Source organism: Rhinatrema bivittatum, chromosome 2, assembly GCF_901001135.1.
Source record: "Rhinatrema bivittatum chromosome 2, aRhiBiv1.1, whole genome shotgun sequence".
NCBI lineage: Eukaryota > Metazoa > Chordata > Amphibia > Gymnophiona > Rhinatrematidae > Rhinatrema > Rhinatrema bivittatum.
This window is the reverse complement of record NC_042616.1, coordinates 679,977,417-680,121,595: the sequence shown is the minus strand read 5'-3', so window position 1 is coordinate 680,121,595 and position 144,179 is coordinate 679,977,417. Positions and strand designations below refer to the sequence as shown.

The following is a 144,179-nucleotide window of genomic DNA, read 5'->3' as shown; positions in this document are numbered from 1 at the left end:
TCCGGTTGGTACTTATATATAAAATCACAATCTATGTGTGTCACAACCCAATTCTATCACAATTTTCTCCTTTCACACAACTGTCTAGTTAAGCTGAATATAATTTCCCATGGTTTCAGCTGTTCTTTTTATCTTTAACTATAGCTATTCCCTCTCCTACCATTGAAGTTATTATTTTAAGAATAGTAAACACTTTAAACAGCTTTCATACATACTGATCCACTCACATTCAAGTATGTTTAGATATTCCCTCTGTTTTTTACTTTAAGATTTGACACTTAAGCTTCTCTGTGAAAGAACACAGCACAGCAACTCAACTCTTGACAGTGTCAACTGTTGCTCTCCATGTGTTCTATAACCGTAAAAGATTTTTCTGCAGTAGGATCCTTACTCTCCTGGTGTTACTATATAAAGTAGTGCCAACAAAGTTCTGCACAGATGGACTTATGATGATATTTTAAACTCAACAATACTCTCCTGTCACAAGTAGAATTTTTGATGACATTAATTTTAAGCACAATGTCACCAAACACCCCAGGAGAAATGGTCACAGCATGGCTTTGATGTTCCTGTGCTGGCCATCTCACCCTTTTGTTTTTCTAGCATGTACACAAAGCAGCTTGGTTACTAAGTGATAGAGTCTGTAACAATTTTGAAACAGCTTGAAATCTTGCTAAGTCATGCTCCTCAATGTCAAAAACCCGAACCAAACTAGCATTGTACAGATAGGTGTTAACGTACAATATCTTTCCCTCTAAAGATGTTATTTGAGTTTCAATAAAACAGCTGATGCATGCACAATTAATTTTGTTCTTCATTATATAAACATAGAAATGACGGCAGAAAAAGACCAATCGGCCTATCCAGTCTGCCCAGCAAGCTCCCACACTTATTTTCCCATACTTATCTGTTTCACCAACCACCAAGTTCAGGGCCCTTGTTGGTAACTGTTTGATTCGAATTTCCTGCCACCCCCTGCCATTGATGCAGAGAGTAATGTTGGAGTTGCATCAAAGGTGAATCATAAGGCTTAATGGTTAAGGGGTAGATTTTAAAAGGAGCGTGCGCACATGTACGCCCGATTTTATAACTTGCACGCGCAAGTTATAAAATCAGGAGTCGACGCACGCAAGGGGGTGCACAATTGTGCACCTTGCACGTGCCGAGCCTCGCTGCCTTCCCCTGTTCCCTCCCCACTAATCTGACCTTCCCACCCCTTCCCCTAACCTTTCCCAAGCCCTACTCTAACCCCCCCCCACCCCCAAAATGTTTATCTTACCTTTTGCGCCTGCCTCTGGGCAGGCGCAAGTTGCACACGCCGGTAGCTTGCTGGCACGTGATCCTCCCACAGAGCGGCAATGGCTGCTCTGTTGGAGGCCTCTGGCCCCACCCCCGGACCGGCCCACCCACGCCCCGCCCTCTCCCTGTCCCTTTTTGCGAGCCCTGGGCCTTACCGCATCCTGGGGCTTTACGCGCGTCTCTGGGGCTTTTTAAAATAGGCCCAGCGCACGTAACCCTTTTAAAATCCGGTCCTAAGGGTAGTAACCGCTGCCTCAAGCAATTTACCCCAATGCTTATTTACTCAGACTGCACAGATCAATGCCTTGTTGGATGTTGTCTGAATGTAAATCCTCTTTTCCACATTTCCCCCTGCCGTTGAAGCAGAAAGCAACACTGTATATGCATTGAAAGCGAAGTATCAGGCTTAATTGGTTTAGGGTAGTAACCGCCACTACCCCCAAGCTTATTTGTGTACCCACACTGTGCACTGCCTCCCTTCTCCAATACCAGGGTTTATCTGAAAAACACTTTTGTTTTCCCAAGAGCTTATTCTTACTCTGCTGACATCACAAAAATAGTGTTGTTTTAAAAATCCTCATGAACCTTGAACTTCTCAACCTTCTCCATACCATGGCACAGGTGCCAAAAACCTCTATTTAATTTCTAACATTATAGCACAATAGCTGGGCAAACTATAAAAATCCCAGGGGCATGTTATTTTACTTCGCTGGTGTCCTTACACTGGCCATTTCATTTCCAAAAGCCATGAGGCTAGTCCTCGTTTTTTGCTTTTATGGTTGCCATAACAACTTTCCCTTCTGTTCAGGGAGCTGCAGCAGGTAGCACAGTGAGCTTCAGGTAAAACCTGGCCTGGAATTCTGTATAAACTGGAGCTATGGTAAGGAGGCATTCCCTGGCTAAATAACTATGCCAACTGTGCAAAAGCGATGGAAGCTTGTACAGGGGTGAAAAAAGCAGTACAGAGACTAGCTTTCCCTGCATCCAGGGCAGATATACAAAATTGCACCCCTCTCCCTTTTGACTTACCCGTGTCTGCTCCGACAGAGCACTTTCTCCTTTGACGACAAAGGTACAGCTGCCTCTATGGTGGCAGCAGCTCCAGCAAAGCACCCCTTTCTCATTCTCTCCTCCTATCCAATATCATTTTCTTCTTCTTCCCCACGCCATGCCCAGCATCCCCCTCTTTCTTTCCCCCACCACCTACTCGTCTTGCATTCCCCTCCACTCCTTAAACTTCATTTCCCTTTCTCGTTCCCACACACTTCTTGCCCTGCATCCTCTTCTTTCTCGCCCTCCATTCCTTGTCCAGCAGCATCCTTTCTCTCTCTCCCATCCAGCCGTGACCAACAGCATCCCTTGTCTGGTAGTTTCCCCCCTCTCTCCTACTCACCCCCTGCCCAACAGCAGCCTCCTCCTTCTATCCAGCAGCAGCCCCCTCTCACCCAAAAAAAACCCCCCTGCCAAGTAGCAGGAGTCATCTCTCCTCCATTGATCTTCCCGGTAGGGATGTGCCTTCGTTTGAAACGACTTAGATAGTGTTAATGACATTTCATATCATTAGAGAGTTTTCACCAAATTCTCAGGCCGATGCAATACCGTGCGCCGGCCGCAGTGCACGGCTCAATTTGCGATTGGACACGCTTCCATAACCCCCAATGCAGAACGGGGGTTAGCGCGTCCACAACCCGCATCCAATCGCGCACAGGTGACAGCGCTCATAACATGTAAATGCACATTGATGAGGCTATTAGCTATTCCCCCGATGCCAAAAAAAAATAAATGTGTACCTGACGTGCTCCTTTTTACTCGCTAAAATTAACGCCTGACCCGAGCAGGAATTAATTTTGGAGGAGCCCAAAAAGTGTACAGAAAAGCAGAAAAATGCTGCTTTTCTCTACTTCTTCCGACTTCATATCATGGCGATACTAAGTCAAAGGAACTAAAAAATTAGAAATGTCCCCAAAAAAAAAAATGTAAAAAAAAAAAAAGGTATGCAGGCGGTCAGGTTAGGAAATGGGACGCTCAATTAACGAGTGCCCATTTTTCTAGCGTGAGGCTGTGCACAGGTTAGGAAAACAGATGCTCTAAAACTGAGTGTCCATTTTCCTAACCGGCTGACAGCCACCTCTCCTGAGCTCCTGCTGTCAAGGAGGTGCTAGGGGCGTGCAGTTTCCCCTAACGTCTCCTTTTTACCGTGGCACCTGATCTAAATATTAAATCGTGCGCCTGGGAGAGGTGGATCTGCGCCCCTTTAACGCGCTGATATTGCATTCACCTGATTACCTTTCCTGGGAAACTTTGGCTGCCTCCAGGGGCAGGGAGGGGGGAATTGGGGTCTCTAAAGACCCCTGGTTTCTCACTCATGGTTTTTCTTTTATTTTGGGTTTTTTTTGGGTTTTTTTTAAGATATCAGGAAATAGCACACACTATTTACAAATAGCACATACTGTTTTATGAAATAAAAAAACAAAAACAAAAATGGTTTGAAACGAAATGAAACTCTGACACTATTTTAGTTCTGTACCCCCCCCCCCCCATGCCCAACAGCAGCTGTCCGCGCTCTCTCTCTCTCTCTTTCTACCCTCCCCCCTAACCTCTTGCCCAGCAGCAGTCCTTTTTTGGCTCCTCATTTCACCACCTGCCCAGCAGCAGCCCCCCACCCTCTCCTCTCCCCGCCCTCTTTCTTTCTCTCTCCTCCCTCTTATTCTCCTCAGGCTTCAATTCTGTAGATCTTTCTGCTGCAGCACTAGCAGCAATAGCTGAATAAACTTAAATCTCAACAAAGGGCCAGTGAGCCATCACATATCCACAGGTTACGCAGGAAACCTGACCCTCCTCCCACTCAGACTTAGTCATTGCAGAATCCTGAACATATGAGTGGCTGGTGGTCTCCCAGAACAGGTTTGTAAACCACTTCTCTAGGTCCTTCAGCCTTGCACGCCCACCCCAATTCATTTTAAAGCCCATAGGTTACCCCCCTAAGATTTTTATAATTAAATTCAACAATCATTATGTCCCCACTACAACCCTTCCCAGAACAATTCTGTAAAATTAAAGAGGTAGTCATCCAAGTGGGGGGAGTAGCCTAATGGTTAGAGCAGTAGGCAGAGCACTAGAGAAGGCAGGGTTCAAATTGTTATGCTCAGGCTGTGAACCCTTGGAGCGATGGGAGGATGGAGGAGGTGGATCCATAGGTTCTCCCATCGGGTGGCGAGGCAGAGCAGAAGGTGCGACCAGCTGACCCTCGGCACTGGAGACTGAGGAAGCAGACGAAGAGTCATGACATCAAGGAGAGGAACAGAGTCTTCGCCACTGGAAGCCTGCGGTCCCCCCAGGAGGAGCCCATAGGGACCCAGGCCACTGGCACTTAGGTGGGCCCTTGGAAGCCAATGGTCCAGAGGAAGTCAAGTGCCAGAGGGTCGTCGCTTACCGAGGTCTTACACCGAGGGATCGCCACTTACCAGTCCGAAGTCACACCAAAACAAGACAGGAACCAGGATCCAAAGCAAGCAGACTTTACAGCAGTACAAGAGACTGTTCAAAGCAGTGCTCAGTCTTCACCTACCAGGCCATGTCTCCAGCCATCGGCAGGAACCAGTCCAAATGGTCATGGACAGCCAATCAACAGGAGTAAGGTCCAGGGCAAGCAGCAGCTGAACAAGGCTGTGAGTCATTCTGGATCTACCTGTCCTTGCAGATGTTGTAGGAATTCTTGAAGGGGGAGCTTGAACCCCCAAGCTTGGAAACAAGTGTTTTTAAGTCCAAGGAAGTGTGGGCTGGGACCCACAAACATGGAACCAATTCTTATAAGCACCAAGAGTGGGACTTGATTCCATGACCTTTGGATCAAGGTCTCTTCAACTTAGGCATTGCACCACAGTCAAGGAATGAGCAGAGGAATTCTCCTTATATATTTCTTCTGCTCTGGCTCATTGGAATCAGCTGCAGGTAGTTAAAGGGATGAGGTCCCTTTAAATCTCAGAAGGAGACGCGGCCTCGCGCCTAAGATGGTGGTGGCCATCTTGGATCGGGCCGCGTAGGAGAGCTGCCTAATACCGCGAGGGAGGAGCAGGGACAGCTTCTGACCCGGCGGCCAACTCGGAGGCGCGCGCCAGAGCGCGGGGACAATGGGGACCGACAACAGGCGTCTCCCCTGATGCTGCCGCGGCGGGTCACCGTCGCGGTGAGGTAGGGGGCCGCGGTCATGGCCGTCCACAGCCGCGGAACACAACACAAATCCTGCTGTTGCTGCTTCTTGTGACCTTGGGCAAATCACGTCAACCTCTATTGCTTCAGATTTTAAGTCCTCTGGGAATAGGAAAATACCAACCATACCTGAATGAAATCTACTTTGTAGTATCTAAAAGGCAGAATATACATAAAATCATATTTTTAAATACACTTTGTTTTGTAAATATATATACATACATATATAAAATATAAATATGTTTCAGATATCATATCACAGTGTCTGATGAATACGTGTTCTATGATTTTTGGAAATAGTCTGCAAAAAAAAATTTTTTTCCAAGAAATACCTATATTTATCAATTAAATGAAAATCATACTGCTTTAGTTGAAGGTAATCTCTGAAATGACTGGCTGGACTGACCTGAAATTTTTCCCCTTACTACTCACCATGAGGAGAACATTCAAATTATGTTGTCACTTCAGTTACAGTGACGCAAAGTCCCTCAATTACCAGGCACTTTGTGGAATAACACAAAAACCCTGTAAAAAGTCACTCAGAACCTATATAGCAAACCCGCCATACCAACCACAGCACAAACTGCTAGAACTCAAACAGCATCATCCCTGAATGAAAAGGCAACACTGCAAATATTCCATCTGACTCTAAAGCACCAGTACACCTTCTAATCTAGTGGGAAAACAGAATATGCTAGCCGAATACTTAAATTCTGTCATCCATACAGAACACAGACCCGTTTCCAAATACAGAATAAGGATCACAAATTAGAAATATGCAGATAAAAAACAAATTTTTCTGTGCTCTCCGATTCACTCCAGTTTCAAACTCCCCCCCCACCCCCTTCAATGCCCATAGAAATTTAAGCAGAACTTAAAGACCTGGCTATTTAAACAGGCATACACCTAAACAGGCAGGCTCTTAAATTCTTACATCCTGCCCCCTCAATTCAGGTCCCCCCGACCTCTTTCCATCTACATCTCCATCTCGCAATGTCCCTCCCTCCCTCCTGTCCCCCCTCTCCATCCTCTTTTACTCGTCTGTAAATCCCCTCGCCCCCTGCTTCCATTTATCTGTTCTATCTCCCCTGTTTTTACTCTTCTGTATTTCCCTACACGCCAGGCCATCAAATTCTCCAAATAATTACCTCTGTAATGTAGTATTCAGTTGCTCAAATAACTATTCGCTGTACTTAAAACACATAAACCCTGTCATCCTTGCTCTTAATTACCTTACGCCCCTCCTCATAATAATTTGCACTTATAGAAAAGTTCTATATAAAGAGCTTTAAGCTGTCAAGGTTATGTCTCTTTGCATGTATATATAGTTCATGTTTCCCGCTTTAAACTAAGTTAAGTTCATGTTTTGTTCGCATTTATAATTAGTTCGTATTACTCGCATTTATCAAGAGTTCTCTGGAAAGCATTTATAAGCTAAGTTCATGTTTAATGTAAACTGATGTGATACTCACGGTGAATGTCAGTATATAAAAACTTTTAAATAAATAAAATAAAATTCCTGATCCCTGCAAACGAGGGGAGGGAAGGAAAGACAAGAAGGTGCTGGATTAAGGAGGGCTCTTCTTTGCTTGGCACTGTGCTCTGTGTGCTCCAGGCTCACCTTTGCTCCTCTCCCTCACCTCCTTCCTTGCAGGCTACCTGGAAGAGGAGGGGCAGGAGTAGGAAGTAGAGGACTGCTCTCTGTTGCCTGAGTTTTGTGGTACAGCCCAGTAGAATCATTGGGTCAGAGTCTTGTAGGCTTATGCCCATAGGTAAAAGCGGCCCTTCTGATGATGCTCCGCTGGGGTTTACCCTTGGGGCAGCCACCTCCTTTGACCACCCACACCCCAGCCCTAGGAAAATCTTCCCTCTCAGAAATTAGAAAATGTCCTGAAAAGATATTTATTTTCCACATTCAGATACAGTAGGTCCCCAGAAAGCTTATAATCTAGGGGGCCGATGCATAGAAAGTGGGCGCTGAACAGTCAGCTCCCGCTTTCTTAATGCGCCCCAGGTGCCCCCAAGGGGGGCACCATGCAATATTAAAATTAGGGGGTCAGTTTTCCTAACTCAGCTTCTATAAGCATGTAAAACAAGTACAGAAAAGCATTTTTTTTCTGCTTTTCTGTACTTGTTTTAAATGAGCTCAGCTATTAATGCCTGCATGTGATTAGCGCTATTAGACTCACTCCATGTCAGAGGCGCATTGAATAGGCGCTAATCCCCTTATTGCATTAGGGGATTCCTTAGTGCCTATTCAACCCGCGTCTGACTGCGGGTTATACATGAGTGTGCTCGGCTGAACGCACTGTATTGCATCGGCCCCTAGGTTTGTACTGAGGAATTGGAGGGTTAAGTGATTTGCCCAAGGAATGGCAATTGGATTTAAACCCTGGTTTGTAGCCCATTGCAGCTACTAAGTTACTTCTCCATTCCACATGTTAAGGCAACCTTTGTATTTTTCCATACTCACACCTCATCCTTAGAGGCCCAAGGGCCCTTTCCTAACAAAACTAGACAAAAACAGGAGCAGGCATGGTGACATGCTGGCCGTACACATGGTGGCATGCTGGCCGTACAAGTGATCTATAAAACGTCCACACCCTAAAAAGGTGGAATGAGTTTATATACTCTGGGGACTCAAACCTATAGTCTCCTACATGGGGGAGGTACAACCCACAATATCACAATTCCTGTGCCTCCTCTTTAGTAGAGATCATTTAGGTTTTCTAAACTGGAAAATTCTGCTAAATGGTGACTGAGATTTCATGGGAGGAGAGTGAGTAGCTACATTAAAGATGTGGCAAACTAAGAAGCTGTTTTTTAAGTATCTTGAACTATTTTGCTGGTTTCCCTCTCTGCTTTTTCTTCTGGACTGTGATTTTTTTTTTTTAATTTAAATACATTTCTTTTTCTCATTTGGAACAAACCCTGGGTGTGGACTGTTATTTCTGGACCTTATAGCACTTGCTATATCCGGGGCTGCAGACTGGCTTTTTCCACCCCTGCAGTGCCAAAACTGACCCCCTAAAAGGGGGGTTGCATCCTATGAATAGCAAAATCTTGCATAGAAACAATACTGAACCACAGTAACTATACCTCTACCCTATAGTCTCTGATTAACAGTCTGCTAGTAACATGTTAAAAAAAAACAACAACAAAACCTTTCTGGTAGGACTTTTAAAATGTTTTTCATTCTGTCTCCCTCACCTCAACCTTAAACTACTGCAAACATTATGATATAAAAACCTCATGATATAATTAAATCCATGTACTCGTCCATCAACCATGAGGTAAAGATAAACAACATGCAGACAGACAGCATCAGGCAGGGGAGAGGAGTAAGAAAGGGATATAACCTGAGTCTGAACCCTGGTTTAGAGCATTTTGTAAGAGCTGATACAAGAAAATAAGCTTAACTAATTTCATTCACTTGTGTCCAGACAGAATCAGTGAAATGTTACCAGACAGATTTTTAAATTTAAATGTGAAAAGAATCTGAGTGTGACAAGATCAGAAAACCGAAACTTCCTGCAAGTTGTAGCAAAATTGCAAAACAGCCACAGCAATCTCACAAACTATTAAAAACCATGTCAATTGCATACATCTGCAAATCATTTGCAAACTGCTCAGAAGGACTTGTCAACATCTTTACAAATGAGAAGCAATCTGGCAGCCTTTGTGAAAACATTTTACATCCACCCACTTTCAGACATCTCCAAACATCTTCCAAAAAACAACCTAGCAAATAAACTTCAAAGAAAGTACAGCAATTGCACCACTTCCCATTAGCAGCAGACTGCAATATAGGTATTTAGTTATTTTATTTAGTTATTTTATATACCGTTGTTCCAAGTGATGATCACAACGGTTTACAAAAGTAACAAGTGCCTTTAGTTCATTACCTTATGATGTAACATGTCTTTTTGTAAGATACATTTGGGGTTACATTTACTTTGATAAGATACATATTTTTGCATGATATATACATTGGACGAGCTCAAGTGGGCCATATGACTCTAGTGTGATCTCAACTGAGGGTAGGGGCAGTAGGTTTGTAGGATAGGGATTCTGTTTAGTAAATTTACATGGCTGTAGGGGGTTGTCATGAGCTACTTTGTTCTCTAATTACTTTTTTTTATGTTCTTATTTTTTACTCTGCATTCAGATAGAGTTTAAATTAAGATATAAGTTCTCATTGACATAGGATTCTGAAAAAATGTAAGTTAGATTATAAGCGTTTTTAAAAAGCCAGGTGTTTAGTTCACATTTGAATATCTTTCTTTCTGGGATCAGTCGTATTGTCTCTAGTGGTGAGTTCCACACTTTAGGGCCTACTATTGAGAACACACATTCTCTTATTTGTGTCAGGTGTGTGCTCCAAATCATAGGTACAGTTAATAGTCCTTTATTTTGGGACTTTAGGCTTCATTGTGGAGTGTATATTCCTTCATATCTTCCATATTAGACTACAGCAACATACAGTACTTATGACTTTCACTGCAAATGCTTTAAAAAATGATTAGACTCAGTTAACATACTAGATGTCATTGAAAGATCCTGCACTAAACCTTTCCCATCTGCAAACTGCATTCCTTTGCAGTCAGTCAGAGGGATATGCAAGCTTTTATGACAGATTTTAGTCACAAGAGCCCTAAATATATAGTAACTTTTCATGCATCTTATGTCTGAGCAAGTGATTTGAAGTCTTAGTCTGCCAGTCATATGATGCACAGTGCAGAAGAGTGCTCCAAGGGCCAGAACTGAATTTTTGGAGGGGCCCAAGGTTAACTGTATTAGCCTCCCACCCCATCCATCCTATTTAGGTCATGGCAGTGGCTACAAAACCCTTTAATTTCTGGCAGCACTCTCTATCGTCTTTCTTTTTGCTCTCTCCTTGCCCTTGTTTCTATCTACTTATCAGGCCGATACAGTAAAATCGCGGGAGAGCAGGCGATACAGTAATTTAATTTATTTAAATTAGGCCTGGTGGTAGAGAGAGGCGCTAGGGACACTAGAGCCTCTTTTTTGATGGAGGCGGTGGCTGTCAGCGGGTTTGACAGCCGACACTCAATTTTGCCAGCGTCGGTTCTCGAGCCCGCTGACAGCCACAGGTTCGGAAATAGGACACCAGCAAAACTGAGCATCCGGTTTTCGACCTGCCAGCAGCGGGCCCATTTAAAAAATTTTTTTAATTTATTTTTTACTTTTTTAAACTTTCGGGACCTCGAACTTAATATCGCAATATTAAGTTGGAGGGTGCACAGAAAAGCAGTTTTTACTGCTTTTCTGTACACTTTCCCGGTGCCTGGAGAAATTAGCGCCTACCTTTGGGTAGGCGTTAATTTCTGAAAGTAAAATGTGCGGCTTGGCTACACATTTTGCTTTCTGAATCGCGGGGGAATACCTAATAGGGCCATCAACATGCATTTGCATGTTGCGGGCACTATTAGGTTCGGGGGGGGGGGGGGGGGGGGTTAGACGCGCGTTTTGGACGCGCTATTACCCCTTACTGAATAAGGGGTAAAGCTAGTGCGTCCAAATGCCGGCTAACAGTGCGCTCCATCGGTGCGCACTGTACTGTATCGGCCTGTATGTTAGCTACTTTATGAAAGTGTTAATCTCTCAAGTTGAGCAATTATGTAAACAGACTTCCAACTAGCCAGGCATTCCTCTACTTTAAGGTGCTGAGCAGATGAGTGATAATTACCTTCCAAAAGCATAGAGAAAGACTTTGATGATCTCAAATCTTTACCCGACTAGCCCAAGCGATGTGTTGTTCCCTGTTTAAGTTAGCCTTTTTAAAGGCACAGGGGTTCACAGTGGCAGCAATTCCAGTGCCTCCAGGCCCTCCAACTACTGCATCTTTAAGGACTGACTTGACATGCTAGGAGAGGGGATCTGAACAAAATGTGAGGGGGTGCAGGCGCCCCCCACCCCCCAGGTCCCTCACAGCTATGTCAATGCAGTGTTAACATTCTTAGCCAATAAGTTTTCAATTGCAGAACAAACCATCATGCATAGATTTTAGAAATAGAAACATGATGGCAGAAAAAGACCATATTTCCCATCCAGTCTGCTCATCTGCCAAATCAATCCAGAATTACAATTCCCATCACTTCCCGTTGTGATGTTTCTTGTGAATGACGCTATACAAAATTTTTAAATAAATAAAAATAGAGATCCCCTGTATTTATCCCATGCTTTCTTGAATTCAGATATTGTTTTTCTCTCTACCACCTTCACTGGGATGCTGCTCCATGCATTTACCACCCTCTTTGTAAAGAAATATTAACTAAGATTACTGCTGAATTTACCTCCTTTCAACCTCATCCCATGACCCCTTATTCTAGAGTCTCCTTCCCATTGAAAGAGGCTAGCCTCCTGTGCATGGAAACCTTTGAGATATTTAAATGTCTCTATCATATCTGCCCTATCTAGGGATGTGCATTCATTTTTCACGAATTAGACAATGTCAACGATATTGTCTAATTCGTCATTGTTCTTTAGCGCTAATATATGAAGCGATTTTTGCCGAAATTTTGGAAAAATTTGTATTTCGTGTTAGTGCACACTAACGGAGTTACTGCGCACTGCATATCTCTTAGTGAGCAGTAATACCAATTAGTGCACACTGTTTCTCTAGCAAACAAACTCCTCATGAATTGATACTTTTTAATTTTTAAGTAGCATTTTTTTAGTGCGCACTAACATTAGTTACAGCGCACTACTACATACTTAGTGCTCTGTAAGTTCTATTAGGGCGCACTAACTAACATGTTAGTGCACACTAACGGGCCTTAATGCGCATTAACATCTAGTTAGTGCGCACTATCTCGGTCGGTGCACTGTGCACTAATGCAGAGACAGTGCGTACTAACTGGCTGTTAGTACGCAGTAAGGCCCATTAGTGTGCACTAACGCACTTCGTTAAAAATTGCCAGAAAAAAAACGAACCGTGGGAAACCAAAATTTCCTGTGGAACGCCCGATCCAAAGCCCGAACCAAAATGTTTAAATGAAGCACATCTATCTTTAGATCTTTAAGTCTATCGCCATATACTTTAGAATAAAGACCATGGACCACTTTAGTAGCTACTCTCTGGATCAATTCCATCCTGTTTATATCCTTTTGAAGGTGCATCCTCCATACAATAAGTGTGATCTTGTGCACAGACCACACCTTTTTGAAGGTGTGGTCTGTGCACAATATTAAAAATGAGATCTCACTAGGGACTACACAGGGGCATTATCACCTCCCTTTTTCTGCTGACCATTCCTCTCCCCATGCAGACATTGGCCTTTGCCATTGCTTTATCCACCTGTTTGGTTGCCTTAGATCATCAAATACAATCACCCTCAGATCCCACCCTTCGTGCTTAGAGTTTCATCTCCAATACTGTCCTCTCCCTTGGGTTTTTGCATCCTAAATGCATTACTCTGCATTTCTTAGCATTAAATCTTAGCAGCTAGAATTTGGACCATTCCTCAAGCTTCACTGGATCCCTCCTCATGTTTTCCATACCTTCTTGGCTGTCTACTCTATTACAGATTTTGATATCATCGGTGAAAAGATAAACCTTTCCCAATAATCCTTCCATTATGTCGCTCATAAAAATTTTGAAAAAAAACAGTCCAAGGACTGATGTTATGGTTGTGGACCCTTGGGCCGGCTGAGACAGTTGGTGGTATGCTGTGAGAACCCACAGCAAGCGTCACAGCCGGGAGGTGGCACAGAAGAGACTAGGAAGAGGCTTCACCACTGGAAGTCCGAGGTCCCCCCAGGAGGAGCCCATAGGGACCCGGACCTCTTGGACTTAGGTGGGATCCTATGCGACCAAGGATCTGGGTAGTGGCCAAAGAGGCGGATGGTGAGGATGGCTGGCCAGAAGAGTCTTCACCCTTGGAAGCCCGCGGCTCCCCCGGAAGGAGCCCATGAGAGCCTGAGCCACTGGGACTTAGGAGAATCCTCTGAGCCAGCAAGTACCGGATACCTGAGGTGGAGGAGAAGGCTGAAGTCGGAGTCCAGGAATGAAGCCGGGTCAGAAGCCAGAAGTCAGAGATCCAAACCAAAGCCGGGGCGGAAGCTGAGGACGGAGTCATGGGATGGATCCAGGTCAGAAGCCAGAAGTCAAATACCAAAACCAGGGGCGGAAGCTGAAGAGGAGTCAGGAGACGAAGCTGGGTCGGATGCCAGAAGTCAGAAGAGACGATCCAGGATCTAAAGCAGCAACTAGAAACTCAGCGAACTGAGAGAACCTTGTTGCAAGGCGAGGTATGGCTGCAGCTGCCAGGTTTAAATGGCCCGGCAGCATCTGACATCATCAGGAGGCTGTTCCCGGGTTTCCCGCGCTGGCCGCTTTAAATCTGAAACCCCAGCGCGCACGCACGCCTAGGGGGCGGGGCCAGCCACGGATCAGCACCGGCGTCTCCCTCGCAGGGAGAACGCCATGGAGGGCCGCGTCTCCGGCCTGGGAGGCCGAAAGGGAGGCATTCTTGCGGCCGGACCAGCCGCGTGGTAGGTGCAGGTCCCGGGGCACTGCCCAGGACCGTAACATTGATCCCTGAGGCACAATGCTAGTAACACCCCCTTCCTCAGAGAAAACTCCATTTACCAATCTACTTTCCCACCTCCTACTCAGCAAGTTTCTAACTCATAGGTCACTCTTGGTCCTATTCCAAAAGCATTCAATTTATTTATAAATTTCCAATGTGGAACCATGTCAAAGGCCTTATTGAAATCCAAGTACACTACACCTAGCACTCTTCTTTGATTCAACTCTATGGTCACTAAAGAAATTCATCAGATTCGTCTGACAAGATTTACCTCTGGTAAACCATGCTGCCTCAGATCTTGCATTCCTTTGAATTCCAAAAACTGCACTATCCTCTGTTTCAGCAGTGGTTCCAATAACTTGCTCACCACAGAGGTCAGACTAATTGGTCTGTAGTTGCCAGCCTCCTCCTTACTTCCACTTTTATGAATAAGGACCACATCCATCCATCTCCAGTCCTCAACTCTAAAGAAGCCCCTCTTTGGCTCCTCTATATCCTCAGTTGCTGGAGTCTCCATAGTGCCATCCTCACTAGGGATGTGAATCGGTTCCGGAATCAATCCAGTTTCGGCATCGTGGACCCATGGGAAATCTTCGTTTCCAGCAGTCCAGACGGGTTTTTTTTCGGCTGTCCCGAGCCGAAAAAAAACAACCCACCCCGACTTTAAATCTAATTATTTAGCATCCCCCACCCTCCCGACCCCCCAAAAACTTTCCTAAAGTACCTGGTGGTCCAGTGGGGGTCCCGGGAATGATCTCCCGCTCTCGGGCCGTCAGCTGCCAGTAAACAAAATGGTGCCGATGGCCCTTTGCCCTTACCATGTGACAGGGGTTATTGGTGCCATTGGCTGGCCCCTGTCACATGGTAGGAGCAATGGACGGCCAGCGGAATCTTAAAAAATGGCGCGGGAGATTGCTCCCGGTCCCCTGCTGGACCACAAGGTATTAAGAAAAGTTTTGGGGGGGTCAGGAGGGTGGGGAATTCTAAATAATTAGATTTAAAGGGTCAGGGTGGGTTTGGGGATTGTTTTTCAGTGTGCCCTTTCTTCCTGCCGCCCCCCCCCCCACCCCCCCCCAAAATAAGAAAACCTCATGAAAATTTCGTAGGGTTTTCCTATCAGTTTTGGGAACCCCCCGATACCTGATGGATGAGAAAATATCATACGATATTTTCATCCATCAGAAAAACGATTCACATCCCTAATCCTCACTCGTCATCCCCCTTTCCAGATCATTTATAAATATATTAAAAATAAAAAATAAAAAAAAATAAAAAGTAGATCCAAGTACAGATCCCTGAGGCACATAGTGCATAGTATACTATTTCTTGTGCATGCTAAAAGCTTTAGCATGCTTACTGCATAAGGCCCTATATTAATCCTGAGAGAATTCTGTGTAACATCACATCCCAGAATTTGTGCAGAATTCCCCTCTGTTGTAGAGTTTTGTGTTTTTTTTTTAATTCAAAGTTTCTTGAAAATTATAACCAAAGAGTAAAACGTGCAATGAAATAACAAACATCTTCAAGGTTATGAATATAACCTCTAAAGCAACCCATCCCCCTCACACCTCCTCCTCTCCCCCACCCATCCCATGCCGAAGCATACAAAAATACAAACATGCAGGCCGATACAATAAAAATCGCGGGAGAGCGAGCGCTCTGTGTTGAGCATCCACTCTCCCGACGTGTGCCCACCACCTCTCCTGGGCACATGATTCTTTATTTAAATGAGGGGTCTTGCCAATAAGGAGGCGCTAGGGACAATAGCACCTTCTTATTAGCAAAGAGGTGGCTGTCAGCGGGTCCCAACAACCGATGCTCTATTTTACCAGCGTTGGTTTCTAAACCCACTGACAGCCATGGGTTTGGAAAACAGATGCCGGTAAAATTGAGCGTCCGTTTTTCTAACCTGGTGACCGGCGGGCAGATTTTTTAAAAAGTTTTATTTATTTATTTTTTTAATTTTTGGTCCCTCCGACTTAATAATTACAAAATTTTTGTTTTTTAATATCTCTAGGATATTAAGTCGGAGAGTGTACAGAAAAGCGGAACACTCTCCCGGAAAAGTGTATAGTGCTTTTCTGTACACTTTTCTGAGTTGCTCAGAATTTAAATTTTTGGTTCCTCCAACTTAATATCGCTAGGATATTAAGTTGGAGAGTGTACCCCTTTCCAGATCATTTATAAATATATTACAAAGCACCGATGGCTGGGGATGGAGGGAGACAGAGTGTATTTGAGTGCAGTAGGATGGAGTCAGGGGAGAGGAAGAGAGCAAGTACCAGTGATGGATTCAAGAACAGGGGAGATGTGTTAGGACAATGAGGTAACAGTTGAAGAGAAAGAATAGGGGGAGATGATTGAGGCTGGGAGAGAGAGCTAAGGGAGGGTTGTACCTGAGTAAAGAGGAAGTTGAGGCTAGAGAGAGAGAACTGAGGGGGGAAGTAGCCACTAGCCTGGTGGATGGGGAGACAAGCATGAGTTATGGGATCAAGACTAGGAAGAGGGCAATGGAGTTTTTGATGGGGAAGAGATAGAACTTGGGAGAGAGAGAACAAGTAGTCAGGGAGGGGATGGTAGGGAGAGGGAGCTGTAGGGTTGAGGAGCTTTTGGGTAGAGCTTGGCTGGAGAAAGAGTACTGAGGGATCACTTGTAGTGGGGTAGGGAGAGCTGGGGAGGCCAAGTCTGTGAGAGAGAGGAAAGGAAGAAGCAAGCAAGCTGAGAAGAAAAGAGAGAAGGAAGAGGGGTTTCAAGCCTGGGGGTGCTGCCAGGTCATATTATTATAATATGCGGAGGAATTCTGCACAATTTTGTTTTTTAATTTTTTGTTTTCTGTACTGCATTTTAAATTAAGCATTACTCAAAGCATCACAGTAATTATATTGTGTTTTTTTGATAAATAAAATGTACAGAATGTTTAAATCTTTTGCACAAAATTTTATTGCGCACAATTCCACCAGGAGTATAGATGTTAACAAGCTTCTGAACTGTCTCATCTACCAATAAATAAAAAAATAACATTACAAAAGTTTATTTTCTCTTCAGTTGTGAGTAGCATCCTCAGGCTACAAAAGCACTCAACGGAGGAAATTTTTTTTCATTTTGATATGAATTATTTTTCCAGAAAGGTTTCTTGAATTATAGGAAACTTGATTTTAATTCTTATTTAGGTACATTATCCGGGAATTTATGGATGAAAAATTCAGAGATGGGTTTTGTTCATTTTTAGTTACACTGAAACTACAGAACAATTTCTTTAGTACCAACTTGATGTTTTAATCATAGGGACCATGAGCACCTTCTGTCAATAAACACAGGGATCTTGAGAAATGACCATAAGGGAAGTTTTCCTGCTAATAACAAGGGATAAGTCTCTAGAGGCTGTAGCACTTTTCACTCTTTCTCACTGTAAAACTTCTTTTGGCAAGGTGTAACCAATAAGAATTCTTAAAACTTCAGATTTACTTGTCGAGAATAAAATAGTAATATTGAAAAATCAACTTACAACAATGTGATCTTAGGATCTTTGATTTGACTGCAATACTTTTAACGTGAAAGTTACAGGATTTTCATTGTAGGATACATAATAATTGCTCTTGCCACCATTATGATAGGCATGTTTATTTGTGATGCATGGCAAACATTAGCACAATCCTTGGGAATCTTATCTATTGCAATATTTCTTGGACAATACATTTATCTTGGATAGTGGATTTTAATGTCACAATGACTTTATAACTCCACATTTGTTTTCTTTGTTTTTAAGTCAGATTTTTCTTATACTATGTGTGGATGAGTTACTACAAATAACTCACTGATGATTTAGAGAGAATTTTCACCCATGCTAAATTGGCAAGTGCATGCAAATTTTTCAAAGAGGGTCATAATGAGCTCATTAGCTTTTATCACCCTAAATTTACTGACAGCATTGGCACTAGTAGTTTTAGCACCTACTTGGGGTTGGTGTTAAATATTAGCATACAAGCAAGGCACTGGGAAGTACAACTAGGCAGCACATTTTGAGAGTTGCAGTGGTGCCAGCTGAATTTCTCTGCCTTCCTACCTACTGATGAAGAATTCTGGCCCTTCCAGAGTGGTGACTATTCTGGAATAAGGGATGAGGAAAGCCCTATATTAGGATGTTGGGGGGGGGGGGGGGGGGGGAACATGGAGGGTGTAAGACCAGAGGGTCTAATATTTTGATGTTGGGGTAGAGATGCCCTGTGCTAACTGGACCTTGCTCTTTAGGATAGTTAGCAAGAGAAAAGTTAGATGTAAGGAATGCGCTCATTAAAAGTTCCAGTCTTTTTTAAGTGTGGCCCTTTAAACGTGTGGTTTCGTTTGCTAGCTCACGGGTTGCCCCCATGAGCCGGCTTACTCATCCTTCACTGCCGGGTCGGGGAACTCCACCGCTGATGGGCCACACAGCAAGAGGCTGCAGATGGGATTCTTTGCAGCCAGATGTCACCATTCTAAGCCTCCTCCCCCCCCCCCCATGCACCCCCTAGGTGCACATGCACAGGACTCATCCTTCCTTAAAGGGCCGCCTGCCTTGACCATAGCCCATAACCTGACTCTCCTTGCCTGCCACTTGCCTTGACCACAGCCTGACTATGGAACCCTTCCTAGCCTTCACCAGAGACACGCACCTTAAGACCTACCGACCCCCAGAACCCCAAAGCTCAACCAGCAGAGAAAGGGACTGGTATAGGCGAAGCTCCCACTGCTGTCTGCACAATCTTCCATCAGTTGGCAGTTAGGACCTCCTAGGCCTTCCTGGTAAGTGGCATCAACCTCATTCTAACCCAAAGGTCCACAACTCCAATTTATGTGCACACTTTGCATTTAATTATCTTAGTGAGTAGGCTACTAGGGTCAATTTTGGCATGCATGATGGATGTAAATAGACTGTTGAAACTTCTGTAGATATTTTAAACATATCTATCTTTGTATAAAGAAAAGTCTTTGGGAACAATAATCTCTTGCATGATGTTTTGTTTGTGAGAAGGATGTAACCTATATTGCTTACACTATCCAAGGACCTTGAAGACTATAAGAACATAAGAACATGCCATACTGGGTCAGACCAAGGGTCCATCAAGCCCAGCATCCTGTTTCCAACAGTGGCCAATCCAGGCCATAAGAACCTGGCAAGTACCCAAAAACTAAGTCTATTCCATGTTACTGTTGCTAGTAATAGCGGTGGTTATTATCTAAGTCAACTTAATTAATAGCAGGAAATGGACTTCTCCTCCAAGAACTTATGCAATCTTTTTTAAAACACAACTATACTAACTGCAATAACCACATCTTCTGGCAACAAATTCGAGAGTTTAATTGTGCGTTGAGTGAAAAAGAACTTTCTCCAATTAGTTTTAAATGTGCCACATGCTAACTTCATGGAGTGCCCCCTAGTCTTTCTATTATCCGAAAGAGTAAAAAACCGATTCACATCTACCCGTTCTAGACCTCTCATGATTTTAAACACCTCTATCATATCCCCCCTCAGCCGTCTCTTATCCAAGCTGAAAAGTCCTAACCTCTTTAGTCTTTCCTCATAGGGGAGCTGTTCCATTCCCTTTATCATTTTGGTCACCCTTCTCTGCACCTTCTCCATCGCAATTATATCTTTTTTGAGATGCGGCGACCAGAATTGTACACAGTATTCAAGGTGCGGTCTCACCATGGAGCGATACAGAGGCATTATGACATTTTCCGTTTTATTCACCATTCCCTTTCTAATAATTCCCAACATTCTGTTTGCTTTTTGACTGCCGCAGCACACTGATCCGACGATTTCAATGTGTTATCCACTATGACGCCTAGATCTCTTTCTTGGGTAGTAGCACCTAATATGGAACCTAACATTGTGTAACTATAGCATGGGTTATTTTTCCCTATATGCATCACCTTGCACTTGTCCACATTAAATTTCATCTGCCATTTTGATGCCCAATTTTCCAGACTCACAAGGTCTTCCTGCAATTTATCACAATCTGCTTGTGATTTAACTACTCTGAACAATTTTGTATCATCTGTAAATTTGATAACCTCACTTGTCGTATTTCTTTCCAGATCATTTATAAATATATTGAAAAGTAAGGGTCCCAATAAATATCCCTGAAGCACTCCACTGCCCACACCCTTCCACTGAGAAAATTGTCCATTTAATCCTACTCTCTGTTTCCTGTCTTTTAGCCAGTTTGTAATCCACGAAAGGACATCGCCACCTATCCCATGACTTTTTATTTTTCCTAGAAGCCTCTCATGAGGAACTTTGTCAAATGCCTTCTGAAAATCCAAGTATGCTACATCTACCGGTTCACCTTTATCCACATGTTTATTAACTCCTTCAAAAAAGTGAAGCAGATTTGTGAGGCAAGACTTGCCTTGGGTAAAGCCATGCTGACTTTGTTCCATTAAACCATGTCTTTCTATATGTTCTGTGATTTTGATGTTTAGAATTCTTTCCACTATTTTTCCTGGCACCGAAGTCAGGCTAACCAGTCTGTAGTTTTCCGGATCATCCCTGGAGCCCTTTTTAAATACGGGGGTTACATTAGCTATCCTCGTCTTCAGGTACAAAGGATGATTTAAATGACAGGTTACAAATTTTTACTAATAGGTCTGAAATTTCATTTTTTTAGTTCCTTCAGAACTCTGGGGTATATACCATCCGGTCCAGGTGATTTACTACTCTTAAGTTTGTCAGTCAGGTCTACCATATCTTCTAGGTTCACCGTGATTTGGTTCAGTCCATCTGAATCATTACCCATTAAAACCTTCTCCAGTACGGGTACCTCCCCAACATCCTCTTCAGTAAACACTGAAGAAAAGTAATCATTTAATCTTTCCGCGATAGCCTTATCTTCTCTAAGTTCCCCTTTAACCGCTCGATCATCTAACGGTCCAACTTACTCCCTCACAGGCTTTCTACTTGTTCCAGTGTCTCCTCTACGGCCAACTTCTTTTCAAATTCTCTCTTACCCTGTCTTATCAATGATTTACATTTAACTTGCCAACGTTTATGCATTATCCTATTTTCTTCTGTTGGATCCTTCTTCCAATTTTTGAATGAAGATCTTTTGGCTAAAATAGCTTCTTTCACCTCCCCTTTTATCCATGCCAGTAATCGTTTTGCCTTCTTTCCACCTTTCTTAATGTGTGGAATACATCTGGATTGTGCTTCTAGGATGGTATTTTTTTTAACAATGACCATGCCTCTTGCACACTTTTTACTTTTGTAGCTGCTTCTTTCAGTTTTTTTCTAACTTTTTTTCTCATTTTATCAAAGTTTTCCTTTTAAAAGTTTGGCACGAGAGCCGTGGATTTGCTTACTGTCCCCCTTCCAGTCATTAAATCAAATTTGATCATATTATGATCACTATTGCCAAGCGGCCCCACCACCGTTACCTCTCTCACCAAATCCTGTTCTCCACTGAGAATTAGATCTATAATTGCCCCATTTGCTCCCCCATTAAAAAAGAACTCCAAACTTCCATGAATAGCCTTAATTAAATTGAAGAGGAAGGGGAAGCAGGGGGACCTGGGCTTAGCTAACCTGCATTACTATAACATGGCCTGTAACCTTTGTCATGTGGGTGACTGGCTTTTGGGATGACCTACTTTACCCCCTTAAGTGTTGAACGGGAATTGGTGGCTTCATATGATCTTAGATATCTACTTCATGTGCCTAGGAGCCTCCTCCCTACAACAGCGAAGGAGAGTGCAACAATCACATCTGTATGGCAAACATGGAAATGGTTTTGCACCAAGTGAGCTTAATTGGAAGGTCACACCCTTTTTACCCTTGCAGGGAAACCGGGACTTCACCTCAGGTTTTGATAACCCCATCTTTAAGGTTTGGGTGGATAGGGGGATATGGTTAGTGGCACATTTAATGATGAGGGACAGCATCTCTCCTTTCCACACCTGAGAGAATCGCATGCGCTGGAACAGAAGCAGTTCTATGCATACCTGCAGGCTAGGCATTATGCTCATTCCCTGAACACCCATGATTTGACGCGAGCCTTTCAGTCTGAATTGGGCAGGCTGTTTGACTGGGAAGACCAGATTAGACATTTGGTTTCCTATTACTATCAGAAGCTGCTAGGAAAGTCCCCTGCTCTCGACATGGATAACATTGCAATTGGTTGGGGCCAAGAGTTGGCGATTTCTTTTCCTGCTGATTTTTATATTAAATCTCTCTCCCACCTTAGGTCGATTAACACCAATGGGGGCCTACGTGAAACTCATAAGAACATAAGAAAATGCCATACTGGGTCAGACCAAGGGTCCATCAAGCCCAGCATCCTGTTTCCAACAGTGGCCAATCCAGGCCATAAGAACCTGGCAAGTACTCAATACAAGTTTCTCGTGCAGGCCTATATATCCCATGTGAGAGCCGCCACATTGCAAATATCCTCGATTGGGCAATGTTTACATTGTAAGTCGGCACAGGGCACACTGGTTCATCTATTCTAGACATGCCCATCCATCCATAGGCTCTGGCACCAGGACCACCGCCTTATTCAGGAAGTCACAGAGGTCCAGATCCCTTATGCGGTACAACATTCCCATTCCCAAATATCCACCTTAGATCATGAGTGCGAAAAACTTTACTCCTGGTTAAACGCGTATCTTCCAACATTGGTTATCGCCAGCGGCCCCTACTTTCTCCCAGTTTAAAGTTGCCTTACTTGATTTATGAACCATGGAATTCTATGTGGAAAAAGTTGACCTCACGCTCAAACGCAAAGTATTCTTGGTCACATGGCAAGCATATTTACAAACGTTACCGCACAGAAAGCGGAGCTTCTATGTAAACTCTCAATCCTGACACACTTTGCTCACTTGAGTCTTTGATTGTCTTTAAGTATATACTCCTAGAGTTCAGCTGATGGACATATATGCCTGTGCTGGGGGGGGGGGGGGGGGGGGGGTTGGGTTGGGTAGGCACTGTTGCGGGTTGGCTTGGGGTTATATTGTTGGCTACATTTTTAGAGGGAGAGGGTGTGAAGAAACACCGCCCCCTCATCCCTGTTGGTTTGTTACGATGTGTTTTTCCTTTGTGAAAAATTAATAAAAATGTTTAACACTAAAAAAAAGAACTCCTATGCTTTTCTAATGATTTAGAATGAACTGTAAGGTTAAACTTTGAATTTTCACTAACTGTACAGGCAGCAAAAATGGATTCTCTGACATCAGCAAAATGTACATTTGGCCTGTATTTTCATCTTAAGCCAGATGCAGAGATGAGGAACTTTTCTAATCTGGCAGCATACATGCACAACTTACCTGATCTGCTAGGACACATTGTCTACAGGGTCCTCTTGCAAAAAAAGAAGATATTTTCTGAAAAAGCAGAGAAAACATGAAGACAATGGTGTGTGTGTGTGTGAGTGTGTGTGTGTCAGTATTGAAAACAATCACCCTGCACCCTTGGGTTATTGCCCAAGGACAGAGCCAACCTATCAGCATCAGAAGCATTATCTTGTAACAGCTAGCCATTCAAACCTGGTCAGTATTACCATGGCCTGACCATCCAGAAAAAAATGATCCTCCTCAGTGTGATGAGTCCCTCCCTGCACTAGGGGAGAAAAGACTGAGGCAGAATGAAAGAGCCCAGCATAACTGAACCTTCACTTCCCTGGCATCCATTTGTTAGAAGGGTTGAACTCACTCTGTCACTCTCCAGTGTTAGAGTGACTCCCCTTTTAGCTAGGCATAAGCTAAAAGAGACAAGTGGAGATCTAAGATGACCAAAGCATGAGACCTATCAGTAGGAATTTCCCAGGACCAGGTCATCGCTGGAATCTGCAGCAGTAATGAGGAAAATGTCTACTCCCAGTTCTGTTCATTGGGTTAGATAAGCTTCTTTACCACCTTTCATGCAAGTCCAGGTTAAAGTCATATAATATTATCTTACTAATTCTCTAATATTTGCTGAGTTCTTGCCACTAAGTATTTTTCAGTTGTAATGTTTCCTAATAAGAAATCTCTCCCTTATCTGAATGCTAAGGTTATTATGGTAACTCCTGAGAATAAAACTATATCCCTAATAAAATGATTTTCATTATCTAAGACATATACTTGCCAGGTTCTTATGGCCTGGATTGGCCACTGTTGGAAACAGGATGCTGGGCTTGATGGACCCTTGGTCTGACCCAGTATGGCATGTTCTTATGTTCTTAGGGAGAATATACAAGTTTGTGTTTTAAAACCAACAATACCTTTCCTTTCATCCCCTGCCATATCTTTCATGCAGCATCTCAACCTTGCTCTTATCATTGCCCTCTACCTCTGTTCCAAGCATGATAAAATCCTTTCATATTATTGGTTTCCACTACCTCTGGTAATAATTTATTCCATAATAACAAAACAGGTGAAAAAGTGAAAATAAACTGGAAAAAAACTTACCTAACAGAATTTTTTTTCAGAAAACAAAAATGACCATTTTTACTAAATTTGTAGGCATCAGCTAAGTTACTCTACTGAAAGTTATTCCTCACCTTTGTCTTCATTTGCCATAGTCTTATAGGAGAAATTGCTTTTCAACTTGAATAGCTTTTCTTAAATTACAAAACTTTAAAAAAATCCAACTTTAAGGAGAAAACTGCTAAAGGTGATGTCAAATATGTCAAAAGAAGTAAGCCACAACTTTCCAAAATAAAATCACTTAGCTTATAGAATGATCACAAGTCCAATCTTCAAGGAGACGTAATCTCTCAATAATGAATCCCAGTCCCAGAAAATCTACGGTCTTGATGTAATATCCCAACTATCTTCAAACAAACATAACAGTCCTGATACCTGTGTTTTACATTGTGGCTACTTCAGGGGAGCTGCAAGGAAGTGGAAATGACGTCCTAGTAGCTTATTCCAACCATTACCACTTTCTCTGCCATAAAGTGTTTCCTCTGAACATCTCTCTCTTCAAATTCATGTCAATATCCCTTTGTTCTTCAATTTCTTTCTATGGAAAATTGTACCATCTTGAACTTTTATTGAAGCCTACTAAATATTTGAATGTTTCTTTCATGTCCCTCCTTTCCTCCAAAAAGTCTCCAAAAGTGTCTCTCTGTATAGGATTTGTATTGCTGACTGTACCATTTTGATATACTTTTTCTGATCTACTTCCCTCCTCTCAATGTTCTTGCAAATGTATGCCCTCCAGCAATGAACCTGACACTCAAGGTGAGGTCTCACTTGTAACCTATGCAAGAGCAATATTGCCTCATTTGTCTTGCACCCGCACATACTGGTAGCTTTCCCTGTTGCTTTATTACATTGACTGATAACATTCAGGTCATCTGTGATGACTATTCCTGAGTTGCTTTCCTGTTTAAACAGTTTCTAGTTCTTGGCTTTCTAAGTCACATGGGGCTAATTAATTTTTGCACCCTAGATAAGGGTGTGTAAGGCAGAAGCAGACTCAAGTTGTGGCAAGGAGGAATGTTGAAACAGCCCTGAAGCGGCAATTGGAGGCAAAACATGTCCATGTTGGCATGTAATACAGAGAAGGCTGCTAAAGATAAGTACTACACAGAATATTTGAACAATTGATTTTACAATACATTTCAAAGTCTGAATGATAAGTAAAGATTGAAGGATTTTTTTTCCCAGTGATGGCTGCTGTTGTTTAAAGTGTGGAAGCTGAGTACTGGTGTTAAAATCACACATTTGATGTCTGAGGTTTTTCCTCTTTCCTCAAGAAAGTAGGTTTCTTGCTAAAAAAAAAAAAAAAAAATCTTCAAAAGTCATTATAAGGCAATAAATGCAGAATATTTGTAGACTGTGCAGTACATATGGACTCCAATATTTTAAGATAAAAAGTAAAAAATTCATAAGAAAAAATGGAATAATATAAGGTCAAAATCTTAAAAAATACAGCTGAACAAAACTATTTTGACTATTAACAAAGATGGCATTATCATACAGACTTGCCAGTTTAGGCAGTTCTAGAGGTCATGTAGCTTGATGTATGTACAAATTCAAAAAATAAATTTAGAATCACAATAAAAGATGAGACTAGATCCCAACCATCATCATATTATTGCAAATATGATAGGATGTCTAATCATAATAATTTTATAGAAAAAATAGTACTTTAAGAGACATTATGAACTCATCTTGAGTTCATCACCCTGCAGAGCACATTATACCTTATTTCATCCTAGTCAAATATTTGTCTAAGCTGCTCTTAAAAGCCTCCAATTCCCCCACTTACTAAGGTAATTTGTTCTGGTCCTTAATTACCCAATTAGAAGATTCTTACTAATGATTCACTTTCATCTCCTTATGTAATTTAATACCATTTTGTCTTATCCTTTCCTCAGTGAAGAATAGCAACTGATTGCTGTCTGCTGTCCTCACTGTTACCTCCTTCATGCATTTGAAGTCTACCATCAAGTCACCCTTTAGTCAACTCTTTTCCAAGCTAAATAAATCTACAGTAACATTAGGATGCTCTCCTATAGGTCCCCAGTTTCTCCACATCTTTATGAAACATGGGGTGACAGCCACAAAGGCTCAGAAATGAAATATCCATGCAGATGAAGCTAAAATAGAAGTCAAATGAGTTACTTACCTATGCAAAATAATTCTCCATTGCTTATGTGACACATCACCCCAGTTTGGCCACCAGATGTCACTGCCCTTATACAGAACACACTAGTAAGGAGCCATCCATCTGCCTCAGTCCCTCCCACCTGGAAGATTGGATGCCTCAACACTTTTTAGCCTAGCCATTTTGGGATCATTAGAGGAAGCCTTTGAACAGTAAGGATGGTTAAGTCTTATGCTCTGGTGAGGACTCCAAGCTTCACCCAGATGGAGTTTCATTTAGAAGTGAGACCTCATTGTGCACTCCTTGCCTGAGGGTCTTTATTCTGCTAATTCACAGAAGAGAGATTTTTATGCCTGATCCCCTTTGGGGGCAAAAGGGCTCTCGGCCTAGGTGGGCAAGCACCAGTGATGGATCCTGCTGTGAGAAACAATGGGGGCAGATGTATCCAGTTTTAACTTTATATGTATGTTTTGGATCCTCTCTCCCTACTAGGAGTGTAGTGCTGAGGTAGCCTGATCCACTTGACTTTTTCCCATGAGAAGTCTCCCCAGAAATATCAACTAAGGATAGAAAAACAAAATCAGGAGATCCCATCCGGATCTCCAATCTATAGGAGCAGGACGGGCTGGGGGTCCAAGGAGAAGATGACCTAAGGTAAGACTTTTTGCTGGGAAGTTGGAGACTAGGATTTCTGGATAACTGCTGGGTGAGCCTTGCTTATTAAATATCACCATGGACCTCTACTCAGAGATCTGAATAGAGGATACCAACCTACAGAGGAAAATCATTTATGTAGCAGCAGTCAGATGTAACTTCACTCATATGGACAAATGGACTTAATTTAATGATAAACAAAAATTGTTTACTGATTTCTAAACACTCAGATCCTGGCCTTGTTTGATCTGTCAAATTATGGGAAGCAATTACATTATTTAAACAAACTGTCTAGCAAGGCACCATGGTCTGGGCCACAAGTGAGAGCTTACCCCATATAAAGAATCCCCCCAGGATTAAGAGTCAAGCTTTGGAGTAAAGTTTGCTAGCCAGAGCAGCCCTGAAGGTAAAATAAATAAGTTTGTGTGCTCTTGGGGTTAACACCCTACTAAGAGTTACACAAACAGATACAATAAACTAATGAATACAAAGATTTAGAGGTGAAATTGCAAAACTTTCCATGCATAAAAATTAGTCTATACATGCATAAGTAGTCTCTATTCACATATCCCATATTTTATAAAAGTCAAAAATCATGTATATTTTCACTTTCATGTGCACATATACACATGTAAAAAAATGGTCTAGAGACATTCCAGGGTGGGGCCAACACTTACATCAGTAAATTGCTTTTTTAAAAGACATTTGTGCACATACATTTGCCAACTTGCTTGCATATTTTTACACTTGCTGATTATCTGGCATAAGTCATATAAAATGTGTTTATTGTATAGTTCTGACTGGGTGGGCGGTCTGGGTGAAATGGGAGGGAGTTCAAGTTGAAGAACCAGGAATGTCTCAATGAACAAGATGATTGAGTCAACCAGTGGACGACTTGGTAGACAGGTTATTTTTAAAATAGGTAGGAAACATATACATATTGAATGCACTCATATACATAGTTTCAATACATGTATTCAAGAGTAATCCTACATACATGCATACAGTATGTTGTGGGTTACAGATATGCATATTTTATAAAACACGCAGAACGGCAGAAAAAGGGAAGAACTGGGCCCCCCTCTCCCCGCCCGATTCATATATAACCTGGTGCTGGGCTCCTCCACGCTGCTCCCCACCATGGCCTCTCCTTTTCCTCTGTTCAGGGAGGTGCTGGCTCGTGGTTCCAGCACTGTCGCTCCAGCATTGTCCTGTACATGTGCGAGCCCGCAAGATTTCGGCGGGCCACGCATGCGCGGGATGCCAGAACGACAGTCAGTGGCACCTCGTTATGACGTGCGTGGGATCCATTTAAAGGCCCGGCCATTGTCCGAGGTGCCATATTGGCAGTGGCAGCAGCATTCGGTGGCAGGATCGTAGCGCCTTTGGCATCATTCGATTCGTGCAGCAAGGCTTGGACCCGACTGACTGTGATTTCATCGTGCCACTAGCGCACCTCCCTGGTTCCCACCCGCATACCAGCACCCTGGTCAGCACACACCAAGAGGAGGAACGGATGGGGTGACTTAGTGGCCCTACTCAGGCCAGCGTCCAGGTCCGGTGGAGCAGTGGCGAGATTACCTCTCCCCTCTGCGTTGCAACAATTGTACACCTGCACGAATTGACAGTAAGAGGAGGCCTTAAAACAAGGAAAGCAAGGGATTCAGTGGCAGGCACACAGGGGCGAATGTGTCGCAGGGATGGTGGGTCCAGGCTGATAACGCACTGTACAATCTGAGGCCAGTTCAAGGGGTGATCCGGTGAGCGAAGATTACAGGGCCAGGGAAAGCGGATCAGCCCCATGGAACCGCTGCGGCCAATGGGCCAGGGAGTCTCAAACAGAGGGTATAATACGAGCACGCCCAGCGAGGGGGGCGACGAAGCAGTGGTGGCCCAGCAGCCACACGAGGACATGCATCCCCAGAGTGGCATGGAGGGACATCTGGGTGGGCCAGACGGAGTGGGCCGGACAGGGCCTTGCAACTACCCTGGGAGGCTTGACATGGGCTGCACAGGCTCTGGGTGGAGCGTTTCCTGCTGGTTTCTGCATGGGATTCAGAGGCGCTGCAGTCTTGACATGGCCCGGCCCGCAACAGCTGCAGGTGTGGACACCGGGGACAAGCGCCCAAGCAAGCCACATGCCAACAGTTTCGGGAATCCCGGCCGCACAATGGGGTTCTGGTTACCCAAACAATCCTGGGGCATATTCGTGCATCCCACCTTTCTGAACTATGTTTATTACCCCAGCCCCAGTGACTGGATTGCTTGGCCAAGTTGCAGCCGTGTGAGCAAACAGCCTGGACCAGATCGAGACTACTCAGCGAGCTCAAGGCGGCATTGACCAGGGAGTGTATGGAGTACGGCAGCATGAGGATCCCACTGAAGGATGGTTCAGGTGGGCGGAAACACCATGTGAGGCAGCGGCACAAGAGACCGTGGAGATCAAGTGTCCTGTGGCTGCGGCCACCTCCGTCAGTGGTTCAGGAACATCGACGGAGGTCAGGTCAGGTACACTCTCACCCAGCGAAGGAACAGACATGCCTATGCTGGGTGTGGGCAAGGATCAAGGCATGGAGGATGGCAAGGCAGGAAAAGTCCCGGGGGATAATAGCGTGGGACAGGAGGAGGAAGCGCAGCAGGAGGTGAGCCATGGGGACTGGGTCCAGTTCCAGCTGTTCATCCGATTCATCCAGTTCAGACTAGACAGGCGATGAGGGCATGTTCTGGTCTTTGGCTTATCCGGACGAAGTGAGTAGGAGGCCGCCTGGTGCTGGGCTCCTCCATGCTGCTCCCCACCATGGCCTCTCCTTGTCACAGTTGTGGGAAAGTGCATGGGACAGCACCAACTCCAATTAAGTTGGGCAGTATGATGGCATGGCTCAATTGTTATCCCAAGTGGGGCGCAGCCGTTAAGATTTTGCAAGGGTTGATGGGGGTTCTGAATTCCTTTCCCGGCAAAATTCCCAAGGGTGCGGCATGCAACATGGGTTCAGCGATGCGTCACTTTGAGGTAGTACAGCAGAAGATCAGCGCTAAGATAGCACTAGACAGGATGGCCAGCCCCTTCGCGGACCCACCGTTTGGGGAGATGATATTCTCTCACTGTTCATTTGCGACAGGACAAGTAGTCCATACAATACGCATCTTTCGACAGTGCGCTCACATTGTTGAGGAGATGTGGGAAGTATGCCAATATCTAAGACTGACATCAAATCAGCATTCAGGTTGCTCCCTGTCCATCTGGGTAGCTTCTCTCTGCTTGGTTTCCGATTCAGGGGGCAATATTTTTATGACAAATGCATGCTAATGGGATGTGCGGTTTCATGTATATTCTTCAGTTCTTTTTTACATTGGGTGGTGGAACAGAGGGTTGGGCATTCCAAATGTCATTCACTACTTGGATGACTTTCTATTTGTTAGACCCGGCGGATCCAAGACTTGTGCTAAAATATTAGACAAATTTCAGGAAATGGCTGCTGAGTTCGGAGTGCCATTAGCCAAGGACAAGACTGAGGGCCCTTCCACGGTTTTGTCCTTCTTGGGCATCGATCTGGATTCGCAGGAGATGATATCTAGGTTACCAGCTAACAAGTTGAGCAAGCTGAGGGAAATGCTTAAAAATGCATTAGCAGCAAAAAAGCTGACTTTGGCTAGCATACAGTCACTCGTGGGTAGACTGAACTTTGCGTGCCGAGTCATCCCTATGGGGAGGGTATTTCTCAGGAGATTGTCCCGGGCTACTGTGGGAATCAACAGGCTGCATCATTTTATTTGGTCTCCACAGCCATGAAGAAGGATTTGGAAGTTTGAGTCTATTTTCTGGGTAAATTCAACAGGGTATCAATTTGGCAGGAACCTTCAGTCTCGAACTGCAACTTGGATATTTATGCAGATGCTTCAGGTGGTTGGGGATTTGGGATTCATTTCGCAGGCAGGTTCTGAACGTGGACGAGGAGGCTATGATGTTCCCGGAGTGCTTATGGGCCATTAGGATGTGACCACCAAGGACCTGTTACATGGCACAGTAGCCCTGGCAACATGGGCTGCCTATTCTCATGGTTACGAGCTCGTACAGGCATTTTTGAAAGGGCTTGGTTGGGTGCAGGGCCGGTACCAGCAAACATGATCATTCAATATATCACGAGGGTGAAGGAGGCAGGGTTGGCCAGGGCCGTGGTAGTGAACCACCTTGCTGGTTTTGCTTTTTTCACCAAGATGCAGGGGTGGGGGGGACCCAACCAGGGCCTTCATGGTAAAGAAAATGTTCATGGAGTAGAGTCAGGGATTGGGTGATAAGAGGAATGCAAGGAAGCCTATTACACACGAGTTGCTAGTAAGGTTATGGAACACCTTGCTGGCAATGTGCAGCTCTGATTTTGAGATTCATCTGTTTAGGGCGGCGTTCTCCTTGGCTTATTTCAGAGCATTGAGGGTGAGCGAGTTAGTAGCCGCTTCAAAAGTGGACACCGGTAGCAATGGCTTGCTAATGGGGAATGTGCGTATCAGGGATGGGGCAGTGCTTGTTTTAATACACCATTCAAAAACTGATCAGGAAGGCAGGGGGCCATGCTTGTTTGAGGCGAGTCAAGTCTCAGGTCATGTGCCCACTAAGTAATCTGTATCATTATTTGACAAACAGACCTGCTGGTGGGAATCATTTGCTGGTACATGCCGACAGGGCACCGCTCACGAGGTATCAGTTCATGGTGGTGCTTAAAAGGGCCTTGGCTTATTTAGGTCTGAAGCCGCAGGATTTCAGGACTCATTCTTTCCCTATTGGCACAGCTACCAGTGCCATGAAGGTTGGTTTAAACGTGGAAATAATACAGAGAATTGGTAGATGGAAGTCATCTGCTGTTAATCTGTACATTGGGGTGGGGGCAGAGGGTAATTAATGTCCTTATTTATGATATAGGAGGGTCCAACGGGCAAGGATCGTCTGGATTGTTGGACACTTCTTCGTTCATTGGGTAACCAGGAGGGTAAGGGAGAGATCATACGGGATCCATCTCGGGCTGGCACCGTATAGGGTCCGCATCAAATGGATCGGTAACCACAGCATGCTGTGGGAACAACTGTTGCCTCTCTTGAGATGGTGTGCAGCGGCATGTGCACAGCCACATGATTGGGTGGGAATGATCTAAGCAGTCTCCATTAGGCAGCTGCTTAAGACAATCAGGGAAGACTTCAAGGGGTTAGCTGCATTATTCAAACACAATTGCTTGGTATGGTCTGATATCATACCATGTAAAAAATGGGGCAACTCAAAGCTGTGGAACAGGGGGCGCAGAAAATTGAACTGGCAGGTGGGTGCATACCTGCAGGCTTTAGGAGGATGTCAAATTCAACATGAGTGGGCTGATATTCAATGAGAGGGGCTGTAATGAGATGATTTGGTTCATTTGTCCAACATCAGGCAAGACCTATTTAACAACTCACTGCAGGAAGCACTGGAAGAATGCTTGGGTGTCAGGTGTCCATGGCCGCATGAGGCAAGTCATAACTGCCTCTTGCTGGTGGTGGGTTATCAGAGCCGTGGTGATGAGGCAATGTGATGCCAGACTATGCCCTGTCTAGGATGGTTGCGAAGGGGTCACCCGTAGGGGCCCTCTTGCTCGACTCGGTGAAGGGGCCAGCTATACCGGAGCTGTCTTGCTCCAGTGCAGTGGATGGTGGACTGTGGGCAGTGTGGTGACACCACACAGGAGCTTCTCGGCTCAGGTACTATAGGTATCAAGTTTGTGTTTTAGTTCAACTAAAGCTGTGGCCTTTGTTATCTTCTACTGAGTCTGTTTGTCTTATTTGGGAATGGGAATTTCTACTTTCAATTTGGAGGGGGTGGAATGGGGGAAGGAGTGAGTGGAGGAGGGGGGGAAGGGATGGGGGCACACCCTGGCTGCCAGTGTTAATAGCGTATGGCCCATCCAGTCTGCCCATCCGTCCAATTACTATAGCATTATAATTCTCACAATCCTTAGAGATCCCCTGTATTTTTACCATGCTTTCTTGAATTCAGATATTGCTTTTGTCTCTACCACTTCCACTGGGAGGCTGTTCCACACATCCACCACCTTCTCTGTTATAGGTGCGGGTTATAAAATACTTGCATATATCTGCTCGTGGCCATATACATATGTACCATATATGTCGCCATGCACATTTGTTTAAAGTAACTGTGTAGTTACTTGCACAGAAAAAAAACATTCTCTGATGTTATCATAAACAAAAAGGAAGACAAGTAATACAGTGTTTCTCATAATGGCATAATCATTATCATCAAGATCTGATGCTTCATAATCCTGAGAGAATCAGAGCAGGTAGGCCAAGTGCTGACAATCTTCCCAACTAGCATTTCTGTAGCATGGAGCCCAGACATGTAAGTAAGACAGTCACTTTCTGATATCCCGGTTATAAACACAACACCTGACACAAATGGGGGAGATCCAGCTGTAGGTGGAATATTTGGGTTTCAAAATTTCCATCTGTTTTTCCTACAACAAATTATAATTACAGTTATAATCATTGACATGCTCCATATCCAAAATTTTCTTTTCCTTAAATTGACTATGCAGAAAGAAAAGGAAGCAATGTGCTTGGAAAACACTCCAATTTTACAGCCAAAGAGCTGGCTAAAGGAGTTCCAGTGGGAATAGCACTCATGATAATCCGTCAATAAAGTCTTGTGGAATCCTCATTTGCATGAAGAATGTGATGCATGTGTAACACCTACCAATTTGTGATGCTCCACAGCCGGCAGCAACTTATTACCATTTAATCATTGTCACAGTGCTTTTATTTAAAGCACTGCATAATTAACTTGGGTGCATATATTAGAGAATAAGACCATTTTGTCAGAGTCTGATTAGGTTCTCTACACTGGGGGAGTTTCAGTAATAAACAGATTGTCGAACCTGAATTAGAATTTGCCTGTGATGCTGGGCTTTACATCTCTGCATTGTAAGGATTGATGGCCATTTCCTGCCCTGTAGTCTACTTATGGTCCAGAGTTTGTGCCCTTGACAATTGTCAAAAAATCAAATAAATCCGACCAACTATTCCCCATGTATTTCAACATTATACTTTGCTAAATTCATCATGTTATAATGGTCTTTAGCATCATGTTAATCTTATACCCTCCCTGTGTTCCTTTTCTCCTCCCCCCCCCATCCTTCCCCCCTGCCTACCCCTCTCTCCTTCCCCACCCCACCCCCCCCCCCCAACCCTTTCACCCGGTCTCCCACCTCTGGAACCCCATTCCAGGTACCCCTGCCCGGTACTCCCTCTCCTTGCTCTCATCCCTGCTTAAGGTTTAAGTAATTGTGTTTTAGCCCATTGACTTCATGTATCTCGCTTTTGTTTTTTTACCACAGTTACTCACTTGTTATTACTTATTACTCTTGCTCATGGCAATCCCCTGGCTGATGTAACCCCTGTTCGATGTAAACCGATGTGATATGTCTTCTCATGAACATAGGTATAGAAAAGTATTAAATAAATAATGAATGAATGAAAACTTTGCAGCACTGTCCAAGAAAGGAGCAGACTCCTCAGCAGATAAGGGAAGAGACCACAACTATGGAGGTGTTCCACCTTCAAACCAGGAGAGGGGGGGGGGGGGCAAAGGCTGGGGGTGGTCTGATGAGCAAAATTTCAAGCTTGGCAGGCCTGCCCACTCACCAGCCTCTTCTTTCATTGGTTTTTCCTGCCCAGCTCAGCCATTTGGGGGGACAGCTTGCCTGGTCTTCATGCAGCATGGCGGATATGGAGGACTGCCAAACAGTTGAGGCATGAGGGCAGGGTCTGTGTCTTGAGATGAGCAGCATGTTCCATGTTTAAAAGCTGGCCAGGCAGGGAAGACCAAGTAGTGTAATATTCCTGCTTTTATATGTTGCATCGGTGGGTGAGGGCAAGACGAGTTGCATGTCAAGTCTTTGGCTTTGATAGCTGGGCTTGGCCTGCTTACAACCCAAAACTGTGTTGCTTAATTAATGACTCCTGCTCTTTCATGAACCAGGGCATTGTTGCACCACAGACTAGTCAGTAATGAAGGATGAAATTGGAGGCTTTGATGGCCCTGTGTCTTCACTGGTGACTCATTGCATTATGGAGCATTTGTGAGTTGAAATTCAGCATCAAAGGCGTGGTTACCCCTGGGGATTTGAGAATATGTTTATTAAGTTATGTTAGTAATTTAATTGTTGTGTGTAAATAACCTATGCTGTGGCCATATCCATCCAATAAAGGATCTTGTTTGCGAATAATGGTGTGGCCGAATTGTCCATTACGAATGTAATAAGAAAATTGGGATGGGGGAATGGAAGGCCAGGGGTAAGTAAAATTGATGAGAGGAGGCAATTGCACCCGAGATGGTTGTGGTTTTTTATAGGCAAAAACCTGGAAACAAAACACATTTTGATCTATATAAATGCCTTTGCATAATGTAATTTTATTTCTGACACTGTAAAGTATGCAAGTAAAAAAATGCAGTAGTTACAAACAACTTATAAAAATATTTACCATATACATTCATTTGGTCAGATATTAAATATACACATCTAACTGGTAAAAGTACAGTATATATTATTCTCTGAAAATAAAGGTTGTGTATTTGAAAATATTAATCAATGTATAACTTTGTTAAACATTTTGTCTTTATGTTTTATACATATACACACCTACCCACATCCACACCCAGGCAGAAGGCATGGGTTAAGCAGAATGTTTTCTTCACCATTTCCAAGTTAGTAGTTATATGAGCCACCTGATAAGATCTGTAATACATCAAAGCTATATAAAATGAGTAAAATGCATTTGATACATAGTCATTATAACTACTATATGTTGCATTGTGCTGGCACTGCAGTTTTCTCTTATGGCTGTGCTTGTTTCCTTGTCCACTGCTTCTGGTAAGAGGGACTTCCTTGACCCATGCAATCCAGCCCTTCAAGTTTCTGGGATCTGATATCTTGTAATAGGTAGTAGTACAACTGGCTTGAGTAAGCAGAGATCTGTACATTCAGACACCCATCTAAAGTGCATAGTCCTTCTTGTAATGCTCCCAAACCATATTTTCTCTCAGCAAGCATAAGCTTTAGCAAGTATTTTCTGGCAGAGTTATATTTTCTGATATGTCTGCAAGTTTATTCCAGCAAGATCTTAAGCCAGATATTGCTTTCTTTAGTTCACATAAACTTTGGGAACATTTTTTCTTGCTTGAAGTTTCTCTGTGTATCCCATTACACCGTTCTCCCTGCAAAAAAGATTTAATAAAGCAGTTGAAAATGTCTGTTGATGCAGACTATTGGTTCATACTTTCACACTGACAGAGCAATCAATTCTGGGACAGACTTTAAGAAACATAAGTGAAGAGGTTTTAAAGCCATTACTTCCATTCATGAGACCCACAGTGCTCCCACCCCCGGAAGCTACACATGCTGGAGCAGGAACATGCATGGGAAATCAAACGCGTGTCCCCAATTCAGGAGCACACATGCAGCATTACAGCTACAACAGGGCTTCCCAAAATGTGATTCCAGGAACTCCTGGGTTATTGTAGGGTTTCCTTCACTCAAAATGATGCCAGCCCTGCCCCACTACTCCTCCTACCTGCTACTGAGGAGCTGGGACCTGTGGCTGGAGATGCAGCAGCTCTACACTTCCAACTGGGGCAGGAACAGGGAGTGCTGGTTCTCTGCTACTTTTCAGAGCAGGAAGCAGTGGTTCTATGCCACCAATCAGCAGAAGCAATAGCTCGGTGCTGCCAATCACAACAGAACTCTGTGCCACCAATCCGAGCAGGAACTGGCGGCTCTTTGCCACTGATCAAGGAAGAAATAGGAAGCATCAGTTTTGTGCCAATGATCAGAGCAGAAGCAGAGAGCAGCAACTCTGCACCACTAATTAGAGCAGAAGCAGCGACCTAGCAGACAGCATCTACTGTAGCATCAAGCAGCATATCTGGAGGAAGAGGAAAGAGGCAGAGAAACGGTGAAAAAGAGAAGAGGGGGAAATGGGACAGAACAATAGGAGCAGAGGAAGAAAAATTTAGACAAATAAGCAAGGAAGGAAGGGGGAGATTGTGCCAGAAAATTCAGAGCAAACTGCAGAAATCACTGTTCCAGTGCCAACTTCAAGATGGTGTCAAGAAAGCAGAATTGCTTACCTGTAACAGGTGTTCTCCCAGGACAGCAGGATGTTAGTCTTCACAGATGGGTGACATCATCAGATGGAGCCTGTCACAGAATACTTTTGTCAAAGTTTCTAGAAACTGCCTAGCATACCGAGCATGCCACCAACCCTGTAGCCACACAGGGTCCCCCTTCAGTCTTGAATTAAAGCAGAAAACTATGGGTGAAAAAATAAAATAACAAAACGCAGACAAACCCAACTCCGTGAGGTGGCGGGCAGGTTTCCTGAGGTCTAACATCCTGCTGTCCCGGGAGAACTGTTACAAGTAAGCAACTCTGCTTTCCTACAGGACAAGCAGGATGGTAGTCCTCATAGATGGGTGAATACCAAGCTGCAGACTGCCCCAGGAACATACTGGGCCAACAGGCATCCAATAACATGCAACAGGCACAACGGGGATGCCATTGCCAATGGGAAGCAGTCAACCTCATACTGGGCCCTAGGTAGGGAGAGTTGGGTTCTCACACTGGGAATAAGTTGCGGAGGACAGACTGGCCAAAGACGCTTTCCAGACAGTGGAGGGACAGTGGAGGGAACGCCACATCGCGGCCTTACAGATTTCAGCAATAGGGACTGCCCGGAAGTGTGCTACTTACGCTTCCATGGCCCTTATTGAGTGTGCTTTCACTTGGCCTCCGAGTGGAAGGCCTGCTTGCTCATAACAGAAAATGATGCAGTCCGCCAACCAATTGGAGAGGATCTGCTTGCCCACCGCAACTCCAAGTCTATTTCTGTCAAAGGAGACAAAGAGTTGGGTGGACTGCCTGTGGGCTGCGGTGCACTCTAAATAAAAAGGCAAGAGTATGCTTGCAGTCCAAGGTGTGCAGAGCCAGCTCACCTGGATGAGAGTGTGGCCTCTGGAAAAAGGTGGGCAACACCTTGGACTGATTTAGGTGAAAGTCAGTCACCACCTTATACTTGCATTGTGCCAAATAGAGCCTCCTTCTTGAGTTTATAGGGTATAATATGTATAGGCTTGGAAGTTTTTTATAAGCATGTTGGTGATATCCAATACAACTGGCAGTATTTTTGTATCATTCTAAGTGATGGCAAATAAAGGCCAAAGAGGTCCAGTCTGCCCAGCAAGTGGACAGACTGGCCAAAGATGCATTGCAGACAGTAATGGGCTGCGAAGGAGTGGAGGGAACAAGTGCTTTCACTTGGCCTCTGAGTGGAAGGTCTGCTTGCTCATAACAGAAAATGATGCAGTCCGCCAACCAATTGGAGAGGGTCTGCTTGCCCACCGCAACTCCAAGTCTATTTCTGTCAAAGGAGACAAAGAGTTGGGTGGACTCTTTGTCTGTGGGTACTTTACTTGCATAGATCTGCACCAACCCTTCTGCTTTTTGCCTCCTCTCCATCCCTGCCCTCCTCACAAGTCATGAACTCCCAATCTACAACAGACCATCCAGTCCAGGGACGGGGCACTCTTCCCTCCCCACCAAGAAGATTCTGACTCCCTAGGACATCAGTATCCCGAGAATCTCAACGCACTGCCCTGTCATGGAAGAACCTCATTTAAGGCAGATAGATCACTAGGGTCTGCAGCTCCAAGCAGAAGTAACTACCACTAGGAAGATGACCTTCCAGGTGAGGTGCTTCAACTCGCAAGAGTGCAGGGGCTCAAACGGAGGCTGCATGAGCCACATCAGCACTATGTTGAGGTCCCAGGCCACAACAGGAGGATGTAGTGGAGGCTTTAGTTGAAGTAAGCCTCTCATGAAGCACCCCACTAAGGGATGCACAGAGATCAGAGTGTCGCCCATCTGAGTGTCATACATCTGAGTGCTATCAGTGGTAGGCACTGATAGCACTCAGATGTACTTGGATTGAGGTAGTCTGTAGCCCAGACTCTGAGAGGTGCTAGAAGTAGTCCAGAAGCCTAGGTGTTAGGCAAGTGAAAGGGTCAAGACCCTGATCGATACACCAGGACGAAAACCTCTTCCACTTCGCTTGGTAGGACTTCCACGTGGAAGGCTTACGTGAAGTTACCAAGACTTGCGAGACATTGTCCGAAAGGACGAGAGACTGCAGCACTACCCTTTCAACATCCAGGCCGTGAGGGCCAATGACTGGAGGTTCGGGTGGCGTAGCCTGCCCTGATCCTGTGTGATGAGGTCGAGCAAGATGCGCCCAGGCAGATGGGCTCCTGGACCGACAAGTCGTGGAGGATTGGAAACCAGACCTGTCGCAGCCAATGCGGGACTATGAGAATCATGGAGCCTCTGTCCTGTTGTAACTTCATGAAGAGTCTTGCCTATGAACGGAATCAGAGGGTCTGTATACAGGAGACCCGCACTTCAGGAGTGGGCAAAGGCATCCACGGCTGCTCCCTTTCCCTCCTTGCACAGGGAGCAGAAGTGGTCCACCTTGCACAGGGAGCAGAAGAGATCCACATCCAGCTGACCCCACCGGCGGAAGATCTTGTCCACCACCAAGGGGTTGAGGGACCACTCGTGGGGGTGGAATGTCTGAGGCGGTCCGCCACTACATTCTCCGTCCCTGCTAGTCATTTGCACGCAGGAGTATGGAACATGACAAGGCCCAGGCCTAGATCTCTGCTGCCTCTGGCAGAGGAGATAAGAACCTGTGCTCCCCTGTTTGTTCACGTATCACATGGCCACTTGCTTGTCCGTCTGGATCAAGACGACCCTGTTGGACAGGCAGTGCTGGAATGCGTAGAGTGCATATCGCATTGCTCAGAGTTCCAGGAAGTTTATCTGGCATCTCGCCTCAGGTTTCGACCACATCCCTTGCGTGCGGAGGCCATTGACATGGGCCCCCCGGCCTAGGCTGGAGGCATCCGTGGTCAGGATTACCTGAGCAGCTGGGTGCTGAAAAGGAAGTCCTTTGTTCAGGTTGGATTCCTGCGCCCACAAGGCGAGGGACAGCTGAAGTGGTTCGATTATTCGGACCCGTGCAGAGAGTTTGAGAGGCTTGGTGCCACTGAGACTGCTGAGTCCACTGTGTAACCCTCATGGCCAGGCGGGCCATTGGGGTGACATGTATCATGTGACCCAGCAACATTAGGAGCAGGTGGGCTGAGGCAGTCTGCTGGTGGTGGATGGACCTGGCGAAGCCTGCCAGGGTGGCTATGCATTCGCTGGGAAGAAACGCCTTGGCCACCATGGTGTCCAGATCTGCCCCAATAAAGCTGAGCCGCTGGGACGGTGTCAGCTGGGATTTCAGGAAATTGATAAGGAACCCCAGCAATTGGAGGAGGCCCACCATCATGTTCAGGGACTGAAGGGCTCCTTCCCTCAAAGAACTCCTGATGAGCCAATCGTCCAGATATGGGAACACATGCACCCCTTTCTGACGCAAATGTGCTCCCACCACTGCCAGGCACTTTGTGAAGACCTGGGATGTGGAGGCAAGCCCGAAGGGAAGAACCCTGTACTGGAAATGCCACTGGCCTACGACAAAGTGTAGATATTTCCCATGAGGCAGAAAGATGGCGATGTGTGCATAGGCGTCCTATAGATCAAGAGAGCAGAGCCAGTCCCCTTGATGCAGAAGTGGGCGTAAGATACCCAAGGATACCATTTTGAACCGCTCTCTCCGGGGGAACTTGTTTAATGCCCGGAGGTTGAGGATGGGACAGAGGCCACCTCTTTGGTATGAGAAAATACCTGGAACAGAAGCCCTGGCCACACTGGGACCAGGGAACCGGTTCCACAGCTTTGGACAGAAGCAGGGCCGAGAGTTCTAACTCGAAGGTCACTGCATGTTCCACGAGTCTCCACACCAGAGAGGGTGGGGAGTCTGGGGGAACATTGAGCAGGTTCAGGCGGTAACCCAATGCTACAATGGATAATAACCATCGTAGCATGGTAATGGGGCTCCAGCTTTTTGCGAATAGGCAGAGTCGGCCCCCCATCAGTCGGTTGGAAGGTGTGGGAACTGGGGATAGGCTGCTGCTCTCTCTGAGCCAGTCAAAAGCCACCTGCAGGGCTAGGCTGAAGGGCTGACTGAGCTGGAGATACCCATTGTTTGTGAGGGCCGTACGAGCACGTGAGGCCAGAGGATAATATCTCCGTTGCCTGTAAAGTTGTTTTCTGGAATCTCTACATGGCGCCCTGTGACTCGGAGGTGGTAGTAGATAGCTGGCGCAGGGTCTCGTAGTGAGCCTTGAGCTGGGCCACTGCATCCCGTATTTTATCCCCAAACAGGTTCTCTCCTGTGCAGGGGAGGTCGGCCAGTTATCTTGGACCTCCGGACGAAGGTCGGAGGCTTTCACCCAGGCCCAGCGTCTGGAATTTATCCCCACAGCTGAAACCCTTGCTCTCGAATCATAGGCGGCACCACCTGTGAAAGATGGGTGTGGAGCTGCATCTTCTTCCTTTGAGGATCCTGGAATTGGGATCGAGAAGGGGGGGGGGAGGCACTGGTGGTGGACAGGGCACCGGGGGCCCCGCTGGTACAGGCTGCGTCGGTAAGGCACCGAGCAGTACATCCATCTTTTCCAGCAAAGGTGCCAACATGGATGGTGCCGGTTCTGATGCCGGTATGAGGGCCGTCGATGGCTGCTGGAGACCCTGAAGAGCATTTAGCACTGCCTGTTGAACCACACGGTCCAACTCCTCTCTGAATGGGGGTGTGAGCAAGACTGACCCCGGAGTAGGAGGCAGGCTGGGCAGCACCAGAGCATCCACAGGGGTCTGCAGAGGCTCAGTGCCCGACACTGATATCGGTGGGAACTCCCTGGGCTCCCAGGTTTGGAGGAGGACGGTGCCTCCTCCCCTCAGGGCCTCTTCAGAGGGGGTTCGGCTGAGGCAGATGTCGAAGCCGCTCTGGTGTTAGTGCTGGCACCGGACGGTGACAACCATTGGGGCCAGTGTCTATGTTTCCCATGGTGCTTGGCCCTGTCCTTCGGCACTGAGGAAGATGATCCAGAAGCCTTCAAATGTCCGATGCTGGTGAGGAGTGATCTCCTGCCCCTTGATCTTCGTGGCAGGGTACCGAAGGCGAAGGTCCCGAGTCAGACCAACCTACCCAGTACTGGAGTCGATGGAGCTGATTGTTTGTTTCCAAACTAGTGCCTCCGTCTTGTCCAGGCAGCCGCGCCGGCTTTGGGGGTCATCTGAGCACAGCTGGGACACTGACAGACATTGTGGGAAGGCCTGAGATACAGAACGCAGATGTCGTTTGGGTCCATGATGGACATAGTCCGCGGACACTCAGGGCACTTCCTAAAACCGGTCACCATTGAAAAAAGGGAATGGTGTAATTGGTGGCCGGCAGTCACCAGGAGGTAGATACTCGGGAACAGACAGCAACAACGTGAAGAGTTACCTACCGAATGCCAGAGGAATCGATTCGCGATGGGGGACCCCGAGGTGGGGAAAAAAAAATCAAAGAAAAATGTCAAAAGTCTTCTGTGAGTGAAAAATTAAAGAAGAGCTTCATTAACTGCGAGGCAACAGCACCGTGGAAAAAAGGAGACTGTAGGGGGACTCCTTATAGCTACGGGGTTCATGGCATGCTGGACATGCTCAGTGTGCCAGTCAAAGTTTCTAGATACTTTGACAAAAGTATTTTGTGACGGGCTCCATCTGATGATGTCACCCATCTGTGAGGACTACCATCCTGCTTGTCCTGGGAGAATAAGTTAAACTGAAAGAATCAGGAAGAGACCTTTAATGGTGCCAGCAGGGCAATCTTGAAGATCCTCACCTTATTGGTGAAGATCTTCAAGGTGATCTGCAGACAGGTACAGATCACGTATCATGATTCCAGAAAATAGTAAGTAAAGATACAACGCACAGGGTTAGTAAGATTTCAGAAACTGATTGAGCAATCTCGGAGACGACATTCACTGTTGCAGAATGTCAGACGGGACAGGGAACAATTAAAAAAAAAATGCTTGAGGAATGTAGTTAGATGTTATAGATGCCCTAAATGGAAAAAAAACACTTTGGGAATCAATGTGCTACATCATCCAAGGGTTATGTTTCTATGTTTTTAAAATAGATTTGAGGAAAGAATTTTGTTTTAATCCCATCAGTTTCCCACAGATCTTTTGAGTTGCCAGCTCAGTTGGAATAGGGACTGGTATCACTAGCCTTCATTAGCAAATACTCAGTAATTTCTTTACTCTAAATTTATATCCCTTCACAATAACTTAACCTAGTCACTGCAAGAAATTATAGAGACCGGGCAGATGGGAAACTGTAATTGAATCTGCCACAGCAGTTTTGAGCACAGGGAAACAAAATGGTCATGTGAAATAAAAAATGCATGAACCTCTTGCAAACAATGATCAGACGGGGTGACCAGAAATGAAAATGAACAGGGATTTACAGTTTATTAGCTCAACAGAGGCAACAGATGAACTTTAGCAGGAAAGCTGCCTGGTGTGCGGTGCCTGGCAGCTAGCACAGTGGTTCTCAAATCTGGTCCTCACGACTGCCACTCAGCTTGTTTTCAGAGTTAACAAAATACATAAATGAACCCTGTTCTTAAAGCAACTAAATACAAACACATCACCTGAATATTCCTTGTGGATATCCTGAAAAACAGATCTACTGGGGGGCCATGAAGGCTGAACCAGAGAACAATTAATCTAGGAATAAGGATTTGCAGAGTAGAAAACACTGAAGGTTGTGAATGACTACTTTTTAGTGCTGAATCTTGACCTCTTCCAAGTCAGCACCATAAATAAATGTGCTATAAACTGGAATAGTGTGTATCACCATGGGCAGTGCAGAAAGGATCGGAAATGACTACACTAAGAGTTACCAATTTATGGTTTTAGAGTTAGAAGTACTGACAAGCAGTGATGAAGGTCACTATATAAAATATCAGCACCATGAGGAAGGAGACAATGTCAACAGTTGTATCAGCCAGCCACGGAAATCATTATCAAACTACACCATCTACTGTGTGCTTAGTGTCTCCAAAGGAGTAATAGCTTTTGAAAGATTTTAGACAAATATTGCATCAAAAAATCCTTTGTACTAAATATAAACATGTATAATATATTTTCCTTTGTATTATAGTAAGAGGATACATTTCAGAATCATTTCAATGGGCAATATAAAGCATTTTACCCCAGGAAATTGGGGCTTTGAAAGCTGCCAAACTTGACTAAGGGTAAAAGTACCATAAGTGAGTTGTTCAAGAATGGGCATACTTTACTTACAGACTGCAGAGGTGGCCCCAGGAGTGAGAAAAGAGCAAAGAATTAAACTAGGACGGTAACTTTCAAACAGGCAAAAACCTGGAAACAGTTATGAAATAGCCAGGACACACACACACACACAAACACACACAAAGGTAAGTGGGCACACAGCTAGCCATGTAAATCCCATTTCTACTGCGTAAGTCAGGGTATTTTATAACAGGCGCATATCCACACCATTGTCAGTTTCACAAGTTTGTCCATCAATTCTCCCAGTTAAGCGCTAGGTCCTCCAAACTCCCTAGTATGATAGCCTGTACTTCCTCCAGTTATCCCAGATCCTTTGAACTGGGCAGAAACCACTAATTTGTTTTATTTTTTAAGTTCATCTGCTCCATAAACAGAGGGGGCCCTGGGTACGCGCCGGAGCACGTAAGTATTTACGTGCATATCTCTTGGCCACGCCTCAAAATGCCCATGCCCCACCCCTTTTTGAAACTGATGAGATGTATGTGCAGTGGAAGTGAGAGTGCATCTAGGTGGCTTTTAAAATTCAGTGGGCATGCACGAACCTGACTTGTGCGCACATCTCCCAATTTTTGTACTTCACCTTAATGTGCACAGGTTCCGATTGCCCTAAAACTGCCAGACATATTAGGGTGAAAGTTGATGCAAATCTCTACTGGTAACTGTTCGCTGGGCAATATCAAAGCTAAAGGGCACACGTACCCAGTTTTGATTATTTATCCCATAAGAAAATGACAGCAGAAAAAGACCAAACTGTCCCATCCAGTCTATCCAGTTGGGATTCTTCCACTTGTAGCAGATAAACATATACATTTCCATATGCAACCCAAAACCAACTATTCCCCAACCAATCTTGTGTTTATCTGATGCCTCAACCCTTTTCTCATCACCACTCTCCATATATATGTCCCATTTATGTCCAGAATCTGTTAAAGTTCCAGCCTCCACCATCTCCACTGGGAATACGATTCTTACAAAACCAACACTAAATCCACCACTCCGGTCTCCTTCCATGTATTTATTAGCATGTTTTCTAATAATCCACACAGCCACCAAAACTAGTAAACCAATGTCCAAAACATCCAGCCTCCGCACCCTCATTTAAGTTTTAAGCATGGTCACTCCATGCAGGTTAACCAAAGTTGTCTTGGAAGCCCAATGCAGCCACAACACTGCTGTTAGGGTCATAAATAAATGTCAGCCCGTACAGATTACCTCAGTGTCCTGCATGATGACAACTTCATTCACTGCAATTCTGTCAAGATGCCAACCCAGGTGTTTTTCTAGTACAGTGATGGTATAGTGTTTCCACAGTTTTCAGTGGATAAGTCATGCTACTTTACCTTGTCTTTCAGTATACAAACTTAACGTGAGCACATTATACCCATAGTCAAGATGCATAACCATTTCCGTTCTGGGCTACAGAATTTGCATTTGTCCGTTTTGCCATTTAAGACTTGGTTATTCAAGCAAGCTTTCCAAGACACAATTTAATGACACAATCCAAGGACACAACCCAAGGACTCCTCAAAACATTCAGCCATTAATCATGCCATTTGTACATAACTTGTAATGTGACTTGTATATCGTTTAACCATTTATTCTTTCCTTTTTCTTCCTCTTCACCAAGTTCTGCCACCCTTGTTAATTGTAACTGTACTTTCGGTCACCTGAGTTCTAGTTTGATGTATTTAATGCACTCCCGTTTCATGTAAACCAGCAAGATATGTTCTCATGATTGCCGGTATATAAAAACCTTAAATAAATAAATAAAATAAATAAATTATACCCATAGTCAAGATGCATAACCATTTCCGTTCTGGGCTACAGAATTTGCATTTGTCCGTTTTGCCATTTTTAGGTGTTCCTTATGCATGTGAGCACCGTATGTCCCAGTTATGTTTATCTGGCCATCTGTGCATTGTGTCTGTGACCCCCTCACCACACGAAAGCCACATGAGGGATTCGCTAAAACCTGGTAGGTTGCCCTTTGTCATTAGTCTTTCCCTACCTGAGAAACTGCAACCAACCAATGGTTGGCACATTATTGGTGGGGTGGGGGGGGGGCACTAAGTGTTGCTGTGACTTGCTAGCACTGACATTGTGTGAAAGCAATGGCAATTTGCCAACTATTCTAACTGCAGCATGTAATGCCGATGGGTAATGGGACTGGGGAAGAGTGGCAGGCGTATGTGAATGGAAAGGAAGAATAAGAACGATGTGATTGCTGTATTATGAAAGAGGTGCAAGACTAAGGAAGAGTAGATCTTTTAAAATTCAGGAAAGCTTTAAAAACGTGCTTGATGTATGAAATTGCTCAGTGACTAAAAGGTACCGGATAGTAAGGAATTAAAGAAAAATTGTATATTTTGATTGTATGTACTTTGTAATTCTATAAATTTTGACGTGAATTTTTTTTTTTTTTGCTATAGATCGCTTAGGAAGGTATTTTCTGTTAGGCAATAAATAAATGATGTTTAAATAAATAAATAAAGAGTAGTGGGTATGTGCAAAGGCAGAGGACTGAATGAGCAGAGATAGAAACAGTAAGGGGAAATAGCTGGAACAGTATTCTCCTGCATGTAACACATATGCACATCTGGGTATACTCTCCAAGTGCACATCTTTTCTGTTTGATTTCTGTGCTTATTGTGAATGATCATCTGTGGTTCACAGGGCTGAAGTTATCAATCTCTCATCTTTTTTAAGGTTTAAATTCACCTTTTGCCATTCCTGTGTCAGCTTTTGATGAGCATGTGGTTGTTGAGGTAAGTATCTTTCTCGCTATATTTATGCATTTGTCATTTGTTTTTCCTTGCTTGTTGGTCCAACTCTTTAAAGAGCTTGTTTTTCTCTTGCTTTGTAAATACTGTTTATTATTTCCCCATGTGTTCGGTATTTCTCATTCATTCCTTATGTTCTTTGGAATGTGTGTCCAAGTTTAAGGATGGAGATTGTTTATGGCTGTTTTACTTTCGTACTTCAGCACTTTTTGAGAATCTGGATCTGTTGATATTGTTAAGTATGCTTGAAAGCCTATGATAATAGGTCTTCATATAATTTCTATGAGACCCCTATTTCTTTCAGTTCTTGGGATGTGTTGTCTCAGGGGTGGTCAACTCTGGTCCTTGAGAGCAAATTGCATACAATGGAGACAGTGCATGCATATCTATTGCTTGCATATTCATTGTGGATATCCTGAAAACCTGGCCTGTTTGTGGCTCTTAAAGACCAGAGTTGGCCACCCCTGAACACTGCATAAGAGCTAGAGTTCTTCCAATTTGAAGCCGTTCTTGGACAAATAAAAACCAAACCAACCAAGAAAGCTGAAAAAGTGTAAGAACGTAAGTCTCTTTTTAGGTGTCTATCCTTTTCTTCCAAATTCTTGTTTATGATTTCTTTTCCCATGTCTTTTATTTTTTTGGTGTTGGGGCAGTATCTCCAAATGGGTCTGTTTTGCGCATACCATGACAGGTTGGGTATAATCTCAGTCTCTCAGATTTACAGCTAGAGCTTTTCTTAATACCTTCATTGTGCCAGAGAGCTTCCTATGGAGCTTGCAGGGTGCAATTTGTACAGGCAATATATAAGGTGTGCATGGACATTCTTTTTAATCAAGCCCATGGACCCAAAGCAATGACTATTTCTGCCACATTTTCTTGATCTCTGCTTGCATCTTTTGATACTGATTATCTTTTCTTTCTCCTTACATAGTACAGAATAAGGACGTGTCTATTAGTAATGCCGTTCTTATGTTTTTCCACTTGATTCTGTGGACTTTAATTATTGTTAATGCTGTGAAGGTTCTGTGTAAAAATACTGTTTGAAGGTGATTGACTCACAGCATTTTTCTTACCTAAATATATAATAACCTATGTATTCTCATCATTTCTTTTCCTTTGGCTTCTGTTACAACGGAAATGAAACAAATGCTTTTCAAAACATTTCCTAATTACCCCTTATATTTGTTAAAAAATACTGTCTTTTAAATACTACGATTTGAGCATAGAGACCTTGTTGCCCAAATGATACAGGATATAGAAAGAGCCTAACTCATTTCTTCACTGATGAGTCTACATAAGAAAAACAAAATGTAGAATGGGTGAGACTTGCTAGCAGATAATAACAAAAAGCAATGAATTAGTCAGGGGAAAGCTCAACCTCAGTTTCTAAGTAGAAACAGTAGATTGTAAAAGTCAATTCCAAAAATTATAGAACCCCAAAGCAAAACATTTTGAAGTAAAATATTGGACAGCCTGGTTCACTTATAAATATGGAAGAACAAGGGCAAACTCCACATTCCTTGGAACTGGACAAAATACAGGTATCAAAGTTGAACTATTTTATTAAGGCTAGAGACAAAGAAACAGTGAATACCAGCCCAAGAAAAACCTCACTTTTATCTCTAATTGAAGCAGTAAGTTAAAAACAGTTTAACAATTATTAATTTTCAAATCAATAGTTTCACAGATAAACATTTGGAAGTCTGTTTCATTTTCAAATAAACAAGAACAAGAGTGGACAGGTTTATCAAAATTATACAAACCAGATGACAATTGTGAAGTCTGAGTGTGTGATGACATGTTTTAAAGAGAGAGTAGAATTAAGGAATACTTTTTTTTTTTTTTTTTTTACATGGAGACTGGTAGAACTGTGAAATATACTTCCAGAATAAGATCCTGGCTATATTTATAGACATGTTGAAGAGGTCATTGGGTTACCCCTTGGAAGACAAAGTTCAGTAGATATGATGATCTGCTCAGGCATCAAGATGAAGACCTAAGAAGTTTTACCTGTATTTATTTATTTAGAATTTCTTAGAATAAAAAGATGATATTTTTGAGGTCCTGGAAGCAATTGTTTTATTGAGAAACAAAACTGGCTGTAGGAGTGTCATTTTAGCTTCTTCCTCACCATTAGGGCGCTGCAAGCAAGGCAGCTCAAAAGGCTGAATGACATTGAAAGTTAGACTGAAGTGAGGTCTACGGTAATATATAAAATGGATCCACCCAGCAGTAGAAAACCTATATCAGAAACACAACAACATCTAAGCTTCAGAGTTTTATGAAATTATTACTGTAAAAACTGTTAACATGGAAACATTTATTTGCTTTGCATCTGATTGTTTGCTTATAGTCAGTTGGAATCTAGGTCTCCAGGGAGGAAAGACTAGGTAGCTGACTGCACCACTTAATTATCCTATTATTCCTCTCTTTAATTTTTGGACATCCTTTTTCCGAACAAAGAAAACCCCACACCTATATGGCCAGGTCGTGTCCATCCATCTGTGAAAACCACCCAAAGGATTTGGCTAAAATTTAGTGGACTGCTCATGGGCAATATTATCATAAGTGCATATTCTGGGCAGATGTCAGATTATGGGTCATCATTAGCAGCGTGCTTTGGGGTCAGTGTGATGGGCCACATGCTCTTTATGTACTGGGCTGTACTCTAGTGATAGCAGTCCATTGCTGCATTAAGAGCCCTTCACGCAAACAGTGTGGGGAATCAGGAGTAGCTGCATAGCACCCAAGGCACTGGCGCCATCGAATACTGCGATGTGCAGCTGGTGCGGAACAGTGGGGCCTGGAGACAGTGAGAGGAGCAAAGACAAACTGAATAGGGCAAACGATACTTCTGGACAGAGAAAAGAAGATTTGGTAAATGCAAAATAGATGGCATGAAAGACGAACAAAGAACTGTAGTAAGTGGAGACTGAAAACAAGAGAGTGTTCACGGCAAGGGCACAACCAAATAATAAACAAGTACATGTGCAGAGGAAGCACAATGCGAGCATCACAATGCAGTTTGTAGAACTACAGGGTACACTTCTACAGAGCAAACAGTATCATCTCCCTGCAGGGAAGGAGAGCAGCAGATGGTGAGCATAGGGACAAGCTTAATGGTGAAACAATTAAAAATTGGTACCGTGGCATTTGCATACGGAGAATAAGGATAGTTGAGACATATATGCAAGATAGAAATATGTTTGAGAAAGGCTTGGGAGGAAGGGTGAGAGAAAGATATATAAGTGACACCTGATGAGGATTAGTGCATAAAGGCACAGAACATAACGGCTACCCTCCCCCCATGCCTGTTATTACCCATAACCTTCACAAAGCAGCAGTTACTACCCTAAAGAAAAAAAAACAAAACCTTGCTGGGCAGATTAGATGGACCACTTGGGTTTTTTTCTGCCGTCATTTACTAGGAGGTCAATATTCAAGGACATTTAGATGGCTAACTCACAAGTTATCTGTCTAAATGGGTAGATTTTGAATACTGGGCCACTTGTCTGGCCAGATTTAAAAAAAAGGAGGAGTTAAGTTTTGCAGTTAAATTACCTGGCGAGCCCACAGCTGAATATGGACCTCATAGAAATAAAGGTCAATAAACAATTTGTATCTTATTATACAAACAGCTGAATACATCTGTGAAAAACTTCCAAGAACTGTGCTCCCTTCATCAGGCCAATGCAAAATAAGCAATGGATAATATTCCCTACAATGGAAGAATATTCAGCCTACAATTTATCCTTTATTCCCATAAGTACAGAACATGAAAAGAAAGAAGGCCTAGGAATAAGACTCAAAAAGGAAGTAAAGGATTTTAAAACTGAGACGTCCATATTCAAAAGCCTAGTAAGCAGCAAACTTTCCTGGATAACTTTACCTGGATATTCAGCTGCACTTATCCAGACCAAAGTGACACTGAATATAGCCAGATAAAAATATCTGAGCAACTTTAGGACAAATTGTTTATACAGACTAGAATTCTCAACAAACTTTTTAGACAGATGCTCTTTTTTGGCTAAAAATGCAATAGGATAACCTGTGATAATCGATCCATGCTTGCGATTTATGTTACACTTGACAGGTTTAGGGTAATTGTTTTTGTATTTATGTTATGTTTGTTAGATAGTTATTTTCATTGATTCTTTGTTGATTGGGTATGTTTTAATTGTACTCTGCCATGAACACTGAATATGAACAGGCTACATTTTTTTTTTAAGTAAACAAATAAAATAAACTCTGCCTTTGGAATGCTTCCAGCTCTACCTCATTTTATCTGGGAAATTTTGCCTGAGCAGAGGTTTGCCTGGACAAAATTTACCTGCTCAGTAGGGGTGGGGGGATACTTTCAATGCTAGATTTGTAGGGCTAACTCCCAAAGTTAGCTGGACAAATCTTATGAATATTGACCTCATAGTTTATACTTCAGGGATTCAGCTGGTACTGATGTTTTCCCTCTAAAAGTCACAAGCTCTTCTTTACAGCTAATCATTTGCCATATAAAAATCTTTTAACTTACAACAATATAAGAAGTTTCACTTGCAGCCGCAGCAACAGGTTACACAAAGCTGTAGTTAGTTATCTCCATTTCTATATTTGGGAAGACGAGCAGCAGAATAAACTCATTTTAAAATATATATTGGGATCATGGCTCTAACTGCAAGTCGGTAATTGTACTCTGTAACTCACCGCTTTTACACAGTTGCATCCCAGAGCATATTTCATGTTATCAGATAGTCTATATATCTTACAGCGGAAACTTTTGTTGATTTTTGCTTCTTTTACTTGATTTTGCAAATCACATCCCATCTGACAAAGGGACTTTATTTCCTGCAAATAAATAAATGCAATTCTAATTAAATGACTGCCTGTTGTCTTGCAGAGGACTATCCTGAAACAAAATGTTTATGTAGCAAAGATTCTGTAGTGCGCCCGGGATCAAAAGCCTCCTACTCATGGTGAGGGAAGTTTTGTGGATATTAATTAATAGCTGTTACATAAAAGCAAGTAAGTTTTTACTAGTAGTGTGAATTTCACCGTACACTAACTCTGTATCCAATTTGTTGGAACATGCATTTCCCCAGTCTTTATGGAATGTTCATCTCTGGAACCAATATTCAGGTAATTATCTTAAAATTACCTTTTCACTTCTATTAGGCAGATTTGTGCAGCTAAGTTTGGACTTGACCAGACAAATTGCAAGAAATGAAACCCCACCTCATTGACTAGCCCACCAGGTAATGTTTTAACCAGCTAAAAAGTTATCTGGCTTTTTTGGGGGTAGGGGCATTAAGGGATAGAGCCAGTTAGTTGGCTAAATTAACTTCATAAATGCCGATTTTCGGTGTTATCCAACTAACATACAGGCCGATACAGTACAGTGCGCTCTGGTTGAGCGCACTGTTAACCCACGATTGTACACGCGTTTTCGACACGCTAGCTTTACCCTTTATTCAGTAAAGGGTTAATAGCGCGTCGAAAACGAGCATCCAACCCCCCCAAACCTAATAGCGCCCGCAACATGCAAATGCATGTTGATAGCCCTATTAGGTATTCCCGCGCGATTCAGAAAGCAAAATGTGCAGCCAAGCCGCACATTTTACTTTCAGAAATTAGCCTACTTTCAGAAAGTAGACGTTAATTTCTCCGGGCGCCGGGAAAGTGCACAGAAAAGCAGTAAAAACTGCTTTTCTGTGCACCCTCCGACTTAATATCATGGCGATATTAAGTCGGAGTCCCGAAAGTAAAAAAAAAAAAAAAAAAATTTTGAAGTCGGCTTGCGACTCACGGGTTGAAAACCGGACACTCAATTTTGCCGGCATCCGGTTTCCAAACCCATGGGCTGTCAGCGGGCTCGAGAACGGACGCCGGAAAAATTGAGCGTCGGCTGTCAAACCTGCCGACAGCCACTGCTCCTGTCAAAAAAAGAAGTGCTAGGGACGTGCTAGTGTCCCTGGCGCCTCTTTTTGCCGCAGGCCCTCATTTGAATACAGAATCACGCGAACGCCCGCTCTCCCGCGACTTTTACTGTATCGGCCCGAAAGCTGGATATCTTTAGGACTGCTAAACAGTCCTCAAGTTAGCCAGATAAACTTGCATAGCTGGATATGTTCAGCGGCATAGGAGCGCCATTGACTGTCCCAACAAAAATTAGCCAGATAAGTTCATCCAGCTAACTTTGCTGGCCAGACAGCGGCTGAACATGTTCACCTATTTGTTTAGGAAATACATTCCTCTTAGTAAAACTGCTTTTAAATTGTTTATTTTTTTTACATTTCAACTTCAAAAATCAGTTTGAGAGGCAAAACAATAAAACAGAAGAAATAATCATTGTAAACCATATATCACAAACTTTATTCAAAAACGAATATTCTCTAGCGTACAGGTCCACTGTATGAAAGGGAAGGCCTGTTATACGTAAAAGATGCATCAGCTTTTTGCTAGTGAGGAAGAAGAAACTAAGAGTAATCCTCAGGAGGTGGTATAGCTTGGCACTTAGAAACAGAGGTAGTACATACCTGTAATTAACTGTCTGAAGCAAAATTAAACATCACATGGAAATTCTAATAGGAGCATAGCTCCCACATGGAGACCCCCAGGTCTCGGCAACAAAAACTGCTCTTTTTTATATAAAACTTTAGATACATCTAGAAAGATTCTAATCTTACTGAAAAATAATTTTGTACCTATCAAAAAAACATCTCCGGATCTAAGGGGAAGGTTTCAAGCAATGCTGTAAAATGTTATACAATTTAAGCGGTCATAAGAAAGTTGTGAAGTCTCAGCTTGACCTTCTACCTCCCACCTCTTCTTGAGGAGGGGGAGGGAGGGGGAAATCGTAAACTCTGACACTAGATTTTTCCAGAAAGGGACTTACTGAGTCCCAGTATGGCTTTCCATATCTCCTCCATAGTGAATCCTCCTTGGTTCTGGTGTTTTTGTTGTTGGTTCACTGGAAGAGCAGGGAAGGGGTGTTTTTGCCAGCAGCATCAACTTCAACAAGTCTTCCTTCTCAGCGAGGCTGGTCTGCCTCACTGCATTCTGCAGCCTCTCTGGCATCGACTTGTTCCCAGGAACAAACTCCAGCTGCTTCGGGGGAATCTCGCCTTCCCAACAGTATCACTTCTGCAGCTTCACCTACATGAGTGGCAGATCGACTGAAATCATTGGCAGGGTTAGCCCCTGCTCTGGGCCAAATGATGTCTCTGAGTCAGAGGGAGGCAGGTACTCAGCTCCCTTTGCTGACACCCACAACTATTCACGGAGACCGCAGCAGCACAAAAGAGGACCTCATCCATCAAACTGGAAGCAGAGGAGGTTCCAGGCGCAGTCAGGTACAACCTAGGTCTCCTCTTCAGCTTCTCCATAAGACAGAGGAAACAAACATAAAAAGTAAGAAAAGATACGGAGCTCTATGACAGTGCAGCTTCCTGGAGGATAGCTAATGTAACCCCCATATTTAAAAGGGCTGCAGGGGCGATCCAGGAAACTACAGACCGGTTAGCCTGACATCAGTGCCAGGAAAAATAGTGGAAAGTGTTCTAAACATCAAAATCACAGAACATATAGAAAGACATGGTTTAATGGAACAAAGTCAGCATGGCTTTACCCAGGGCAAGTCTTGCCTCACAAATCTGCTTCACTTTTTTGAAGGAGTTAATAAACATGTGGATAAAGGTGAACCTGTAGATGTAGTGTACTTGGATTTTCAGAAGGCATTTGACAAAGTTCCTCATGAGAGGCTTCTAGGAAAATTAAAAAATCATGGGATACGTGGCGATGTTCTTTCGTGGATTACAAACTGGCTGAAGACAGGAAACAGAGTAGGATTAAATGGACAATTTTCTCAGTGGAAGGGAATGGGCAGTGGAGTGCCTCAGGGATCTGTATTGGGACCCTTACTTTTCAATATATTTATAAATGATCTGGAAAGAAAGACGACAAGTGAGGTAATCAAATTTGCAGATGATACAAAATTGTTCAGAGTAGTTAAATCACAAGCAGATTGTGATAAATTGCAGGAAGACCTTGTGAGGCTGGAAAATTGGGCATCAAAATGGCAGATGAAATTTAATGTGGACAAGTGCAAGGTGATGCATATAGGGGAAAAATAACCCATGCTATAGTTACACAATGTTAGGTACCATATTAGGTGCTACTAACCAAGAAAGAGATCTAGGCATCATAGTGGATAACACATTGAAATCATCGGGTCAGTGTGCTGCGGCAGTCAAAAAAGCAAACAGAATGTTGAGAATTATTAGAAAGGGAATGGTGAATAAAACGGAAAATGTCATAATGCCTTTGTATCGCTCCATGGTGAGGCCACACCTTGAATACCGTGTACAATTCTGGTCGCCGCATCTTAAAAAAGATATAATTGCGATGGAGAAGGTACAGAGAAGGGCGACCAAAATGATAAAGCGAATGGAACAGCTCCCCTATGAGGAAAGACTAAAGAGGTTAGGACTTTTCAGCTTGGAGAAGAGACGGCTGAGGGGGGATATGATAGAGGTGTTTAAAATCATGAGAGATCTAGAACGGGTAGATGTGAATCGGTTATTTACTCTTTCGGATAATAGGAAAGACTAGGGGGCACTCCATGAAGTTAGCATGTGGCACATTTAAAACTAATCGGAGAAAGTTCTTTTTCACACAACACACAATTAAACTCTGGAATTTGTTGCCAGAAGATGTGGTTAGTGCAGTTAGTATAGCTGTGTTTAAAAAAGGATTGGATAAGTTCTTGGAGGAGAAGTCCATTACCTGCTATTAAGTTCACTTAGAGAATAGCCACTGCCATTAGTAATGGTTACATGGAATAGAATTAGTTTTTGGGTACTTGCCAGGTTCTTATGGCCTGGATTGGCCACTGTTGGAAACAGGATGCTGGGCTTGATGGACCCTTGGTCTGACCCAGTATGGCATGTTCAGATGTTCTTATCTTGGACCTCTGCTATTTTTTTTTTTTATGTGTTACAGAATGCTCAACCGAGAATATATTCAAGTAGGTAAGTTAAATATATGTTCCTTTAACTTCTTAAAATGTACAACCTGTTAATCACCATCTTACTTTACAGGTCCTCTTGAGAGATGACAAACTAATACTTTCCAACTTTATTTTATCACTGGTGAATTTAGATGATATATTAAACCTTTTTTTCTTTCCTCAGTAATGGAAACCTTACAAGTGTGTGACACTTCACTTTGTATTTCCTTTTAATTATGCTCAGTTAAACTCCCACTAATTCTGGCCAAACTTATATGTCTTTGTCTTATAATACTGCATGTGGGCACCAGAGGAGAATCTATCCTTTAGCTGATGGATCTTGAACCACTAAATGATCCCTCAAAAATGTGGTGCCTTGATGCAGGCTTTATAAGCACATGTGGAATGCCATGGTGCGTCAGACTAAGGCCAGTTCAAGTGGCAAGGCCCTGGCAGATCTCATACAGTAGATCTATTTCCTGTTACTCACTCCCAGGGATAGCAATAGCTTTTTTTTTTTTTTAGTCTATCCAGCTAATAATGTGCTACGGACTTTTCCTCCAGGAACTTGTCCAAACCTCTATCTAGTCACCTTAATCACGACCTCTAGCAACAGATTCCAGTAGCTTGTATGTGTGCTGAGTAAAAAAAAGTACTTTTTACAATTTGTTTTAAATCTGCTGGTCGATATTTTCATGGAGCATCCCCTTATTTTAGTATTATTTGAAAGGGTAAATGACCATCCTTTATTTACCCATTCCATCCCACTCATGATTTCATAAACTATCATGTCCCCTTCTCAGCCGTCTCTTTTCCAAGCTGAAGAGCCCTAACATGTGTAGCTCCTCATCCTAGTAAGCTGTTTCATTCCCTTAATCATTTTTGTCACTCTCCTCTGCAACTTTTCTTCGGATGCCCTCTTGTCCCTCAGAGCCCCAAATCTTAGCTCTATTCTAATAAAATAAAAATAAAACCTCTTTCTAATCCCAGCTTCATGCAGTGTTCTGTCTTTCTCTAGAGCACCAATATGTCTGTCCCTCATGCCTAGCTATTGTGAATCTAAACAAAAATAAAAGCTTTAATTCCTAGGATAGCATTTATTTTCCCTGATATTTTATTGAGGCTTATAGAAAAGCCTTTTCGTTATAGTAACACTCCAATATTGTTAGGGCCATTCTCCCTCACACGACACTCAGCTGCTTCAGAAGTAAGCCCGGCTCAGTTTTCTTTCCCACTCTCAATCACAGTCTCTCTCCCTGAAATCACTTCACACAGACATTCCACTGCCATCCACTACAGTGTTCTCAAAGTTAACATATCATTGGACAGGTGGATTAAGATTCAATGCATGAAAAATAAATTGTCAATTGGTCAATCACTTAGAATTTCACATGTACTTTAGCTATGGAAGCTGATGTAAACAGTAGGTCAGCATGTTCCAGGCAAATGGATTTATTCACTATCCTATTCTAGTTCTGGATTCATCTTTTCCACCTTAAAATCATAAGAATCTAATTTTAATAAATTCAAAAATAATAAGACAAACAAAAACAAAAATCGCAAAATTCAGGTCTCCTAAAATATTCTGGTAGATGTCCGATTTTCAACCACATCCGACATTTAGAACTTAAGTAATCCAAATGAATTCAATTAGGATGATATCTTAACTATTTTCTTAAGATTTCTCATATCATTTTGAAATACACCCTCTCAGGAATATTTTGGTGTATGACAAGACTACCTAAATTTTAAATCCATCAGTAACACAGCAAGTTCAAATTTCTCCTCATTCTCTTCCATTCTCACAGTTTGACCTCAAATCAATAATATAGTAAACACTATGGGCCGGATTTTAAAAGGGTTACGCGCGTAACCCTTTTAAAACGCCCCTGCGCGCGCCGAGCCTATATTGCATAGGCTTCCGGCGCGCGCAAAGCCCCGGGACGCGCGTAAGTCCCGGGGTGGGCGTGTCGGGGGTCGTGACGTGGTCAGTGCGTCATCGGGGGGGTGTGGCCGCAGCCTCCGGACCAGCCCCCAGACCGGAACATGGCGCGCGGCAGCCGGCCCGGCGCTCGCAAAGTTACGCCTGCTTCGAGCAGTCGTAACTTGTGCAACAAAGGTAGGGGGGTGGAGGCAGAGGAAACGGGCAGCGCGCGCAGGGCTCGGCGCACAAGTTGCACAAATGTGCACCCCCTTGCATGCGCCGACCCCAGATTTTATAAGATATGCGCGGCTACGCGTGTATCTTATAAAATCCGGCGTACTTTTGTTCGCGCGCGCGCTATGTTTTAAAATGTACCCCTATGTTTTGGAAGATAGGCCAAATAAACCTTTCTTGGAAACATCCGATCTATATACTGTTGTTCAGGCAATTTTAATTACACCTATGGATTTTTGTAATTCACTAGGACTCCCTCAAAATGTTCTGAGGGCTATGCAGCTGGTCGTATGATATCTGGTGTGTCCCTTACAAATCACATTAACCTTGTACTTAAAAAAACTGTGTAAGGATCCTTTAGCTAGGAACAGTACAGGCTACTAACTGGGAAGGTACCATTCATTACAGCCCCTCCTCTGAGGGAGCTGGGCCCTGGTGAGGCAATAAAAGCAGCTTACAGCTGTGCAAGTGGGGGCAGTGCAGCTTTGGTTTTTGAATTAGGAGTTTCTGCCTCAGTTATTTTTGGGGCCTACCTCTGGACTCAGGCACCACTTGCCTGTCATCCTGGGAAAATGATCGAGGGAGCCACCTCTGCAGTCCATACTTTGGCTGCTGGGTAGGCTTCCAGGTTTGTTTTGGGATTTTTCTCAAGTTTTCCTTTGTAAGACACCTGCGAGACCCCCGAGTGTTGCCTGCAGAAAGGTCATGGGGAAGCCTTTCACTGGGTGGCCCAGGTTAGGGAAGACCTGCCACTCTAAAACCTCCTGGAGGACAGAGGTATGGTGGTGACCCACTGCTGAGAACCTCTGGTGTTTTTGGAAAGAGAATTTTGGTTGAAAGAACTGGGAGGAAGAGTTTTGCTGCCCCCTTCCTGCCTTGAAGAGGATCAACTGAGATCTGTATGTTCCTGTATGGGTCCCTTCCATCTAGGGATCTGGAAAGTGAGCAAGAGAAACGTTTGGAGAACTATGAATAAGACCATTTTAATATCTTCTGCAGAGACTGTATTAACATTGTTTATTTACCACTTGGGAGAAGTTTCCTGCTCACACCTACAGGCCGATTCAGTAAAAACGCGGGAGAGCGGATGAACGCCCGCTCTCCCGGCGCGCGCACCGGCCACTCGCCGGTGCGCGCAATACAGTATGCAAATGAGGTGGTGCGGTAGAATCGGGCAAAAGGAGGTGCTAGGGACACTAGCGCGTCCATAGCGCCTCCTTTTAGCCCGGAGCTGCGGCTGTCAGGGGGTTTGACAGCCGACGCTCAATTTTGCTGGCGTCGGTTCTCGAGCCTGCTCACAGCCACGGGCTCGGAAACCGGCAAAATTGAGCGTCCGGTTTTCGGCCCGACAGCCGCGGGCCAAATTCAAATTTTTTTTTAAAACTTTTTTTACTCTTCGGGACCTCCAACTTAATATCACCATGATATTAAGTCGGAGGGTGCACAGAAAAGCAGTTTTTACTGCTTTTCTGTGCACTTTCCCGGTGCTGGAAGAAATTAGCGCCGACCTTTGGATCGACGCTAATTTCTGTAAGTAAAATGTGCGGCTTGGCTGCACATTTTACTTTCTGTATCCCGCGCGCATACCTAAAAGGGCCATCAACATGCATTTGCATGTTGAAGGCGCTATTAGGTGCTATGGGTTGGACGCGCGTTTTCCTCCCCTTACTGAATAAGGGGTAAGGGAAAACGCGTGTCCAAGAGCAGGTTAACAGTGAGCTCTGTCGGAGCGCCCTGTACTGTATCGGCCTGCTAGTAATCTCATCTTTACAAGCCCAGGAGGGTGAGTATTTTCCCTTGCTCTGGAAGGAAGAGAGATCCTTGCACAGAGAGAGACTAAGAACTGTAAATGCCATTGGGGAGCTAAGAACTGATGTGAACCGTGCCATTGCTTTTTACAGTGACCCCGTCAGTAAAGTTTATTTTTTGGACACACCTTCAGAGTTTGTTGGAATTCACATCCACCAAAGGGAAAGAGAAAGCAATCCTCTCCAAGGTACGAGAAACAGTGTCATCCCTGCCACCCAGGGACTTGGAGGAGAAATTCCCCCCCCCCCCACTACTAAAAGAACCCAGCCCTGGGGTTAGAGACGGTCGAGCCAATACAGTAAGCCACGCTGGAAGCCTACCCAGCAGCCAAAGTATGGTCTGCAGAGGTGGTTCCCTCGACCATTTTCCCAGGATGACAGGCAAATGAGAATTCTCTGCTGCACTTTCAAAAAAAAAGCTGAAAGCAGTTTTATTTAGGCAGGATTTCAAGAACTAAATCTGTATTGATAATCTGTCCTGTTTAGAATTTGTATTGGTGGGTTTATTTCCATTTGGTATTAGAATGTCTTAATTATCTAGTCAAATGGGTATGGCCATTTTATTGTATTGTAAATTATCATTTGCATATTTACTTGGCTTTATGAATGCAAATATGTGAACTGCTGAGAACAGGCGATCATGCAGACTATAATTGTTTTAAATAAATACATTTATAGGCTTTTGTATGGGTTAAGTCAAAATGTTACCTGGACAAAACCTTTACATATGGACCTCTCAGTTTTCAATCATTCCACAAAGATCAGTGAAGTCCAGGAACCACTTTAGTTTGTTTAAATTAAACTAAAATACACAGATTTAAAAATACTCAAAATGGTATTTGAAATCTTCAAATTTCATTATTAACCACAGGAAAAGGTTTAGCAGGTCTGTGACAGTTTCTCCCAGAATCAGCGGAGCTTGAGATGAATGGGAACTCAGGCTCAAATTGGAAATACTAAACAATTTCTTAATTACAGGGTCCTGGATGAATGAAGCGGATGATACTAAGCTCCTACATATATGCCCTCCAGGTTTTACTTTTGAGCATAATCGAAGAGCGGGGAATCAAGGTGGAGGGAGGTAGCTATTTGTCTTTCTGACATAGTGGTTAAAAAGAAACTCATTTATGAAAGTGAAGACTTAGAATTGCTTTTACATAAAGCTGGCAATCCAAATACATGTAATTTACATGTAATTCTTTTCCTCCAGGAAAGAATGGTTTGTTAGGTTAAATTGGGTGACTTTAATATTTACATTGATCTATAAAATATGAAAGCAAGATCATGATTTTTTTAAATTATGAGATGGAAATATTAGGGCTTAACCACTTTGTTACAGAGGCCACACATGAAGCTCTCTATGTCCATGTAACCCTTCTTATGTTGCTGCATAGGCTCCCCATACATTTCAAGCTTCTCTTACCTATAAATGAGCTTCCTCTGTAGCTCTGCATTACCTATCTTTTCTTCTCTCAACCCAGACCCTTCCTCATAAATTATCTTCATTGAGCAAGTTACTCTTATCTGTGCCTATCTCCTCTACATCAACTCCCGACTCTATGCTACCTTGCTGTGCTGTATGCCTGAAATAGATTTCCAGAATCGATGCAGCCTGCTCCCTCTTTGACCACATTCAAATTCATTTTAAAAACTCAATTTGAAGCTGAATTTAAATCCTAAGCACTTTTGTACAATGAGTACTCGTGCTTGTCATGACTACACTGTAAGCTTCATGGAGTAGAAATTGTCTGTGTGTCTCAACAGTGCTGCATATGTCTAGCAGCACTATAGAAATCATACATAGTAATAGTAATATGCCTGGACTTAATTTTTTCAACTTTTAGATGAGAAAGTAATTTTAGTTTAGGTTATTGTATTTGATAATACTACAGGTATATACTAATCTCTGCAGTTTACATAATAAATGCATACATAATTCCAGAACAACAATACAGACCAATATATAAAGCTGTAAATTAACTGCAATTTAAAGAAATTAGGGCACATAACTTGCATTCTAATATTTAATTAATAATTAATTCAATGATAATTAAAATTAATTTAATAATAATTAAATTCTAATATTCTACCTTAATCCTGACAAAAGTCAGGAGACTACGAAACTATAAAGTCCCATTTAAACTTTCACAAAATAAAAAAGGTTACCAGCAATAAATCTAGTGAAACAAAACTCAGTAGCTAAAAGTTTGAGTGAAGAGCCATGCCTACACATTCTAACTTTTAGGTCATCCAATTCCACCTGAATGTCAGCTGGCAAAGCATTCCATAATAATGAGGCTTGATAAGTAAACGAAGTGTATCTAGTGATTTCCACTTGAATATTCGAAGGTAATAGAATTCTCAAAAGACCTTGCTGTAAAAAATGCAACGATCTTGTGGAGTGCTAGGGAACCATAAGATTAGAGAAGTATATTGCTTGACCCCTATGAAGAGCTGAAAAAACTAAGCATATAGTATTTTAAACCTAATATGACACAGGACAAGTGACCCATGTAAACTCTCCAATAATGGAGTGGCATGATCAAACGTTTTCTTCCCATCAAATTAGAAGCTATATTTTGTACTAGCTGCAAATGCCTGATTTGAGCCAGTAACAAACCCTGGTATAAGGAGTTACAATAATCAATATTAGAGAGGACCAAAGCATGACCAGTATATCTACTTGTGTGAACGAGGAGCCAAGAAAAGCACCTCACATTCTTCGGCACCTTGCTCAACCTCTGACTTGTGGATCTGGGAGCCAGCGCTACAGGAGATGAGCCTTTCCTGACTTGTGGGAAAGAGAAGAAGCTGAATTCCACCTTGGCTCTTGTGGTGCTGAGAATCTGAAGAGGCCTCACACCAGGAGATAGAGCGGCTACACAGCCTGACCTCGTACAAGAGCTTCCTTTTACACGACAACAGAACCTTCTGCAAGACCTCCATCTTCCAGGTGAGGTAATGTTGTATCTTCAGGGACATCCTCCAACTATAACAGCGTGGAGCACCATGATCTAGGCCCAGGCAGCAAGAGCAGACAGAATGGGGGTCTGTAATAGACATACAACAACCACAAATGCAGGCTCTAAATCAGTTATTTTTTGGAACTGAAAAGTTTTGTTGAAGGGCTGCTGAGAGTGATAGAGGGAAAAAAAAAAAAGAATCACAAAACAATACTAATACCAGAAAACAATGCTAATAGCAAGCCAGAAAAAATTAACGAGAGACTGGGAACATGTCCATGTGGTAGCTTGCACAAAGAAAGAATGAGGGGCTCCCAATTCGGCATGCACATGCAGGAACTCCTGCACATGTTCAATAAGACTTTTACTGAACTGAGTGCTGGGTCTGTGTCAGCACCATCAGATAACATCACTCACACATTATGGCTGATTCATGCCCTCTTAATAGAGAAACATGGCTAGTGAGCTTGGTAAATGACCTGAGAAGAATTTTGGATAAAGTTAGTGTGCAATTTTAATCCTTTTAGACTTCTTTTGTGCTTTTGACACAGTGGACCATTCAATTTTACTGGACCAAAGTCAATATCTTAGGTCACCTGGGGTATTCTATGGATTATGGAGGGCAACTTTTCAAATGGTGCTAACACCATCTCCAAAGAGACTATCTACTTGCTACTGCAGGGGAATAGAGAGCCATGACTGAAAGAGCTGTAGTTCTGCATCACTCATCGGAGCAGAGGTGGAGAGCGGCAGCAATCAGAGTAGTGGCAGCAGCTCTGCACTACTGATCAGAACAGAAGCAGGCAGCAGCAACAGCTGTGCAGCACCCATCAGAGCAGAACAGTATCTCCGTGCTACCTATCTGTTTCGATTCCTGCTCGCAGAACCCATCCCGCGGGCAAGCCTCTGCACCCATTAACCCTTGCTGCGCTGCCTTTCGACACGGCCTGGCTGCTGCCGAAGCTGGAGCCGTGCTGCCAACCACCTAAGCGGCCAGGAGGCCGCTCCCAGCTTCGTTGTCTTCAGTGGCAGGGAGCCGCCATTGCTGAGGCCCTGTTCTGCAGCCTAGTGCCATCGCCGACCTGTCTCCATGGCATGGAGCCGCTAACGCTGTGGTTGGGGTCCTCACTGGTCGGCAGGAAGCCGTCCCTGCTGGTACCCGCTTCTCCTCCACCTTCTTCGCGGCTGGAGTACCGCCAGCAGAGCTTCCCATGTGGCAGGGCCGCCATCTTCATGCGGCCTGAAGGCCGTACCAGCCAGCTCCTCTTGCGGCGAGGAGCCGCCGCCGAAGTCCCTCCTGAGCAGCGACGGGAGGCCACTGCCGCTCTGATGTGACCCTGCGGCCTGGAGGCCGCTCCTGAAGACTGCCTGTCTGCTCCTTCATGCAGCGGGGCGCCGCTGTCCAGGGTTCTGTCCCCTCTTCCAGCCTTCCTTTAGGCGCCGGCGCTTGCCTCTTCTCTATCTTTAAAGCGCCGGCGAGCGAGACCCTTGCCAGCTTTTAGTCGATCGCTGGAACAGTGATGGGTTATTTGTACTTTCCGTGTCCATCCACCGAATGTGCTTCCGCCGAATCTCTGTTATTACAGACTGTATGTACCTTAGAGAGATGCAGTATAAGTTTCTCTGGAGGGCGTATGTGACTGTCCAAGTGGCTTATCGTTCAAAACTTGTAACCTCTAATGTTTGTGGGAGATGTCACCGGGCTGTGGACATGATGTCACATTCCTTTTGGGCGTGCCCGCCAATTCGACAATTCTGGGGGCGACTAGCTCGCTATCTCATGACCTTGTTGGATGTTCCCTTGGCTGTCACGCCTATGACATTTCTTTTTGGATGTTTGCCTAAATTGCCAGTGCGGAGACGAGGAACTGGGATATTCATTCTGAAGGCATGTCTGGTGGGGAAAAAAGTGATCCTACAGAACTGGAGAAGTACTGAGCCCCCATCCTTCTGGTCCTGGAGGAATCATTTACATCAATTACTCCGCCTGGAGGATCTTGGTTCTCACACGACCCCTAAGAAGCGTCGTAGATTTCTGGATGTCTGGGAGGATTATTTACAAGCATTACCACACCGTTCTAGGAGCTTAATTTTAAATGATTGACTTGGGACAAATCTGCTGTGAAACTGCTTAATTTTAAATGATTGACTTGGGACAAATCTGCTGTGAAACTGTTTGTGTGTCCTCCCGTAGTATACTCTTCATTTTTACGCACAACGTGAGTGTTTGGTCTAGTTCTTGGGGAGGGATTTGGGAGGGGGGAGGGAATCTTGGGGTTTGACTGTATTGTTGTCTTATTAAGCTTGCTGGTGACGGGGGTTCAGAGACAAGCCCTTGTTGCCCATATTGTTTGTTACTTGATTGCAAAAATAATTAAAAAAACTTTTCATACTAAAGGGCCGGCGACAGGAAGTGCTTGCGGCCCCACCAGAAGCCAGCTCCACCCAATTTTCTGCTTAAGCCCTATATAGGGCCCTGCCTGCCGTCATTCAGGGCCTTCAGATCGAGTCTCACAGTCTGTGTCTTCATCTTCGGTCCAGGTCCTCCGTGGTCCTCTCCTGCTTTAACGGCTCTGTCTTCATGTTCCTGTTGTCCTTGATGTCCTGCTCCTCTGTCGTTTTGATGTTCCTGATGTCCTGGTCTTGTCCATGCCTCCAGATGACTTCATGTTCCAGATGTCCGATGTTCCTTCCTGATGCCTTTGTCTACGCCTCTGCCTCCAGTTCCTTGATGTCCACTTTCCCGGCATGCCATTGTCGTGGTCCGTGACCAGCCCATGGGCAGGCTGTGTAGGGAGCCTCATGGTACAAGACCATCTTCTCCTCTGCAGTGTAAGCCTCTAGAAGACTTCTGCTTGAATCCTCTCTCTTGAATCCCGAGTTGTCTGAGAAGCCTGTATCTTGTATCCTGAGCTTGAATCCTCTCCCTGTCTTCGGAGCCCCTTGCATTTGCATCCGTCCATGTCTAAGACTCTGTTTGAACCTGCTCCTCTTCAGCGTGGTCCATGACCAGCCTCAGGCGGCTGTGTAGGGCGCGCCCCAATGCAGGCCTCTTCGGGATCTTCGCCATGTTCCAATCTCATCTATTCCACACCTCGTCTAGAGCCCGCTTCGAGCCCAGCGTGGTCTGCGACCAGTCCCGCAGGGTGGGCTGTGTAGGGCATGCTGCGTCGCAGTCTCAACTCAGTACTTGATCTTGCTCCTGCTCCTGCATATTTTTGTCTGCAGTACCTTGCTCCTGAACCTTCGTCCAAAAGTCTTTGCCTATGTCTTCATCCAAGAGTCTTCGCCTAGAGTCTTCCATGTTTCAAGGTCTCCATCTGCCCTCGTCCTCTTTCCGCCCTGCTGCCTATTGCCGTTACCCAGTGGCAGGTCCGAAAGGGCTTGGAACGGTCAGAGGACTGTTCATTGATCACCATTGCATTGCTGGTCTTCCTGAGGTGTGCAGGTCAAGTAGAGGGCCAGATCTTCAGTCTCCTTGTCTTCGTTCTAGCCTTGTTCTGCTCCTTGTCTGCCCGTGCTTGCATCAGCTCACCTATCGCTGTGCTCTCGGGGCTCCTCCCTGAGTGGCGCGGTGATCCAAGGGCTCACATCTCCCGCCAGAAGCGACCGCACCTCCGCGCTCGCAACACTATTGGGAACAAAAGCAAAAAGCTGCAGCTCCATGCCACCCATTAGAATAGCAGCAGGGAATAGTGGCTCTGCACACCCATCAGAACAAGAGCAAAAATCTGCTGCTGTCACCAGTGGTGGAACGTGTCTGATGAACCAGGTAATGATATACAGGTCCAGGAAATTTAGCTGGCTACCAAAGGGGATATTGGAGAAAAAAAACTTTGGGGAATCAATCCAGTTGAAAATAAATGAATCTGAACCTCTGTTTCCTGTAATTACATGACTATTTTCAAGGCAGGATTAGAAGACTTTTTTTTATTGCATCAATTACTTATTTCTATCTAGCACTTACACTTCCAAATCTTATTCTTGATTTCTTACAGATTGTACATAGTTGGCTGTTCTTCTAAAGAAGCATCTATAGTAAGCAGTACCATAAAAACAATGAATGAATAAGTTGACTTTTAGATAGACATCCATATCAAACATCTTGAGTATAACATTTTTTTCCTGTGTACTGCATCTCCCCTCCAGATCTAGCCAGTCCATTTGACTTGCATCAGGCTCAAGTCTGACAGTATAATCTTACTCAGCTAAGGTATAGAGAGACAGTAGATAACAGAAGAAAGCAAGGGATGAACAAGAATGCACAGAAAAAAGCAGGGGAAGGCATGGCAAAGGATAAAAGCCATGAGTGACATGGTAGGGCTGGCCCAATGGAAATAGCTGGCAATTGTACAACTTTCAATTATCTTTCTTCTAATTTTTCTGTTCCTAAATGGCTGTTAAGCATGAAATGTTTGATAGAACTTTTCCCTTATTCCAACTCTACAGATGGAAGTTTGCAGAGGGGAGGTTGCCTCAAATGTGACTGGCAGCAGTATTTGTCTTTTTTTTTTTAAACAGGTTTTTGAAACCAATTACTGTAAAAAACTTGAAAATAAAAAAATGCACGCTGGGTCCAGGCTACAGATGGGCAAATCAGTTGCATATCACTGCAAATTCCACCTTGGAGAAGCGTATCCTGGATTAGATCCTTGGCTGGACTTCTGAATCAGCTGGAATCTAGCTGAAATCAAAATCATATTTGTAATATGTAATAAAGCCTAAAAAGTAAACTTTCAAAATAATACACATATAAAAATTAGAACATATGAGCAAGTAGTCTCTACTTGCATATTCTTGTATTATTGCCGTCATTAAATAATTTTGTGAGTGTTACTTGTAATTGGCTGAGATTTGTGGATTAGTGGAATATAGTTTATATAAATTTTGTATTTTATAAAAGTCAAATATATATGTGTATGTTTGCTTGCGCAACAAACATATGTATAAAAAAAAAAGAGGCAGTGCAGGAATATTCTGGGACTATTTTAAAGATAATTACATGTACATCTTTTCCTAAACTTACTCACATATTTTTACACCTACCAATTATCTGGCATGATATTAAACATGTTTATTGTTTAGTTTATTCGCCACTACCCGAGGACCCTACCTGTGAGTTGCAGGAAATAATTAAGACCATGGTGGAATATACTTGTAATTCATGGCAGTTTACTACCCGGGAAGCTAAGTTTTTGGTGGTCGAATGTCCCAGAACCCTTTCATTTTACATTCTCCACAAAATTCATAAATCGATGGAGAATCCACCGGGCCGCCCTATAGTATCCGACATTGGTTCCCTTTTGGAACCATTATCTCACTTCGTTGATCATTATGTGCGAGATTCTGGACACCTTATCACCATACTGCAGGATTTACCCTTGCCTACACAAACATTTTTTTGGTCTCCCTTTACACTAACATTCCCCAGGATGAGGCTCTTGATTTGGTAGAACAGATCCTTGACCGTTGGATGGATGAACTTTGGGTCCCTACATCCTTTTTAGTGGAGCTTAGTCGGCTGGCTTTGACAAAAAATGCTTTCAATTTGACTCCATCTTTTACCAACAAGTGAAAGGCACGGCCATGGGCGCTACTATGGACCCCAGTTTGGCTTACCTGTATGTGAGCAAATTTGAGGATGATTATGTATACCCTTCACGATGGATGCCTTTTATTCATATATGGTTGAGATATAAGGACAGGCACTGATGTTCAGTTCTATTTCTTAATTGGTTAAATACTTGTAATAGCAATCTTCAATTTAATTTCTGTATATATTCTACTCAGATTTCATTTTTGGACATTATTATCTCATATGATTCAAACAGGTTCTTGACCTCTATTTTCCGGAAGGCTACTGATTGTAACACTTTTAGCTTTCAACAATCATCATCTTTACAAGATAAGGAGTAATATTCCCGTGGGCCAGTTCTTATGGTTTAGATGGCTTTGCTCCTCGAAAGCTGACTTTGTGGTTCAAGCTAAGCAAATGTTGCTTTGGCGTGGGTACCCATATGGTGTCCTCAAAAGAGCATTTAAACGCGCCCTTTATATAAATCGGGATCTTCTTTTCTTACCACAAACTCAAGTCTGCAGGGGAGTGTATGAACTATATCCTACCTTATTCTACTCGGGCCCACGATGTAACTAATATTATATGCCAACATTGGCATGTTTTATCTTTATTCTGACTGCCCTTTACGTTTTACATTTCATCGCGGTAAGAATATGAAAGATTCTCTGGTCCATTCTGAGTTAAACTCTTTTCCTTTGGCCCCATTAATAACAGTTGGACACTATCCTTGCAGACACTGTTTGGTATGTTTTTTTTATCCCTATAATTAATAACATTTGAACATCCTGTTACACGCAAACAATACCACTTAAGGTTTTTGGCTACATGTCAGACCGCTTGAGTAGTATACGTAATAGTCTGCCCTTGTCAAAAACTTTATGTTGGTAAAACTACACGCCCAGTTAAAACCTGGATTATTGAACACCGATCCAGTATCAGTAATCATCGTGACAGCGTGCCTTTGGTCCCTCATTGGAGCTCACTGTCTCATTCTCAGGATGATCTCAAATTCTTCGTGATTGATGCAATACCTCCTTCCACTAGAGGGGGGAATGTCTCTGAAATGTTGATCCATAAAGAACAGAGGTGGATTTACTTTTTGAATAGCTTATCCCCTCAGGGCTTGAATAACGAAATAGAATGGAGCTATTTCACTTAAAATGATCTTGCCATTACATTAACATGGCTAGGACATTTATGATTGGTTCAGCCTCCTGCGAGGCCGCCATGTGATTGGCTCCAGTTTTTGCGCCCTGACAGCAACTTTAAATACGGTCTCTGTCTGTACTGTTTGCTCTCCATATATATTGTTTAGAACGACATGTAAGATATGTTTACTGCAGTTTTTGAATTGATTTATTGAATTGATGTCTCCCCTGTTTTTCATCCTTGACTTTTAAGAATATTTTCTCTGTTTTAGATTATAAAGTCTTGTTCTCTCATCCCTCCCGACGCAGCCTCTGGGCAAAACATGGGATCCATGTCGGGGGACTCGATTACTAATATTAACCTTCTTACCACAGTGGAGATGCCGTTTTTATTAAAAGAATTACATGAAATATTGAATATTGAATTGCAAGGATTTACTTTGAGCTGCATCTGTTCGTTGTTTGATGTATTGTTTAGTAGTGACAGGGTGGAAGGTCTGGATGGATGGGCGAAGTTCATAAGAACTTAAGTAATAGCCATACTGGGTCAGACTGAGGGTCTATCAAGCCCAGCATCCTGTTTCCAACAGTAGCCAAGACGATCTTCAAGACGACATACACAGGGCAATTTTCAAATGTCATGGGTGGTTTCAGCACAGCCTTTATACAAGTTTTTAAAAAGAGAGGATTTATTTCTTTTTGAGAATTAGCAAGTGCAAAGTAAACGTGTTAAAGGTGACCAAGTATTGTGTGCCTGCTACTCGTGTTGGTGGCATAGAGGAATTAAATATGGCCCATACAGCTGAACATCAATTTTTGGGTACTTGTCAGGTACTTATAGCCTGGATTGGCCACTGTTGGAAACAGGTTGCTGGGCTTGATGGACCCTTGGTCTGACCCAGTATGGCATGTTCTTAAATGCACACACTCCATTTTCCTCCCCTATATAAAAAACACGCCTCTTTTTAATGAGGCCTCTTTATAATAGGATAAAAGTACATGTGCTATGTAACCCACACATACCAACAGCCACATTTAAGGGGGAAAATTTTCGGTCAGGACATTTAGCTGGATAAATACCTTTTGAGATTTGCCCTATGAGAGGATGGAAGCATTACAGAGAAGGGCCACTAAAACAACACAAGATCTGCAAAATAAACCCTACAAAGAAAGGCATAAGACACTCAAAATATATGCACCAAAGGAAAAAAAGTGATACAATAGAAATGTTCAAATATTTGATAGGATTCAATAAATTACAAGAAGTTGAAATTTTCCAAAGAAAAGGGGTCATGATATGAAGCTGGAAGGAGGATGATTCAGAGGAAGCACGAGAAAATACTTCTTTACTAAGAGAACAGTAGATGCCTGGAATAACCTAGTAACAGAGATGGCAGGAACCAGTGCTGTGACAGCATCCAAACATGCTTGGAACAGTTATAGAGGACAGTGGTGGGAACAGAGTTAGGAGGTTGCAGTATTGCAAACAATGCACAGCAAAGGGAAAAGCAGTAACCAGAAAAAGGGCAGATAAAGTAAGCACAACTAGTGATACAAAAGGCCACAAGGTAGCTGTATTGGAACCAGCAAGCTATAACATCCAAGCAACCAAATGAGTCAATGCCAGCAAGCTGGGTACTATCCAGCAAGATAAGGAAATAAACAAGGGGCAGCTAATAGAATTGGAACTTAGCAACAGTGTAGGCCACAATGCCCCAGAAACCAGCCATATCAGTGCCAGCAGTTGGTGGTGGTTGGATATTGTCCAGTAAAGCCAAAGGAATCAAGATGGCTGGATGTTAGATAGCATCCTCATTAGATTTTGGTAGCTGTTTAGATTATTGCAAAGCTTGGTAATAAAACATAGGAAGGCTAGATGTTGGATTAAGTATGTGAACTTGTATTCTCATATATCCAGGGTAGCAGAGAACAAGTGATGAAGATGACAAAATCTGACTTAGATAAGATGAAATATTCTACAAGTGACCAAGCTTCTACAGCTGGGATACATCCTTAACAGAGTGAACTATAAATGGGCAAACTGGATGGAGTAAAAATGGATTTTATCTGTTGTCACCAACTATGTTACTGTGTAATATTTGCGGCTGACAGATTTGCAGGATTCATCTATGTTTGGCTCAGAGGAGATTAAGAAAACGTTTGATCAAAGCAGCTCTTTCTTCTGTCATACAATGTTTGTTTGGCTGTAATCTACCAGCAATGAGATGCCAAGTAACTAGGAAATAAGAACCTTTAGGCCAGAGACATTGGCCAGATTCTTTGGGCACCCAGGCTTGGAAAATTGCTGGCCCAGCATCAAAATCATGAGGAACATTCCATGCTGAGATATGCTAAACACCACTGACCCAATGGAGGCAGAGGGCGAGCCATCCTGTGCAGTTCACAGAAACACTTAACAGAAAACAGAGACATTCCAATAGGGCCCGCAGGCTGTTAATTCCTCATGGATACAGACATGCCAGCCCCTAACTAAATATCGCTTTATAATTATATGGTACATGCATACAAATCAAAAGAGACAGAGAGCAATTGTCAAATGGGTTTCTGCAGGTAAAAAGCATTTTACTCACGTAAATCACCTGTCTGAAAACTGCCCACCCTGTACGCGGGTGCAAAATGTGCACACGGTACCATCAGGCACAGACATTTATCCGCACTGTAGTGGAGGTGTTCCTGGGGCAGAGGTAGATCAGACGAGAGAGCCATGCGCACAGTTTTCAATGGAAAAAGTAACCACAAAAAAAGGCGATTTTCAAAGTGAAAGCACGTGCGCACATTTCTTTTGAAAATCTAAGCAAATTCTGAATGTAAGAAGCATACATGGATCTGCAGCAATGCTGGCAATTTGAGACTTGCCCTCTGAAATAGACATAAAACTGAGCATAAAATGTAGAGAAGCTAAGAGAGAGGAAAAGTAAAATAACTTGAACTAATTAATTGAAAAAGACCCAGAAGCAAGGCCCAGCGAGCTGGTTGAGAAGTCTGCCAACTGTCCATTCAAAGGATCATACGCAAAAGGTCAGATGTCAGGAAGGAAGTTTTCAGAACTTTTGCTTATAGCTCCATGACAGCGAAGGGGCTGATGTAATAAGATGCCCTCAGCAGAGCATTATTGCCAATTCGGCAAGTTTTGTATGCACAACAATGTGCATGCAGGGTAGCCCCCTCTCATGTAACTATAATAGTAACGAAGGCAGCAGCTACCACCCTCTCCCCTCTCCATGCAGAGAGGTGTGCTACATTAACTCCTGCTTTGATAATGCTGGAAATTTTACTCCTGGTCAGCTGAGGAGTATAGTTTCTGGTGCTAGACTTACTGTGGAGCTGATCAGAAGTTCTTCTAGGGACCTGCACGCCAGATGTCTGTGCATAAATCTCCCCAACTCTCCCGCCATCCAAATAGTTTCAGCTTCTTCTTCCCTCTGAACATTGCCTGCCATAGCTTTCTTCCAGTGACATCAGTGATTCCCCATCCAAAAACAGATGAGTCCTTTTTTTTTGCACAAGATGAGAATGATTTTTTGGGAGGAAGTTAACTGCAATGTTTATATAGGAAGAGGACAACAGCCCTGCAGGGGCTTGAGTAATGTATTCCTTCCCCACAGTCTCCAGAGTCTTAGCCAGGCCATTTGGCACCTATGGCCAAGTGAAAAAGTGCGCCCTCACCCTAAACACAACGAGCTGGGAGATTCTGTTCAATGTAGGGAGTTTTAATTTTTATTTTGACCCAGCAGTTTCCTCCTGCTCCTTTAGGCTTCCAGCTCAATCAGAATCAGTGCAGGGATCCTGGTACCATAAGCCTTCATTCAAAAACTGAACTGGAAACACCAAGAAGCCAGACTGCATGCCATTGAACACAAGAAAAAGAGAAACAGAAATACATTTCCTCCTGCATTGTGCAAAATAAAATATATCAAGAGCTGTCCATTCCCAAAGTTGATACAGTCCATTCACTAAATTGAATATAAAATGCTTTCTTCTATATTTGCTGTCTGGACTTATTTTTCTAATCACTTCCGTCTTCGTCTCTTTATACTGCTTTCCTCACTCCTTTACAGGGTCTCCTGTTCATTTTCTGTTTCAGCTCACTCCTCCTGTCTTCTTCAGTTCCTCTCCTACATCTAACAGTGACCTTTCCCCTTTTCTTCATTCTATCAACTCATCTAGATTTCATCCCCCTCTTCTCTCCTTCCAGTTCTCTGTGCCAATCCTGCACCTCTCCAACTCTCCCCTTTATTGGTCCCTCTCATTCCTCCATCTCTCCCTCACCGAGTTGTTCCTTTTACCTCTAACTTTCTGACCCCCTTGTCCTTCATCTCCACAGCTTCATCCTTTCTTGTTCTCTTGCAAACCCCTCACCCCCAAAATTCTCCTTACCCCTATCTCATCTTCAACGGTCATTTCTCAACCAATCATACTTTCACCCTTCCCTAGGGTCAGTGTATGGGTATTAGGCACCCTAAGCAAACCTTGCATATTTTCTCCCCCACCTCCTCCCCAGTTGCACCCACTCCAACCACAATTAAAAATTATGCATTTATAATAGATGTTACATGAAAAAGGACTTTCTGAGGTAAAAATATCAATTACAGCATGTATATTGAATTTATTAGTAGAGATGTGCATTCGTTTTTGCCGAATTGGAAAATTGCAACGAAATTGTCCAATTCGGCATGTTTCAGGGAGCCCGAAAAAAATCAGGATTTTCCCATTTTTTCGCAAAAATTCATTTTTCCGATTAGTGCGCACTAACGGGAGTCAGTGCGCGCTAACTTCCCGTTAGTGCGCACTAACAAAAACTAACAAAAAGTAACAAAAACTAACGTTTTTTGTTAGTGCGCGCTAACAGGAGTTAGCGCGCACTAACTAAAAATTGATTTTTCGCGAAAAAAAAGACCCGAACTGAAAAAAAACGACATTTTCCATGGCGGCCGAAAAATGAAGAATGACACGAACACAAAAAACAATGCACATCTCTATTTATTAGCACTGCTGTCGTGTCAACCAGAAAACCTTGCAAAAAAAAAAAAAAGAAGAGAGATATTTGGAACCCTATCATATGAGACCTTTGGTAACACGTGTTGGGTGTGGGCTTGGCCCTGGGAACACGATGAGTAAACTGAATCACAATTACAAAATAATAAACCTCCCATACCAAAACAGCACCCACTGCCAGCTCTCAAACAGTAACAACCCTACTATTAAAAGGCAACACTGTAATTATACCAGGCCCTAACACACCAATACACATCCTATGAGGAAAACAGAACAAGCCAGGCTGCTATAGAATCCTACACAGAAACTCACCCTAGCAGAATACCACACCTCATTCACACATGCAGAACACACAGATCCTCACAAAATACAGAATAAAGAGACCATAAAAGTCTAAACAGAAAACATGCAGAGAAAAACTGAACTGGAAACCATAACAAGCCAGAATGAATGCAGTACAACAAGGGAAAAAACAGAAATATCACCAGTCCTCATAAAACATCAAACAAAAAAATAAAAAATATAAAACACCAATCATAATAGTACCAACATACGAAAAACAAATAGTTCAAGATAGCATCACATAAAATATTTCCAAATGACATTAAAATATTTGAAAGCAGGGGGATCAAAGATGGCTGACGGCAAGAGACATGTTTGAGGAGCCTCTTTCGGGTTCTTGACCAAACTGATTATGCCACACTCTGGCAGGAAACACCATGCCAAGGAGCAAGTTGAATTACCTCCACCCTTGCCTAGGATCTCGGGCCCGATGGATTCCCACGTGTATTGGGGATCTCATGGTCCGGGAGCTGGAGGTGAGCTGGGAGGAAGTGGAACCCAACTCCCTCCCTGAACTACTGATGAGGGGGGGATATGATAGAGGTGTTTAAAATCATGAGAGGTCTAGAACGGGTAGATGTGAATCGGTTATTTACTCTTTCGGATAGTAGAAGGACTAGGGGACACTCCATGAAGTTAGCATGGGGCACATTTAAAACTAATCGGAGAAAGTTCTTTTTTACTCAACGCACAATTAAACTCTGGAATTTGTTGCCAGAGAATGTAGTTCGTGCAGTTAGTATAGCTGGGTTTAAAAAAGGATTGGATAAGTTCTTGGAGGAGAAGTCCATTACCTGCTATTAAGTTCACTTAGAGAATAGCCACTGCCATTAGCAATGGTTACATGGAATAGACTTAGTTTTTGGGTACTTGCCAGGTTCTTATGGCCTGGATTGGCCACTGGTCTGACCCAGTATGGCATTTTCTTATGTTCTTCTTATGTTCTTATTATTCTTCCCAGAGCAACGGTTATCCTCTGTGGATCCCGGAGGCCAGAACAGCATGAACGCTTGGCATAGCGGCGCCCTCGGTTGCTGAACAGGGAGGCAGCTCATGCCAGGGAGCGGCGATTGTATTGGGAACTGCCTCAGCATTTTTTTGAATCTCCACAGGACGCAGAGGACAGTGCTGGTTTTTCCAGATCTCAGCAGTTGGATGAGGAGTCTAGGCTTTCTAGAACATTGCATGAATTGGTAAGGCCTGTTTCTATTACCCTAGAGCAGCGGTTCTCAACCGGTGTGTCGCGACACCCCAGTGTGTCGCCAAGCACCGGCTGGGTGTGTCGCGTGCTCCCGGTCCCTCCCGCTGCTCTTTCTTCCCTGCTGCCGTTGCCGCCGGGCTATCAACACGTTCAAGCCCAGTGGGAATGGCAGCAGTACTAAAAGAAGCTGTAGCACCCGTGGCTGGCCTTTTCTTCTTCCCGCGCCCCCCCCGTGACCCGGAACAGGAAGTGATACACGATGCGCGGGAAGGAGAAAGACCGTGCCGCGTGATAAAGTAGCAGCGGCCGCTGCAGCATCGGCCCCCGAGCTATTGCAGCAGATGGTAATCGGGAAAGGAGAGAGCAGCATGAGCCTCCCGCGGTCGATGGAATTCTTCCTTCTTGGCCTGCGGGGGCTGGAGGAGGAGGAGCAGCTACCGTTTGTGCTCGGGGGAGGGGGAGGAAGTGAGTGAGAGAAAGAGAGAGAAGCAGCCAGCCAGTGTGTAAGTGAGAGAATGTATTTGATCGAGAGTATGTGTGTGATTGAGAGAAACTGGTCAGAGAGCTGATGTATGTGTATATGTGAGAGACAATGAAGGTGACTGCTCAAGGAGATGACTGATGTGTATGTGAGAGTGTGAGACAGTCAGGGATGTGTGTGTGTGTGTGTGTGTGAGAAAGAGAGAAAAAGCATGGAAGTGAGAAATCTGGGTATGTGAGAAAGCATGGGAGTAAGAAGCCTGGTGTTGTGGGGGTGTATGTGAAAGAAAGCATGGGAGTGAGAAGCCTGATTATGTGAGAAAGAGCATGGGAGTGAGAAGCCTGTGTGTGTGTGCATGTATGAGAGAGAGACTGGTTGGTAAGGTGACGTGTGACTGGTGTGTATGTGAATGTGGGAGAGAGAGAATGTGATTCAGGGAATGAGAAGCCTGTGCACGTGGAGAGCGAGCATGGAAATGAGAGAGAGACTGGGGTGTGTGTGTGTAACAGAGAAAGTGATTATGGGAATGAGAAGCCTGTGCATGTGAAGAGAGTGAGCATGGGAGTGAGAACCTGGGTGTGTGTGTGACACAGCATGGGAGGGAGAATCCTGTGTATGTAAGACAGAACATGGAAGTGGGAAGCCTGTGTGTGTGTGTGTATGCATGAGAGAGATCAGGTGACGGGTGTGTGTGTGTGTGAGAGAGAGAGAGAGAGAGAAAGTGATTATGGGAATGAGAAGCCTGTGCATGTGAAGAGTGAGCATGGGAGTGAGAAACATGTGTGTGTATGAGACACAGCATGGGAGTGAGAAGCCTGTATATCTGAAAGAGAACATGAGAGTGGGAAGCCTGTGTGTGTGTGTATATGCATGAGAGAGATCAGGTGACTGGTGTGTGTATGTGAGAGAGAGAGAAAGAAAGTGATTATGGGAATGAGAAGCCTGTGCATGTGAAGAGTGAGCATGGGAGTGAGAAAGCTGGGAGTGTGTGAGATACAGCATGGGAGTGAGAAGCCTGTATATCTGAAAGAGAACATGGGAGTGGGAAGCCTGTGTGTGTATGCATGAGAGAGATCAGGTGACTGGTGTGTGTGTTTGTGTATGTGTGTGAGAGAAAGAAAGTGATTATGGGAATGAGAAGCCTGTGCATGTGGAGAGAACAAGCATGGGAGTGAGAGACCTGTGAGTGTATGTGAGAAAGAGAAAGTGATTATGAGAGTGAGAAGCCCATATATGTAAGTGGAACACGGGAGTGGGAAGCCTGTGTGTGTGTGTGTATGGCATGAGATAAACTGTTCAGGAAGGTGACTGGTGTGTTTGTCAAAGACTGGGAGATGATTGGTGTGTGAGAGACAGAAACTGGTCATGGGGGCATGACTGGTATGGTGTGTGTGTGTGTGAGAGAGACATGGGCCCTAAGGAAGAGGACCATGAGTATAGAGCTTAGCCACTACTGCTGCTTCTGGTGTGTGCTACAGCCTGCATGGAAGAGGAGTAGGAGAGCTGCTGGAGGGGTAAGTAAAGGTGGCTTTTTAAGTTTATTTTTCTTGATTGACTGCCATTTTAATTATTTAATATTATGTGATGTGTCTGCTTTTTTTGAAATATTTTATTGGTGTTTGGAGAATTTTTAATAGTTTTTATGAGTTCTTAATTGTTGGATGTTGGATGTTCATAGTTGTTGTGAAACATTTATTCTGCTTATTAGTATAGTTTTACAATTATTTCTGTGTGGGGATCTATAGCTGCTTGCTAGTTCTGTTTTCCTAATGAGGTGTATTGGTTTTTAGGGCCTGACTTAATATTTGTAGTGTTGCCTTTTCATAGATAGGGTTGCTCCTGTTTGAGTGTATTCCATAATACAGGTGTAACTGTGTGTGGATTAGTTTATGTGCATTACTACAGATCCTGGGAGTATGTTAGGTCGGTTCTGTGTCTGTTACAGAGATATTTTACTAGCATGTAAGTGTTTTATCAGTCTTATTTGTTGCGTTTTCTCAAGAGGACATGCATTGGTGGTAAACTGCTGTCTTTTCATAAGTAGGGCTATTGAGCCTGAAAGTAGGAGGAGTTTGAGTTGCTGTTACTGAGATGACACCAGAACCAGAATATCTTTTTTGTAGGGTGAGTTGTATGGGGAATGTCATAATTCTGCTTTACATCCATTATTGTGGATCAGGGGGGTTCCCGTGGATGCAAACTGTACTTTTACATCTAGCCCTGTGACGATCATGGGTCAGTGTGTCACGCATGTGAGAACCATCTGTCAGGTGTGTCCTGACAGAAAAAAGGTTGAGAACCACTGCCCTAGAGTCTATATGGGAGGTGATACAGACGCTGAATAACAACATTTCTAGGCAATTTAACCCGGTGTTTTCCTCTTTGGATAAGTTAGAAAATCATCTGAAAATTGTTGAAACAGGAATTGCTTTGAATAAAAGTTCTGGTGAGAATGTTAATATGGAAATTGGAAGTTTGTCAGCAGTACAACAATCTATGATTAAAGAAAACCAGATGTTAACAAATAGATTGGAGCAGCTAGAAAATGAGATTTGTGGGAAAAATTTGTGTATTATTAATTTCTAGAGATGTGCATTCATCCTGATTCAGGGAGTCCAAAACCCGAACGGGTTTTTTCCCGAAATTTCGGGAAAAATTTGTTTTCGATTTTAGTGCACACCAACTCCCCGTTAGTGCGCACGAACGTAAAAATGTTAGTGCACACTAATCCGAAATTTGGGGGTCCCCCCCAAATTTAAAAAGCCCAAACTGAGGGAAATACGAAATTTCCTGCGGTAGGCTTCGCACATCTCTATTAATTTCCCTAACGATCTTACAGTCCCACCTAAGGATATGTGCAGAAGATACTTATTAGAGGTTTTAAAAATACCAGAACAACCTCTTCTGATTTCAAAAGTTTACTACATACCACCTTTTAAAAAAAGCCTCTTTGGATCAAAGGGTTTTCAAGCTATGTCATCAATAGAAATTCCTCAAATGGATATATCGAATCTACTGGAGACTTCTCAAAAGGATTTGATTTCTCCAACAACTTTGTTACTTTTCTACTTGAATGTGATCGAGAATGGATATTAAAATTATTCTTTCATCATTGTGGGACACATTCCTGCACTATAAAGTTTGTATTTATCCAGATCTAGCAAGGCAAACCCAAAAGAAAAGAAAGCAATTCCTATTATTAAGGCCTATGATACTAGAGATAGGAGCTTTTTTCCTTCTAAAATTCCTGTGTAAGTGAATTCTTAAATATCGGAATGTGTCTTATATTTTCTATTTGCCGGCACAATTAGCAGCTTTTTTGTCTGACAAAGTTGTGCCTGTTAGTAATATAGTCTCTTCTCCAATTGTCTCAGATGGAGTATAAATAGCCTAGTATTGATATCTGTTGCAAAATAGATATGATCTCTGAATGCCAGTTTTTCCTAACGATTTGTTGTTTCCTAAGGTACTGATATGGATCCCTATATAGAGGACTTAGTTAAGAGATGCTGTTGATAAATATGATTATGGAAAAATGTATAATAATGATGGTAACAATTATTTCTGTTGTATTCCTCTATCAGTATATTCCTGGTTGGAAATGCATTTTTGTCTCTTACTTGCAATTCAAGTCTATTTCTTGAAATTTTTGAAAAATTTCAAAATAAGAAGTTATAAAAAAAATATATATATATATATTTGAAAGCAGCAGACACTAAATAATGCGCAATAATAAAAACTAATAAGGATTTTAAAAATCCCCCACTTTCCATACCTGGAAACTTTTGATTTCCACATGCTCCGAGATTGTCATGGATTAGCAGTGAGAGGGGATGGGGTTGTTACATACAAACTTTCTCCCTTCGCTCTCTACCATACACTCACTCGCTCACTCCTACATGCTCATACACACTCCCGCTTGTCCACTCTCTCACATACAGTCACACCCACTCATTTGCTTTGTCTCTCACATGCACAATCATACACACTCATTTGCTCTCTCTCCCTCTCACATGCAGAATCATACACAAACACTCATTTACTCTCTCACATGCACAATCACACACAGACTCATTCAGGCTCTCTTTCTCTCACATGCTCAATCATACACCCACATGCACACATTTTTGCTCTCTCCCTCTCCGATGCAGAATCATACACACTTACACTCATTTACTCTCTCACACACACAGAGGTTCATTCAGGCTCTCTTTCTCTCTCTCTCACATACTCAATCATACACCCACACATGCACATATTTTTGCTCTCTCTTACACATATGCTCAAACACATACAAACATGCTCATTCATGCTTTCCCTTTCTCTCCATGGCCCACGCTTCTCCTGACTGCCCATGGGGGGGGGGGGGGGGGGTCATGGAACCAGGACGCTTTAGAGACCTGCCCATTTCTATGGAGACAGTAATGTGTGCCTCTCCGTGCCTGAAAGCAGCACTTTGCACTGTACAGCCAGAACCCACTGCTCCACCCCCCTCCCCTTCCTGTCACTGCTCATGGAGTTACACAGAGCCAATGGTGAGCTCTCACAGTCCCTTTGCTAAAGTTTGCTTTTCTCCAGCTTGCGCCTGGAACAGGCAGAAAGTCGGGAGCCCGGCCAGCGCTTCTCCTGACTGTTGATGGGGGGGAGGGGTGTTCATGGGAGGCCAATGTTTAGGCATTCACTATTCCTAAATGCTGGGCGGTGGAGGAGGCCATCGCTGCTCCATGTGCTGTGTTCCCTACTTCCGAGGGTGGGAGGCTGATGCTGCTGCCTGTAGCTCCATGGCCACATTTCTGACTGCTGGACGAAGTGGAAGACAGAGACTTCTGTTTTTGGCCCCGCAGGCCACTCCCTGCTTGACTGCAGAATCAGACAGAGGGGGAAGGCAGCAGCAGCATTGTGATGTTTGTTCCCGATTTGGCATTCTGTCCCCCAAGGACAGCTCTGAGGGTAAGTGGGACACCAGCAGCAGGCACAGTAACATTTCTCCTGGCACACAGCCAGTAATTTATGAGAGAAATGGCGTTTCTGGTGGATGGCGCCTTGGCCATAGGCTAGCTATGGCTCCGACAGTCTCCTTCCCCCTGGCTCTGCTCTTCCTTCTCCTGCCTCATGATTTATGCACATAAGATCAGCACAGCAATAATTTGTGGTGGTTTTATGCGCATAAATCATGATCTTGAGAGACTCCTTTTTCTACCCAAGATAAAATGTGCACTCAGTCTTATCCACTCAGGCAAAGCACACATTCTAATTCAGATTTGTGCACACATTTTTGCTTTTGCACACTTTTTAAATTCCCAGTGCATAAGCATACCATGTATTTACTGCATCAGGAAATATTTGTAGTGTGAAGAAACTTCACTGAATTTGAGAGTATGGTCTTAATGCTTATTAGCTTGGCCCTTAAATTTTTAAGTCTTAGGTAAGATATAGTTAAAAGCACATTGGGGGAAATTTTCACAAAGCCGCATAATAGCAGAAGTACACAGTACTTTTTCAGCCAGTCTCAAAGAGAAACTACCTGAAGGTCCACTTTAGTCTGGTTTTTGCCCTCTTTATTTCACAGAAACAGTCCTCGCCAGTGGCTCTGGTGACTAGTTTATAGCTAAACACCAAAGGCCTTTACTCAGTCCTTATGCTCTTTTGACTTATTTGCTGCTTTTGACACTGCTGTTCACTACCTGCTCCTTGATAGTCTATCCTGACTTGGACTGTGGGACTCTGTCCTGTCTTGGTTCTCTTCTTACATCTCCCATCACACTTTTAGTGTTTCATCTGGCGGAACCTCCTCGACTGCCATCCCACTATTAATTGGTGTGCCTCAGCACTCTGTCCTAGGCCCTCTTCTCTTTTCTTTGTATACTAATTCCCTTGGTGTTCTGATTTCGTTCATGGTTTTCAATCCCATATTTATCCTAATAATTCCCAGATTTACCTCTCTACACCAGAAATTTCATGAGGAATCCAGCTCTAGATCTCAGCCTGCTTGTCTGACATTGCTGCCTGGATGACCCAGCACAAACTTAAAATCAAATGGTCAAGATAGAGCCCCTTATCTTTCCCCATCAAGCCCACTTCCCCTCTTCCTTCTCTCTCTGTTTCTGTGGATAAGTCTGTAATCCTCCCAGTCACCTCAGGTTGTAACCTTGGAATCATTTTCGACTCCTCTCTCTCTACATATCCAAAACACTGCTAAAATGTGCAGTTTCTCTTTCCATAATATCACCAAAATTTGTCTTTTCCTTTTTGAAGACACTTCCAGAACCTTTATTAGATTGTAAACTTTACTGAGTAGGGATTGTCTCTTTATACAATGCTGAATACTCTGAGTAGCGCTATAGAAAGTAGGGTAGTAGTAGTAGTAAGTAGTTTCTTTTTGGAAATTTGACAAAGGTGCACCGATAAGAAAGTACGCTTGTACGTAGGCTTAAGTGGATAAAAGTAAAGTATTCAATTCACACATTTTCCTCCTCAACCAAGTTATACCCCAAGCAACATCTGCATTTAGAGCAACTAAATCTAACCATTTAGTGAAACTGGGCAACTATATTTAACTGCTCTGCATGGGGCAATTTCCTAACAAAGGATCTGGCTACTTAACTCCATGGTTAGGCAGTGAAATCCTTTCTAAAACGTTCCCTCGCTGTTGCTTAGTGGTTCTCTGCCGTCACTTATTTATTGTTCTGGTTTTCTGGTACTAGGATATAGAAGCTCAGTGGTAAAAGATTCCAATAAAGATTAAGCCTAAACAAACCATCCTTGTACTGGCTCAATGACTAAATAATCTCATGTTGAGAGATATGATTAGCTCTGGTTCTGGTACCATAAGCTGCACACATTCAGTCTCAGTACAAACTGCATCATATTACGCCCGATTACTTCCACTGAACTGACCCCCTTCCCTACCCCCTTGTTCACCCATAAGAGCTTTGAATCCAAGCTAAATTCTTTTTTCCATTTCTTCGAGATTTTCATTTACCATAGTGACATTGCATAAATATCGCATAGATAGATTCTTGTGTTCTTCATCCTTGCAGCATTTCTTGCCAAATTGTCGTTCAGATATGTTCTCCTGTAACAGACAATATTAAACAGTAGCTTAACACTATACAGTGAACATGGGTATTAGGACACAAAACATAATAAATATCTGTATATAAGGAAATAGTGTACTTAGGAGAATAACTTAATATAACATTTTTTTTTCCCAGTAAAGTAAATCTTTTGAAGAAGACATAAGTTTTTTCTACATACTCTCTTTCTTTCGTGAGCATAACTATTAAGTAATAATACACCTGTACTCCTGCAACTCAATTCATTGTTGCAGAATTTTTGGCCCACATGTTTCCTCTTGTTCATCAGGGCTTCCAGCTAAAATGTGAACTGGCCCAATGAGTGGAAGCCGAAAGGAACAGGAGGAAACAGGCAGGCTGCACTATAATCCTTAGTAATTAACTACTAGGGGGTTTTCTCCTATTTTAACAACCTCCTCTCCCCTCCACCTAGACAAGTCACTGCAGTGGGAATCCTTGGCCAGGGGCCAGGCACCATAGCTCCCTTCAGAACCCAATATATTTACACTCAAAGTGGCCTACGCTAATGCATTAACAGGTGATAAATAGCATTTGCCACACAGCAAAACATGTTAATACAGTAAAAGTGGAAACATGTAGAACTTGCAAGTCCTGGCTTCTAAACCCGGCACAATGCAGGTATGCCAAACAGCTTATTGGCATGAAAATGAATAATGTAGCATGTGAAAAATCTGTTTGCATTGCAGTACCCCTTAAGATGTGTAACTACCTCTAATCTAAGAGAATCAGAAGGCTAATGAGCCTACTGAAGCTTTTGGGTGCCAAATCTAAAAGGAGTTGCAAGGCCCACTAAGAGATTCCCCATCCCCATGAACCAAAATCACAAGGGAGGTCATTTTCAAAGGGGTTACACATGTAAATGTAACATATCGCAGCAAATTTCCAAAAGCCATTTACACACATAAAGTGAACTTTAACAAGTATACACTATAGAGAAAATATGCCAATATTTCTAGGAGAATGTAAAAATTGTTTTAACTGGACCATCATAAGATCTGCACTGGTGGCGATGAATATTTCACTCACAGACATTACTTGGGTCATGTATAATCAATCATCGGTCCACAGTCCTTATTTTAAATTTTTGTTATGCAAGTAAAAGCAGGCACTTTCCTTAATGTGTAATTCTTGAACCAACCTCTGAGGGGAAACCCGACATAACTTTATGTGTCAAGGCACGGCGGCTCTGCATCAGGGGTTCAACAATGTCATGATGACACAAATTAGCTGAAGTAGAAAGAATAAAATAATTAGTCATGAAAACACATGGCTGCAAAGAACAAAATCAATACTTAATGCGGAGCCTTACAAATACCAAAACTCTTTTGTTCAAAATATGCACAGCACAAAATCAAAGTGCTGCATGAGGCTGCTACTGGAAGCCCTCTAAATATATGTCCATAGGCTGCGTGGAACTGCGGAAATGCAGTTACCTCAGTGACATGAAATCCTATCAATGACAGCTGTCACAAATGTCAACCTGACCTTGCACATGCATCAAAATGACAGCCATCACAAGCAACAAATGCAGGTACTATTAAAAAGTGACTCCATTCGATGACCATATTAAGTCCCTTAGGAGAAACAATGTCCATATAAAAGATCCAGTGTTGCTCACGCTGTAATATGATTTTCTACCCCTCTAGTCACTCTCAATGATGTCTAATACAGCCCATCGGTTGTCCTCAAATGTGTGTGCTATTTCCAAAAAATGGGATACCATAGGAGCATGGATCTTTTTGGTTTTGAGACAATTTTTGTGTTCTAAGAGGTGTATATGTAATGGTCGTGTAGTTTGGCCAATGTACTCAAGGCCAGAGAGACATTGTAACAAATACACCACCAAACTTATCTTACAAGTTGTCACCAAATAAGATGAGATCGCCCTTCAGTCAGGGGAAATGATGTGGCTGGTAGATTGCATGGTGCAAATAGTGCAATTAATACAAGCTTCAAGGCCCCTTGCTGTAAATGAAGGCTTTTCTAAGGGAATTCTTGATGTACTATCCAATCATGGATGTTGCGGCCTTGAAAGATGACAAATTGCACAGGAGGCCATGTGCTAGAAAAGGTATCTAAAATAGGCCAATGTTGGTGGATAACATGACATATTTTAGCAGATAACGATGAATATGTTAAAACACAGGTTTTTCGAGTCACGTTTTCTTTGGAGGTAGGGGTCAGCCAAAGCTCCCTGTTAAATAGAGCCTTATGGTAAGCTTGTCCAATAGTCGCACATGGATAGCCTCGTTGAACTAATCTTTCAGCCATGATACAGCTTGTCGTTTATACTCATGCACATTAGAGCAGATCCTGCGAAGGCGAAGAAACTGGCCTACTGGAAGAATCAGTTTTAAATAGGTTGGATGAAAGCTCTGGTAGGTGAGAAGGTTGTTTCTTTCATTAGGCTTTCTGTACAGGGTGGTTTTTAAAGATGAACCAGCCTTTACAGAAAGGTCAGCACCTTACAGAAAGGTCAGCACAATAGTTAAGGGAAATTTTCAAATTAGCATTGCAGGAATTTAATCACTGGTGAAACTGAAGAAATAACTCAACAGAGCCCCATTCCATATCATGAAGACATCTTCAATATAACATTTCCAACAAATTGGATGATCATCCCATATACTTGCATCAGGCTGACGTTTGTGACAGCTGTCATAGATTAGACTGCATGTCATATGGACATATTTAAAGCCTCATGTAGCACTGTGTATATTTTGAACAAAAAAAGAATGTTGGTGTTTGTAAGCTCCACAATGAGTATGCATTTGTAGTGATTTTGTTCTTTGCAGCCATGTATTTTCATTACTAATTATTTTGCATGTCATCGCAGCATTGTTAAACCCCTAACGCAGAGCTTCTGTGCCTTGAAACATAACATTATATTGGGTTTCCTTCAGAGATTGGATTCAAGAATTACACATTAAGGAATGTGCCTGTTTATACTTGCATAACAAAAGTTTAAAATAAGGACTGTGGTCCGATGACTATACATTACCCAAGTAATGTGTGTGAGTGAAACATTCATGACCACAAGTGTGGGTCTTATGGTGGTCCATTAAAACAATTTTGACATTCTCCTAAAAATGCTGGCGATTTATCCAACAAGAAATTCTAATTGTGCAATGAATGCTTGACTATGTATTTTGTCTTTGGTGCATTCTGCCATCTAATTCAATGGCATATAATGTAGTAATTTTCAAAAGCCCACTTACACGGATAAGGTGCATTTACATGTGTAAAATCCAGATTTATGCACGTAAAATCCTTTTGAAATTTACCCCCAGGTGGTCTAGTGGGACATCACGATTCCATTCCACCTTGGCACCTCTATCAGGTTGTTAATAAAAAATAATTCTAAGACCTCCCCATAAGCTCCATCCAAAGTCAGAAGCTCCCCTCCCTGGTTAAAAAATGCAGCCCCACCCTTTTACCAACTCCTTCCCAGGAACCCTCCAGACTTACCAAAAAAATTCCTGCATGTAAGTGGCAAAAGAGCATCTGGGGCTAGGTGACAACATTTTGAAAAAAATGGCACCAGTAGGGAAGGATCAAATGAGATTCCTCCTGCCCCCATTAGATCCTCCCAGGGATTTTCTGATAAGCTTATGGGCGGTATCCAAGGGTGGTTGGAAAAAGGACGGGGGCTGACTTTTAACCAAGGGATGAGGCTTCTAATCTGGAATGGAACTTAAAATGGGTTGGATTGCCAAAGGGAGATTTGTGGGAATATTTTGAAATATTTTAACTGGACTTTACATCCCCAGGATAGAGAAGAGGGATATTCCTGAGAATGTAACCCTAGACATTCTGGATTTCAATTTCCTACCTAAAAGGCTAAATTTAGCTTACAAACCTTTCTCCTGCACCTTCCTGTGTCATAGGTACTTACATGTACAACGACAGTGAGCTCCTACCCAGTATGCCCTAAAATCTTATCTAGATGGTGCAAGAGGTCCACTACCTTTGCACCAGGCAGGCAAGTTACCAAGCTATCCCTCATGCCCACCAGCCATCCAGGTATTTACATTCCTAATGATCAAATCACATAAGAACATAAGAAAATGCCATACTGGGTCAGACCAAGGGTCCATCAAGCCCAGCATCCTGTTTCCAACAGTGGCCAATCCAGGCCATAAGAACCTGGCAAGTACCCAAAAACTAAGTCTATTCCATGTTACCATTGCTAATGTCAGTGGCTATTCTCTAAGTGAACTTAATAGCAGGTAATGGACTTCTCCTCCAAGAACTTATCCAATCCTTTTTTAAACACAGCTATACTAACTGCACGAACCACATCCTCTGGTAACAAATTCCAGAGTTTAATTGTGCGTTGAGTAAAAAAGAACTTTCTCCGATTAGTTTTAAATGTACCCCATGCTAACTTCATGGAGTGCCCCTAGTCTTTCTATTATCCGAAAGAGTAAATAACCAATTCACATCTACCCGTTCTAGACCTCTCATGATTTTAAACACCTCTATCATATCCCCCCTCAGTCATCTCTTCTCCAAGCTGAAAAGTCCTAACCTCTTTAGTCTTTCCTCGTAGGGAAGTTGATAAAATATTTAAACCTATTTAAGAAAGGAGTATGTCTATATCCAAGGTTTGTAATTAGATATCAAGTCCCTTTTAAAAATAAGGTTTTTAAATCTGATTATTAGTATGGTCAATATTCAAAAGCATTTAGCTGGATAATCCCTAAGTTCTCAGGCTTAATGCCAACTTTTGAATATCTTTGGCAATTATCCATCTAAATTTTTGCCAGAATATCCATCTAAATGTTAGCCCGATAATGACAAATGAGGGTGTTTCGGCAGCATTCCGAGACAGAGCTAAGATAGCCAAATAACTCCAAATATCAGAGTTAGCCAAATAAGTTATTTGGCTATGTCAAGACACGAGTGGGAGGAGGTTTACAGTTACCTAGGAAAATCTTAAGTGGTGATTAAGGCTAGCAGGAAAAACACCTCCAGAGCAAGCTTCACTGCCCAATCCCCTTGCCCCCACCCCAGTAAAAGTTCCCCCTCCAATTGGAATTAAAGTTGCAGGTCTCTAGGCCTGAAAAGCCTTCCTTCTTCCTTCTTATTTCTAACAATACTTGCCTTTAACACCTTTTCAAATCAAACACTAGTGACTACATTATAGATATCCTGAAAACCAAACAGGTTGGGTGTATCTTGAGGACTGGGTTGAGTCTAATGGGTAAAATACAAGTCAGGAGAAATACTGCCTAAGTGAGTCCTCCTCTGCCACCATCTCTCTCTGTGCCACCATTTATCTCACTGTCAGCTGGTAATAACAGTAGTATTCCTCCCTCTGTCCCACTCTCTGATTCCAGATTAACATAATGAACTATAGACCATGCATTTTTGAATATCAACATATTTATGATTGCTGCAGTCAGAAAGTGAGGAGGGGAGACCTGGCTCTGCAAGGTTGCCTTGGAAATGTGTAACTCAGGTCAAAGGGGGGCTTGGCTTTAATCCAAGTTGCTTCTAATCCATAGTGGGTGAACCATGAAGAGTCGCAGCTACACAGTCTACAAAAGGGGCTGATGTAATAAAAACCTGTGCTAAAGTCAGAGAAAAAAATGAGTGCTTGCGATAGAAACTTGCGCTCCCATGAGATGCACTAAGGTAAAGACATGCAAATGTCCCTTGAATAAACAAAAAAGGCATTCCAAAGGTAAGAACATAAGAACATGCCATACTGGGTCAGACCAAGGGTCCATCAAGCCCAGCATCCTGCTTCCAACAGTGGCCAATCCAGGCCATATGAACCTGGCAAGTACCCAAAAACTAAGTCTATTCCATGTTACTGTTGCTACTAATAGCAGTGGTTATTTTCTAAGTCAACTTAATTAATAGCAGGTAATGGACTTCTCCTCCAAGAACTTATCCAATCCTTTTTTAAACACAGTTATACTAACTGCACTAACCACATCCTCTGGCAACAAATTCCAGAGTTTAATTGTGCGCTGAGTGAAAAAGAACTTTCTCCGATTAGTTTTAAATGTGCCACATGCTAACTTCATGGAGTGCCCCCTAGTCTTTCTATTATCCGAAAGAGTAAATAACCGATTCACATCTACCCGTTCTAGACCTCTCACGATTTTAAATACCTCTATCATATCCCCCCTCAGCCGTCTCTTCTCCAAGCTGAAAAGTCTTAACCTCTTTAGTCTTTCCTCATAGGGGAGCTGTTCCATTCCCCTTTTCTTTTTTTAACTCACAGGCCAGTTGGATGCTTCTGGTCTGCAAATCCATGCTAAAATATAGGCCTTTTACTTTTTGGTGGGGTATGGGAGATCCTGTTTGGCTACTGCTGCTGTACCCAGCATCAATTAAGAGAAGCTATCCCTTCTGCAACAAAGCAAATGCAAAATCCTTTAATAAAAAATTATAAAGGCCTTTACAATTGCACTATTGCATCTTTTTTTTTCTTTTTTGCATGCTTGTGGCCCTCTATTGTTAAGTTGTTACTTTTCTCCTCCTCTTTATTCCCCCCCCCCCCCCCCCCCCCCCCACACACACCTTGGCCTGCAGAGCTCAGGATGAAAGACAGTAATCCTGGATCAAACCAAGGAGAGCTCCCCTTCCTCTGCACCAATCAGCCACCATCCCCGTAAAAGCAGCACTGGGACTGAGAGATGCTCTTCTGCAACCAAACATGACCACGCAATCCAGAGCCAGGTCTAGACATGATCCACAGCTGAAGTGAGACACCAACCTGCAGCCAGGGCTGACACCATTGCCGCACTTCTAGCCCGGATCTCTTCTCTCCAGCTCAGAGTGGCTGGAATAATTACCATAGGAAGTTTAACGCCTGCTGTGACCCAAACATTTCCTGCAGTAAAAAACTGAACTCAAAGCTGTTCCAGCTTAGCGTACCTCCAGGCATTGCAAGGGAAGTACAAACGGAAGCAGAACTTGGTCGGGACACATAAGGAAATATTAATGGAAATAGAAGGCTGAGAGCAATTTTGAAAGTTGATGCGGAACCCCCGAAGCAGATTTTTCACCGAAACATGGCCATGTCGGGGTTGTGAGTAAAGGTGGACTCTGGTTAAAAAGATAAGTGAAAACAGCTCTCGTTATTGCTTTTTGGAAACATGTTTGTTTTATACGGTGACCCGAGTTAGGGATATTCCCTTTTTCTCACCCATTGTTCTAACCACTAGGCTACTCTTATGCCTTCCTAGAATTCAGGGCCAGTCAATAATGATAGGTGTATATTATAAAGAATCATAACTTTCAATAGAAACATAAAGACACAGAACTGTGATGGCAGAAAAAGACCATATGGCCTAGGTAGACTGCCTATTCACAGCAATTAATTCATTCTATAGTTCCTATCATTCCCTCAGAAATCCCCCTAGGTTTATCTCATGTTTTACTGAAATCAGATATTGTCTTTGCCTCAGTTACCTTAAGAGGGAGACTGTTCCATGCATTCACCATCTTCTCTGTAAAGAAATATTTCTTTAGATTATTCCAGAATAATCCCATAACCCCTTGTTCAAGAGCCTCCTTTCCTTTCAAAAGGCTCACCTCCTGCTCATGGAAACCTTGGAAATATTTAAATGTTTCTATCATATCTAGCCTAGCCCTCTGTTTCTCCATTTCTCTAGGGTATAAATCTTTAGATTGTTTTAAAATTAGATCATTGACCATTTTAATAGCCTCCCTCTGGACTGACTCCAATCAGTTTATATCCTTTGAACCGCACACAATATTCCAAATGAGGTTTCACAAGGGATTTATACAGGAAAAGATTACCTCCCTTTTTCTGCAGACCATTCCTTTCCATATTTATTTATTTATTTGTTGAGTTTTATATACCGTCATTCGGTAGAGCCATCATAACGGTTTACAAAAATATACATTTTTCTTAGCAGTTGTGCAACAATAAAAAACAATTTGAACAATATCAGAAATAAGCATATCAAATCCAGAGAGCATTATTAGGTTGGAAGAGGAGGGTATGCAGTTCAAGCAGCCAAGCATAGTTCTGGCCTTTAAAGTAATTTTGTCCACCCATTTGGACACCTTAAGGTCTTCAGATATGCACTCTTCTTTCATACTTAGAAGAATCTCAACCCCTATACTGTACGTCTCCCTTAGGTTTTTGCATCATAAATACATAACTTTGTAGTTTTTAGCATTAAATCTTAACTGCCAGACACTAACGAACTCTATTTATCACTACTCTGTCACCTCCCACTCAACCAGTTCTAACCCAGTCAGACACTCTAGGCATCATCCCAAGGTCTCTCAATTTATTTATGTCACCTAGGCAGAAGAGTGTAAAAGATCTTCGTGAAATCCAAGTACACTACATCTAGTATTCTCTCTGATCCAATCAAAGAAATTGATCAGATTTGCCTGACAAAACCTACCTCTAGTAAAACCATTTCTCAGATCTTGCAATCTATTGGATTCCAGAAACTACACTATAGGAAAATTAGTTTCTTACCTGATAATTTTCGTTCCTGTAGTACCACGGATCAGTCCAGACTCTTGGGTTTTGCCCCCCCCCCCCCCCCTCTAGCAGATGGAGACGGAGCAGTTACAATAACAACGCTCTGCCTATAAATAGAACGGTGCTACCTACAGTCTGGCAGTATTACTCAATGTCAAAGCGGCCCTACCACCGTTACCTCTCTCACCAAGTCCTGTGCTCCACTGAGAATTAGATCTAAAATTGCTCCCTCTCTCGTCTGTTCCTGAACCAATTGCTCCATAAAGCTATCATTTATACCATCCAGGAACGTTATCTCTTTAGCGTGACCCGATGATACATTTACCCAGTCTATATTGGGGTAATTGAAGTCTCCCATTATTACTGCACTACCAATTTGGTTAGCTTCCCTAATTTCTCTTAGCATTTCACTGTCCATCTCACCATCTTGACCAGGTGGACGGTAGTATACCCCTATCACTATAGTCTTCCCCGACACACAAGGTATTTCTACCCATAAAGATTCAATTTTGTATTTAGTCTCATGCAGGATGTTTATCCTGTTGGACTCTATGCCATCCCGGACATAAAGTGCCACACCTCCTCCCGAGTGCTCCTCTCTGTCATTGCGATATAATTTGTACCCCGGTATAGCACTGTCCCATTGGTTATCCTCTTTCCACCATGTCTCTGAGATGCCAATTAAGTCTATGTCATCATTTACTGCTATACATTCTAATTCTCCCATCTTACTTCTTAGACTTCTGGCATTAGCATACAAACATTTCAAAGTTTGTTTTTTGTTTGTATTTTCATTCTGCTTTTTAATTAATAGGGATAAGTTAGAATTTTTTAGCTCAGGTGAGTTTTTAGTTACAGGCACTTGGACTACTTTTCTAATTATTGGAACCTCACTGTCGGGATGCCCCAATTCTAATGCATCATTAGTATCCTTTAAAGATACCTGTCTCCGAACCATGCGCTGCTGAGCGACTGTCGGCTTTCCCCTTTGTTCTAGTTTAAAAGCTGCTCTATCTCCTTTTTAAAGGTTAGCGCCAGCAGTCTGGTTCCACCCTGGTTAAGGTGGAGCCCATCCCTTCGGAAGAGACTCCCCCTTCCCCAAAAGGTTCCCCAGTTCCTAACAAAACTGAATCCCTCTTCCTTGCACCATCGTCTCATCCACGCATTGAGACTCCGGAGCTCTGCCTGCCTCTGGTGACCTGTGCGTGGAACAGAGAGCATTTCAGAGAATGCTATCCTGGAGGTTCTGGATTTAATCTTTCTACCTAAGAGCCTAAATTTGGCTTCCAGAACCTCCCTCCCACATTTTCCTATGTCGTTGGTGCCCACATGTACCACGACAGCCGGCTCCTCCCCAGCACTGTCTAAAATCCTCTCTCGTGCTAAACTTTCAAAGGGAAACTTTGATAAAATGAGAAAAATTGTTAGAAAAAAACTGAAAGGAGCAGCTACAAAAGTAAAAAATGTCCAAGAGGCGTGGTCATTGTTAAAAAATACCATTCTAGAAGCACAGTCCAGATGTATTCCACACATTAAGAAAGGTGGAAAGAAGGCAAAACAATTACCAGCATGGTTAAAAGGGGAGGTGAAAGAAGCTATTTTAGCCAAAAGATCTTCATTCAAAAATTGGAAGAAGGATCCAACAGAAGAAAATAGGGTAAAGCATAAACATTGGCAAGTTAAATGTAAGACATTGATAAGACAGGCTAAGAGACAATTTGAAAAGAAGTTGGCTGTAGAGGCAAAAACTCACAGTAAAAACTTTTTAAAATATATCCGAAGCAGAAAGCCTGTGAGGGAGTCAGTTGGACCGTTAGATGATCGAGGGGTTAAAGGGGCACTTAGAGAAGATAAGGCCATAGCGGAAAGATTAAATGATTTCTTTGCTTCGGTGTTTACTGAAGAGGATGTTGGGGAGGTACCCGTAATGGAGAAGGTTTTCATGGGTAATGATTCAGATGGACTGAATCAAATCACGGTGAACCTAGAAGATGTGGTAGGCCTGATTGACAAACTGAAGAGTAGTAAATCACCTGGACCGGATGGTATACACCCCAGAGTTCTGAAGGAACTAAAAAATGAAATTTCAGACCTATTAGTAAAAATTTGTAACTTATCATTAAATCATCCATTGTACCTGAAGACTGGAGGATAGCAAATGTAACCCCAATATTTAAAAAGTGCTCCAGGGGTGATCCGGGAAACTACAGACCGGTTAGCCTGACTTCAGTGCCAGGAAAAATAGTGGAAAGTGTTCTAAACATCAAAATCACAGAACATATAGAAAGACATGGTTTAATGGAACAAAGTCAGCATGGCTTTACCCAGGGCAAGTCTTGCCTCACAAATCTGCTTCACTTTTTTGAAGGAGTTAATAAACATGTGGATAAAGGTGAACCGGTAGATATAGTATACTTGGATTTTCAGAAGGCGTTTGACAAAGTTCCTCATGAGAGGCTTCTAGGAAAAGTAAAAAGTCATGGGATAGGTGGCGATGTCCTTTCGTGGATTGCAAACTGGCTAAAAGACAGGAAACAGAGAGTAGGATTAAATGGGCAATTTTCTCAGTGGAAGGGAGTGGACAGTGGAGTGCCTCAGGGATCTGTATTGGGACCCTTACTGTTCAATATATTTATAAATGATCTGGAAAGAAATACGACGAGTGAGATAATCAAATTTGCAGATGACACAAAATTGTTCAGAGTAGTTAAAGCACAAGCAGATTGTGATAAATTGCAGGAAGACCTTGTGAGACTGGAAAATTGGGCATCCAAATGGCAGATGAAATTTAATGTGGATAAGTGCAAGGTGATGCATATAGGGAAAAATAACCCATGCTATAATTACACAATGTTGGGTTCCATATTAGGTGCTACAACCCAAGAAAGAGATCTAGGTGTCATAATGGATAACATATTGAAATCGTCGGTACAGTGTGCTGCGACAGTCAAAAAAGCAAACAGAATGTTGGGAATTATTAGAAAGGGAATGGTGAATAAAACGGAAAATGTCATAATGCCTCTGTATCGCTCCATGTTTGACCGCATCTTGAATACTGTGTACAATTCTGGTCGCCGCATCTCAAAAAAAGATATAATTGCGATGGAGAAGGTACAGAGAAGGGCTACCAAAATGATAAGGGGAATGGAACAACTCTCCTATGAGGAAAGACTAAAGAGGTTAGGACTTTTCAACTTGGAGAAGAGACGACTGAGGGGGGATATGATAGAGGTGTTTAAAATCATGAGAGGTCTAGAACGGGTATATGTGAATCGGTTATTTACTCTTTCGGATAGTAGAAAGACTAGGGGGCACTCCATGAAGTTAGCATGGGGCACATTTAAAACTAATCGGAGAAAGTTCTTTTTTACTCAACGCACAATTAGACTCTGGAATTTGTTGCCGGAGGATGTGGTTAGTGCAGTTAATATAGCTGTGTTTAAAAAAGGATTGGATAAGTTCTTGGAGGAGAAGTCCATTACCTGCTATTAAGTTCACTTAGAGAATAACCACTGCCATTAGCAATGGTTACATGGAATAGACTTAGTTTTTGGGTACTTTCCAGGTTCTTATGGCCTGGATTGGCCACTGTTGGAAACAGGATGCTGGGCTTGATGGACCCTTGGTCTGACCCAGCATGGCATGTTCTTATCATAACTCTATATAATAAAAGAAACAAAACTGGTCCACTGAACCCTCCTGGGACATGAACCTTGAAAAAACCACTTGAGGGCAAAACATTAAAAATCTCTGTCAATCTGAAATAACGAAATAGATAAGAACTGAGCGGACTCTCCCATTCTTCCATGCCTCTGACGGGCGGGACTCTGGACTGATCCGTCGTACTACAGTAATGAAAATTATCAGGTAAGAAACTAATTTTTCCTTTCCCTGTACATACCCAGATCGGTCCAGACTCTTGGGATGTACCAGAGCTTTCTTACCTGGGATGGGATCCGGAGAGGCCCGCTCGAAGCACTCCCTCTCCAAATCCTCCTGAAACTGGAGCCTGGACATCCAATCTGTAATGTCTCGCAAAAGTATGCAGAGATTTCCATGTAGCTGCCCTGCAAATTTCCTGCGGTGATACCATCTGACACTCTGCCCAAGATGCTACTTGTGAACGACTAGAGTGGGCACGCAGATCCATAGGAAGGGATATACCACAAAGGAAATAGGCTGACGTAATAGCCTCTTTAGCCAACGAGCTATAGTAGCTTTGGACGCCTGCTGTCCTCGTTTAAGACCGCTCCACAGCACAAAAAGATGGTCAGTCACATGAAACTCATTGGTAACCTCAAGGTAACGCAGCAAAGCTCTGCGAATGTCAAGCTTCTGCAAGTCACTAGCCAAAGGATCCGAACGGTTTAAGTGCATGAAGGCCGGCAGCTCCACTGATTGGTTGACATGAAAAGAGGAAACCACTTTCGAGAAGAAAAACGTAACTATCCTTAAAGAAATGCCAGAGTCCGAAATCCGCAAAAAGGGTTCCCTACAGGAAAGCACCTGGAGTTTCGACACCCTACAAGCTGAAGTAATGACAACCAGAAAAATCACCTTTAAGGTAAGATCTTTTAGAGTTGCTCTCTTCAAAGGCTCAAAAGGCACCGAGCAAAGGGCAGTGAGGACTAAATGCAAACTCCACTATGGACAAGGATGCCAAAGCAGAGGACGCAAGTCTTTTGCTCTCTTAAGAAATCGAACTACAGCCGGATGTGCCACTAACGCTACACCCCAGATGGAACCAGCAATCTGCACTCTGAGAGAACTACATGACAACCCTTTAGAAAGGCCAGATTGTAAAAAATACAGAATATCCGACACCGAGGCCCGGGTAGGCGCAACCTCACTGTTCAAACACCAAGACTCAAAAACTTTCCATACTCTAACATATGTGAGATTGGTAGAAGTCTTACGCGATCGGAGAAGAATAGCTATCACAGCCGGAGAATAGCCTTTGCGAGTTAATCTCTGCCTTTCAAAAGGCATGCCGCTAGACAGAAGCGATCGACATCCTCCAAACAAACAGGCCCTTGATGCAGCAGGTCTGGGAGAACCGGAAACTGCAGAGGACCGTCCACCACGAGATTGAGGTGGTCCGCAAACCAGGGACGTCTCGGCCATTTTGGGGCTATCAGAGTGACCTCCATTGGATGGATCTCTATCCACCGGAGCACTTTGCCGATCAATGGCCAAGGTGGGAAGACATACAGCAGAACCTCGGTGGGCCAAGGCAACACTAGGGCATCTACCCCTTCTGCTGCCGTCTCTCTGTGACAAGCATAGAACCTTGGCACTTTGGCATTCCGAAAAGTTGCCATCAGGTCCATGCTGGGTGTGCCCCAAGCATCACATATGAGTTCAAAGGCAGTCTCTGCCAGCTCCTATTCTCTGGGATCTATACGGTGATGACTGAGAAAGTCTGCCTGCACATTGTCCATGCTGGTGATGTGAGACACTGCTATGCTTACCAAGTTTAGCTCTGCCCAGCTAATCAATTGGCGAGCTTCTATTGCCACTGTTAACTTCTGGTTCCTCCTTGGCGATTGATGTACGCCACCATGGTTCTCATTGTCTGAGAGAATTCTGACCGACTTGCTCTGGAGGCGAGGATGGAATGCATGCAATGCTAACCATACCGCCCTGGTTTCCAGTCGATTGATTGACCAGAGCTATTTGACAGGGGACCAAAGTCCCTGCACTGATTTTTCTTGGCATACTGCACCCCAACCTGAGAGACTGGCGTCTGTGGTGACCACTGTCCAGTGGGGCACCTCCAGGGGAACTCCTCAGGTTAAATTGTCCATCACTAAACACCAATCGAGACTGGCTTATGCTGTCTCCTTAAGCAGTAAAGGTAGATGGAACCCAGTCTCCGACCTTTTTCATCAGGAAAGTAATGCGGAATTGTAAATGTCTCATATGAGCAAAGGCCCAAGGTACCAATTCTAATGTTGAAGTCATCAACCCGAGAACCTGTAAATAATCTCTGACTCTGGGTGGGTGCTTGAGCATTAAACCTCGAACTTGGACACGAGTTCCATGGTATGAAAAACTCTGCCTTGCTGAGTGTCGAAAAGAGCACCCAAATATTCCAGCGACTGAGTGGGCTCCAGTTGGTTCCTGGCGAGATTGACCACCCAACCTAGGGATTGCAGGAGCTTAAGTACTTTCTGAATTGCCTCCTGGGCAAGTGCTTTTGACTTCGCATGGATCAGCCAATTGTCCAAGTAAGGATGCACCAGTAACCCCTCGTTGCGGAGATGGGCTGCGGCCACCACCATCACCTTGGTGAATGTCTTGAGTGCTGTAGCCAGACCAAAGGGTAGAGCCCGAAACTGAAAATGCTGATGCAGAACTGAAAACCGAAGAATCCTCTGGTGGTCTGACCGAATGCTTATGTGAAGATACGCTTCCGTGAGGTCTAAGAATGCTAGAAACTCTCCCTTGCGAACCGAAGCAGTGACATACCGAAGCGTTTCCATATGAAACCGGGGAACCCGGAGACATCTGTTTACACTCTTAAGATCCAGAATGGGCCAAAAAGAGCCCTTTTTTTTTTTTTGGGCACTATGAAGTAAATGGAGTAACGGCCCTTCCTTCTTGCCTCTGGAGGCAGCAAGACAATGGCTCCTAGTTGCAGAAGTCGTTGTAAAGTGTCCTGTATCACTCTTCTTTTGGTTTTGTAACTGCAGGGAGAAATTAGAAATTGGTCCCGAGGATGCTGTGCACAATCTAAAGCATAGCAGTCTCTTATCACGGTAAGGACCCACTGGTCCGTCGTTACTTTGGTCCATGCCTCGTAAAACAGGGACAGTCTGCCCCCTATCTCCGGCACAGAGGAATGGACCTGCACCCCTTCTTTGTGATGCTTTTGCCCTGGAAGCAGACTGGGAGTTACCAGGTCTGCCAAATTGATGGCTCCGAAAGGACTGGGACCAAGTCTGTTGTCTGTTAGGAGCTTGCCAAGGGGCCGCGGGCGGTCTAGATGGGCGAAATCTTCGATTCCCTCTGAATCTGGCCCTAGAGGCAAAGGAACCTCTGGATTTCGGTCTATCCTCTGGTAACCGAAGAATCTTATTCTCACCCAGAGATTGGATCATATCTTCTAGATCCTTACTGAAAGTAGTTTGCCTTTGAAGGGCAAGGACCAGTTTCTCAACCAGAGGAGCCTATGAGCTGAGACAGCTGAAACCATGGATCTGGCCGTTGTGCGCAAAAGATCATGCAGTGCATCCGCGCTGTATGCCACCAAAGCTTCCAGACGACTTACCTGAACTGCCTCTTCATCCGATAAGTCAGCGTTAGCTTGCAATTGCTGAACCCAGCAGAGACCCACTCGTAAGGCGTAAGGAGGTATACATTAGAGTATCAATTTAGTGGGTGTCGAGGCTACTGCTAGTAATACTAGAGTCCCATGTCCTGTACCAATTTCCGAGGTGGGTAGTGAAGGGGAGGAAAATAGCAGGGAACCGGAAAACGTTACGTTACTGGACGTGGGGAGACTAACCACAAAAATTAATAAAGAAATTGTCTAATTCTATATCTAAGGTACATACTTTTTCAGTGGAAGCAACCGCAAAATGTGAGGAGTTAGATTTAAGGACTAACAAGGTAGAACAGGCAGTGGCAAATTTGAATCCACTAGTAAATAATTTGCAAGCCACCAGTATATCTTCCATTAAGGATAACCTCATACTGCATAATAGGATAGAATTTTTGGAAAATGAAACAAGATCAAATAATCTTAGACTAATACATTTTCCTATTTCAAGATTAATGTCGTCTATGGAATTGTTTAAAAAATATGCAGTAGAGATATTATCTTTTGAAATGGAGAAAATCCCAATCATATCTAAAATGTATTATATACCTAAAAGAAGAACGTTGCAAGTACAGGAGGGTGGAATGGATATTTTGGAAAGTCCAGGGGTCTCTACTTTTTTAGAAGACTCCATGGACAATATTTCTTCTAGAGCAACATTATTAGTTTCCTTTTCATTAAAACAGGAAAAAGACTTATTCTTTTCAAAATATTTTCAAAACAAGGAATTTAATTTTTGTGGGCAAAAGATACAAGTCTTTCCAGATGTATCTCGGGTAACTCAGGCACGCAGGAAACATTTTTTTTCTTTTAAGCAAACTGCTCTAGATATAGGAGCAAGTTTTTTCTTGAAATTTCCCTGCAAATGCCAAGTAACATATCAAAATAATAAATATATATTTTTTGATCCCTCACACTTGGAACGTTTCTTAAGGGATAAGTCTCAGAATAATTAATATGATGTTTAAGGAGTAAAGGTTGTATAAGAAATTAGTAGCATGCTTGATTTAGCCTCTCCCCTCCTCCTAGATGTGGGCTAGTAACCTTTTTGATAATATATCGTGTAATGTTTGAATGTTATATTTTTCTTTGGAATACCTGTTTATATCATTTTGTAAATGTTATAATTAATAAATTAAAAAAAAAAAAAAAAAGGAACACCCTGCTGGGGAGAAAAAGAGGGAGGTAAAATCCCTTCCCCCAGCACTGCACTAGTCACAACCCTGAAAGATTGAAAAAGAGCCCCCGTTCCTGCACTGAAAGGGAACTGATCAGCTTTAGAGTGAATTGCAGCAGAGGTCCCCACAGGGACTCGGGCAGACTTTACTTTTGCTAGTTTTGCAGAATTAACATTTTTTCCAGCTCCCGACGACCCCCTCCCCGCTCGGGATACAATCAGAGCAAAGATCCTCCCTTGAGAGAACGCGGCATCGAGTTATGACAGAAAAATTAAATTAAACAAAATACAACAAATTTTGACAAAAATCATGAAAAACTAGCCAAAAACAAAAAGCAAACACTCTGCTGAGACAGGGAGAGAGAGAGACACAGAGTCAACACAGGAGAAAACTAAAGTAAAACTTTTTTTTTTTTTAATTATAAAACTTGCCCGGCAGTGGTCCAATGTGCTGATCCCTTTGGGTGGAGTGAGCTGGGCTCCCCGGTATCGCACCCAGCTGCTGAGAATATAAGTAGGGCCCTCGACCCTGTAAAGTAGCTGCCTCAGACCAGCGTGGGATGGCTCTCTCAGAACCTAACGACCACTGTGCTGCCACAAGTTGCTTTCTTATGCTCTTTTCTTTTCTTTTTTTTTTTTTTAAATAAAGCTTAAACAAGCCAGAAAACAAAAGACAAAACACCCCCTAAACTAATTAAACACAAGAATAACCAAGTAAGCACACAGCCCAGACTGTAGGTTTGGCACCTCCCCCATCTGCTGGAGACAGAAGAATACTGTTGGACTGAAGATGGCACCATTCTATTTATAGGCGGAGCGTTATGGTAATGCTCTGTCTCCATCTGCTAGAGGGGGGGCAAAACCCAAGAGTCTGGACTGATCCCTGATCCGTATAGGGAACCTGTTTAGCAACATTTCCATTCATTTGCTCACCACAGAAGTCAAACTAACTGGCTTGTAGTTCCCAGCCTCCTCCTTACTTCCACTTTTGAGGTGAATGAGAAGAGGTTGATGAGGAAAAAGCTAAATTGTTTGTTTAAGAGATATTTCTGTTTGGTGTCCGCTCTGGCAGGATCAGGAGCAGGACCACATAAAACAAGCACAAAATATTGGAAATGAGGTAAATCTCAATCGATTTTCAGCAAAGTGTGTTTGTGAGGAGCTAACTAAACATAAAAGTACATAAAGTAATGAGGCTGGATGGGATATATCCGTGGGTCATGGCAGCTCTACTGGCTGACCTTTTCAATGCTTGTTCAGCTGTTTGTACTGTATTTGCTACTTTTTTCTAATAGCAATAAACACGAAGAAAGGATCGGTGAAAAAGGACTTTTATTGAATCTTGCCCGACTCTGGCCGAGTCATTACTATTTTCCATGACAGACCGCAGTGTGGTTCTAGCCTTAAGCATATTTCTCATACATAGTTCAAATGTATGAAAAGATTCATCATTTAACATCTTGCAAATTTTGAAAAAAACAGTGTGCTCGTGGAAGAGCCAACAGTTGTGGCTGACAAGCCCCTGAGAGCGAAACTTGGCCAGAGTCGGGCAAGATTCAATAAAAGTCCTTTTTCACCGATCCTTTCTTCGTGTTTATTGCTGCTAGCCATCTTGGATCGGCTTCCGCTTTGTTTTTTGCTATTTTTTCTTCCATTTCCCAGGTTTTTTTTTGTTTTTTTTAAACTTTTCTAGATATTGTTGTGTAGGGGTGGGGCAAAGGAGAAAGGGGAGCACAAACCCTAAGAGGAAGAAACAAGGAAAAACCCTGAGAGAAAACCTGGAGAGTGGATCCAAGAACACAGACCCCGAAACCAGAAAAGGAAAGAGCGAAGGTCCTCCTGGGGAAGCAAACCTTGAGGGGAGTGAATCCAGAGAGCATCCCTGAAAGTGAAAGGGGGGGGGGGGGGTCAGAAGCAGACCAGCACTCTCTGCTATCGAGAAGGGAGAAGACTAGTTGTGGCCCGGAGACCGGAGAGATGAGGTGCCTGCTCAGGTGTGGAGAGTGACACAGAATCTGAGATGGTGAGGGGCAAGAGCCAGAGCCAGAAGCCTGTCTCCTTCCGGGACCGCCTGCCCATTCTTTCAGTGCCAAGCCCAGGAAGCAAGCTTCTCCCCTGCCCACATTCTCCAGCTGGAGCTTGCTTCAGAGGTGAAGAGGCATCACCTGAAGTCTGACCAAGGGTAAGTTAGCCATAGGTATTAATATATTAAGCAGGCTAAGGTTTATGGCATGTCTGTTACCACCCATGATACAGAACTTTCTTGAGGGAAAACTGGTGCTTAGGGGCCAGGATGTTAGAGATAGCATTTAGAAAACAACAATTCCTATATCCTGCCAAATCTGATAAATAAAAGTCTATTTCTGGGAAGAATGCATGTAGTCTTTTTCCTGGCTTAGGATCGCAAGTAAGGTGGAAGGAGAGCTGGCAGACAGAACCCTACACCCCTAAACTTGCTTAAAGTCACTCATCTTCCTCTTTTCTTTGATCTCTTGTAGTTTTTGAATGATAACCTTTTCAGCTATTTCTTTAGAAAACCATAGCAGCCCCTTTTTCCTCTTTCTTTTATTTTCTTTCCTAACAAAAATATCCCTGAGTGTTCTACCCGCCCTAGATTTTCCCATCCACCTAATGACTCTTTGAGGTACTCTGCCATTTTAATAAAGATAGTTGTCCTATGGAATTTTTCTGGTTCATCTGTGGGCAAAAGTTTGTTACCAAGTCTTAACTTTGTGCTCACGGTGACTATTCTCAATCAGTCAAAGTACAGGCAGTTATATTGAGGAAAATGATGGTACTGAATGCCACCATGTTTATAAGCACAATTTTTTCAGGGAAGATGCAATTTGTATTTATTTCTCTGGTATGGTACTGCAGGCAGGGGTTTCCAGTTCTGCTTTTGTCTCTGTTTCTCTTTCTAGTTTGTAGTTAATTGCTCTGTATTTGGTGGAAGGGACAGGCAGTGTGCTGTATTGAGGCTGCAGTGATGTGTGCAGGTCGGGGGGGGGGGGGGGGGAAGGACACATTTGGAATGATTTTACTTTTTTTTTTTTTTTTTGCTGATGGTCAGAAGTAGAAAAATTGGAAATTTTGGAAGAATTTAGAAGTTTTACATCTCAGTCCTTAACTCTCGGACTCATTCTTGATCATAGGCTGTTTTTTTTTATTTGCTTTCAACACACTATCGAGGGAAGAGGCAAAGGAAACTCCACTAGTGGTCTGTCTGCAGGCAATAGTGTTGGCTCATTTCTTTTCCAAGGTTTGTATTTAGTATGACTTTCTGTGACCACAAGTATTTCTAGAAGGAGGCAACATAAATGCATTGGCCCCCTGGGTACTAGAAACCCTCACTGTGCTTCCGATTATGACCCCTTGTTTTAGAACTCTCTTTCCCTTGAACAGATTTACTTCATGTACACTACTAAAAATACCTTTCAGGTACTTGGATGTTTCCCCTCATATTTCCCCTGTCTCTCCCCTCCTCTATGGTAGTCATATTTAAATGCCTAGGTCTCATATCATTGGGCTTTAAGTACAGACCTCACACAAAGTTTCTTAACTCTTATCTGGACTGCCTGCGCTCTTATCTATATTCTTCCAAAGGTATAGCCTCCAGAACTGGACACAATACTCCAGGTGAGAACTCATCAATGACCTGTACAATAGCAAAGTCACGTCCTTCTTCTGCTGATTATGCTTCATCTATGCATCCTAGCATCCCTCCAGCTCTGGCCAGCTCTGTCACACTGTTTCAGTACCTTGAAATCATTGGATATCATCTCACCAAGGTCTCGTCTCTGCTCTGTGGAAATCAGTACTCTCTCTCACCTCCTTCAGATTTCTGCCTCCTAAACACATCATTCTGCATTTTTTTTTTTTTTTTTTTTTTTTTTTTAGCAGAGACCCAGCCACAAAGCCAAACACTCCTCACACTTTTTCAGATCACGTCTCATGCCATCTACTTCCTCAGGCATGTCCACTCTTTTGCAGATCTTAAATGTTATGCGCAAAAAAGAGACAAACCTTTACTCCTAAGCCCTCTGCAACATTACTCACAAAGATACTGAATAGCACTGGCCCCAGCAAAATGTTAATGATATAGAAAACGTTATAATTTCTAAACTTAGTCCGGAGCTGGCACACTTGGGTCAAAGAAGGGAGAGAGGGCAAGGTGCCACCACAGCTGCAGCTGTTACTGGACAACCAGCGACACCAAAGATGTGCCTTAGAGGAGGCATTTCTCCAGTACTAAGTCTGGCATGGATCACCAGTCGCCCGGAAAGGACCATCAAGGAAAGGGGGGGGGGGGTGTTGGTGGAAGAGACCACTGAAGGCATAAAAATAGGGGGGGGGGGGTTAAGTTATGCTTCCAAATATATCTATTTTATTTTTGCTTTTAAATTGTATTTATTTTTATATTCCACTTTTCAGCTCCTCAAAGCAGATTACATTTGGGTACTGTATATATTTCCTTGTCCCCAGAAGGCCTACACTCTAAGTTTAAATGTCTCATTCCTACTAGGCCAACCCTGACTATACTTTTTTAAATCAGATTTGAATAATTACATGATGGAGCAAGTAGTCCAAAATGAAATTAAAGAACAAAAAAAAAAAAAAAACAACCAAGGGAAACTTCTCCTTTAAAGATAGGAAAAGATTATTTTACCCCTAGAATGTTTCCACCAAGTCACTATTACACTTCAAATGGAAAACATACATTTCAACAGTTACCAAAAAAAAAAGTCTTTCAGTAGATTGCATGAATAAACTTGCAATTATTCAGCACAACAAGGATAATAAAATCTTAACACATAATAATAAAAATATTAACACATACCACATGTTTAATGTCAACACCGATAACATTCATATATTGGGCACGTATGGTAGTCATATTTCTCCTCTCACAAACAGGCGAAGCAATTGGCAACAGGACTAGCATCAACGAAGGAATCGCAAAGATATACCTGAAAAAAACTAAATTACAATACCATCAAATAAGAACATGCTAAAAACACCACTTAACAGGCTTTAGTCAGCCGTAACAGGAAGGTTGCAGCAGAGGCCAACACAATAAACCATGCTGACCCTTTTAACTCCTATTCTAGTGTGGGCTTTTCGGTGCTAACCTAATCACAGTATGTAATAGGGGTTTTAGCACCAGAAAAACCTGCGCTATAAAACCCACGGCAAGGTTAATACATTTCATGCTAATAGCATATTTCCTTTTATTGTGCAAAATGTAATGCCTGGCCAGAGGCAGGGATTAAACTTCCCACATTAGAGGACACCAAACCCCCCCCCCCCCTCGGGCAGGCTGGGATGGGGGGGGCCTGCCCGAGTGGGTTAGCCCACAAGTTCTCCCTCCCTTCCCAGCATGCTGAACCCCCTCCCTCTCATCGTAAATAGAAGTTGGGCCGGGCAGGCCAAGCAGGTCTGGGTCCAGTAGGTCCTACTTATCCTCCCAGCCCCTTCCTTCTCATCCTAAACAATTAAAATGGGCCTAGCGGAACACCCACTGCTAGAACCCCCTCTTACCCATTAAAACAAATGGGTACTCCAAATCCCCCTTCCCCAAGACCACCCCTATCTCTTCCGGCAGGGCTGTTCTCTCACTGGCAAACAATTGGTCCCTCCTATAATCATATGTCAGTGAAAGAACCAAGCTCCTTTCAGAATTCTGATAGGGCAGCAGTGAAGGAGTGAATAAATGAATATTAAGTGCCCGACACTTAATATTAATGTATTCACTCCTATGGTCCCTCCAGTGTCACAGGTCAGTGAAAGCACCGATCCCCTTTCAGAATTCTGTGGAGGCACCAGTCAGCTGCCAGCGAAGGAACAGCCCTGCCAGAGGAGGGGGGAAGGAAATGTGGAGGGTTCCCTCTGTTTTAATGGGGTAGGAGGGCCTGATTTAATTTTTTTTTAAAGTGAGAGGGAAGGGGCTGGGAGGAGAAGGAGGACCTACCTGACCCAGACCTGGACCCAACTTCCCCTGCTTGGCCTGACTTCATTTTAAGGTGAAAGGGAAGGGGGGGGGGGGGCGGGAAATGGCATGCTAGGAAGGGAGGGAGGACTATTTGCATGTCATTAGCTTTCTGCATCCTGTGGAGATCGCCTTTTTTTTTTTAAACACACACATTTAATAAACCCGTGCTAAAATCTAACTCCAATTTTAGAGCAGGTTTCATTACTTCAGCCTGCAAACCTGGAGATATGATATTCTGTTCTTAAATTTACAAACTCTCCAAATAGCAAAAGAAAAAGAAAAAAAAAAAGACTTGGTACTCCGGAGCAAAAGGTGTAAAACTGGTACATCAGCTTGACATCTAACAAACAAAATAGGGCAGGATACAATTAATTTTGTACTAGGCAAAAACGTTACACTACTACAAAGTAGGCAAGATCACAAAAAGTGCAATGCTGGGTCAGACCACCAGACCATTGAGCTCTGCATCACCTCTGACTGTGGCCAGTCTGGGTTGCCTGGAAATATCCAGCAAATCCTCAATATGAAAGTCTGCTTTCATGCTGATCTCCACAAGAATGAAGAGGTGGAGAAACCAAAGTCTATCTGGCTAATAATTATTTATGGACCTGTTCCCTAGAAACGTATGCAGTGATATATTTGGACAAGATAAATGACAAAAGAGGATTAGAAATTGCGCATATTTTCGTGTTTTAATGCATAGGGTTAAAAAAAAATGCAGTCTCCCTTTTGTTTTTTTAGGCTGGCGTGCCTGGGGTGAGGGGAGGGGGGTAGAGAGAGGACGTGTGCCCAGGGAGAATGAGGAGGAAAGTGCCAGAGCTTGGGAGGTCAGACAGAGGGTAGAAAGGGAAGAAAGGTCAAGAGGAAAGACTATGAGAGGCCTGTGGGGAAAAGGGGGACAGATGAGAAGAGAGAGAATAAGGGAAGGAAAAGGGACAGGGCTGTGCAAGAAGACTGCTGGGAGGGGAGAGGGAGAAGAAAAGAAGGTAAGGAGGAAAGGAGGGAGGAAAGAGGAGGAAGGAGGAGGAAAAGGTGCGGTGGGGAGCTGGTGGAGGAGTGCTCCTAGGTGTGGAGTAAAGGAGCAGAGTGCAAGGGTTGTACTCTCTAGGGGAGAAATACAACCGTTATCTGGCTAACCAGCTGAGCCACACAGCAGTCGGAAATGGATCCCCATGTGTCCTATCTAGCCTACTCGTATAATGGAGTAATGTGGATCATGATAGACTTTGTGATCTGTGTTATTACTCTGAAAGTATTCCCCTGAGAATACTGCAGCCTAACATTAAGATTCTCGCAGAACAACCTCCCTCCCCCCTCCAAAACAAAATTAGTGGGGCGGTGGAAAGCAGGAATACAACATGGTGTGTACCTTGTGTATCCCTGCTAAGTCCTGGAGAAATTGTAAGATCCCTGTTAATGTATCTTGATAGGAGCTTTCCTGTTACTCCTTTTAATCAGCAGACATGTCTGGATACCTCTGAAGTGCTCTATGAATTACCGTAAGCAGGATGTTATAGAAACTGTTACAAAGTGGAGAACCAGCAATTCATACACTGTGGAATATGCTTAGATATTTCAGAAAAATCAATTAAATATAAAAGGGGCTCACAGTGAGAAATATCCTGTGACACAACAGGTAATAGTGAATCTTTCAATGGAAATCAATAGAGCTTCCAAAGAAACAGCGTGAGAAATCAAATGAATCAACCAATGAATGAACAAACCACACTGAAAATCCATCTTTTTCACGCACCACAAAACCAGGGCGTGTTGTCAAAGCCCCAGTGACTGCAGAGTGCACGTGAAGCCCTCACTGACCGTCAGCATCAATGAGCTACCCTTCCAACTCTCTCCTGGAGGCACACCTACCCAGTCGGGTTTTCAGGATATCCATAATGAGTATGCATGAAATACATCTGCGTACATTGGAGACTCAAGGGTATGCAAATCTATTTTATGTATACTCATTGTGGCAATCCTGAAAACCTGACTGGATAGTTGTGTCTCCAGGAGAGGGTTAGGAAACACTGTTTTAAGGGGCCTATGGGCAATTCCTGTGAACTTCAGTTAGGCTCACCCTGAGATTATAATGGGGGGAGGGGAGATTTGTAGTAAGGACATTTTGGCTTCCTCCCTGCCACCAGGGAACTACTTTCTTCATAGAGAATATTAGTTATCATTTAATAAAATAGTTTCCAATCTTTGCTGTTTCTAGTCCAGCATCTCTTCTCACTCATTGTCCTTTTCCTTCTTTTTCTCTCTGGTGCCCTCCCTTCCTTTTTCTATTTAGGTTTGCATCCTTTTTGTATCCTCTTCTCCTGTGTGTCTTCCTTTTTTTCACCTTCTAGTCTTGCTATTGTAGAGACCCCTAGGACTCTTTTTTTCACCTTCTAGTCTTGCTATTGTAGAGACCCCTAGTCCATCAACCCGGATAAAGACAACAGGAAACCTTGGTTTACCACAGAGTTGAAGTCCCGTAAACACGAGCTTAGAAACAAAGAAAGCCAATGGCGTCAAAGCCCATCTACGACAACCCTCCTCAACTACAAGTCATGCCTCAATACCTACAGAAACGAAATCAACAAAACAAAAAGAGAATTTTTCTCCAAAAAGATACACCATTTCTCATTTGATTCAAAAGCCCTCTTCTCTTATGTTTCAGCCCTCACTAAACCCCCCGGACCAAACATCCCAGACGACCAAGCTCAAAAAAAAAGCCAGTGAACTTGCAGACTTTTTCGACAACAAAATCACAGCACTCGTAGCCCCCCTCAAAGGACTAACACCATTCACAAGCCTCGCAAACAACCACAACCAGCAATCAACTACATCAACCGCTTTTCAACCCATCACACACACAGCTGTCCTTGAATCTCTTGAACCCACGTCCACCTTAGAAATAGCGAATATCCTAAAGAAGATAAAACCGTCCTCTCACCCCTTAGACCATATACCATCAAACCTGCTGAGTTCAATCCATGACATCATTGCCAAGCCAGTTGCCAATATCATTAACTGCTCCCTCGCCCAAGGCCAAGTTCCGGACCAACTCAAGTCAGCACTGCTCAAACCTCTCCTCAAAAAACCCAACCTTCCCACCACAGATCCGGCCAACTACAGACCTATAGCTAACCTCCCCATGCTAGCTAAAATTATGGAGAAAGTTGTCAACAGACAACTTGCTGAATTCCTTGAAGAGAACAATATCCTCACCAATAATCAATATGGATTCCGAAAGAAAAAAAGCACCGAATCCTTATTAGCCACACTAGCGGACACCATCATCTTCAATCTCGAAAAAGGCCAACCTTGTCTCCTCGCGCTCCTGGATCTTTCCTCAGCTTTCGACACCGTGAACCACCCTAACCTACTACAACAACTGACAAATATCGGCATCACTGGAGCAGCTTTTAACTGGTTTAAATCCTTCTTAGAGAACAGATCATACAAAGTTAAGATAAACAATAAGGAATCTCACCCCATCCAAGCCAAGATGGGGGTACCACAAGGATCATCACTCTCCCCCACCCTCTTCAACATCTACCTTCTCCCACTCTGTCATCTGCTTACTAACCTCAAACTCACCCATTTCCTATACGCAGATGACATACAAATTCTCATACCTATCACAGAGACCATACACAAAACCATGGATCATTGGAAAAAATGCCTCTCATCCATCAACGATCTTCTAACCAGCCTCAACCTTGTTCTAAACACCAAAAAAACGGAAATCCTCATAATAGCACCAGATAAATCTGCCCCGCCAACATCCAGCAACCCTCCAGATGCCTCAGGATACTCCACAGCACCTCAAGTCAGAGATCTGGGAGTACTACTAGACAACAGACTCAGCCTCAACAAATTCATAAATAACACCACAAAAGAATGCTTCTTTAAATTACAAGTGCTGAAGAAACTAAAGCCCCTTCTACTCTATAGGGACTTCCGCACAGTACTCCAGGCCATCATTCTCACTAAATTAGATTACTGTAATTCACTCCTGCAAGGCCTTCCAGCATACACTACCAAACCACTCCAGATGGTACTGAATGCCACTGCAAGAATACTTACCAATGCCAAAAAAAGGGACCATATCACCCCGATCCTCCAGCATCTCCACTGGCTTCCCATCAAATATAGGATTCAGTTCAAGACCTGCATGATGATTCACAAGGCCCTTCACAACATCTCCCCACTCAACCTAACTTTCCAGCTTCAACTACACTCTTCTAACAAACCAACCAGAACGGCATACCAGAATAGAATGATCACACAACCTGCAAAATCTACCCTGAGAAAACGTGCTCTATCCACAGCGGGCCCGTCTCTCTGGAACTCACTACCACCAGACCTCCGTCTTGAACCATGCCACATTACTTTCAAGGCGAAACTCAAAACTTGGCTATTCCATCAAGCTTTCCCAGAGAGCTAATAGCAATAAGAACAAACATCCAGCCTTGCCTTGCAGCAATGTAATGTTCATCTTGCTTCAGTTACATGTACCAAGTTATTTCCTAAGTTTATTTCAGTTGTTTTAAATTAGATTGTACTTTATTATAGTTTATTCGATATGTTCCATGTTCCATGTATGTTCCATGTAAACCGCCTTCCCGGCGATAGTTTTCTCTGTTAATTGTGAACCGGAGTGATATGTATTGTATACAGGAACTTCCGGTATATAAAAACCTAAAAAATAGGACTCCGTTAGATGGCCCTTGAGTTACTCAGCTAGTAGGGACAAACCATTCCTGACAGCACCTCCCCTCGAGGATGGCCAAGGTGGTTCGTTCTCAGTACAGAAAGAGGGGAGGGGCTAAGTCAGTGTAGAGTGTGGTCCTTTTGATTTGGATTTCTGAGTGTGAGGAGCTATTTTTCTTGCCTCTGGTTTGAGTTAAGGCCTCCCAGCCTAACTCAAACCAGATGTTTTAGGAAAAGATCCCTTTCAGCGAACCCCTGCCTGCTAGGATTTGCCTCAGGTGTGGTGACAAAGAGACTTTTGAATTGTTTTCCCCTTTTTGGTTTGTGCGGAAGTTAGTGCCACCCTTCCTCACACTGAAGCTGGGTTGATATAGCCTGGTTTCTTCCAGCAACAGACCTGTCCCCAAAAGTGGTCCTATCAGAAAGAGTCCAGAGTACGAAGGATGGAGAGAAGTGACAAGATCTCTGGAGACCCATCCCTGGAATCTCCACCCCTTCGGGACACTTGCCATGGTTTGACAGAACTGGGCTCTGGTGGACCTCAGGTAGGAATTTGAGACAAAGGGGATCCTCCTCCTCACACGTAGCCATTTCCCTGCCCAACTGGATGTCTTATTCTCTCACTCCTTGAGGGATAAACTTTAGCCCAGAAACCAGAATGAGCACCAATCTGTTCAGGACAGGTTATTCCTAATTGATTAGACTTTATTTATTCTGAAGAAAATCAAAGTAAAATTTATTCTTGAACACTGACTGGTCCCTGCAGCACCATCAGTGAAAAAAAAGAGGAGTAACATAGACAAAGGAGTTGATTAGACTAACCCGCTTCAGCTTTGACGGTCAACCTTCCCCCTAATAAAAAAAAAAAAAAGATCCACCTCTTGCGACAAGAAGATAGTGGCAGTGACAGTGGATTTAGCCCCAAAATATAAATTCTTTTATGGCCTCTGATACAGACCATCCACTAAAAATGAGGTTACACTATCTTCTCTCCTTTCAGCGTTTCACCTCTTCTTCTCCTGCACTCTCGCCTCCATTCCTCTTACTCTGCCTCCTATGTTATCCAACTGAAGTCCCTCCTCCCCCCCCCCATCCCAATCCAGGGTCCTCTACTTCTCTATCTTCCTCTTCACCTCTCCCACATCTCTCTCCCCCTTTTGTGTGTCCTACGCTTGCTATCCCCCACCTAATCTTTACTCTTTGGGCCTCCCAATTCTTGATCTCCTTTCATACACACACAAACACACACTCTTGCCCCCCCCCCTCTCTTGCTCTCTTTTCTATCCCCACAGTCACTTTCTCTACTCCTTTACCCCCTAGGTCAGTGGGAGCTCTAAAATTTGGAGAGGGACTCCCCAGGGAAAGCTTTTCCTGAATACCGCCCTCATTTCCTCTTCTCTTTCTGCCCATTCACAGCTTTATGCTAACCAGAGATAATCAGAGGGGAGAGGTGGGGAAGGAGCTGCAGGCTCTTGCCTGCCTCCCCTGTGTCCTAGTGCCTGCCGATTTTTCACCCTATGTTAGACAAAATAGAAACAGTCACACGGGACAGGGAGGATGTTTAAGATCCATGATCCTGGGTGCTGTCCCAGAGACCTGGAGTTGGGTCACTAAGCCCAGAATCTGTGGATCAAATCCAAAGATTTGACTAAGCTGCAATAACACAACACCATGTGAATTTGATGTTTAACACACGCATTAAAATGGGGCTAATGTCATATCAGCAATGCTTGTATCAAACATTAATGAGCTGCATTGCATGAAAAATGACTGAAGAAATAGATCAAGAGTCTATGCATGTTACATAGACTATAAAATCATAGACGTATAAATCATATACGGAGAACAAACAGATTGGCTCAAAGCCACTATCTGACTTTATACACCTCAAAGAAACCTAAGATCCGCAAACAAAGGCTTATTAACTATTCCTATAATTACAGTCGGCACATTTAACGCAGGTCAGAGAGAGCCATATCCCTTGCAGGTTCAAAAATCTGGATTGCCCTACCGATGGAATTAAGACTGCAGCAGAACCTAAAAACAACATTTTAAAAAGACCTAAAAACATGGCTTTTTCACAGAGCTTTTGATGAGCAGGATCAGAAAAACCCGGCAACAAGTTATTTATTTATTTATTTTATTTATTATTTTTATATACCGACATTCGATCTCAATTGAGATATCACACCGGTTTACATTCAGGTACTGTAGGTATTTCTCTATCCCCAGAGGGCTAACAATCTAAGTTTTTTGTAAGAACATTCTGAATTTAATTTTAATTTTTTCTATTTCTTAGCATACTGTATTTAATTTGATTTTATGTTTTTGCTTTAAATAATGTTATTGAATACTTTTAAATTGTATCATCATCTTATTCATGACTACTTAACTTGCTTATGTAAACTGTTGCGATGGTACCCCACAAACGACGGTATATAAAAAAATCAATCAATAAATATTCAAAAGCCATTTAGGTGGATAAACTTTAAAAAGTCATCCATCTAAATGGCAAAATCGGCATTTTCAGTGATTTATCCGGCTGAATTCCAGCCAGATAATTAGAATTTAGCCGGATAAGTGGAGGGAGGGGGACGCTCAGGGAGGAGTATATTAACTGGGAAATTTATCTATCGCCAATATTCAGCATTAGCCAGTTAAACTTATCCGGCTAACTCTGGTCAGACCATAAACCTGTCCTAATGATAGCCAGATAAACTTATCCAGCGGCACAACCACGTCGTTGAGTATACCCTGCTAGTTAGCCAGATAACGTTATCCGGCTGACCAGCTGAGCCACACAGCAGGTGGAAATGGATCCCCATGTGTCCTATCTAGCCTACTCATATAATGAATGGAGTAATGTGGATCATGATAAACTTTGTGATCTGTGTTATTACTCTGAAAGTATTCCCCTGAGAATAGTGCAGCCTAATATTACGATACTCGCAGAATAACCTGCCCCCCCCCAAAAAAAAAAAAAGCCCAAAGAGGTATGTAGCCCTGAATTTATCCTCCAAAGACAAAATTATCATCCCCCAAAAATGCTACCCCGGCCTCCCATGCCCTACCCAACTTTGGAAGAAAGAAAAAAAAATCAGCCGCAACCCTCTTCCCCCCAGGTCGCACCCTCACCCCAGGTCAAGCTGAGGTCTTCAGGGCCAGAAGTCATGCCCAAATGATCCTGCCTTGCTGGAGTAGCAATTCAAAATGAAGCCGGCTGATTCACAACTCTCTTTTGCCTCACACACGTCCAGCTCCTTATCAATTAGCGTAGATCACAGGTCACAGGCTGGTTCTACATAAACTGAAACCTCAAAGCATTTCCTCTGTTATTTAGCAAAAACTACACCATGAAATCTATTTGCATATCTGCTATATGAGCTCCAGTTACATCTCCTTGATCTGAAAGTTGATTTTAACTTTTTCCTGCTCCTAGGCACCATCAGTGCAACCGCCTCCATCCCATCTTTTGGTAGTCTCTGCCATGCAGTGAAACCTCCAGGGATAGCATATGAGCTGATATCACCAAAAAACTGCCCAGTCCCCTGTGGACCACCAGGTTTGCAAAAAAACTGCGTCTCTGATTGGGACGCATAAACTATACCATCTGTTCTGTCTCTGCAGCATATCTGAATGTATGTGTATATGTGTTTCTTTAGTACATTGCTGCCTGCATCAATTTATGTCATTGCTGAGCTTAGGTTCTCTACACATTGTAAAGTTAAACCTCCTTATTGGTTATTGTTTAAAATGTCACTGAGCTGCTGCTGTTTGCTCCCCCTCTGTCTATGTTCTCCTGCTTCTTCCTATTGGTCTTTTGCCCCTTGGAATCACTAGAAGATCTCGCTTCCTGCTGAAACTTCAGTTTGGATCTGGTTCTTGACAAGCTTGCAGCTCTCCGGGACCCTCACCTCGCTTCTTTGTTTCCCTGCTTTCTTTTGCCTCTATTTCCACCAACTGCTGGTTTCTGCTATTTACTGGTAGCTACAGTTTCCTCTACAGTCGCAGTCATCTGGTTATGAATGAGCTCTCAGTTTCTCATCACAGCTATATCAGGTCTGCTATCTGTGTGGTTACCTTCAATACCGCGCCCTTTACAGTGAGCGTCAAACTATTTATCGTTCAGTAAATGTTTTGCTATTGAGATCTGAGTTCTCTTTCTTTGGAAGCTGAGACAGGAAGAGCTCTTTAACTTTCTATATAGGCTCCCAAGCTTGGACATCAGGAATGGAGAACAGAATTCTATCTAACGGGGCACGTGGCAGGGTGCTATAACCTGGACCTACCTTGACATTTTTTTACTACCCTTGGAATTCCACTGCCTAGAAATCCAGCCCTGAAGGCCCTGCCTCAGAGAGATATTTATCTATTTACCTAGCCGAATAATATACTTTCACAGTTCTTCCGTCTCCAACCCCTTTACTAATAATGGCCTTCCCCACTCTACTCAATCTAATTCATAGCTTTTCACAAATTATCGAAGCATCCCCTACCTTCACAAATACATGCATTGTCCTAGAATCTTTATCCAGATATCTGCCACCACCTTCCCTCTTTATCCTATCTTGGCAGTTTGTGTCCTCCCGTAAGTTTTCCGCCCCCTCCCTCCCTCCCCGTACCTCCCACTTTTCATTCCACACCCTTGTAAATATGCTATCATGTATATAGACTTATTTTCATTTAATTATCATGTATATAGACTATTTTCATGTAAATATTCTATTATCATGTACTGAGTTTCTATCATAATCATCTGTTCAAGTTTTTTTTTTCCCTGTTACAATGTATTCAGTTTTACCCTGTATGATGTAAACTGTTGTTACTGCTGTAAACCGTTGTGAAGGCTTGCTCAAAACCACGGTATATAAAAACTGACAAATAAATAAATAAATATTTCCAATATCGCTTAGGCCTGAGTATGCTATAGTACAAAGACAGTTCTTGTATGGATAATTAATGAATTCCTGATATCTGACAATAGTCATTTGTTATAGTTAGTTTTATTAAATTCTGCCAGAAGCAATAAATATTTTGTACTACTATGTCATGTACATGTACAGATTTAACAGATCTCTACCAGAAATTAAAAGGAATATTGTTATGAGGAGAGAATAGAGAAGTAATTAGTGTGGGTTGGTAGCTCTCTCATGCAGGAGCCTAGAATGAGATATATATATATATATATATATTGTCAGATATCAGGAATTCATTAATTATCCATACAAGCCTTCACATATATATATATATATACACACACACCCCCATACCACCAAATTAGGGTGTGGAAACTTAAGATGAGCCTTCCATGGTTGTCCCCTGATTTTGTTTATTTTTAGGAAGGAAGGGCTTGGAGTCAAACTTGGGTTCAGAGAGAAGACAGAGAGCCTTTGCTCAGTAAGAGACTATGCTCTGGAACTTCCTTGAGGGGTGTTTTCCCACCCTCCTAATCTTATATTTTGGTTTCCCTTTTTGAGACTTTTTGCTTTCTAACATGGTTGAGTATTCAACCAGCGGCTCAGTGTATGTAACTTAAAGGTGTGGTGTTTCTTATTCAGAGAATGCAGGCAGACTGTGACTAGTTCTCATCCATTCCAGGAGCAAGGCGTAAAGGTGAGAGAAGACTGCTTGGGAACTTAGCCATAGATTCACTACTTATCTATTAGAGAAGACAGAAGGAGGAGGAGTGAACCCAGTAGCCAAAAGATATCATCCGATATCAATTGGCAGGGAGTTTACCAACTACCCAAACTGGGAATGAAATTGGACTTAAGACATTGGAGTTTAATTGCTTAACAGAAGAAAGGTCATAAATCTACTTAAAAATAACTAACTAAAGCTACAAAGTACTTTCATGAATTTCACCATTCATCAGTAAGAGTTATGTTGGAAAACATCCATGCTTTCAGCTGTGATTATCAGTGCTGTATAGAAGAACTGTTCCGTAGGATATACTAAATGCAATGCACAGGACCTAGAAGATTATTCTTTCCCCCACTCAGGGAATCTTGGACACTCAGGGGAATTAACATCAATGGGAAGATTTAACCATTAAAAAACTGGAGCTTTTATCGGAGACTATCAGCCTAGATGTTTTATTGGTGGGCCTCTTAAAATTAGGTCCAACTGTACAAAGCCTTAACCAATCCATGACTCATTTAGAAGATTATTTCTGAAAGTCCATCATTTTAGCAGCTGCTTCAAATATTTATGAATATCCATACAACTCTTTCATTATTTGCTTTATTATCCTGTTCATGAATAAAATAGTGAGGTTGCTGTTAGTACACGTGAATGCATGAAAATAAATGTCTATAAAGAAAATTATGTAAGGACTAAAAACATAAGAAATGGCCCAGCTGGGTCAGACCAAGGGTCCATCAAGTCCAGCATCCTGTTTCCAACAGAGGCCAAACCAGGCCACAAGAATCTGGCAATTACCCAAACACTAAGAAGATCCCATGCTACTGATACAATTAATAGCAGTGGCTATTCCCTAAGTCAACTTAATTAATAGCCATTAATGGACTTCTCCTCCAAGAACTTATCCAAACCTTTTTTGAACCCAGCTACACTAATTGCACTAACCACATCCTCTGGCAACAAATTCCAGAGCTTTATTGTGCATTGAGTGAAAAAGAATTTTCTCCAATTAGTCTTAAATGTGCTACTTGCTAACTTCATGGGATGCCCCCTAGTCCTTCTATTATTTGAAAGTGTAAATAACCGAGTCACATCTACTCTTTCAAGACCTCTCCTGATCTTAACCTCTATAATATCCCCCCTCAACCGTCTCTTCTCCAAGCTGAACAGCCCTAACCTTTTCAGGCTTTCCTCATTGCAGAGCTGTTCCATCCCCTTTATCATTTTGGTTGCCCTACTCTGTACCTTCTCCGTCGCAACTATATCTTTTTGAGATGCGGCGACCAGAATTGTACACAGTATTCAAGCTGCGGTCTCAACATGGCGTGATTATAGAGGCATTATGACATTTTCCGTTTTATTATCCATTCCCTTCCTAATAATTCCTAAAATTCTGTTTGCTTTTTTGACTGCTGCAGCACACTAAGCCGATGATTTTAAAGTATTATCCACTATGATGCCTAGATCTTTTTCCTAGTTGGTAGCTCCTAATATGGAACCTAGCATCATGTAACTACAGCAAGGGTTATTTTTCCCTATATGCAACACCTTGCACTTATCCACATTAAATTTCATCTGCCATTTGGATGCCCAATCTTCCAGTCTTGCAAGGTCCTCCTGTAATGTATCACAGTCTGCTTGAGATTTAACTACTCTGAATAATTTTGTATCATCCACAAATGTGATAACCTCACTCGTCAAATTCCTTTCCAGATCATATATATATATATATACATTTATACTGAAATGCACCGGTCCAAGTACAGATCCCTGAGGCACTCCACTGTTTACCCTTTTCCACTGAGAAAATTGACCATTTAATCCTACTTTCTGTTTCCTGTCTTTTAACCAGTTTGTAATCCACGAAAGGACATCCCCTCCTATCCCATGACTTTTTAGTTTTTGTAGAAGCCTCTCATGAGGGTCTTTGTCAAACGCCTTCTGAAAATCCAAATACACTACATCTACCGGTTCACCTTTATCTACATGTTTATTAACCCCTTCAAAAAAATGAAGCAGATTTGTTAGCCAAGACTTCCCTTGGGTAAATCCATGTTGACTGTGTTCCATTAAACCATGGCTTTCTATATGCTCTACGATTTTGATCTTGAGAATAGTTTCCACTATTTTTCCCAGCACTGAAGTCAGGCTCACTGGTCTATAGTTAACTGGATCGCCCCTGGAGCCTTTTTTAAATATTGGGGTTATATTGGCCACCCTTCAGTCTTCAGGTACAATGGATGATTTTAATGATAGGTTACAAATTTTAACTAATAGATCAGAAATTTCATTTTTTAGTTCCTTCAGTACCCTAGGATGCATACCATCCGGTCCAAGTGATTTGCTACTCTTTAGTTTATCAATCTGGCCTACTACATCTTCCAGGTTCACAGTGATTTCGTTCAGTTCGTCTGACTCATCACCCCTGAAAACCATCTCCGGAACTGGTATCTCCCCAACATCCTCATTAGTAAACACTGAAGCAAAGAATTCATTTAATCTTTCTGCAATGGCCTTATCTTCCCTAAGAGCCCCTTTAACCCCTCGGACATCTAATGGTCCAACCAACTCCCTCACAGGTTTCTTGCTTCAGATATATATTTTAAAAAGTTTTTATTATGAGTTTTTGCCTCTATTGCCAACTTCATTTCAAATTCTCTCTTCGCCTGTCTTATCAATGTTTTACACTTAACTTGACAATGCTTATGTTTTATCCTATTTTCTTCAGATGGATCCTTCTTCCAATTTTTGAAGGATGTTTTTTTTGGCTAAAATAGCCTCTTTCACCTCACCTTTTAACCATGACGGTAATCGTTTTGCCTTCTTTCCACCTTTCTTAATGTGTGGAATACATATGGACTGCGCCTCTAGGACTGTATTTTTAATCCATGTCCAAGCCTGTTGAACACTTTTAACCTTTGCAGCTGCACCTTTCAGTTTTTTTCTATTTTCCTCATTTTATCAAAATTTCTCTTTTGAAAGTTTAGTGTTAGAGCTGTAGATTTACTTATTGTCCCCCTTCCAGATATTAGTTTAAATTTGATCATGTTATGATCACTGTTGCCAAGTGGCCCCAGCACCGTTACCTCTCTCACCAAATCCTGCGTTCCACTAAGAATTAAATCTAAAATAGCTCCCTCTCTTATTGGTTCCTGAACCAATTGCTCCATGAAGCAATCATTTATTACATCCAGGAACTTTATGTCTCTAGCAAGTCCTGATGTTACATTTACCCAGTCAATATTGGGGTAAATGAAATCTCCCATTATTATTGCACTGCCAAATTGGTTTGCTTCCCTGATTTCTCTTAGCATTTCATCATCTGCCTGACCATTTTGTCCAGGTGGATGGTAGTATACTCCTATCACTATACTCTTACCCAACACACATGGGATTTCTACCCATATAGATTCTGCTGAGCATTTAATTTCTTGTATGATCTTTATCCTGTTGGACTCTATACCCTCCCGGACATAAAGTGCCACACCCCCTCCAAGTTGATCCTCCCTATAATTGCGATATAATTTGTACCCTGATATAGCACTGTGCCATTGGTTATCCTCCTTCCACCAAGTCTCTGTGATGCTAATTATGTCAATCTCATCATTTGCTGCTATACACTCTAACTCTCCCATCTTACTTCTTAGATGTCTGGCATTGGCATACAGACATTTCAAAGTGTGTTTTTTGTTTGTTTTAACAACCTGCTTTCCAGTTGTTTGGGATAATTCGGAAATTATTATCTTTGGTGATTTTTTACATATAGGCATATGGACTATGTTTGCTTTTAATGGAACCTCTCTGTTGGGATGCCCTAACTCTCCTGTTTCATTAGTATCCTTCAAGGATACATTTCTCTGAAACATGTACTGCTGAGTGACTGTCGGCTTTCCCCCTTGTTCTAGTTTAAAAGCTGCTCTATCTCCTTTTTGAAAGTTAGTGCCAGCAGCTTGGTTCCACTCTGGTTAAGGTGGAGCCCATCCTTTCAGAAAAGTCTCCCCCTTCCCCAAAAGGTTCCCCAGTTCCTTACAAAGCTGAATCCCTCTTCCCTGCACCATCATCTCATCCACGCATTGAAACTCTGGAGCTCTGCCTGCCTCTGGGGACCTGCACGTGGAACAGGAAGCATTTCAGAGCATGCCACCCTGGAGGTTCTGGATTTCAGTTTCCTACCTAAAATCCTAAATTTGGCTTCCAGAACCTCTCTCCCACATTTTCCTATGTCGTTGGTGCCCACATGTACCACGACAGCTAGCTCCTCCCCAGCACTGTCTATAATCCTATCTAGGTGATGCGTGAGGTCTGCCACCTTCGCACCAGGCAGGCAAGTTACCAGGTGGTCCTCACATCCACCAGCCACCCTGCTAACTACATTTCTAATAATCAAATCACCAGTCTCCCAGGGCTACTGCCCTCCTGGGCAGTAGCCCTGGGAGACTTGTCCTCAGTGCGAGAGGACAATACATCACCTGGAGAGCAGGATCAGTTCCTGCTACACCAGGGTGGTGATCTCCTACTGGGAGACCTTTCTGATCCAAGGCAGCACTGGGGCTGCCAGAATGGATTTGGGACTTGGCTACTATGTCCCTAAAGGTCTCATCAATGTACCTCTCTGTCTCCCTCAACTCCTCCGCTACTCTAGCCTCCAGAGATCAGACTTGTTCCCTGAGAGCCAGGAGCTCTTTGCACCGAGTGCACACACACAATCTCTCACCAGCAGGTAAAAAAAATCATACATGTGACACTCAATGCAAAACATTGGAAAGCCCCCCTCTTGCTGCTGGACTGCTGCCTTCATTTTAGTTTTATTGCGTTCCTAGTTAAGTTTAGGATACTAAGGAAGTTGGAATGAGAGTACTTTAAATTTACAGGTGAATTTACTAATTCTTCAGCTAGTGTCCTACAAGGGGATGATTAAACTTTTAATAAGGGCTGGTACAATAGTATGATTTAGATAAGACCTTGATTGATTTTTAATGAGAAAGTGTCTCGTGCCTAAAATTCAAGGGTTGAGTGGGTGGGAAAGACAGACATTAGAATTAACTATCTCTGACTTGCTTATTACCTCAGACACACACAAACTCTAAGTAATATATCCCTTAATTTCACCTTTCACCAAACTTTTATAAGCCCAAAAATTTCCGAAAGCTATATTTACCAATCCTCTTTAACCACCGTTAAATTAATCTTCACTCAGTTAATGGGAGGGTTTGAGATTTGCGCGCCTAATGGCGCACGCTTCCGGTCCTCCTCTACTGCAAAGGGTGCGGGGCCTCTGGAAGCTGGGGCTGTGGAAGTCAATCCCTGGATCGCTTGCGGTGACCTCTGGACTCCTCTCCTGGGGGTTGCTGGGAGCAGTATGCAGATGAGCCTTCCGGTCCTCCTCTACTACATTTCTCAACTAACTTTAGTGAGCTAACACGCTCTTCCTCAGGTCAAAACAAAATCAGCAGATCAGAGTAAAGAATGCCATAATTTATGATTTACTTGTACTTTCAGGCAATGTCATCATCCTTTTCATGGATTTGCTAATTTTGTTTTGGCTACAGGGAGTGAGCGCCAGCTCCTTAAAGCTAGTCAATAAATGTATTGTTTGTCCAATAAAAATGTATTCCTTATATAATAATATTGTTATTGTCCTCTCATTTTATGTTAAACCTAGTACCCACCATCACAAAAAATACTATAAGCAGGGAACAGCATAATATAATAAAGTACTAAGCACAGAATCATAAAACAGAACAAAACAATTAAAACTCATCCATAAAACAAACATCACAGCATAAGCAGCTAGCAACACCAAGCCTCCTCGGCAGCCCCCTCCAAGTCTTAACCTATTCCCCAGAAAGCCTCCTGGTAAAGGCATGCCTTCACCAGTATCCTGGCAGATATATAATCAGTAGCCTCTCGCTCCAGGCTTCAAATGGTATTGTATTCCACAAATAAGGAGAGAGCACGTATATGACCTCTGCCTGATATAGTCACCCATCTAATAATTTTTGGAGAGAGGTGTTACTCAAACGTAACCTGTTTGATCTTAATGTATGAGTGGGAAAACCCTCACCAGATTCATTCACATGCAATGCCTTTTTTTTTTTTTTTAAGGCTTTTTGTATTGCAGGTGAATACCTAATAGGCTCATCAACATGCATTTGCATGTGATGAGCGCTATTAGTTTTTGGGGGAGGGGGAAGGGGGGGGGGGTTGGCCGCGCGTTTTCCACACGCTATCACCCCTTACTGTACTGTATAAGGGGTAATAATAGCGCGTCAAAAATGCACGTCCAAACGGGGGCTAATGGTGCGCTCAGCTGAGCGCACTGTTCTGCATTGGCCTATATGTTAGGAAAAAAAAATATGAACCATTCCAATACCACTCCATTTATTCAAACATAAATTCAGCTGCTGCGGAATGCCATTTCTCCAATAGGAATTTATTTAACTTGGTACCCTCTGCCGCTATTAACATGGTGGTGGTGGAGGCATTGGACCTCTCTTTCGGGGGGAGGGGGGGGGAAATTGCTGCGTTTTGGATCCATTAGTGTTTTTCAGGAATTTTTTAAATAGCTCTTGGTGATTGGTTACCTGAGCTGGCAGGAGTTTTCCCTGGTGGATGTGTTGGACCTCTCCTCAGTCTGGTGCCAGTTATAGCAGGACGTTGTTTCCCTCCCCTTCTGTTTATGCTATGTTTTATGCTATTTTCTTTTTGGAGGCTTTATGTAGCAGTTATAGAAGGCGGAAAACCCAAGTCCGAGTTTTATTAATCTGCACTGATTTAAGCTGATGGGGGGGGGGGGGGGGGGGCGGTTGGCAGCAAGGTACTGACGGGGGATGGGACTGTGACCTTTCAAAGGGAAGGTCATAATTATGTGTGCCACTGGGGTCTGTAGTGGCATGCTGAAGGCGGGGCGGTTGGAGAGTAAGAAGGCATCTTGTTGGTGGGGCTCAGGTTATAACTGTAATTGAAAATAAACTGTGGACTTTTGTAAATCTACAACATTTGTATGTACATTTCTTACTGGAAAGGGGTAAGAGAAGAAGATGTACTGTTTTCCATCAGACCCATGTTTATCACATCATTAAGAACATAAGAAATTGCCATGCTGGGTCAGACCAAGGGTCCATCAAGCTCAGCATCCTGTTTCCAACAGAGGCCAAACCAGGCCACAAGAACCTGGCAATTATCCAAACACTAAGAAGATCCCATGCTACTGATGCAGTAGCTATTCCCTAAGCAAACTTGATTAATATCCGTTAATGGACTTCTCCTCCAAGAACTTATCCAAACCTTTTTTGAATCCAGCTACACTAACCACATCCTCTGGCAACAAATTCCAGAGCTTTATTGTGTGTTGAGTGAAAAAGAATTTTCTCCGATTATTCTTAAATGTGCCACTTGCTAACTTCACGGAATGCCCCCTAGTCCCTCTATTATTCGAAAGTGTAAATAACCGAGTCACATCTACTCTTTCAAGACCTCTCATGATCTTAAGGACCTCTATCATATCCCCCCTCAGCCGTCTCTTCTCCAAGCTGAACAGCCCTAACCTCTTCAGCCTTTCCTCATAGGGGAGATGTTCCATCCCCTTTATCATTTTGGTTGCCCTTCTCTATCGCAACTATATACTTTTTGAGATGCGGCGACCAGAATTGTACACAGTATTCAAGGTGAGGACTCACCATGGAGCGATATAGAGGCATTATGACATTTTCCGTTTTATTAACCATTCCCTTTCTAATAATTCCTAACATTTTGTTTGCTTTTTTGACTGCTGCAGCACACTGAGCTGACGATTTTAAAGTATTACCCACTATGATGCCTAGATCTTTTTCCTGGGTGGTAGCTCCTCATATGGAGCCTAACATCGTGTAACTACAGCAAGGGTTATTTTTCCCTATATGCAACACCTTGCACTTGTCCACATTAAATTTCATCTGCCATTTGGATGCCCAATCTTCCAGTCTTGCAAGGTCCTCCTGTAATGTATCACAGTCTACTTGTGATTTAACTACTCTGAATAATTTTGTATCATCCGCAAATTTGATAACCTCACTCATCGTATTCCTTTCCAGACCATTTATATATATATTGAAAAGCACCGGTCCAAGTACAGATCCCTGAGGCACTCCACTGTTTACCCTTTTCCACTGAGAAAATTGACCATTTAATCCTATTCCCTATCTTTTAACCAGTTTGTAATCCACGAAAGGACATCGCCTCCTATCCCATGACTTTTTAGTTTTCGTAGAAACCTCTCATGGGGAACTTTGTCAAACGCCTTCTGAAAATCCAAATACACTACATCTACCTGTTCACCTTTATCCACATGTTTATTAACCCCTTCAAAAAAATGAAGCAGATTTGTTAGGCAAGACTTCCCTTGGGTAAATCCGTGTTGACTGTGTTCCATTAAATCATGTCTTTCTATATGCTCTACGATTTTGATCTTCAGAATAGTTTCCACTGTTTTTCCCAGTACTGAAGTTAGGCTCACTGGTCTATAGTTGCCCAGATCGCCCCTGGAGCTTTTTTTAAATATTGGGGTTACATTGGCCACCCTCCAGTCTTCAGGCACAATGGATGATTTTAATGATAGGGTACAAATTAGTCTGCTGTAATAACATTCTGGCAGCATGTAATTGTGTATTTTATTTCATTTCGTTATACTCACCTCAAAAAAAAATCACTTTGTAATTAAAAGTATTTGAAACATAAATATACTGTAACAGAAGTGGAATATCTCATAAATGGCTCACAACATGAAGCAAAACTTTCAAAGATGGAGCTCCATTGTAATTATAGTATTTCACTTCTAAAGTTCTTAATCCAAATAATTTTTTCAAGGAATTTTTAATGCACAATAAAAAAAAACAAAAAAAAAACTTATTCACACAGCTCAGTTTTATGTGCACTTATTTCTTCAACAAGGAACCCTGCCATATGCAAACTGTTGCACAGACTAATGGCTCATTTATATTATTATGTTTCAGATGCTTTAATTACAAATTGATCTTTTGAGGTGTTTATCTTGTTCAATTTGGTTGGTAATTTTATCACAGTATTATCACATGTTATTTTACTAACATGACCTGAATTTCAAGACCGTAGGGACAGGTATAAAAGTACATAAATCTATTCTTCCAAAATAGCTCTCATGGATGCTGCCCTCTAGCATCCTAGCCTTCAGGCCTCTCCGGATTAGAAATGGCCATATTCTTTACAAGGCTCAATCTTTCTATTCATGTGATTTTGCCATGGAAATGATTCCTTCTAACGTCAGGGAGGTCTTTGTGGAGTTAGGATGGTATTTAACAGCTCTTTTTACTTTTTGATGTATTGGGGGTCACAAGAATGAACATTTCAAAATGATTGGGAGTGCTAAATTAAACATAATTCACCCCTCCCTAGACAGAGTGAAGGAATTTTCTCAATATGGGGAGTGAACAGGCACCCACTGCAGCCACAGAGCTAACCCCCCCCCCCCCCAAACTAATAAATGTTAAAACCATAGATCTGCCCTGGCGATAGGGTGCCCTACTGGAACCCAAAAACACCACAGCCTGCACCAAAATAAAGTTCAAAATGGGCAGTCGACCAACAGTAGCCAGATCTTTTGCTGCCATATTCTGTATCTATAAGACCAAACATTCATATTTTTTTTTTTATCCTAGCAAATAGTTACAGACACAAAACGTCACAAAATGGCACTTAACCCCGAGGAGATCGAAAGGCAGTCAGCGACCCTAATCTCTCTGCTGTGCCGGCTACAGCTTCAACTTTCCTTCACCAGTTCAAAGTGCGTCGGGGTCGGAAGAACTCAACGCGAGCACAAAATAAAAATAATAATAATAAATCATGCTACACGAGCTCCATTTTCTACCTCCTCCGCTCGAAGCCGACCCGCCCGAGCTCCCAAACGCACCTGCCCCGGGCTGCGCACCGCAGGCGGAAGTTCTGCTTTCGATAGGAAACCGTGGGGCTTTCCCAGCCTGGTGCCGCATAAAAAGGCGGCGGGGAGCGGCGCAGCCGATCAGTGCAGGCTGGGAGAGAGCCGAGGGCTGCTGTGGGCGCCGCCGCCGCCGCCGTCCTGGCTTCCGCGCCTCTCGCTAGCCCGCCCTCCAGCATGGGCTGACAGCAGCGGCGATCCGAGGCACGCCATGTGCTAGCCAAAGCAGTGGCCCAGCCGGCGCACTTTTATGAAAGGTTTCTTTTTCTTTCTTTACTCTTTTTTTTTTTTTAGCCTTCTTTTGTTCTGCCGGCGTTTTTTATAGATTTTTTTTTCTGGGGTGGGTACAACTACGCTAAACCGCTTCTTCGGCATTTGCAACGAGGTAGTGGGACTCACCATCTAACATGGTCCGGAAGGTGAGTGGAAGGGCTGAGGGATTGCGCTCATTTTGGAATAGTTCTGGTCATTGCTGCTGCTGCTGCTTCTCTCGCTTGCACCGTTTGCAGATTTAAAAAAAAAAAAAGTGCAAAAAAAAGCCGCTGCCTCGCCAAGGGGCTTTGCTTTGGCTGCAGTTGTCTCCTCTTGGACTTTAAATGAGCTTCATCATATAGGGGTGGAAGATAACGCTGTCAAAACGAAATCCTGCCGCTGGCTTTACTTTTTCCATGTGAACTTCCGTCTGGCTGCCAGCGAGTACTTTCAGTTTCATGTTGCTCTCAGGCGCCATAGGACTTAAATATCCTCTGGGTTGGAGAGGGGACCTCCCGTTGGACCCTTCACTCTCTTACGCTTTCTTCTCTCTCCCTCCTCCCACCCCGCATGTATCCCAGATTTTTCTTGCCCCTCCCCAACCCCATGCTCTATATGCGCCCTCCACCCCACTTTTTCCCCGCTCTCTTCATCTTCCTTCCTTTTTCCACTCTCTGCCAGCCAGCCGTTAAACGGTGCACTTCCATGCACGCAAGCCATTGCTCCCATTAAAGTTATTCTGAGCGGGCTGGTCTCATTGCTAAGACCTGGCACCATGTGGCGAACAAATGGGCTCCACTCTCCTACTGGTTTCAGAGATTCCAAAGGAGCGCCCTTGTCATGAGGGAGACTTTAATCACCCTGTGACCCCCACCATGCACCTCCTGAGCATTACTTTTTCAGATAAAACCTTCCTTTTCCTACCTGGAGCATCCTCCCACCACCCTCTGTTCCATGGCAGCATAAACAAAATTTGAATTAGCATAACTTTAAAACGTGTGCTACTTCACTTTCTTTTATGCATGTGTTACCATGTATCTTAACATATGTGCTTATGTTTTCTTTTACCAACTCTCAAATGTACATAACCAAGCTCAAAGCCGGTTACCTCAAGCCCTTTTTGTCCTTTCTCCTGCTGAGTGCTAATTTGTTTTGGCCTGCATTACTATCTGGCAGCAAGAAAGGTCATCACCCTTAAAATTGCTGGGCTTTTCGAACATGGCACAAGTCCATCGCTTGCTGGGAATCTGTACCTGCAGCGGTGCCAGCTAGATACTTTTGCTGTTCCTCACAGGCCCTCTAAACACTCCTCCTTTTCCCTTCCACTTTCCTATCTCAGTGCTTTTCCTCCTCCTCAATTCTATTTCTATTTTCCCTCCCACCTTTCTGTATTTACTTTTCCCTTCTACTTCCTCCCCCACCCACTCCCCACCCCTTTCTCTGTCTGAATGCTGGTCTACCTTAGCAGTAGAGCGGTGCTGGTTAAATGCGCAGCTCTCTTCTGTTACAAAGCTCCATGCTTTCTGTTCAAATGACGTGGTGCAGGGCAGGTCTGGTGATGGCAAAGCAAGGCCTGAGTGCAGCAGCCTCCTTCAGGCGCCAAAGCACTGCTTTCTGACCAGCAAAGGACAGGAGGAGCAGCAGAGCACTCTATTGGAGCCAAAGTATAGTAGGTTGGAAGTGCTGGAACAACATACCGGTGGCACTTTAAGAGTAGGTTAAAAAGAGGACGGGGAAAAAAAAAACTTAAATTTGTCAGGAAAGGATTAATGGTAGCCAACAGTCAGGCCGATTCAGTAAACTGCACGGGAGAGCCGGCGCTCCGAGGCGAGCGCCCGCTCTCTCACAGCGCGCCCCTGCCACTCTCCTGGGCGCGCGACTCAGTATTCAAATGAGGGGCCGCGCTAATAAGGAGGCGGTGGCTGTCAGCGGGTTTGACAACCAATACTTAATTTTACCTGCGTCTGTTGTCAAACCCACTAACAGCCACTGGTTCGGAACAAGGACGCAGGCAAAATTGAGCGTCCGTTTTCCAACCCGTGGGCAGAGTTTTTATTTTTTTATTTTTGGGGCCTCTGACTTAATATCGCTATGATATTAAGTTGGAGGATGTACAGAAAAGCAGTTTTTTCTGCTTTTCCGTACACTTACCCAGTGCCAGCTGAATTTAACTCCTTGCCCACACGTTTTACTTTCTGTATTGAACGTGACTAATAGGCTCATCAACATGCATTTGCATGTGATGCACGCTATTAGTTTCAGGAGGGTTGGCAGCGCGTTTTCCACACGCTGTTACCCCTTACTGTAAAAGGGGTAATAATAGCAGGTCGAAAACACGTGTCCAAACGGGGGCTAAAGGTGTGCTTGGCCTGCGCGCACCATACCGAATTGGCCTGAGTGCGATAACGTGACTTGCCAAGCTCACAAGGAGCATCTTTGGGATTTGAACTCTGGCTTCCCTGGTCCTCCATTTAAAGATTTCCACCCTCCAGTGCTTTAATTGCAAACTTAGCGCATCCTTTACTAAGCATTTTCCGATAGACACAGAATGGGAGACAAGCCTTAGTAGAGATAAGGTCCTTACATTGTAAACCCACTGGGAATAGGGCAATAACTACAATACCTGAATGTAATCTGCTTTGAAGTGGCGGACCAATCCCAAAAGGCAGAATATAAATTGAATTCCCTTTTGGAGTCCTAAATTTCTCTCATTAAGTTGTCTACAGACCTCATGCAGCTTGACTACTTAAATGTTTACATATACTGTGGTTAGCACCAGAAAATATTAAGCCTGTAACTTTCTTACCTTTCAAAGTCTTTCAAAGAAGGCATCCAAGTAGGTCAGAGGTCTCATAGCAAAATGAAAGATGTGTGTAGTACGCGCACTTATTGTTCATTTCTATGGAAAAGCAGGTTGCTTAATCTTGTGGTCTAAGGAGCTAGTTGTGTTGTCTTGGCTCAGTAAACTTTCCATAACTGAATGGTCAGTGAGGGACTGATCATCCGGGATTTTGTCCAAATGGATATATAATCAAGCATACATCTAGAGCTACTGGAAGGAACTAATGCAGTAAAAATAAATTCATTTTTAGGCTAGCTGCTTTACCATTTTATAGTAGAAAAAATAAATTAGAATTAATTTCAGTTTTTTTCATACAGGATGAAAGTAAAAGTTCAGGCCAGGATAAAATCTGACTAGACGATGCAGAGTGAGTGCGAGGGCTGCCCGCTGCCCTTATCACTCTAGATTAAAAATTAACTATTAGGTTGGCTCTGAGGAAGAAGTCCAGGTTCCATTCTCAGGGCCTGGCCCCTGCTGCTTGAGAAACTGGGTGGGTGACTGCTGCCTGTCAGGAAATCTACCGGCTGAGGAAGCTCTAGGATATAACATTTACAAGGACAAATGTACAGGAAGCCAGTCTGAGGAGCAAGTTTTATTTGGTGGCAGGCAATAGCTGGGAAGCTGTGAGCTTTAGATCCACTCTAATTGCTGTTTGGATGCTGTTCTAGCACCTCTTGGAAGTTCAGGTGTAATGTAAAAACAGTTGGGTTTAAAAAGAAGGAAAAGTAAATTGTATCCCTGGTTCCCTCCCTTGACTTAAGTGCTGCGTATAGCACACTATGAAAAAGTGTTCCAATCCAGATTGTTTAGGCTGCTGGAAGATTGCAAAGGAAGCAAAAGACCTTATGGTACCTACCTCTACTCTTAAAAGCCTCTCCCTCTCACCAAAAACAGGCATCCCAGAAAGCTAAGGAAGAGGAGAGAGTACACTTTATGTACTTGTTGCTAAGGCTTGCACTAATTCCCCCACACTTGCTAGCAGTTTTGTGTACAAACATCTGGATGAGTTCTGACACATGGAATAGGTGGTTCCAGAATGCCACGGGATCACATATTCCACTCATGGGCTCTTCTGGTGGTTTGTAAGTAGGTTGCCAGCAAGAGTGGAAAATTAGTGCCAGGATTGGGGAAATCAAATACAGTATCTAAAAATGAAGTCATGCAATAGGAAGCAATGTCTTATTGTGGATTGTGAACTGATTAAGACAGGAAACAGCATAGAACTAAATCATGTTTCTCAATGGAGTTCCCCAAGGAACTGTACTGGGATCAGTGCTTTTTAATATATTTATAAATAATCTAGAAATAGGAACAATGAGTAAGGTGACCAAATTTGCAGGCAACACAAAATTTATTCAGAGTTGTTAAATCACAAGAGGATTGTGAGAAATTGCAGAAGACTCTTATGAAACTGGGAGACTGGGCATGCAAATGGCTGATGAAATTTAAATGTAGTCAAGTGCAAAGTGATGCACATACAAAAAAGTAATCCAAACTGCAGTTACACAATATTAGGTTCTATACTACAAGTCTGTTATAGGAGCTGCTAGGAATTGGCAATCTGTTAGGGTTTGCTCCTCCCAAGGGGAGGAGTTAGCAATCCTGTTGAGCTTTGCTCCCCAAGAGGGGAGGAACTAGCAATCTGTTATGGGTTGGACTGTGGAGTAGCAATCTGTTAGTCTCTGCTAGGGTTAGCAATCTGTTGGCAAACTGTTATGGAGTTCTCCCCAGAGGGGAGATGTCAGCAATCATATAAGATCTGTTCTTCCAAAGGGGAGGAGTTGGTATCTGTTATGGATCTCCGCACAGAGTGGCAACCTGATATACGAGGGTTCCCCTGAAGGGAGGTGTTGGCCATCTGTATGATTCCTGCTAAGAAGTAGCAATTGGTTATGATACAGTTCCTGAGGAAGGAGATGTTAGCAATAGTTGAGGGTTAGACTGCAAGATAGCAGTTTGTTGTACTCAGCTCTTGAAGTGTGAGAGATGAGCACTCTAATGTAGAATGGTGAATCCTTGGGCCGATGGCAGATGAAAGCGCCCTCAGGAGGACATCATGAGAGGGACCACTGACTAGGCTGGAGTATGGAGACAGACACAGATAATTCTTTATTAGACAGGTAGTAGAACCACCAGAGATGGCAGTAGTGAGCTGATGTGCCTGGCAGGGCTGAAGTCCTTCAGATCCTGGAACTGCTATCTCCGGGTTTGCTAAGTTGTAGAGAGAGACTCATAGTGAGTAGACGGGGTATGCTGGATACATAACCAGAAGTAGATGATACACTCACATAGATTAATAAGAAGGCTCAGTAGCTGGAGAGAGTTAGGCCCTCGAGGAGCGAGTACCTGGTTCCAGGGACAGCTCTGAGAGAGCGATGGTAACTCAGTTATTTAACTCTGTAATGGTTTCTAGGCGATAGAGAATAGTTAGTATATTCAGGAACAGGAGCCTCTAGGCAAGTACTGGTTCCTATATGCAAACTGAAATAAGAACTCACAATATCTGTATATGAAATAACTTCTGAAATAGAAGAGTCTTCGGAGGGTTTTAGGAACATGGGCCCTCGGAGTGAGTACCAGTTCCTATATGCAACTGGAATAGAAACTCACAATATTCACATCTGTGATCGCTTCCAGGCAATAGGGAGTCTTCTGAGCGTTCAGGGACATAGGCTCTCGAGGAGCGAGTACCGGATCCAGTCTTAGCAATCTGAAAACAAGAGAGAGCAGGGCCCCCGAGGAGCGGGTATCCCTGGTAAGTTCGAAGAGGCAGAGCAGCGGAGAATGAAGTGGGTTGAGATGATTCCCACAATCCCTTGCTAACGCAATTCGTAAGCGTAAGCAAAGACCTTTTATGTTGGAAGCGGATAATGTCACTACTGGGGGACGCCCCCGAGGTTAGCGCCCTTGCTGGTACAAACTTCTGAGCGTGCGCCCTACATCATCAGGATCATGCGGGATCCGCAGCGTCAGGCCAGCCCGGGGACTCCGGGAAGAAACGGCGAGGAGAAGCCGCTGCAGCAACTGTCCATCAGACCCGAAGTGAGTCCCCTCAGAGGTAGAGAGAGTGGAGCAAGAGCAGGCACGAACGCAACAAAGTCAAACTCTGGAAAAGGATCTAGGTGTCATGGACAATATGTTGAAATCCTTGACACAGTGATCCATGGTGGTCAAAAAAGCAAACAGAATGTTAGGAGTTATTAGGAAAGTTCATATCCAAAACATTTGTTTTGGTTCATTCATTTCATTGGTTCATAGTCATTTCATTAGTTTCAATATAGAAAATATTTTTTCCTTTGATTTCATTAGTTTCATTTATTTTCCATTAAAGCATATGGGAGAATTATTAGAGTCTATAATAGGCTCTTGGGAGAAGAAATCATTAAAAGGGGGGGAAAGAGCCACACGTTACTTTAGAAAATGGCAAAGTGGAATAAAAAATGTGGCATAAAGTAGCCTATGGCTCTGCAAAGGGGTGTATGAGGCTTAGAGGATTGGCAGAAGTCCTCTAATGCAATGTAAGTGAAACAAAGGAGCAGTAAGAGGAAGAACACCTCAAGGTTTAGAAAGAGGATGGCTGCCCAGCAATAGTGTCAGGAACAGTTGGCATCACAAAAGGCAAAGTGGTACCAAAAGTGGCATCAGGAACCTAAAGCAACATGAAGGGGGAATGAAGCAGAAAATGTGGCAGAAAAAAATCCCAAGGTACAGATAAAGGGACCAAGAGTTGGAAAGAGTGATATCAAGGTAAAGAACTCAAAAGCATGGGAGAAGTACACAGCAGCATCCCCAATTGGCAAAACGTCCTTAAGTGTAAGCTAGAGCATGCCAGGAAGAATCAGGCAGAAAGAAGTTAAGAATATCAAGGTGTAATCTTCTGTGCATGGCAGCAAGGCTGAGCGGTACAAGGATCTGAAGGTGTAAGATAAGTGGCATAGCATTAAGGCAGATTGGCATGGGAGATATCAGTAATTTAATTGGAGCCTGCAGGCAACCATAGAGGGGGGATGACTTCCTGTCAAAGTATGGCTGCACCTGGCTGATCCACCAGTCCAGTAGGATACATTTGTCACACACGCGTCATAGCTAGGTAGCAGGTAGGTATCCAAATGCACAGTACAGGGGAACTGCTAGTGGGCCATGAAATCTGTTATGGTTCATGAAGCGGTGCCACAAGTGTGCAAAAGAATGGATAGCTGTGGCAAGAGCATGAAATTGCAAAAAGGTGATTAAGAATGGTCTTAAAATCCCGAGGAGTGTTTTAGTAATTCAGTCTATGGCTAGGGCCTCAGTGGTTAGGGTTTGAAAATGGCATGCCATAGTTGTGACAGGCTTCAGTGTTAACGTTGGCAAAATGACATGCTGTAACTGTAAATGACAGGCCTCATTGCTAATGTTTAGAACATGGTATGCCGTAGCTATGACAGGCCTCATTGGCAAAGGCTGGAACATGGCAACTGTAGCTGTAAGTGACAGGCCTCCGTATGACACAGCAAGACACATCATTGTATATCTTCCAGCCCTCGTTCTGGCATCTTGGGCCTGGACAGCAGCATCAATGTGGCTAATGAAATGTGGTGTGGACAGAGCAGACAGAAGCAGTTAGTCACGGTCACTGGATGTAGGCCCCATTGCTGTTGAGGCCTAGCATGCAGAAATGCAGAGTAGCTAGCAGCTACAGGACCTTCATGTTCCTTTCATTCACTTGCATGGCAAGTCTGGATAGCCAAGCAAAGGTAGATTAATTTTAAGGAACACTAGCTTCCTCAAGTGTGATGGCAGCCTTAAGCGATGGAGACTTGTCTCCTGTCATGGAAAACACACTTTTATTGGAGACTCTTGGTAGACAAGAGAGAGAGCACTAAGCCACTCTTGCCAGATCTGGCCAGATGCTAGACTTGAGTCCAATATGCCAGCACATCTGTCTCCATGCCCTCGATGGTCTCAGTGAGAACGTGTCACTGAGATTTGAGCTGCTGTCTTCTTTGGTGGTATTAGACATGAATCTTTTTTCCCAGATGCTTTAGTGATTGCCCTGGACAGAAGAGGATGGTTTCAGTTTTCTTTTGGAGGGTGTACTAGATGGCAATGACAGGATGCTGCTCTGACTTGCACTTCTGTCTGACCTGGCCAGTGATGGTGTTTCCTCCTGTTCTACATCCCGCCTCTGGCACTCTAGCTGACAGACCTCCTCTGTCTCTCAAATCTGCTACTTTTTTTTTTTTTTTTTTGAAGGGGGTTAATAAACATGTGGATAAAGGTGAGCTGATAGTCAAATGCCTTCTGAAAATCCAAATGCACCACATCTAAGTCCCCCATGAGAGGCTTCTAAGAAAATTAAGTCATGGAATAGGAGGCAATGTACTTTTTTTTTTTTTTTTGTATTGTAAACTGGTTAAGACAGGAAACAGAATAGGATTAAATAGTCAGTTTTCTCAGTGGAGTGTCTCAGGAATCTGTACTTGGACCAGTGCTTTTTAATATATTTGTAAATGATCTGGAAAGGGGAATGACCAGTGGCACAAAATTATTCAGAGTAGTTATATCTCAAGCAGATTGTGATAAATTGCAGGAGGACATTGTGAGACTGGCAGATTAAATTTAATGTGGACAAGTGCAAGTGTATTGTAAACTGGTTAAGACAGGAAACAGAATAGGATTAAATAGTCAGTTTTAGTGTTTGGGTAATTGCCAGGTTCTTGTGGCCTGGTTTTGGCCTCTGTTGGAAACAGGATGCTGGGCTTGATGGACCCTTGGTCTGACCCAGCATGGCAATTTCTTATGTTCTTAAGTTGATGCATATAGAGAAAAATATCCTATGTTTTACCTACACAATCAGGCCGATACAGTACAGTGCGCTCCGATGGAGCGCACTGTTAGCCTCCTCTTGGACATGCGTTTTTCCTTACCCCTTATTCAGTAAGGGGAGGAAAACGTGCGTCTAACCCACGGCACCTAATAGGGCCCTCAACATGCAAATGCATGTTGAGGGCCCTATTAGGTATGCGTGCGGGATACAGAAAGCAAAATGTGCAGCCAAGCCACACATTTTACTTTCAGAAATTAGCGCAGTCAGCGCTAATTTCTTACGGCACCCTCCGATTTAATATCATGGTGATATTAAGTCGGAGGTCCCGAAGAGTAAAAAAAAATTGAATTCGGCCCGCGGCTGTCAGGCCAAAAACCGGACGCTCAATTGAGCGTCTGCTGTCAAACCTGCTGACAGCCGCCGCTCCTGTCAAAAAGGAGGCGCTAGGGACGCGCTAGTGTCCCTAGTGCCTCCTTTTGCCCGTTTTTACCGTCGGGCCTAATTTAAATACAGAATCGTACGCACCGGCGAGTGGCTGGTGCGTGCACCGGGAAAGCGGGTGTTCGCCCGCTCTCCCGCGGACTTTACTGTATTGGCCTGAATGTTGGGTTTCATGTTAGGAGTTACCACCCAGGAAAAAGATCTGGACATCCTAGTGAACAGTATATTGAAATCAACTCAGTTTGCTGTGGCAGTCAAAAAGGCAAACAATGTTATTAGGAAGGGAATGGTGAATAGAATAGAGAATGTCATAATGCCCCTGGATCCCTCCATAGTGAGACCACATCTTGAATACTGTGTGCATTTTTGTTTGCCACATATCAAAGTTAGTTGCATTGGAGAAGGTACAGAGAAGGGTGACCAGAATAACGCGGTTAGAATTCCTCTCCTATGAGGAAAGGCTAAAGAGATTAGAGCTGAGGGGGATATGATGGAGTTCTAAAAAATCATGAGAGGATTAGAACGGGTTAATGTAAATCAGTTGATAACTTTCAGATAATACAAAGACTAGGGGGCACTTCATGAAGTTAGCAAAATTGGAGAAAATCTTTTCACTCAAAGCATAATTAAGATCTGGAATTCATTGCCAGAGAATGTGGTTAAGGCAGTTAGCTTATCTGGGTTTAAAAAAGGTTTGGAAAAGCTCTTGGAGGATAAGTCATAAACTTAAGTTGACTAGGAAATAGCCACTGCTCCTTACTGGCATTAGTAGCATGGGATTTATGTAATGTTTGGGTACTTGCCAGATACTTGTATCCTGTATAGGCCATTGTTGGAAACAGAATGCTGGGCTTAATGGATCCTCTGTGTGACCCAGCATGGCAATTTTTTTATGAGGAATGTTAGAGGTTTATGTTCTTTAGCTTGGAGAAGAATTGGCTGAGGGGAAAAATGATAAGAGGACTATAAAATTGTGTGTGTTGTGGAACTGGTAAATGCAAATTAGTTGTTTCAAAAAATAAACTAGGGGGACCTTCCATGATATTACTAAGTAGCACCAGAGAAAATATATATTTTCATGCTATGCACAATTAAGCTCTGTAATTCATTGCCAGAGGATGTGCTAAAGGCAATTAACATAGCTGGTTCAAAAAAGGTTTGGTAAAGTTCTGGAGGAAAAATCCATAAACAGTTAACCATGCATCTGACAGTGGACTCTGTCCTCACTCATGCCTCATTAAATTGGTTATGCTATAAGGTGTCACATGCCTCTTATTTCTGTTATAAAACTGGTAGACTTGGAGAAAGCCACTGCTTATCCCTGGGCATTAGCAGCATATAATCTATTTGGGATCCTGCCAGGTACTTATTACTTGGATTGACCACTGTTGCAAACAAGATACTAAGCTTGATCGATGTTGACCTGACCTGATACAGCAGTTCTTATGTTGTGTAAAAATCCTCTATCAGTCCTCCCTTTGCTTGTTGTAAAAACAAAGGAATGTCTACCTACAGCAGAGGGGCATTCAACATTTGCACTTTCAACATGGCAGTGAATAGCAGTGCTAAAGGTTATAATTAAAACAGGATTTGAAAAACTGCTAGCTAAAGACCAGTTTTTAATTTTTAATTTTTTTTTAAACTGTAATACATAGTGTCTGATCATGTGATGCAGTGAGGAAGCAGATGTAAGTTTCTCTCTTGGTGCCTAGCCTCTGCATCCAGCCCCATCCACGGCTTTTAAAATCAGCTGGCACAGTTCACACCTCTCTGCACTACTTCTCTTATATTTGGGCATGCAGTTTCTACAGTGATAACGACCAGAGTGGTCAGAAAAGAAAAGGAAAAGGAACGGGACAAGACGCGTGGCGCAGATCCCCCCTGCAGCAGTACAGCCCCTGATTGTGCTCACTAACATTAAGGAGGTGGTCATTGAAGCACTGGCGCCACAGTTAAAAATGATTGCGGACAAGTTATCGGAAAGTTCGTCTACCTTGACCGGTTACGAGACTATTTTCGGAAGTGGAACAACTGGTTTCCAATATTCAAGATGGCCTCCTCACTGCCCAAACAGACATTGCGGCTCTCCAGACCTTGCTAGCAAAACAGGCAGCTCACATCGAGGATCTGGAGAGCCATTCTCGTAGGTCCAATCTGCGATTTATAGGACTTCCGGAGTCCATCGATGATAAAGATCTACAGACATTTCTGGAAACTTGGCTCCGGGAGAAATTAGGCCTCGTTAATACTTATGGGCCCATGCAGGTGGAAAGGGCACACAGATCAGGCCCCAAGAAGGTAAATCTTACGCGACCCCCGGGTGGTCATTGTGAAATTGCTCAATTATGCACATAAAACTAATATTTTACGAGCTCTCCAGGCAGGTCAAACTTACGAAAACCAATGAATTTTAGTGTTTCAGGATTTCTCAGCGGGAGTGTCTGCACAGCGATGGGCTATTGCCCCCTACTGCTCAAAACTCATTACCATGGGTCTCCATGCGACCCTAATTTATCCAGCCCGATTGAGTGGCCACGTCTGCGGGCATACGATGGCTGGACACTGCTGAAGAAGCACGTAAATTTGTGCAGGTTACAGGATCACTCTGAGTCCGGGAAACCTGGCTAATAGCTAGATCAGAGGGAGACTGGCATGGGTGCAGCTTAACTGTTTTTTCTCTCCTACAATTTACCTTTCATTGCTGCGTAAGCTGGTGTCTGCTTGTTTGTGTAGCATGAGACTGTTCAGCGAGTGCACTAGTGCTCCGGTGGAACTCACTGCATCTCTGACAAGAAGGGAATCGAGCCTAACGCCAAGATATTTCCTCAACTTGTTTTTTGTGGCTACTGGGCCCCATTAACCATTCTCCTCTATCAGTTTAGTGACCTTTGCCTTCTACCGTGCCTTTTGGATATCAGCTGCACTGTTTGTTTTGGGGGAAGAACTGTGTTGCCTCGGAGGGACCTGGGCCACCTGAGACTTATGCCAGTAAAGGTTTTAATTAATTACTATGTAAACTATCTGCACTTGGAGCTGACGTGATTTGAGCTGAAGTTTATACGTTGCTCTCCTGCGTTGCCTGTTGCAACACTGCGTCTCTCTCTGGGCAGCCTTGCATGTTTGTTTGTTTTTTCTCAACACTGGTGTATGTTGGCAGCTCTTATGTCATGTGACCTTCTTCTTAGAGATGGAGGAGTGGATGGGGCTGGAATGGGGGGGGGGGGGGGGGTTTAAATGAATGGTGGTGTTCTCCAAGTTCCAGGAATGGATTGGGGGTTTGGAGGAGGTTAAGGGGGGGGGGGGAGGGTTGGGGGTAGTAATACCTTACATGGATATTCATGATCCTATCTGTGGGGGTGGCAACCAAGCAGGCCTTATTGTCCATTGGAAGTACATCTCACAGGTGACCTATGCTGGGAGGGTCTCTACCTGGACCTCTGTGAATGATCTGCTGATACAGTCTCTTATTATCTGGGACCCTTAATACACAGACTCGAATAATATCCTGGAACATGTGTGGAATTCATTCCCCGATTAAGCGCTCTAAGATACTGAGCATATTAAAGCAGAAGTCTGCTGATATTGCATTTCTGCAGGAAACTCACCTCTGATCAAGAACATGCTAAATTGTGTAAAACCTGGGTAGGGGGACATTCATTATGCATCTGCCACCTCTAGGTCGGCTGGGGTGGCTATACTGCTTAATAAGCACCTACCCATCAAGATTCAGAATGAGAGAGAAGATCCAGAGGGCCATTTTATTATTTTGGTGGCAGAGCTGTATAACACTATTCTGGTTCTTTGCAATCTCTACTCCCCCAATATTTATCATTCATACCAATTTTTGCTTCCCTACATGGCTGAGATAATTATAGTGGGGGAGACTTTAATACTATCCGGGATCCTCAGCTAGATGCCTCTCAACATCGTAGAATTGAGGCAGGGATGGGGAGGGGCCAGTCTCTATTGGAAAAAGCTCTTCATCTGGTGGATGCTTGATGCACGCTACACCCTGGGGAAAGGGAATTCACTCATCTCACAGGTCTATGCTACTTACTCTCGACTAGATTACTTTCTTACAAGCAGTCATGCATTCTCAAGTGTCCAAGCAGCTGGTATTGAGACATTATTGTCTCTGATCACACCCCAGTCTGGGTGGACCTGCAATTTGTGCAGTCTCCTAGAAGAGCCCAGGTTTGGAGATTTCCATATTTGGCGGAGGACAAGCGCTTTCACCAATATCTAGAGGATAGATGGTCTGACTATGCTACTCCGAATCAAGAGCATCGGGATCAGCCAATTTTGTTTTGGTATACTGCTAAAGCGGTCCTGCACGGGGATATAATCTCGTGCACAGCTCATAGATGGAAGGTTTTGAATCAGCATATTTTGCAGTTCTGTACTCAACTGTACAGAGCCAAGGCCCAGTTGGTTCATTCTGGTACGGGAGCACCCGAGAGAATTACCTCTCAATACAATATGCATTGAATATCTTACTCCATCAGCAGGCTAAGAAGAGCCTTTTATTTTATCAATTTAAGTTTTATAGCAATACAGTAATAAGGCAGGTAAGCTGATGTCCCATCTGATTAGATCCTCCTGTACTACTCCTTATTTATCAGGGTTAAGGAATTCAGGTCAGGTGGAGACTAAAAGTCCATCTTACGCCTTTTTCGAGAATTTTATGCTAAGTTTTATACGACAGAGGGGTGGCATGAGGGGGCATGTACCCGGTTTAGTGCCTCCTTAAATATTTCTCACCTTACTGACGCCCAAAAGGAGGCACTTAATTCCCCCATCTCGGCCAAGGAAATCAAACTTGCTAGTTACCACTCTAAACGACTCAAAGCCCTGGCCCTGATGGGTTCTCTGCCAAATTTTATAAATGTCTTACGGACAAATTGGCTACCCCATTATCTTTTTTCTTTTCGGAACTTATCGCAACTGGTAGTTTATCCTCTGAACATGAACCTGGCCCATTCCCAAAACTGGTAAAGACCACTCGTTACCTGAATCATATCGCCCAATTTCTTTGCTTAATTTTGACCAAAAGTTGTTGGCAAAGATCTTGGCTGACCGTTTGGTGATTTTTTTTTTTTTACAGCACACAAATACCCCTTATCTGGCTATTAGCTTTGATACCGAAAAAGCCTTTGATCGGGTGGAGTGGAGCTACTTGTGTTACATTCTGCGGCAGATGGGCTTCGAGGGTCTATTTTACCAAGCAGTACAGTTGTTGTATCACGACCCCTAGGCCATTATTCTTGCCAATCAGGAGCCGTCTGAACCCTTTGCCATTATGAGAGGAATGCGGTAGGGATGCCCTTTGTCCCCCTTACTTTTTATATTACAGCTGGAGCCTCTGCTATTAGCCATACAGGCAAATTGGGTGATTAGGGGTATTCGCTTCCATTCTGAAGTCTTTAAATGTGCAGCCTTCGCGGATGATCTCCTAGTTTTTCTCACAGACCCCTCCACCTCTTTTTATACTCTTCTGCAATTGTGGACCCCCATGTGACCCCTGACTTCTAGGCATATCATCATGAAAAAGGGGACAACATGTCTGCAGGCATTTATATTTGATGGTTAACTATCAAAACTTTCCATGGGCTCATTTAAAATAAGAAAGCTGTGGAAATTTAATAAAAGGTTAGGAAACTAGTTTCATTGCTAAGAAATCATAAAGCCTATTGTCATGGGAATTCAATTTTGAAAAATAGTTTAGCCCTAAATTAGCTGAACGGAGGTGCAATGAGGGTCTTTGGCGCCTGGGGGACAATGTATTTGTTTATCCCCTGTGCCCCCCATCCTCCTTGTAAAAATGCTTGCAGTCACAAAATCACACAAATACAAACCCTAGAAAAGAAAGGAACTGACAAACTATTGTGAGATGCCTATGAGGCAAAAGCTTCCCTGCCTGATAAAATGAGAAAAAGTTAGAAAAAAACTGAAAGGAGCAGCTACAAAGGTAAAAAGTATGCAAGAGGCATGGACTTTTTTTTGTTGTTTTTGTTTGTTCTTTTAACATCCTAGAAGCACAGTCCAGATGCATGCCACACATTAAGAAAGGTAGAAGAAAGGCAAAACAATTACTGGCATGGCTAAAAGGTAAGTTGAAAGTTTATTTTAGTCAAAAGATCTTCATTCAAAAATTGGAATAAGGATCCAATAGAAGAAAATAGGATAATGCTTAAGCGTTGGCAAGTTAAATGTAAGACATTAATAAGACGGGCTGAGAATTTGAAAAGAAGTTGGCTGTAGAGGCAAAAATTCACACTAAAGACTTTAGAGAAGATAAGGCCATTGTGGAAAGATTAAACGATTTCTTTGCTTCGGTGTTTACTGAAGAGGATGTTGGGTAGATACCCGTACTGGAGAAGGTCTTCATGGGTAATGATTCAGATGGACTGAATCAAATCGCGTTGAACCTAGAAGATGTAGTAGACCTGATTGACAAACTGAAGAATAGTAAATCACCTGGACCGGATGGTATACACCCCAGAGTTCTGAAGGAACTAAAGAATGAAATTTCAGACCTATTAGTAAAAACTTGTAACCTATCATTAAAATCATCCATTGTACCTGGAGGATAGCTAATGTAATCCCAATATTTAAAAAGAGCTCCAGGGGCGATCCGGGAAACTACAGACTGGTTAGCCTGACTTCAGTGCCAGGAAAAATAGTGGAAAGGGTTCTAAACATCAAAATCACAGAACATATAGAAAGACATGGTTTAATAGAACAAAGTCAGCATGGCTTTACCCAAGGCAAGTCTTGCCTCACAAATCTGCTTCACTTTTTTGAAGGAGCTAATAAATATGTGGATAAAGGTGAACCGGTAGATGTAGTATACTTGGATTTTCAGAAGGCGTTTGACAAAGTTCCTCATGAGAGGCTTCTAGGAAAAGTAAAAAGTAATGGGATAGGTGGCAATGTCCTTTCGTGGATTGCATACTGGCTAAAAGACAGGAAACAGAGAAGGATTAAATGGACAATTTTTTCAGTGGAAGGGAGTGGGCAGTGGAGTGCCTCAGGGATCTGTATTGGGACCCTTACTTTTCAATATATTTATAAATGATCTGGAAAGAATACGATGAGTGAGATAATCAAATTTGCAGATGATACAAAATTGTTCAGAGTAGTTAAATCACAAGCAGATTGTGATAAATTGCAGGAAGATCTTGTGAGACTGGAAAATTGGGCATCAAAATGGCAGATGAAATTTAATGTGGATAAGTGCAAGGTGATGCATACAGGGGAAAAATAATACATGCTATAGTTAAACAATGTTAGGTTTCATATTAGTTGCTACTACCCAAGAAAGAGAGATCTAGGCGTCACAGTGGATAACACATTGAAATCATCGGTTCAGTG

At 43.1% G+C, this 144,179-nt stretch overlaps 1 protein-coding gene across 8 annotated transcripts; it reads right to left on the bottom strand.

Annotated features, from left to right (window-relative positions):
- Positions 1-35,711: 35,711 nt before the first annotated feature.
- On the bottom strand, positions 35,712-128,249 carry IL7 (interleukin 7). Of its 8 annotated transcripts, XR_003854852.1 has the most exons (6): positions 127,396-127,853; positions 106,020-106,149; positions 84,082-84,174; positions 52,105-52,245; positions 36,892-37,103; positions 35,712-36,535 (listed from the first exon to the last, which is right to left on the bottom strand). XR_003854852.1 is itself a non-coding variant. In XM_029591523.1 (5 exons), the coding sequence occupies exons 1-5, from the start codon at positions 127,868-127,870 to the stop codon at positions 36,377-36,379; spliced, it is 543 nt and encodes a 180-aa protein (XP_029447383.1). In that variant the 5' UTR covers positions 127,871-128,249; the 3' UTR covers positions 35,712-36,376. The 8 variants fall into 8 exon arrangements, 7 of the variants coding, with proteins under 7 accessions (XP_029447383.1, XP_029447377.1, XP_029447378.1 ...); XM_029591523.1 differs by lacking the exons at positions 36,892-37,103; positions 127,396-127,853 and adding an exon at positions 127,861-128,249 and having other exon boundaries at positions 106,020-106,159; XM_029591517.1 differs by lacking the exon at positions 36,892-37,103 and having other exon boundaries at positions 127,396-127,747.
- Positions 128,250-144,179: the final 15,930 nt, after the last annotated feature.

Coding starts and splice junctions, on each gene's coding strand:
- IL7 (XM_029591517.1), bottom strand. CDS start 127,640: ATGCTGGAGGGCGGGCTAGCGAGAGGCGCGGAAGCCAGGACGGCGGCG. Junction 52,246..84,081: donor ATTTATGCAATGTCACTATG/GTAAATGAAAAT, acceptor ATTTATTTGCAG/GAAATAAAGTCCCTTTGTCA. Junction 36,536..52,104: donor GATGCAACTGTGTAAAAGCG/GTGAGTTACAGA, acceptor TCTTTTTTGCAG/GGAGAACGGTGTAATGGGAT.